Consider the following 144,179-nt stretch of genomic DNA (forward strand, 5'->3'; position numbering starts at 1 on the left):
AATCTGAAAAACGTCCTCTACAGATTATCAGGTGCCACATAAGAATCTTGTCTTCTAATTAATGGTAGAGGAGAGTCAATAAACTCTAATAGAAATTGTTCCATTTGTAATGGATCCCTAACAACATCTTGATTTGCTTACTGCCTTTATGTAGTGGTAGTATTAGTATCATCTACCACCCACTCCTATCTCGATTTCATTCTCCATTATGATATGAGGAAGCTTCAATTTCCCCAATAACTTTTCTGTTTTTCTCAAAAAGAATGTAAAGGCACATATTCCTACCTATATATTCATCATCATATATTTATTTTGGGTAAGATAACTCATCAAATATGCAAAAATAAATACAAAGTATAGAAAATACACAAGTAGAAATACAGTATTTGTTCTTCAACAATTTTGTATGCACAATCCCAAAATAAATTAAGGCCCAACGAATAAAACTAGGTTCTTACAAAACCAAGCTAGGGTAGATTAGAAATTTTAGATCTATCTCTAACCTCGTTAATGGATTCTAATTAGGGTACCAACTCATCTAGTCATCAAATACACAGCAAGTATGAAATGTTTTCAAATTGGCCACGTGGACGATGTTTTTCAAGCTCAAATCAAGATATAGCAGAATTCTGGATGTGCTTTGAGGTATTTAAAATGAAGATTACATAAACATTTGCTTTCAGTTTTTGCCAGGCAATCTAACGTTCAGCACCATAACAGCAACATTTAAACTTTAAGCATTATAGACTTTTAAAGCAGGAAAAACAGGATTAGAGAATGGGTGTTTGACAAAATCTAAAAAAAAACAATAGTAGCTCTATGTTGGAGAATCAATTGGATTGTAGGTAGGTCGCTCCCCCTGCCGCTGCAGCTCCTCCAGCTCCTCCAGGTTCCTGAGTTCCTGAGACCCACCTCACAGTAAGTACCTCCCACCTCCCAGCCCCTCGCCCTGCCCCGCGCTACTCACCTTCTCTCCTGCTCCTGCTTCTTTTCCTCCTCTCTGTCTCTTCCTCCTCGCTCCTCCTCTGCAATCTTCTTCTGCACTCTTCTTCTCCCCGTCTTCTCTCTTCTTCTGTGTGCTCCTCAGCCTCTCCTGTCGCCTCTCTTCTTCCTCATCTTGCTCTGTGGTCTTCTGCCTTCTGCTCTTCGTCTTCTGTATCTTCTTTGTTGATCTTCTGTTCGTCTGCTCTTCTGCTTCTTCGTCCCCTGCATCTTCCTCTGTGTTCTTCTGTTCTTCTGTGTTCTTCTGTTCTTCTGTGTTCTTCTCTTCTGTTCTTCTGTGTTCTTTGGTTCTTCTGTGTTCTTCCGATCCTCTGTGTTCTTCTCTTCTGTTCTTCTGTGTTCTTCCGGTCTTCTGTGTCCTTCTCTTCTGTTCTTCTGTGTTCTTCCGGTCTTCTGTGTTCTTCGCTTCCTCTGTTATTCGGTCCTCTCCGACTCCTGTCTCTTCCCGCCCCTGTCTCTGCCCTCCTGCTCCTGCCTCACCCCCCTCTATCTCTCTCTCCTATCTCTCACTATCACCCACATCTACCCTTTCGCTACCTGCCTCCCTCACTCCTCTACCTATCTCTCCACCTAACTCCCTCACTCACCCCCTCCTCCTATCTACCTATTTTTCTTTCTCTCCACCTATCTCTCCATCTATCTATTTCCCTATCTCTCCCCCCGTCCCGACACCCCCTCTGTTAACTATCTCCATATCCTCTCACTCTACCTCTCACCCTCACCCACCTCTACCACCCCCCCCCCTATCTTTTCAACCCTACTCCTATCTATCTCCCTATTCTCCTAAAACTCTAACACTCACCCCCCTCCACCCTTAAAACCCCTCCACCAGCTCTTCTCACTCTACCTGTCCCCCCTCTCCCTCGCGCTTTCCCGCCGCGACCTCCTGCACGCCCCCACCCCCCAGCTCCCATTCGCCCCAGCTGACCCCTCCCCCCCTCCCTCTTATGGCGGCCGCTGCGCGACAGTGGTAGCGACCCTTGACCCAAGGGTAGGTCGCTCCCCCTGCCGCTGCAGCTCCTCCAGCTCCTCCAGGTTCCTGTGTTCCTGAGACCCACCTCACAGTAAGTACCCCCACCTCCCAGCCCCTCGCCCTGCCCCGCGCTACTCACCCTCTCTCCTGCTCCTGCTTCTTTTCCTCCTCTCTGTCTCTTCCTCCTCGCTCCTCCTCTACAATCTTCTTCTGCACTCTTCTTCTCCCCGTCTTCTCTCTTCTTCTGTGTGCTCCTCAGCCTCTCCTGTGGCCTCTCTTCTTCCTCATCTTGCTCTGTGGTCTTCTGCCTTCTGCTCTTCGTCTTCTGTATCTTCTTTGTTGATCTTCTGTTTGTCTGCTCTTCTGCTTCTTCGTCGCCTGCATCTTCCTCTGTGTTCTTCTGTTCTTCTGTGTTCTTCTGTTTTTCTGTGTTCTTCTCTTCTGTTCTTCTGTGTTCTTCGGTTCTTCTGTGTTCTTCCGGTCCTCTGTGTTCTTCTCTTCTGTTCTTCTGTGTTCTTCCGGTCTTCTGTGTCCTTCTGTGTTCTTCCGGTCTTCTGTGTTCTTCGCTTCCTCTGTTCTTCGGTCCTCTCCGACTCCTGTCTCTTCCCGCCCCTGTCTCTGCCCTCCTGCTCCTGCCTCACCCCCCTCTATCTCTCCACCTATCTCTCACTATCACCCACATCTACCCTTTCGCTACCTGCCTCCCTCACTCCTCTACCTATCTCTCCACCTAACTCCCTCACTCCCCCCCTCCTCCTATCTACCTATTTTTCTATCTCTCCACCTATCTCTCCATCTATCTATTTCCCTATCTCTCCCCCCGTCCCGACACCCCCTCTGTTAACTATCTCCATATCCTCTCACTCTACCTCTCACCCTCACCCACCTCTACCACCCCCCCTCCCCTATCTTTTCAACCCTACTCCTATCTATCTCCCTATTCTCCTAAAACTCTAACACTCACCCCCCTTCACCCTTAAAACCCCTCCACCAGCTCTTCTCACTCTACCTGTCCCCCCTCTCCCTCGCGCTTTCCCGCCGCGACCTCCTGCACGCCCCCACCCCCCAGCTCCCATTCGCCCCAGCTGACCCCTCCCCCCCTCCCTCTTATGGCGGCCGCTGCGCGACAGTGGTAGCGACCCTTGACCCAAGGGTAGGTCGCTCCCCCTGCCGCTGCAGCTCCTCCAGCTCCTCCAGGTTCCTGAGTTCCTGAGACCCACCTCACAGTAAGTACCCCCACCTCCCAGCCCCTCGCCCTGCCCCGCGCTACTCACCCTCTCTCCTGCTCCTGCTTCTTTTCCTCCTCTCTGTCTCTTCCTCCTCGCTCCTCCTCTACAATCTTCTTCTGCACTCTTCTTCTCCCCGTCTTCTCTCTTCTTCTGTGTGCTCCTCAGCCTCTCCTGTGGCCTCTCTTCTTCCTCATCTTGCTCTGTGGTCTTCTGCCTTCTGCTCTTCGTCTTCTGTATCTTCTTTGTTGATCTTCTGTTTGTCTGCTCTTCTGCTTCTTCGTCGCCTGCATCTTCCTCTGTGTTCTTCTGTTCTTCTGTGTTCTTCTGTTTTTCTGTGTTCTTCTCTTCTGTTCTTCTGTGTTCTTCGGTTCTTCTGTGTTCTTCCGGTCCTCTGTGTTCTTCTCTTCTGTTCTTCTGTGTTCTTCCGGTCTTCTGTGTCCTTCTCTTCTGTTCTTCTGTGTTCTTCCGGTCTTCTGTGTTCTTCGCTTCCTCTGTTCTTCGGTCCTCTCCGACTCCTGTCTCTTCCCGCCCATGTCTCTGCCCTCCTGCTCCTGCCTCACCCCCCTCTATCTCTCCACCTATCTCTCACTATCACCCACATCTACCCTTTCGCTACCTGCCTCCCTCACTCCTCTACCTATCTCTCCACCTAACTCCCTCACTCACCCCCTCCTCCTATCTACCTATTTTTCTATCTCTCCACCTATCTGTCCATCTATCTATTTCCCTATCTCTCCCCCCGTCCCGACACCCCCTCTGTTACCTATCTCCCTATCCTCTCACTCTACCTCTCACCCTCACCCACCTCTACCACCCCCCCTCCCCTATCTTTTCAACCCTACTCCTATCTATCTCCCTATTCTCCTAAAACTCGAACACTCACCCCCCTCCACCCTTAAGCCCCCCTCCCCCAGTTCTTCTCACTCTACCTGTCCCCCCCTCCCTCGCGCTTTCCCGCCGCGACCTCCTGCACGCCCCCGCCCCCAGCTCCCATTCGCCCCCAGCTGACCCCTCCCCCCCTCCTCCCTCTTATGGCGCCCGCTGCACGACAGTGGTAGCGACCCTTGACCCAAGGGTAGGTCGCTCCCCCTGCCGCTGCAGCTCCTCCAGCTCCTCCAGGTTCCTGAGTTCCTGAGACCCACCTCACAGTAAGTACCCCCCACCTCCCAGCCCCTCGCCCTGCCCCGCGCTACTCACCCTCTCTCCTGCACTTGCTTCTTTTCCTCCTCTCTGTCTCTTCCTCCTCACTCGTCCTCTGCAATCTTCTTCTGCACTCTTCTTCTCCCCGTCTTCTCTCTTCTTCTGTGTGCTCCTCAGCCTCTCCTGTCGCCTCTCTTCTTCCTCATCTTGCTCTGTGGTCTTCTGCCTTCTGCTCTTCGTCTTCTGTATCTTCTTTGTTGATCTTCTGTTCGTCTGCTCTTCTGCTTCTTCGTCCCCTGCATCTTCCTCTGTGTTCTTCTGTGTTCTTCCGTTCTTCTGTGTTCTTCTCTTCTGTTCTTCTGTGTTCTTCGGTTCTTCTGTGTTCTTCCGGTCCTCTGTGTTCTTCTCTTCTGTTCTTCTGTGTTCTTCTGGTCTTCTGTGTCCTTCTCTTCTGTTCTTCTGTGTTCTTCCGGTCTTCTGTGTTCTTCGCTTCCTCTGTTCTTCGGTCCTCTCCGACTCCTGTCTCTTCCCGCCCCTGTCTCTGCCCTCCTGCTCCTGCCTCACCCCCTCTATCTCTCCACCTATCTCTCACTATCACCCACATCTACCCTTTCGCTACCTGCCTCCCTCACTCCTCTACCTATCTCTCCACCTAACTCCCTCACTCACCCCCTCCTCCTATCTACCTATTTTTCTATCTCTCCACCTATCTCTCCATCTATCTATTTCCCTATCTCTCCCCCGTCCCGACACCCCCTCTGTTACCTATCTCCCTATCCTCTCACTCTACCTCTCACCCACCTCTACCACCCCCCCTCCCCTATCTTTTCAACCCTACTCCTATCTATCTCCCTATTCTCCTAAAACTCTAACACTCACCCCCCTCCACCCTTAAACCCCCTCCCCCAGCTCTTCTTACTCTACCTGTCCCCCCTCCCTCGCGCTTTCCCGCCGCGACCTCCTGCACGCCCCCGCCCCCCAGCTCCCATTCACCCCCAGCTGACCCCTCCCCCCCCTCCTCCCTCTTATGGCGGCCGCTGCGCGACAGTGGTAGTGACCCTTGACCCAAGGGTAGGTCGCTCCCCCTGCCGCTGCAGCTCCTCCAGCTCCTCCAGGTCCCTGAGTTCCTGAGACCCACCTCACAGTAAGTACCCCCCCACCTCCCAGCCCCTCGCCCTGCCCGCGCTACTCACCTTCTCTCCTGCTTCTTTTCCTCCTCTCTGTCTCTTCCTCCTCGCTCCTCCTCTGCAATCTTCTTCTGCACTCTTCTTCTCCCCGTCTTCTCTCTTCTTCTGTGTGCTCCTCAGCCTCTCCTGTCGCCTCTCTTCTTGCTCATCTTGCTCTGTGGTCTTCTGCCTTCTGCTCTTCGTCTTCTGTATCTTCTTTGTTGATCTTCTGTTCGTCTGCTCTTCTGCTTCTTCGTCCCCTGCATCTTCCTCTGTGTTCTTCTGTTCTTCTGTGTTCTTCTCTTCTGTTCTTCTGTGTTCTTCGGTTCTTCTGTGTTCTTCCGGTCCTCTGTGTTCATCTCTTCTGTTCTTCTGTGTTCTTCCGGTCTTCTGTGTCCTTCTCTTCTGTTCTTCTGTGTTCTTCCGGTCTTCTGTGTTCTTCGCTTCCTCTGTTCTTCGGTCCTCTCCGACTCCTGTCTCTTCCCGCCCCTGTCTCTGCCCTCCTGCTCCTGCCTCACCCCCTCTATCTCTCCACCTATCTCTCACTATCACCCACATCTACCCTTTCGCTACCTGCCTCCCTCACTCCTCTACCTATCTCTCCACCTAACTCCCTCACTCACCCCCTCCTCCTATCTACCTATTTTTCTCTCTCTCCACCTATCTCTCCATCTATCTATTTCCCTATCTCTCCCCCCCTTTCCCGACACCCCCTCTGTTACCTATCTCCCTATCCTCTCACTCTACCTCTCACCCTCACCAACCTCTACCACCCCCCTCCCCTATCTTTTCAACCCTACTCCTATCTATCTCCCTATTCTCCTAAAACTCTAACACTCACCCCCCTCCACCCTTAAGCCCCCCTCCCCCAGCTCTTCTCACTCTACCTGTCCCCCCTCCCTCGCGCTTTCCCGCCGCGACCTCCTGCACGCCCCCGCCAGTCCGCGCCTGGCCCGCGCCCAGCGCCACAACCCATGGTCCCCAGCCCTCCCCTACCCCGCTGACCCGCTACGACCCCACCACCCTTCACGCCCTCAACCCCGGGCGCTCCAACACCTGCTTCCAAGCCCACCCCAAGCGCACCCATGGACCCTTCGCCTGTAACTCCTGCAAACGCATCTTCCACCACGCAACTACCACGTCCACCAGCCCACGCGCCATCAACCACCTCAAGTGCATCCTGGTCAACGCTCGCTCTGTCCACAAGCACGCCGTTGAACTCTGGGACCTCCTGGACTCCACAGCTCCGGACGTCGCCTTCATCACGGAAACCTGGATGAACGCCTCATCAGCTCCAGACATCGCCACTGCCATCCCCGAAGGCTACAAGATCTCCAGAAAAGACCGCACCAACCAAGTAGGAGGAGGCATCGCCATCGCCTTCAAAGACTCCATCAGCGTCATCACCTCCACCGAAGACACCCCTCTCGCCGCTGAACATCTGCATTTTCAAATTCGCACCAACCCCAGGACCACCCTCAGAGGATCCCTTGTCTACCGTCCCGCCGGACCGCGCGGCCCTTTCAGCGACGCCATCGCCGACTTCATCTCCCCGCACGCCCTCGCCTCGCCGGACTACATCCTCCTAGGCAACCTCAACTTCCATCTGGAACAGAACAACGACCCCAACACCACCGCCCTGCTCGACAACCTCGCCAACCTCGGCCTCAAGCAACTGGTGAACACCGCCACCCACATCGCCGGACACACGCTCGACCCTATCTTCTCCGCCAGCAAACACATCTTCTTCAGCCACACCTCCGCTCTACACTGGACCGACCACAGCTGTGTCCACTTCACATTCCGACGCGAGACCCACCACCTCCGCACTCAACCCATCCCTCGTCGACAGTGGAACAAGATCCCCGAAGAGCAACTCCTCTCCGCACTCGCCGCCAACCAACCCACCCTCACCAACGACCCCAACGACGCAGCCCTCAGCCTCACAAACTGGATCTCCAACTGCACAGACAACCTTGCTCCCCTCAAACGCACGCATCGACAGACCAACACCAAAAAACCTCTCTGGTTCTCTGACACCCTCAAAGAATCAAAGAAAACTTGTCGCACCCTCGAGAAGGCCTGGCGCAAGGACCACACCGCTGACAACATGACCGCCCTCAAGAACACTACCCGTGAACACCACCACCTGATCCACGCTGCCAAAAGGAACTTTATCAACGACAGACTGGACAAAAACAGCCACAACAGCAGAGAACTTTTCAGCATCGTCAAGGAGTTCTCTAACCCCAACGCCAACGCAAACGCCGTCACGCCCTCACAGGATTTGTGCGAATCCCTCGCCACCTTCTTCCACTGCAAGATCAGCGACCTCCACGACAGCTTCGGACATCAGACCCAACCTAACATCATCGAACCCGCACCCCCGGCCTTCACCCTCAACAACTGGACCCACATCAACACTGAAGAAACCAAATCCATCATGAACTCTATCCACTCCGGCGCCCCTTCGGACCCCTGCCCTCACTTCATCTTTAATAAAGCCGACGACATCATCGCCCCCCACCTCCAGGCCGTCATCAACTCTTCTTTTTCTTCTGCTACCTTCCCTGAATGCTGGAAACACGCCGAAGTCAACGCCCTCCTAAAGAAACCTACGGCTGACCCGAGCGACCTGAAAAACTTCCGCCCCGTCTCTCTCCTGCCTTTCCCAGCCAAGGTAATAGAGAAGACCGTCAACAAACAGCTGACCACCTTCCTGGAAAACAACAACCTGCTCGACCCTTCACAAACCGGATTCCGAACCAACCACAGCACGGAAACCGCCCTCATCTCAGTCACAGACGACATCAGAACCCTGATGGACAACGATGAAACAGTCGCCCTCATCCTCCTCGACCTCTCGGCGGCCTTCGACACCGTCTGTCACCGCACCCTAATCACCCGCCTCCGCTCCACCGGGATCCAAGGCCAGGCCCTGGACTGGATCGCCTCCTTCCTCTCAAACCGTTCCCAAAGAGTTTACCTCCCACCGTTTCGCTCAGACCCCACCGAGATCATCTGCGGCGTACCTCAAGGCTCATCGCTCAGCCCGACACTCTTCAATGTCTACATGAGCCCCCTCGACAACATCGTACGCAAGCACGACATCATCATCACCTCCTACGCCGACGACACCCAACTTATACTCTCCCTCACCAAGGACCCCGCCAGCGCCAAGACCAACCTACAAGAGGGTATGAAGGACGTCGCAGATTGGATGATGCTCAGCCGCCTAAAGCTGAACTCTGACAAAACGGAAGTCCTCATCCTCGGCAACACCCCGTCCGCCTGGGACGACTCCTGGTGGCCCACGGCCCTCGGCACCGCACCGACTCCCACAGACCACAGCCGCAACCTCGGCTTCATCTTGGACCCCCTTCTCACCATGACCAAGCAAGTCAACGCCGTGTCCTCCGCCTGCTTCCTCACTAGAAAAACCGTGACCCACGCCCTCGTCACGAGCCGCCTGGACTACGGCAACACCCTCTACGCTGGAACCACCACCAAACTCCAAAATCGCCTGCAACGCATTCAAAACACCTCGGCCCGCCTCATCCTCGACGTACCCCGCAACAGCCACATCTCCGCACACCTGAGACACCTGCATTGGCTCCCAGTCAGCAAAAGGATCACCTTTCGACTTCTCACCCACGCACACAAAGCCCTCCACAACAAGGGACCGGAATACCTCAACCGACGCCTCAGCTTCTACATCCCCACTGCCTCCTCCGTTCCTCTGGCCTCGCGCTCGCTGCCGTCCCTCGCATCCGCCGCTCCATGGCGGGTGGGAGGTCTTTCTCCTTCCTGGCAGCCAAGACCTGGAACTCCCTCCCCACCAGCCTCAGGACCACCCAGGACCACTCCGCATTCCGGAGACTCCTAAAAACCTGGCTTTTCGAGCAGCAGTAACCCCCCCTTTCCCCTAGCGCCTTGAGACCCGCACAGGTGAGTAGCGCGCTTTATAAATGTTAATGATTTGATTTGATTGTCATGATCTGAAAAGACCAAGATAAGGCTTTTGCGAGTCCAATGTTAAGATATTCAAAGTATTTACATGCTCAAGAGGGGTTTCTGCAATTTCAGTGAGTCCCAGAAGGATTTATTTGGATTAAACACCATATATTTTGTCTTGGTGATTAATTTTCTAGCCATTGTGTTTGCTAAAGGACAACAACTTATTAAGGTTTGCAACCCCATAGGTATTTTTGAGATCACCAGGGCATGGGTAACATCTGCAAATAACAGAGTAGAGATACAGAGTAGAGATCTTTTGTCCATCTAGCTTGGGGACTACCTCAAAACAATGAAGTAAATGATTGTTTACTTCATTGCTAAAAAGAGCAAACAAGATAAGATCTAAAACACACCCTTTGTAAACACCTCTGTCAATCTCAATTAGTTCAGTAGACTCTTTATTCACCCGAGTGAATTTGTGTATACTTCCCAGTTCTTATTATTAATACCAATAACTGAGCAGGGACCTCCTACTAAAAGTGCTTTCCAAAGCTTTTTTCTTCGGTCCAAGTCAAATGCTACCTTATATCAACAAATGCCACAGAGAGGTGTTCCCATATTATTATAATTGTTTTCTAAATAAGATATTTGAAGCAAAAGACCTGGTCAGTTGTGCTAACATTCATCCAATAGCTTACCTGTAGATGGGATAAACCTTTGGAATCTGTTCTTCATAGAACTAAGTTATCCAAAGCTGGATTACTGAAAATGTTTTGAAGATGTCAATCAGGATAATTGGTCACTTACTCCCAGGGAAATCTTTAGAGCATTTCTTATGAACTGGGATGATTTCCACCCCCACCCATGACGCAAAGGTTTTAGCACCAGCTGAAAAAGCATTAGATGAGATATCAAAAGATGGTCCCCATATAGATCGTTCAGACTGAAAAAGACCCTTTGGTATCTTGTCCAATCCAAGAGCCTTGACTGATTCCAGGTTATAAGTAGCTTTCAACCTACTCAGTAATGCGAATTCAATAGGGGAATTATACCCACGCCCAGAGACAGTTCCACCTCAAGGTTTAGTAGCTGGGATCAACTTGATCGAGCAAACGTTTGATAGAGATTTCTGAAGTATTGAAACTAAACTTGGAGTTGGATATGGGCTCCAGGCATATCAAATGCTCTCAGACAAGCACAGGGAATAATATACCAAAATGCCTTGCTGTCTTTTGTTCTGGCTGCCTCAAGTACATTATTTCAAAGTCCTTCACCCCACAATTGTTACTCGCAGCCTAAACAGTCTTAGCTTCTGTGATTGCTCCCTTTTTTGTTCCTTTGGACCACAAACAGGAGATTGGCTTTACCCAGCTTGGATGCCTCGTTAAACCAAAAAAGATTGTTTACTTCTATGGGACGTGGCTTAACTTTCTTGATAAAGAATTTTCTTAAAGACTCAAATAAGCAATTATGTAAGTCAGTAATTGGTTTATCCTGTTTCATAAAGATTCATACTGCTCCAGAGCTGCCAAAACAACTATGTCAATACCAGCACCTACATATATATTCCTTGGTTATGTATCCACATTCAGAATAATCATATGAATACACCAGTTTTATTTAAATAACTAAGACAGACATAGGGGGAAAGAAACAGAACACAGAAATACATCAGGAAATCAGCCCCATAAAAGACACACTACACAAATAAAACACACTAATTCTTCAGGCCTTATATAATTAAGGCAGATTGAATAATGAAAACTGTCTTGTGTTTTTTGTAAAGTAGTCAAGTAGGTATGAGAATCATGATGCAGATTAACGAAAGTTCTTGCTTTAGCAATTGTCTCAAACATATCAGTAATTGAAATATGTCATTTTTATGGACACTTGACATACATTATGTCTTTATTCATTTATTAATCTGGAAAATATGAATAGCATCTTTAAAACAATAAAAAAAACAAAAAAAACAAAGACGTCATCACAGTATTGTTTTACTTCTTCAACTACAGACAATGTGTACTACCAACTTTGCTTGCCCGACCTGAATTTCTTGAAGATATCAACAAGATATCACATGCTTCCAACTTGTAAAATACTGGGAAAAGTCCTAGTGCTTGTTTAATAACGAGGTTAAAATTAATATAATACAGAAATATTGCAGTAACAATAATATTGACTTTACATACTTACTAGGTAAAGTACAATAATATTGACAACAAGAGTATTGGGTTGATGATGAAGATCTAGGTATGTTGAGTGATGAGAATAATATGCGACTTAATGAGTATATTGAGCAGTCCAAGGTAGAACAGGCTTTTAAGTCTAGCAAGGCGGGTAAAGCTCCTGGCCCGGATGGTCTACCCTTTCCTTGGAGGTTTATAAGGCTCTGGGTGAGAGTAGAACACCAGTCATGACCACGCTTTTTGGAGAAATTTTGGAGTCAGGTGCCATGACACACCCGTCCTAGGATGAAGCTATTGTCAGGTTGATACTAAAGCCAGGGAAGTGTCCAAGGAACTGTGACTCCTACAGGTGAATATCACTCTTAAATGGTGATTATAAGATGTCTGTGAAAATATTGGCAAATAGATTGAGTGGGGTGATTGGTGGGCTTCGGAATGACGATCAAAAAGGATTTCTAGAGGGCAGGCACTTGCATGAGTTAACACGGGGTCTGATTGCTTCAATAGATTTAGCAAAGACTTGTGAGACTCCTTTGGCAATAGTTATGTTGGATGGCACTAAGGCATTTGACAGAGTAAACTGGATGTATTGAGAAACGTTGTGTTCGATCTTTAACTTTGGGGAGAGATTTTGTCGGGTATTTCAGAAGATTTATCAGAATTCCCAAGCAAGAGTATTAATGAATGGCTCCCTTATCCTCCCCTACAATATAGTGAGGGGAGCAAGACAAGTGTGTCCGCTGTCACAGCTGTTGTTTGACCAGTATATAGAGCCCTTTGCTTGTAAAATCAGGAAGAAGAGAGGTATAATGCCCTTTAGCTGTAATGAATGGCAAAGGAAGTTTGCTCTTTATGTTGATGATCTTATGGTATATACTTCTGACTTAGTAGGCACTTTGCTGGCTCTAGAGAAGTTAGCAGCAGAGTTAGGAAGGGAAGCAGGGTATCAGTTTAAAAGCAACAAGACAGAAGTCATGGTTAGGAATATGCAGAGGGAAGGTGCATTAATTAAAAGTGAAATTAGGTATTTGGTGATCAGCCAGGACATAAAAACGATGTCAGAAGTGCATTTTTCTAAAGTCATAAGGGACTCCTGCAAATTAGAAGAGCTGGGAACACTTACCGCTCACTATTATAGGGAGAGTCAATCTGGTTAAGATGTGTATTCTGCCTAAATTTATGTTTATTTTTTATGCAATCCCATTGATGTTCAGGAAATAATGGTTTGGCAAATTACAGGGCTGGATAAATAGGTTTATCTGGGCTTCAAAGGGGGCACATATTGCTTGCAAAAAGCTGAGGAGAAAAAAAGAGAAAGGGGGTTGGACCCTCCCTAATTTGTGGACATTTCTCCTGATAAACAGTAATTGCTTGTTAAAAAGCCCAAGAGAGTCGGGGGTAGGGATGATGTATGGAGCCATGGTGAACAATATTCAGGATGCAGGCTTTGGCTTCCTGTATAAACTTGGCTACCCAAAGTTTTTCAAAAAGCTGGAGTTTAACGTGCTACAAGATCTGGCAGGATTGCTCTATCAAGCAAGGAAGGTTACCAACTTCCCCTATTAAAGCAAGTATGTGCCTATATGGGGTTCCCTTGGCTCACCAGAACGGACTAAGAATAGTCTAGCAACCCCACTGAAGGAGGCGAGATTTTGGGAGTGCGGTCAACTTTGTCAAGGGTGGGATTTTTTGCCCTTGGAGGATTTTATTTTGGAGGTGGGTGTAAAGGCTTCTAAGTTCAAATATCTCCAAGTGCAAAGTTGGGTGCATAGACTTGATAATATGGTGGGGGTGTGAAACAAGTTGGAAGAGCTATTATATCAGAATGCTCCAATGAAGAAGGAAGTTACAAGATGGTGTTGGTTGATGGTGGACCTCTCAGACTGGGACTTCCTGCTACCAGAGTAGAAATGGGGAGAATGTTTGCTGGACATACAGATAAGAAACATATGCCAAGTATCTATGAACCTTCTGCACAGTGTAGTAAAACCTGGTATTTAAGGAGAAACCACCTTTTTTCCATCCAGAGGGCATTTTGGACCCCAGAAAGGCTATCTAAAATGAAGGCTGGCAACATGGTCAGGTGTAAGAAGAGTGGGCTTGAAGGTGCCAATGATTTACATATGATTCTGGAATGCCCCGTAATCAGCAAATTTTGTGCACTGTAGTAAGGAAGATCCTTTCTGTAACGCTTCAGGTAAGCACTGCTCTTGTTTTTTTGGGATTTTGTAAGATCAAGTTAGAGTGAGCAATGATAGCACCAAATTACTTTTTAATCTGATTCTATTAGCACTGGCTCAGCAACCTTTCGCAGCTGTGCTCAGATTGGAGGGGGTCGCTTGTTTATAATTTAAATCTTAATGTACAAAAATACAGGAAACAGAAGGCATGAGTTCTGGCAGTCACTAAGGGCATGGTAGGAATGAGTCTGACTTTGAAATTATGAAAGTGTGTCCGCAGTGGCCTCTGGTGAGGACAATACTCCTACTCGGCTCACACTGCCCTATGATTACACCGGAAAGTTGCCACTGTTGCTTTGACATTGGGCTGAAGGGCCAGGATGCATCAGAGAACTGAGCTATTTCAGGCAGGAGTTATTCCTTAATGTTTCTCCTGACTGAGACATGCAACAAGGGTGGTTTCTCAGACAAAAGGTTTCAAGGGGAACACCTGGAGGTGAATACAGACAACAGAAAAAAAAGAAAAAAGGATATTGTGGACAAAAATATTGATTATACATACAGAACATAGTTATGTACTGATGTTTAGAACTATTTAACATTAAAATGCATTTATAAAATAGTTAACTTTAAATTAAGTTCACATAATGCATATAAAATATGAAAACATTTGACAATTTAAATCAATGACATAAATCTATAAACATATAGCTATTAATATAGGCACAATTTAAACTAGAAAATGTAATTATCATAAAACTAAATAAAGAAATGCATCACTAACAGGAACATTTCTCAAAGAATAAAATGAAAATTATACAAGAAACATAAAATAAAATATAATATGAAATCAAATAGTAGTTTTAACAACTTGAAACAAAGATCAGATTACCTTTTTTAAATAGCGCTGGGATGCCTTAGGGTAGCTATGCGCTTTATAAATTCATAAAACTAAACTAAACTAAACTTTTTCCAGCCTGTCTGAGTAAGAGTAAAGACATGCAGGACTTTGGATGGCTCAGATTTACAATTCCCTTTCCAATGTAAGCAACAGCAATGAATGTTGGACTTTGAAGGTTTTACTATTCCCACTACAAACTGAGCAATGTTGGTGAAAAGCTGAACTTTAGAATTGTTCATTTTACTACTTTCACTCCCGCTTAAGCAAAAGTAGGGAACATATTGGACATTGGAGGTGTCAGATTTGTTTTTTTCTCAAAACAGAGCAACACTGGTTAAAATGTTGGACTTTGGGGTCAGATTGACTACTCCCACTCCAACCTAAGCAACAGGAAGGTAAGTGTTTCGCTTTGGAGGTGTCAGATTTTCTATTTCTGCTGTGTTAGACCTGGCATTCGTAGGGTTGCCTTAACCCAGCCTTTTTGCCTGTCACCTACTGTTTTTGCTGTATCTCTTTGTTGGCCTTAGGACTCTGAGCACTTTACCACTGCTGACCAGTGATAAAATGATTGTGCGTCTCTCCTAAACATGGTAACATTGGTGTATACAGAAATGGCATATTTAATTTATCAGTAAGTCCCTTGTGAAACGGTGTACCATATACCCAGGACTTGTAAATTAAATGCTACTAGTGGGCCTGCAGCACCGATTTGTCCACCCACTCAAGTAGCCCTGTAAACATGTCTCAGGCCTGCCATTGCAGACCCTGTGTGTGCAGTTTCACTGCACTTCGACTTGGTATTTAAAAGTAAAACTTCTTGTCAAGCCTTAAACTCCCCTTTTATTACATATAAGTCACCCCTAAGGTAGGCCATCGGTAACCCGGAGGGCAGGGTAATATGTAAGTAAAAAGCAGGACATGTACTTTTAAGTTTTACATGTCCTGGTAATGAAAAACTCCAAAATTCATTTTTCATTACTGTGAGGCCTACTCCTCTCATAGGTCAGCATTGCGAATTCCTTAATATACTTCTAAGCTGTAATTTCTGATCAGAAAGGAGTAGCTACATCATGTTTCAGATCATTGGAATGGTAATAATAAATCCTCTTTACTGGTGAAGTTGGATTTATTATTACTATTTTAGAAATGGCACTTTTAGAAAGTGTTTTTGAAGAAAGAAGGGGTTGGCCCCATATCGGTCAGCAAGGTTATGCCCTGAAAATTGTGTACAAGAAAAAGTGCCAATGTTGATAGTCATTTAACACTCACACAGTCTTTAAATTCCATGGGCGCACAAATCAATTAACACGGCCACCATTTACTTTTTTAATAAAAATAAAAAAATAGCAGGTCATTTATATACAGTACATAAAATCATACACAGTGGACAAGCACACATTAAAACAATCTGTCAATCTTTTAACAGGAACTTAAACCTACAAAACATTTCACAGTACATCACATACAACAAAATACAATTCTACTTTACCTATGTGTAAAATTACATCAATGTTTGTATCCTGCTTCTGAATTAATCTGTCAGAAAAGATCTGAACCAATTCCAACCATTTAATAACTCATGCCTGGAGGGCCTCTACCAGAAGCCGAAAAAACAAATTCCAATAGTTGCACATAACAGGGGTATTTTTTTTACTCAATTTTTATTATTTACCCTGTATGGGGTGTGCCCTTGTTGACACATTTCGGTCCCTGAGCCACTAAGGGGGTTACCCTCAGGACTCAGGACACATGGATACTCTTCAGCCAAAAAAGTGATTTTGAGTTTTTTGTTGGTCTTCCAATTTGTCTCAGGAAGAAAGGATCGCAAATCCTTCTAACTCCTATGGTAACCTGCCAAACTCTAATTGCTGCATGTCATCTCCTGAACTTTCTCGGATGTCATGAATTCTGCTAGAAGCCGAAGTGCTTTGCTTCAATTGCCACCCCTACTGACTTCTGGGTTAGGCCAGAAGTACCCAGAAGTCGGTTAGAGTGGCAGAAAGTTCTGGAATCTGCAGGGAGCCACCCGACATTACCCCATCTTTCCCCAGTGGGTGCAAAACAATTGTGCCTATTTTTTGGGGGGTTGGGTGCATTGTCATGCCCATTCTGGGCAGCCTCCATCCCTAGACTTTTCAAACAAAATCCATGGTGCCTACTGGGTTTTTTGCCCTCCCCCACTACCCGAGGGTAAGATCAGAGTTTATTGCCTCATCTGCCCCCTGGGGCGGCAGAAAGACTTTAGCCCCATTGGTTTTGGGTGGGGGCATGACCATGCCCATTGTAGGCAGCCCCCACAACTCTTTTATATAAATTAAAAAAAACAAATCCCTGGTGTCTAGTGGGATTTCTGCCCCACCCGGAGGGCAGACTGTTGTAATATCACCCATCTGCTCTCCAAGAGGGGTAGAAAGACTGTGGCCATTTATTATAAGGGGTGGGAGTGATTGTCATCCCATTTTGTGCAGCCTCAACCCCTAAAGAGTCTCATAAAATAGTCCCTGCTGCCTAGTGCGCTTTTTGCCCCCCGGGGGGGGGGGCGCAGATTGGGGACTTTAGCCCCCATCTGTTCCCCAGAGGGGCAGAAAGACTGAATATGCCTAAAACAATTAAGGGTGAAACAAAAGTCCTTGCCCAAGGCCCCCCCCCTCCTTGGTGTCTACTGGTGGATTCCTGCTTGGAGATTGCCCTCCTGTGGCAATCCCCAAGCAGGAATCCACAAGGGAGGTGTACCGTTGGAAACAGGAGATTCTTCCCTTTCCAACAATACCTCTCCCGTCTGGATTGGTGCTCAAGAGGGCTGAGATAGCCCCACGAGCACAGATGCAGATAAAGTTAAATGAGCTGATCGGCTCATTTCAATTTTAGTTTCAGTGAAATGACGTCAGAGCGCTGATCGGCATTTCACTGAAACAAAAGAAGCAGCCTCGGGAGATGGGGATGTTTTTCCCCATCTGCCGAGGCTGTTTCTTTGAGAGGGGAATATATCTGGTGCCCGCACCAGAGGGATTTCCAGTGCCATGTGCGTGGACGGCCAGGAGCATTCTGACGCACATGAGCAGTTCTGTGTCAGACGGATCCCGGCCGTCTGAAACACCAAAGTGGTTAAAAGTGACTGCATCAGTCCCTATGCCTGGGTTTAGGAGGCATAGAAATTCTGATGGATTGCAGGCTTTGCGAGACACATCTGACAAAAGCATAAAACAAGGAAAATATTGTAAATATCACTGCATCAGTTGTAAGTTACTTTTTCCAACAGAACGCCCACTCTGCATACATTAAAATCCACGTGAAACAGCTGAATCCCGCGCAGGTTCTTTTTGGACGCAGTCCCCGAAAAACAAAAGCATTTGGTCAAATGCATCACATTGTAAAAATGAAGCTAACAGAGCACCACCGCTGCGTCAAAAAAATAATGCAATGGTGTGTCAAGCTCCTTGTAAATATCCCCAACCCCCACCCCAATTTCTCACACATTCCAACATAAGCAACAGTACTTTGGGACTTTAGGGGGTCAGATTTTCTGTTCCCAGACCAAAGAGAGCAACAATATGGAAAGTGTTAACTTTGGAGGAGGCAGATGTAATATTCTCACTCAAAACTGAGCAACATCAGAAAAAGTGTGTAAGACTTTGGAGGGGACAGATTTAGTACTTCCACTCCAATATAAGCAACAATAGAGAAAGTGTTGCACTTTAGAGGGGTCAGAATTACTATTCCAACTCCAACCTAAAAAATAACAGTAAAAAGCTTTGGACTTTGAAGAGGTCAAACTTACTTTTCTCTGTACAACCTGAGAAAAGATGAAGACCACAAAAAAGTAAATTACACACACAGGCACACATAGATCCTTAAAAATTATTACCACTAAACATAACAAACAAAGTGCATTAAGAAATCAATGTAAATAAAAAGTAAAGTTTAAAATTGCAACATTATGAATTATTAATACAAAATGTTGATTATTAAAGGAAAACTTCTAAAAAAGTAGATACAACACGAAATTAACCATGATAATTATTAACGCACCCTTTTTAAAAATGAATGTACATACATGTATATTAAACATTTTCAAAACGTAGACAGCAATGTATAAAGTAAATGTAAATTATTTCAATGATTAATTAATGTTAATTAAACAATTGTACCAATAAATAAGTGATACATTAAGTTAAAATGAATAAGTATATATTTCAAAGCACTTCCAGCCAGATTCAAAACTTTATTTTGGCAAAGTTATAAACAGACATAAAAGTGTAAATAAAACACACAGCATAAAAACAATTAAAATACATGGATAAAACACATACTAAAATTAATATAAAAGTATACAATGCAGTCAGATATAACAACAGAGGTCATTCCATATAATCAATCTCTAGCACATAATACTTTTTCTTTGACCCACAGCCTTCAGTATGTAAGGAGCTATGTTATAACACACTCTGTAATCCCCAAGCTCATATAAAATTTCCAGTGCTGCATTATGCTCCTTGATATTGGAGAGAAAAATTAAGATATTAATAAAAAGTGGTTTCAAATAAAAACACCTGAGGTTCTTATAAAAATCACAAAAAAACAAAGTGCATTGCTTAGACAGCCTTTCACAGGGGCATGGCAACGTGTCAGGGGGGCAGCTCTTCATGTGTGGAAATGTAACCAAATGATGGACTGAGTCTAACATAAATCTCGACAACACATAACAATGCTGAATGTTGTTAACACAGGTTAAATAAAACAGCCCTCCATGGAATAGCGAGGCATATAATCAGACCTAAATTTGAGAAGTTTCTTTAACATAGCTCTTGTTCAAGGATATAACTTTGACTGGTTCCTGCCATGTGGACATATTAAAAATAGAACTAAAAGTTGTATTTATGTACATCAACCAAGGAATGGAAGAAACATAATCCAATGCTAAACAATTTAAAATAATCCTTTTGTAAAATGTGTCTCTTCTCTTAGCCATATTGAGTGCCAAAGAAGCAGAGGTTTTAAAAGCAGCAAATCCTCTAACGACTGCATACCAACCTCCTTATGAACTATCGTGGATAAAGCTGAGACAGGTAAACATAAAAGGCTCTTTAAAAAGTTGTTTTCCTCAACTTGAAGGGGGCTACAATAAGTGTATTCCCACAACCTAGCCCCAAATATAGTAGTAGACACTCCCTTGGCTTTATAAATCTTGACCATTTCCTTAAAAGGGCAAGCACCAAATGTATTACAAAACCTGAACACCTCATTACAACACCTACTCATCTTGAATTTAGCGTTTAACATCTGTTGTTCCCACATACCATTTCCAGTAGATAGAATTTCTGTTAAGAATGGGGGAATTGCCAATGTAAAATGATCTACATTTTTTGGGCTTAGCACCACAAATCATAGAAAAAGTTTTAGCTGTATTTATTTCCATCTTTTTGGTTGTCATTAACTGGGAGCATCGGCCGACATGGCCCGTAGAATATAATCCACGTCATTAATAAACAACAAAAACAAGAATGGAGCTAATACACAGCCCTGTCTGATACCTCTACCGACTCTAAAAAAAGGGGAACATTCACCTTGAGAGCCAAACATTCACCTTGAGAGCCAAAACATACACAGGAACATGGATTTTCATATAAGCGTGCCAAAAAACAAGATGACCTCCCTTGGCGAACCAAGGGAAAGGAATGATCTACCAGTTCAAATGCACTGCTGAAATATACTAAACAAATATATAAAAAGCCCTGCTTAGCCCGGGTATATTTCCCGAACACTAAGTCCAGATTAATACATTGTTCTACTGTTCTAGTATACCTAGGCCCTCTCTAAACCAAACAAAACACGTCCTTCCAATATCCTGCAAACTGCAAAAGAATCCACCAAACAACCAAAATGAAAAAATAATTACCAGAATGTATCAAACAGTAAAAAAATCAAAGTTAAATATAGCAAATAATACAAATATTAAACTACATATTTTAACAATTTTATGAAACAACCAAACACCCAAAAAATATTTGCAACATTATTTTAAATAATTTACATACCTGAACAAATTAGTGTATTAAAAATTAAGGGATTGATTTAGAAGAAAAGAAATGTACATATTCAAACTTCTTCCTACTCTACACTCTCACAAATTAAGTAGCCTGCCAAAACAATTCAAAATAATATTTAAAAAAAATATCTTATGTATGAAATATACAGAGAAATTACACTACAAGTATTATTACACTACAAATATTAAGTATAAAAAAGATTACATTTAATGCATTAAAATACTCAAAAATATAGATCTACATTTTTATTTATTTATTTAGTAAAAAATAATCTAACTAACAAACTACAATCTAATAAATAAAAAATGTATAACAAATAATGGAATAAATATTTAAAGACAGGTTCCATTTGATTCCTCTATAACTCCAGCAATAAATACAAAATATATTTTTAAATAAAATGCAATTCTGCAAATATATTACCAAACCCCAAAATAATCCTGACTATAAATAATTACAAATAAACAAAATTAAAATAATAACATAACACAAAAGGTAATAAAACATTACCAAAAAAATCTAGTATTATATACATTTTACATAAAATGATACAAAATACTTTGAGTCCGATTCACAAAGGTAAAATTACACTTTTGGTCTAGGTTTAGACCAAAAGTGTAAGCTTACGATTTTCAGGTATTCACAAAGGTAAGTTACGAGTAGTATCTTTATGTTTGCACTCGGGGGAAATCATCCGCACTCGGGGCGGATCGTCCACACTCTGGCCGGATGAGGCAAAAAATGCATACTGACACACCTGTGTGAGGGCCTACCACCACCCCCCACCCAGCTCCAGCTGAAACTCCTCAGCAGACATCCAATCCCAGCCTTGCTGCACACATAAAAGCAAAGCTGCCACAAACAAACCCTTTCAGTCCATTCAACATGTCACTGAATGTGTTTATTGGTATCCCCCTTGCTATGCGACAGGATGATTTGAGGAGAAGGAAGAGGAAGAGGAGGAGTAGAGAGGATCTTCAGACAAAGGATTAACCTTTTTGAGCTGTCCAGCCAAGGTATCATGGCCAGGTGCCGTTTTCTTCCGATACCATCTTGGAAATGGTTTGTGAGTGGGAGCAGGATCTTGACTCTGTGACCTGCCGCTCACACACCATCCCAGCCTATCTCAAGATCCTAGCAACTTTCTTTGCTAAGGGGTAATTCCTGAGGGTTTCTGGTGATCTTGTGTGCATCTCCCAGGCAAGCCAGTCCCCATGGCTGAATCAGGTACTGAGCTGCATCAATAGCAGAGCCCATCACCACATATGAATGCCCTATACACTGTCCAGAAGGCAAGGGTAGCTAGGGATTTCTACCTCGTTTCCCAATTCCCACACATGCTATGTGCAATTGATTGCACTCATGTATCTCTACTGCCACCTCGCCACAATGCACACATCTTCTGCAACAGACACTGCTGGTACTCCATCAACATGCATGGTGTCTGTGATGCCAGTGGTAGCTTCATTGGTGTGCATGCAGTGTTCACAGGCAGCACACATGACATCCATGTATTCCGTATGTCACCTAATGCCTGGTGGATGGAAGCAGGAGAATTTGCCAACATGTGGCTACTGGGTAAGTACCAAGCACCACACAAGTATATGTATAACTGTGTTTGTACATGTGTACAACCATTAGATAACACTAATCCTCATGCCACATTCATGACCCCAACAGACACAGTATGTACCATTTCATATAGCATGTACTGTACAGATGCATGAAGGACATTTACAAATATTACTCTATCTCCTTCCTCAGGTGATACTCCATATGCACTCTCACCTCATCTCCTCACACCATACAGACGTGCAACCACTGTACTTCAGTAGAGTTACAATAGGGCACACAGATGCACATGAGGCATCATTGAGCACAGTTTTAGGCTTCTGAGGTCACGATTCAGATGTCTTCACTGTAAAGGGTGGTGGTGCTGTACTCACCTCAGGTTGTGTGCAAGAACATAGTAGCCTACTGTGTTTTGCACAACATAGCATTAAATCATGGCTTACACATATCTCTGGACCCTCAGTGAGGCTGAAATCCAGGCAACAGGGCCATAGTACAAACCAAAGGGCAGGGTATGCAGGTGCATGACCAGCTGGTTGACACTTTTTTACTTGAGCAACATGTTGTGTTATGGCCTTCATGTGGTTTGCAGTCTGTTGTCAATGATGATTGGTGGACTTTTAACACTGTCCACATATGCCATCCTGAGACTACTTTGTAAAGTATACATAATGTCTATACAACAGACACTGACAAGAGTCAAAAGATTGGCCTTGCATTACGGAATGTGTACATGTCAGGGATCAGCCTGGAAAACACCTCTTAGGGCTTCATTGACTCAGGGGATCAAACGTCTGCATGTGTGAGTTCTCCCTCAGCAGTGTCACAAAAGGGGTCTGCTTCACAAAGGGCCTTGGCCGTTGGAGTGAAGGTGCCACATCAGAGGGTGAGTACCTGTTAACAAGGGGAAAGTCCTGCTATGAAATTTCACAGTGTAGTGATTCTGCCCCAAGTGCGGTGAATCACCTACAACTGTGTGGCCTCTGCCCTAGGGCAGAGGCCTCTTTTGAGCCAGGCCCCTTGTATGTATGTGTGTGGCAAATCATATGGCGCTGTGGCCATTTGTCTGACATAGGTACACCATGGAACAAGTGGACCAGTGTTGAGATATTGATAGTCAATGGTCATAGCTGACATGTTTGTCAGCTGCACATGGGATGTCCCACTACAGGCCGGTGGTGAATTATAGTAGAAGTTGCCCATTTAGTCCCTGTTTCTCCATGGAATGTCTGAGACTACAAGATCCTAAATACATTATGATCATCTGGCCCAGATCATCACATCAAGAATGGACCAGGTAAATTTTGCAGGGCTCCATGATCACAAACAGCGATCCTTATGAATGAGACTAACGCCTACTGGTCGCGTTCTAAATGTGTAGCCATTTTGTATTATGTGTAATTGAGAGTGCATCAGACATGCAGGTCTCATGTTACCCAATGATGACATGTCACTGTCTCCTGTCAAACCAACAGGCACCTCCTGAGACATATGACATGGAGTGGCTGACACTGTCTTTACAGATAATATTAGTCTTACACATATCCTGCCCCAAAGGTACATATTGGCTTATTGCAGGTAGGAAGACACACAGCCGGGCACCATGCTGTGAATAAACTCCTTTAGTTGTGTGCTAAAAAGTGCCCTAGGTATGCATTGTGAATGTGCACCCGCTCTGTGCACCCCCAAGGCATACCTGTAATGTAGAAATGCCAGCAGGTGCTTTTGCTGCCCATCCCGCAAAACAGATGGTGCTGGTGGAGATATGGTGCATGCACTAGCACCAGTGGATGTACATTCATTGATACAGGGTCATAACCCTATGCTAATGAGGGGAAAACGTTGCCACTGTAGCCAAGGCACAGATTAGATGTGGGCACAGAGACAAAGAAGCTGTTAGGAAGTGCTCTGACAGTGTGCCACATAATGGTGGGGCACTGTCAGTGCAGACCCTGATGGGAGCCCACTGCACCTGCCTGCAAGGGCATCTCCAATTCTCACTCAAATGTGCATGTGGGCTGACATCTGCACAGTGCTACATGGTGCGGCTGCTGTATAACAGCTCATTTGTCAACATGACTGGGATGCACCCAGGGCAGTGCGAGTGTGTGGCTGCCCTGGGGGCCCTGCATTCATTAAAATGGTGCTCACTTTCCCACACTGCACCTTTTTTGAGTTCTGTTGTGGTGCAGACAGAGAAAGTGGGTCCCATGTACAATCATACCCCAGTCATCAACGTGGACAGCTGCATGCATTTGTTTTCCTGGGTCCACATAATACTGAAACTACCTAGCAAACTCTCAGTGGGTATGTCCATATCAGTATCACTGAATTTGTGGGTGCCTCATTCACAGATCCTTCGACAATGTTGGGTGAGGTTGGTTCAAAAGTGCAGTAGGATGGCAGGGGATCCTGCTTGGAGGTGAGGCTGACCCTGAATTAGCATGAAATGGATGTTAGCCCCCCCATATCTTGAAGGGGATTTGGAGAGCTGTTCACTACTGATTGTGGATGAAATTCCAAAACATCTGCACATGGATGTCTCATTGTGGAAATTGTGCCCAAAGTGCAATGACTGAGGGGTCTCTGCACTAGTGTGTAGGACATGGGGATAGCCAGACTGGCCAGGGGGGTTATTGTGTGTTTGCCAGTGGGGCTGGAGGGGCGGGGCAGGTCTCATTACTGTGTTCCAGCTCAGAACTGGCACTGCAGTATGTGCCCCTAGTTACAAAGCAGCAATTCTGCATGATCCTCACACTTACGTTTACTGTCTCTGTGTTGTGGCTGGTATGACACACTTGCCAGTGCTGCTATGAGTTTCTAGTCTTGCTCAGTACCACTGGCCCTTGGTTTACTTGGCACTATGGGAGTCATTACAAAATTGGCGGTAAATGCCGCTTACCGCCGTGCAGAAGACCGCCAACACACCGCCGCGGAATTCCACCACAGCTATTATGACCCACAGCTCGGAATCCGCCAAAATTTAGACACCCACACAAGTCCGCTACACCAAAGGTCAGTGATAAACTGGCGATAACAAAACCGACACCGTCACGCCAACAGGAATACGCCCACACTATCACGACCCACGAATCCACCCAGCAGTCTTTCAACCGCGGTATTCCATTGGCGGTACACACCGCCACGCTCAAAATACACACACATTTACAAAACACTACCACATTGGACAATTCCAAATACACATACCTGATACACATACACACACCACTCCCACACATCCAATACAATATAAAACACACACCCACATCACCCACAAACCCTTACGACCACAATTGCGACTGAAGGCCAGAGAGAGACACCACCTTCTACAAACTAGCATCTACAGGCACTCAACACCATCACTCACACAACATCCACGCACAAAACACCACACACCCCTAAACATCACCCAACACATTACAACACACACCACCCCATGGCACCGCAAAGACACCCCAGGTTCTCTGAGGAGGAGCTCAGGGTCATGCTGGAGGAAATCATCTGAGTAGAGCCACAGCTATTCGGATCACAGGTGCAGTACACCACCATAGCTAGGAAGATGGAGCTATAGCGCAGAATCGTGGACAGGGTCAACGCAGTGGGACAGCACCCAAGAACACGGGATGACATCAGGAAGAGGTGGAACGACCTACGGGGGAAGGTACGTTCCGTGGTCTCAAGACACCACATCGCGGTTCAGAGGACTGGCGGCGGACCCCCACCTCCTCCCCCACAACTAACAACATGGGAGGAGCAGGTCTTGGCTATACTGCATCCTGAGGGCCTTGCAGGAGTAGCTGGAGGAATGGACTCTGGTAAGTCAAATCTTAACTATTACATCCCCCACCCTACCTGCATGCTATCAGATAGCCCCACCCTCACCCTCACCCCATCACTCCAACTCCTCACAGATGTCCCACTATCACAACCCACCCATCCCAAACCCAAGCCCTGCATGCAACACCAAAGCATGGAAACCCATCACCAATGCATGCCCACTGCACATACCCACACACACCCCTAACCAATTATCACACAAGGTCCCACACAAGAATGCAAGCACTGGGGTACAGGGTCACCCACCCATTGCACGCCATGGCACACACAGATGCAATAATCATGCCTTTACACCCCTGCAGGACCCCTACCCAACGTCACCGGACAGGAGGGTCCAGACATGTCCACTCCACCCACAGAAGAGGCTCACAGTGATGACAGCAGCTCTGTCCAACTGGACCTAGATGACCAGCCCGGCCCATCTGGGACCTCAGGACAGTCGGTTCCCCTCACACTGGCACAAGCCACAACAGAGCCTCCCCCCTCTGGAAACACCAGAACAGCACCCACCCAGCGGGCCCATACCTCTGTCCCCAGGACACGTCAAGCAGCAGTGTGTCCACCACTACAGGGAACCCAGGCTAACCCACCACCCCAACAACACCAGGGACCTGGGGGCAGTGGTAGTGGGCACACGGTTCAGCGGACAGAGGCCCAGGAACACAGGGGAACTGGGAGGGCTGCTGTGCGACAGGGGGAGGACAGGCCCAGGGAACCCACTCTCCACGAGGCCCTCTTCAACATCATGGGAGCCTACCACCATTCCCTGGAGACAATGGCAACAGTACTGACCAAGTTTCAGGAGACCCAGCGGCTGCAGGAGGAACAGTATTTGGGGTTCAGGGAGGAACTACAATCCATCAACACCACCTTGGGCACCATTGTAGGGGTGCTGAAGGAACTCGTCAACACCAGGAGGGACACTGTGGCACAACAAGGGGCCCCTGACACTAGCCTCGATGATGAACTGCCCACCACCTCCGCCGGCGCTAGTGGACAGGAGGCACCGCCACAGGACCACAACACCAGCACCCCACCCCCTGAAATGGAGAACCACCCCACAAGCTTTCCCTGAGATCCAGGACAAAGACAGAGAACAATGCCAAGACCCCCGCCAAGAAATGAGACCACCCTGATTGTCATACTTCTGTCCCACTTTGTCACCCTGTTCATCCATCAACTGCCCCAGCTCCACTTCCCATGCCCCTTTGGACAATGCACATGTGAGACTAATAGACTGGACTCTGCCATCGACATTCCTCCACCATCACCCCTGACCATTTTAAAACACCCTCCAATATTTAGCACTTAAATAAACACCCTTGAATCACAAAACAATCTGGAGTCAGTCTGTGCTTTCACAATTGTGTATTTGCAATAACTGGATAAAAATGCTATATCCATTGTAGTGTCAACATACCTATGTCACACAGCTCTAGTCCATGCGGAAACAAAACAGATGTCACACAGTGGGACCCACATCTGTGAAATTGAAAGGGAAAGTGACAACTCAGGGTCCATACACTGGGTGAAAGTGACAGGCAGATGAGAGGTAGAACAATTATATCAGATGTAGCAGGCAGTGATGTCTTCTTACCTGTGTCTCACTGGAAGTATTGTTAGATCACTGTGTTTCTGTTGTCGATGTCCTCTTCTTCTGCTTCCTCTTCTTCACTGTCCACAGGCTCCACAGCTGCCACAACACCTCCATCTGGACCATCCTCCTGCAGAAAAGGCGCCTGTCGTCGCAAAGCCAAGTTTGAAGCATACAGCAGGCCACGATGATCTGGCACACCTTCTTTGGTGAGTAGAATATGGAACCACCTGTCAGATGGAGGCACCTGAACCTGGCCTTCAGGAGGCCGAAGGTCCTCTCTATAACCCTCCTAGTTCACCCATGGGCCTCATTGTAGCGTTCCTCTGCCCTTGTCCTGGGATTCCTCTCTGGGGTCAGTAGCCATGACAGGTTGGGGTAGCCAGAGTCACCTGCAAATATCGAGGAAAATCTGTTAGACACACTAACTCTTAGGGACATCCCCAGACCCAGACACCTAGTCAACTGTATAGGGTCCATGTCCTCACCTAATAGCCACACACGTGCCTCTGGAGTTGCCCCATCACATAAGGGATGCTGCTATTCCTCAAAATGTAAGCGTCATGCACTTAGCCAGGAAACTTGGCATTCACATGGGAGATGTACTGGTCGGCCAAACACACCATCTGCACATTCATTGAATGGTAACTCTTCCGGTTTCTGTACACCTGTTCACTCCTGCGGGGGGGACCAAGGCCACATGTGTCCCATCAATGGCACCTATGATGTTGGGGATATGTCCCAGGGCATAGAAGTCACCTTTCACTGTTGGCAAATCCTCCACCTGAGGGAAAACGATGTAGCTGCGCATGTGTTTCAGCAGGGCAGACAACACTCTGGACAACACATTGGAGAACATAGGCTGGGACATCCCTGATGCTACGGCCACTGTCGTCTGAAAAGACCCACTTGCCAGGAAATGGAGTACTGACAGCACCTGCACGAGAGGGGGGGATACATGTGGGATGGCGGATAGCTGACATCAGGTCTGGCTCCAACTGGGCACACAGTTCCAGGATTATGGCACGATCAAGTCTGTAGGTGACAATTACATGTCGCTCCTCCATTGTCGACAGGTCCACCAACGGTCTGTACACCGGAGGATGCTGCCACCTCCTCATCTGCCCCAGCGGACGCACTCTATGGAGGAGAACAGCGAGCAGAGAGTCAACCAACACTGAGGTACGTTAACACAACTTTATTCCTCAATTTTTTAAAACCGATATCTATTGACCTCCTCAGGTCCCTCACTGTTGGGCAGTCTACCATTTTGAATGCCATCCAGGGTGTAGAGTTGCTCAATGCAGATGTACGATGCAAAAGCAAACTCACTAGTTGCAACCACAGGTCTGGGTGGTATTGAGACCCCCCTAAATTTCAGCTGCAGGACTGGGCTCCTTGAGCGTGTAGCAGAAGAACTGGTCAATGAACCAGCAGCTTAGGAAAGAAGTGACATCATGGGTGATGTTTTGCATGTTTTATATGTGAATACGTATACCTGACACACTCATTACTGATCTTGTTGGGTACATTTTATACACCAACTTCAGATGTAATGCTAAAATGGCAATATCTGCTCATCCCGTTCATGTGGATTTGGTTGTTGTTCATGAGTAGGGTATCAATAGAGTACAATATTGTATGGCACACTTACCTGATGGACGGATGGCAATGTGTTTGACTGCTGCAGCCAGGATGTCTCCTAAACCTCTGGATGGTGTCACCCATATCACTGAAGTAGTCCTGGTAGAATCTGTAATGGTACATACATATCCATTACTAAGTACAAAGGATGACGGTGATGATTCTACATGTAGATGTCAGAGGGATGGACCAGCTGTCTACAAGTTACAGGCTGCCCTCATATCAACCAGGTATCACACTTACAGGCAATCATGCATTTTGAGGTTACTGAGTGCTATAGGGCGGAAATAACTAGGGCATCCTGCACTGGCTACCTTTGGACACACCTACATTTTTCTTGGCATCATGCATCCTACGTATGATGTCATATCTGCTAATTTGTAAGGGAGTCTTCCAGAACATGTAGAGCTGGTTCATCTTTGCACATCAGATTTTGTCAGTAGATTGACGAGTACATGTTTGATATACACAATTATCAACCAAGGTATGGGCAACATTTATTCAACCTCCTCCCCAAACTGGCCTGTGTTTCCAATGTATGTGTACAACAACATGATCTATTTTACCTGACACTGGATATGGTTTTGTACAGCACACATCCTGTAGTCCTCTATCCAGTGGTTCACTCATTTGTGAGCATGGTGGCAAAGTGAAATGAACATTGCCGCAGGATCCCATCATATGTTCAGGTTGAAAAGCTGGGTTGATCCCCACCTTTACTGTGTCCACCTTGTGCAGTTCAACCACTAGATGTCTAGGTATCCCCTCCTCTACAGCCACCTTGCCTGCCACTACCACACTCCCAAAATGCAAGCCTGCTGGTATCAGCACACCCTTCACCCACATCATTACTTTTGTTGCTGTTTCCTGGCATTTTGTCAGCAAATATCCATGTCATGAACTTAGGCAAAGGTTGACTCCTCCTCTCTATGATGGACTTGGGGACAGATTTGTGAGCCCCTAAAGGCACTGGATAACCACTCTTTGTGCAAATCCAGCTGCACCACTTTGCATGGTTTGAAATGGCCTCCTGGAGTGTGTCAAGGCTGAACAAATCACTGTGTTACTTCACTCTGCACTTGAGTGACTTTCCATGAATATTGGGGACAAATGTGACACTCCCCCAGAGTGACCGGACCATGTACACTTGGGGAGGCACAAGCACCTTACCCTTCCTGAGGTCAGGCATAATGGCTTGTAACACACAGGCTTGCTGCACTGACCTGCACAAAATCCACCTACACGAGGGCCAATATGAACACTTAGGTAGGAACTGTACACATACATATTTGGTTGACCCATCATTAGCCAACTTGTCAGGCACCACACACTGGTCGGATGTTATAAGCCATATATGAGCATATGGGGATGAGTGACAACAGTGACTTTAGACACACACCACATACTGCTGACATTTACACCAAAGTTTAGGAGCATAGGCATTTAGTAAGGTAATGTTCATGTATCCTTACCAGTGTCCGATATCCGCCCAGTGTGTGGTGCCTGACCAGGTATCACACCCATACATGTTCCAGAGATCACTGCAGGCTGGGTCTTTCTGGACAACGTTACAGGGCCTACAATGATATGTGTGTGTTCAGTTAACATACAAGTTGACACGTGATACACAACATTACATAGTTAATTTCCCAGGTTTGGAACAGTTTATGAATTCCATGTGATATATCTATGAGTTTACTCATAAAAATGTAGGAGATAAAGCCCTCCCCTGGCCATAGTTACGTACCAGTCGGTGCTGATAGTATGGGTTATTGAGCTCTGTGACATTGCCTCCTTGATTGTTCAGAGACCTGTGCTCCAGTGTGTGACTGTTCTCCTGTTGTATGTGGCAACAAAAGTTAAAGCTAATCAAATATGATGAAGATATTTGATTATGTGCAACCTTTCACATAACTACATATTTGCATCTACATGCCATCAGAGGTGGTAAATGAATGAGGGACATCATCTATTGCCATCTATCAGTGTTAAATGGAAGAGGCAGCAGTGATGGGCCACTGTTTAGGATTGAGGGTTTATAATTTGCAATTGCCATCACAAAGGATTCTGGTGCATGTAGTGTAATGTAATAGCTGAGACACATGAGGGTCTGAGTCACCATGCATGTTGCACTTACTTGAGACAACATTCATGGTCATATTTTTTGAGTATCAAAAACATTACTTATTTGGTGTCATTGTTAGTATCATCACATCTTACCTGGCACCACATTGAGATCATCACTCACAGGCAGCCCATGGAGCAGGTGGGGGTCAGTGGTGGCGAGACATCCCTCTCAAGTGCGGTGAGTCGAAGGTGGGCTCATGTTTGTACACCTGGGAGAGCTTGGACCACCTCTATCCTGGTGTAATTCTCCCTCACCCTCCTTTTCTCATCCTGCCACTTCTTCTTGATGTAAAGCATGGTCCGTATGTCCTCCCCCAATGCAGTGACCACTGTGGCCAACTGCTGACATAGCACTGCCTTTTGTGAGGAACTGTTGCTGTATGGTGGGTGACCATGCAGTCTCTCGTAGTTCCTCACAATAAATGTCAGTATAATGGTGGTCTCAGCCTCTGTATAGTTTATTTTCCTCCTAGTGGGCATCATAGCATCAGGATTTGCAGAGCAGGAAGGCAGGCACATTGTGGTTGTTGAGAAACCAGACCCTTGCTTGTGCGCTGCTTGCATCTGTTTTTTGGAGCTGGGTTGCAGGTGGGAGTGATAATGTGCAGGTGTATGTAATTATACTGATTCCGGGCCAGGGTCAGATGATCCACCTCGAGTGTGGATGATCTGCCCCGAGTACAGATAATCCGCCTAAGTGCGAATGATCCGCCGTGAGTGCAGATGCTCCAGCCAGAGTGCGGATGATCAGCTCCAAGTGCAGGCGTAAAGAAACTACTTGTAAAAGTAAATAACATTATTTTGTTATTGGTGATGTGTCCCACAATAATATCGTCATTACAATATTTTTGGCAATATTAGTGTGCTGTAATGTTTGACAGCAATATTAAAATCAAACAATCAACAATGATAGCAGTCTTCAACAACATCTAGAAGATGCAGAAAGGGACCCTCGGGTAGCTAGCTATTTTAAGAGTGAGTTTCACATGAAGTAGTGGGCTCCGATTCAGAAAGGTATGATGCATTTTCAAGAATGCATTGATTGTGTGGACAGTTTTAGGCGATATGCCCTTGACTATCCATCCAAAGCTGAAAAAGTCACTACAATTGCCAATTTACAACTCATCACACGTCTATTACAGGGAACTGAGCGAAAAAGAGGAGTACAGTTTGTTTCACGTTAGTCAGTGCAGGGGGATACAAGGTGGTGCCCTAAGGCACTGCTATGGTTAAGGACGTATTGCTAAAACTTGCCTTTTGATAACTTCATATTTCCCATCACATTGTGGGCTCAAGGAAGCTTAGTGCTCCAATGTGGTGAAAAGACAATTAATGTTTTAATTTCTACATCTAGTTAGCGGTAATAAAAATTAAATCAGCCTCCATGTAAAATGTACTTCATTACTGCATTTTATTATTGCGACTGAGGTAGTGCAGACAAAAGAATCAATGTTTTGCATAATTAATGCAAGAAGAAAATAACACTGTAAATAGTTGTCATAAATAAATCATTGTGCTCTTGAAAACATATCTGACATAAAAGATAAGCACCTGATTCGGTGTCTCTGACTCTTACCAATGAGCCAGTTAATGAATCAATGTGGCTTTACATTTTTTGCATATAGTTACCCCCTCCATACTTTCCCAGCCATCCTGAATTGGGGTGCCGTGACAGTGAAACAGGAACCCTTGTGTTTTCATTCGCTGCATCTGCTGATTGGACGAACCGACACAGAGTAAGATCTTGTGAAACACATCAAAAAATAAGGACATCCGTAGACTCCGTTGGGACTCTTTTCAAACATAGGGGGTCATTCTGACCCCGGCCCCGCCGGTGCCCCGCAGGGCATTCTGACCGCGGCGGTTCGGCCGCGGTCAGATGCGGAAAACCGGCGGTCTCCCGCCGGTTTTCCGCTGCCCTTTAGAATCCTCCATGGCGGCGGAGCACGCTCCGCCGCCATGGGGATTCTGACACCCCCTACCGCCATCCTGTTCCTGGTGGGTCTTCCGCCAGGAACAGGATGGCGGTAGGGGGTGCCACGGGGCCCCCGTAAGAGGGCGCCACTTTGTATTTCAGTGTCTGCTATGCAGACACTGAAATACGCGACGGGTGCCACTGCACCCGTCGCACCTTCCCACTCCGCCGGCTCAATTCTGAGCCGGCGTCCTCGTGGGAAGGATGATTTGCCCTGGGCTGGCGGGCGGCCTTTTGGCGGTCGCCCGCCAGCCCAGGGCAAATCCCAAAATACCCTCAGCGGTCTTTCGACCGCGGAGCGGTATTTTGGTGGGGGAAGTCTGGCGGGCGGCCTCCGCCGCCCGCCAGACTCAGAATCACCCCCATAGTATTTTATAATGACCTCAAGTTTGTCCATAATCAAAAAGTGAGAGTATTATTTTTCTCTGGTTTCTTTACATCTAACGTTTGCATCAGATATACTGACAAAGACTAATCAGAAAGATGTCCATATGTCCTTTGGATTCTAGGTTAAAAGCTCTTTAACTGTTTTCCTTGCTTTCCTTACTGAATAGTTCACATTCTATCAACTTCAGAATGTTGACAGGCTGCGTGGGCTCACATTGTTTTGACCTTGTGATTGCAGGGTGCACGCAGATTTTAGCAGTCATGTGCGACCTAACTCCAAGCCCAAGATCCACATCTTCTTTCCCATGAATTTGATCACTGTTCATCTATGTGTGCTTTTGCTCCCCTTCGCTGGGAATCTAAGGCATTGCTTGGCCCTGATGACGCAGAAAAAGAAGGTCCGACATATATTCATGTATACTGTGTAATCAATACATATAATGAAGTGTGATTTTAATAAAGAAATAATGTACGAGGGAAATTGTGCCCTCGGGGTAGTTCGCCATCATTTGTAAACGAGTTTTATTAATCATGAAATATTGGAAATGTAGTAATCCGTCATAATCGCAAATGTATGCCATGATTTCTTGTTTGAAAACTGTTTTGCTTAGCTTAAATTTAGTACAGGCTTTGGCCTAGTTGCTTGGTTTCAAATTCTAACTGCGTGATTTTTTTTCCTTGAACTAATGAAACATATATTCTTGCTTGAAGTTGTATTTTTCCAGTAGAAAGTGGCTGGTACACTTATCTCCAAGGTTTCGTGCTAGGCCGGTTACATCCCCTTTGATACAAGGTCAGTCTCTGCAGGTGCGGACAATGAAGGTACAGATAGTAAAATAATTGGCAAACCATGATACAATTTGTGTTCCAAGGCTCCAAGGACAGTGTATGCATAAATGGGCGCTAGTAAAAGACAATTTTTGATTGGACAATTTGAAGCCAACCTATGAACCCTCCAATGGAAGACCCTGCAGAATTTGGAATGTTTCTTACTTAAACCCACCGGACAAAGAGAAGTCAGACATTTTTTTTCCCTCGATGCCAGTTTGAAGCCTGATGCCAGACTCCATTTTGGACGACACCCTGATGCCCTTTTCTCTATCTGAGAGAAAGAGACTTTAAGAATTTTCACCCTAGAGACTTTAACTTTGATTTGTCCCCGTCTTGCCCATGCAGTAACTTTGCCCTATTCTCCTTGCCGCTGCAAGGAAACTTGCCCTTAACTTTGCCCCTTTGAAACTTGCCCCATGCTGATCAACCGGTACCTGAAGGACGAAGACTTTTCTTGAATGCTGATTGTATTTGGTAAATATGAAAGGATAAATGTATTATGCATTGTGTTTTTCCTTTTAGGTACCAACTGCTATTTTGATTGGATCCTAGCTAGAAGTTTTCCAAATTTGTGTTGACTAAATTCGTTTTGCATGAAGTCCCACATGCCGATGCTAATTAGAGGTTAGTCGAGGTATTCATTCAATGTATCATGAAGAATTGAAATCTTGTTATGCTGACCGAATGTATGCAATTAGTCAAATACAGTTAGTCACATTGGTGATTTGCATTGCTATAACAGAGTGTATCATCATTCAGATTTTGCGTAGATTGCGTTTCTTTCGCCGTTATGGACAGCTAGTAATGTTCATATACATATATCAATTGGTTTTGAGACATATATATATCGTACTAGCTTTGTTAATATAGGTAAATAAATTCACTAACTTCTAATAAACTGGTGTGGTTATTCATGACTGAAAGGTCATGATGCGCCGAAATACCAACTGTTATTGATTTCTGATGTGCTATATTGGTCCATTAATTGAGTATTGATTACCGATTACAATAGTTATTGATTATTGATCTGAGTGACTCGACTATTGAGGATGAGGAGAGCCCGACTCGGTTAAAAGATTCACCGACCTCCTACGTGTCCAGGTACAGGTAATTTATAAGGGCTGGACGCGTTATCAGTAGATGGTAGCAGAGATTGATGGTTTAGCCCTTTGGGACCCCATCCGAACAATAGACAGAGTCAGGTTAGAATTTCCTTTGATAAAACAAGTTGGAGAGATGATGATGCCCTAAGTCCCCAATGACTTTCCCGGGATCTCGGAGCTTGCGAATGAGGAACATGGAGGTATGAGAATGGTCTCAGCATTTCTGGTGACGGTATGAGTGAAGTTAGGGTTTCACGCTTGCACAGCTTATCGCCGCAGATTAATTGAGAAGTTTGTGAGGATTTAAGGAGTTAAAAGATATTAGAGGAGTGTTCCTCCAAAGGTGTGAGAGTAGGGAAGTCGTCGAACTTCACGTGTGTGTAGCGCTTTGAGCAGAATTTTTTTTTCCACATGGTTGTTGATGTTGAGACGGGCCCTGCGAGGTCAAGAGACCCCGGAGTATGTTGAAAAGTGTATGTGACACTTGTTTGATGTTGTGATCTGGTCGGTTTAATAGGTTGATCGGGCGTGGTCAACGAGTCGGTATGAATGTTGCAGAGTGAAAGAAAACTTCGACTTTGAGATTTGACGAATTCTAAAGTGCACTAGAATAGTTCATTGATCAGTTGAGAGTAAAGTTTGTGGGTCAAATTTTGCTTGCGAAAGTGGGAAACCGAGAAAGATGGAATAACTGCCGAGGCTAGTGAAAAATCCCTAAGGTTTCTGAAGCGATTGTAGTACCTTTCCTGTAGTAGACCGACAGATCTGTTTTATTCTTTTGGTTAAGTGCTCGCGTTATATTGCAGAAATTAGGTTATGAGTGAAGCCGAATGAAAAGAGGACAAGCCGCGGGACTTTGTCAGCCGCAGTGTGTGAGTGTGACGTCACTAGGAGCCGCGCTGGGATAGGTCGGTTGGTGAGAAGGGTCGCGCACGGATTGGACGCCGTCCGTGAAGCGCAATTGGAAGGGGAAAGGCAAGCGAAGAGTATTCCGGGAATTAAAGTCACTTATTGATTACATATTTTAGAAAAACAAAAGACGGAAAGATGAAATTTTTCAAAGCATTTAAGAGTGCCATGAGGGGAGATGTTTATATTAAAGCAAATGTAGGAGAGGAAACACCGCCTGAGGGTACACCAGCTTACATCGTCATTGAAGAAAAGGGTGTAGCGCCGTGTCTTTGGCTAAAACAATGGTGCAAATTAACAGAAAAACATGGAAGTGTAGCGTTCCCTATCCATGGGTCGTTTAACCTAAGGGTTTTAGAAAATCTGAGATTTGCGCTATACGACATGAAAGTACCTCCAAGGCCAGCACAGTTCGAGGCATTAGCAATTTGGGAGCTAATAGCTAGAAACCAACAACAAAAGAAATTTGAGACAAGAATAAGAAAAGTAGAGAAGACACTAGCGGATGCTAGATGGGACAGTACACAAAAGGTTTGGAGATCGGACGTATTACAGGGAATTAAATAGTTTCCAGCGATTACTGATGAAGCGGAGACGGAAGGAAGGAAAGCCACCTGTAAGACAAACAGGAGTCAGTCCAGGGAGGGAGAGAGCAATAGAAACTCAAAAAGGGGAGACGAGTCAGATGATGAGGAGTTCATCATACAATTGCTGAATGATCGCCCACCACCATACGTGGAAAGCGAAAAAGGCTCAAACATTAGTAATGCCCCTCCAGAACCAATACAAGGTAATGTAACGCCAAATTTGAGAAGATCTCAGAGGCCGAGCAGCTCTGACATGCCTTTCTCACCACGAATACCACGGATTCAGAGAATGTACCCAGACGTGCCAACATTGAAACCTGCTGATAACTATCAGCCACAGGTTCAAAGGCACTGTTGCGATGAGCATAATGTGGGAATGACTTCCGATTCAATGGCGCAGGGAGGACAAAAATATCAGAGACCGACATTGATTCAAGCTGAATCAACACATTTCTCGATGCCCCAAAAGCAGACACAAGAAGTGCGAGTAGTAGAAAGCCAGTTAGGTATGCCAGCAATGATGAACCACAATGTGGGGATTAACATGCCACAGAATTCGGGGAACAGACAGAATCCAGATGCAATATCTCTACCTATCACTGTAGGTCCACCAGTACCACTGTACATACAGGCAAATTCAAGCACCAGCGACCAAGGGTTAATGATGCAGAATGGGACAGGGAGAAGATGCATAGAAACCACTCCAGAGACAACTCCGATAGCGGCACTGCCAAATGGATCTGGGTCCTTGTCGGAATTTAGTCCAATTCCAATTTGCGCTCCGTCAACCGTGGTAAGGTCACATCCACCACTATTAGTACCGCTAACCTCACAGACTGAAACATTACAGAAACCGTCAATGGCAGTTGATGTAACTGCTACATTGATGGGACTGAATGCGCAACAGTTAACACAATGGTTCAACAGCCTGAACTCCCCGCAGAGTACATCAAGCGGGAAGGGAGAAGAATACCTGAATAAAATAAGGTTGGGTATGGAGGCAGATGAACTGGTAGAGGGAACAATGGGTTTGAACAGATTAGAATCGTACACAGAGGAAGAACTAAGATACATGTGCCCTAGGATTACAAGAGAAGTGAGCAACATACATAAGAAGTTACAAGAAATTGCAGACAAAAACGAGATCGATATAGGTAAGACTAAACACCCGAGCAGAAGTTACAGGTTAGACTTTGAGAAAAAAGATTTCGAACACATGAGATCCGCAGGGATGAAAACACACCTTAAAGAGATATTGCAGAGTGCACAGGTTTGGAGATGTTTAGACAAGTGGGAAAGCAGGTGGGTTAAGAAAAAGGATAAAAAGAAGGAAAATACTTCAGAACGAAGTGAGAAAAAACAACAGAATGACGATCTGATAACCATGTTACCAATGAGAGAGACAGCAGGGGGAAAACTTGTGCATGTACCATGGCACAGGTGCGATATTCAATCCTTTACAGATGACTTTCCCAAGTTACGAGAGAAGCCGATTGAGTGGTATCAACAAACGGATAGATTTGTGAAACTCGCGAAGTGTCTCTGGGAAGACCTGAATACCTTATTTGAGATTGTGGTTCCGGCTGATTTGTGGGAAGATTGTAAAAGGGCTGTAGGTTGGCCGACGAGTGAACCAGAGAGAGATAGGGACACAGGTGCGCCATTACCTACGGTAATGAGTTTGTACCACAAGGTGATCGAGCACTTGAAAACCAAGGTTGCGTCGAAAAATGTGGATTGGCAAAGGATTGACAGGACCGCCCAAGAGGTTAAGGAATCTATACACGCGTATTATGAGAGGTTGTTGAAAGCGTTTAAAAATTACAGTGGCACGGAAACGATTGAGCCAAAGGACATGCTCCATTTTGTGTTCAGATTTGTGGAAGGGCTGAGACCCGAAATTAGCCAGATGATTAAATCGCATTTGATTTGTTGGCAATCAAAGTCGATCGATGAAGTGTTGAATTATGCGAAATACTGCAGTGATGAGATTGAGACAAAGCAGAAAAGATTGAAGGAAAAGGTGATGGTGATGCAGCTCAGAGCAGCTCAGACAGGTTTACAAGGTTTGCAAGGTTTTCAACAGCAGATGCCGCAGCAGCAGGGAAATGCTATGTTTCAGCCACAGATGAGAGGCAGAGGCCGAGGAGGTTTTGTGAATAATGGTCCTGATTTGAATACCGTTATGATTCCAAATGGTATACAGGCAATGAAGAAGGTGATGCCATGTCACACGTGCGGAATCGTCGGGCATTGGAAACGGGAGGGCCCAATGATGGTGCAGGAAGGTGTAGGTCAGCAAAACAATGATGTCAATGCATTTCAGACCATGAGAGTACCGAAACTGAGAGGTCCGAACCCAAATTTTCAAAACAATATAAACCAGATGCAGGGTCTACAACCCATGCAACCGCAACAGGTGCAAATGCCTCGTGTGCAAATGACACAATTGCAGCCAATGCAACAGCAGTTTCCTATGGTACCTAATCAGCAAATGCAAATACCCTTAGCACCAATGAATCAGCAGCAAGCAATGCTTCCTCAACAGGTCACGGGTCAGGGAATGAGTCAAAATGACACAGTACACCAATTCCCACTACACAGCGAGAATGGAATAAACGATGTATGGGAGAGTGGAAGTTCAGATGAGGAGGGAAATTGTGTGCTTGCAGCATCTTTGGAAGTTGATCAAAAGGGTCCGTATGTGGAGGGAAGAGTTATGGGTCATCGCGTTTCATTCTTGGTTGACACAGGAGCTACACGTTCAACTGTTAGGAGCATTGAAGTGCCAAATCTGCCACTTTCAGGGAGAACAGTTCAAGTAGTGGGAGTAGCAAACAGGTACCTGACGAACCCAATCACAGATCCAGTACAAGTCAGAATTGGTAACTATCAAGGGTCACATAATTTTGTGGTATGTGACTCAAGCCCGATATTACTGTTAGGGAGAGACCTATTGTGCAAATTGGGATGTTCGATTATGTGTTCGAACGATGGAATTAGAATTCAGACGAGCAGTGATGGGGAAGAAGAGGACAGTGTAGAAGGGGATGAGATGGAGACTGTCGATGAAGAGTATCCTCTGATTACCCTTTTTCCGATGATCACTGAAGCAGATATTCCAGCTGAGTTACAGGAAACAGTCGGAAAAGAAGTGTGGGATATGACAGGAAAAGAGGTGGGATTGGTGAAAGGAGTGGAACCAGTGAAAGTGACTGTTAAACCCAATGTAACCTTTCCCCAGACCCCACAGTACCATATGGCACAAGACACCCTCATGAAAGTCGCCCAACTCATTGATGAGTTTGTAAAGCAGGGAGTACTGAAAGAGGTGTTAAGCAGTCCATGTAATTCACCAATTATGGGACTAATAAAGCCAAGTGGAAAGGTCCGAATTGTGCAGGACTTGAGGAAAATAAATGACATAATAATTAAATGCTGCCCTGTAGTACCAAATCCAGCTGTGATAATGTTTCAAGTCCCTTGCGATGCCGAGTGGTTCTCAGTCATCGACTTGTCACAAGCATTCTTTTCAGTGCCTCTTCATGAGGACAGCCAATTTCTCTTTTGTTTCAAATTCTTAGACAGAGTTTACAGTTGGTGTCGAATTCCTCAAGGGTTTTCGGAGTCACCATCAATTTTCAATCAGATTCTAAAGAAAGACTTGGAAGCGTTAGAATTGCCATTCGAGTCAACCCTAGTACAGTACATTGATGACTTACTGATTGCATCCAAGACAGAAAGTGACTGCACAGCCGACACCATTGCCCTATTGAACCATTTGGGAAGGAATGGACACAAGGTGTCTCCTTCAAAATTACAGTTCTGTCAGAAGAAAGTGAAATATTTGGGTCACCAAATAGAGAAAGGGTCACGGAGAATAATGAAGGAAAGAATAACAAGTGTACTTCAAATGAGTCCCCCAAAGACGAGGAGGGAGGTGAGGAAGTTTTTGGGAATGGTAAGCTACTGTCGCCAATGGATTCCTAACTTCTCAACCCTAGCAAAACCTTTACTGAAACTCACCCAGAAGGATGCATTGGATGAAATTGAACTGAAAGGAGAGGAGATGGATGCTTTTATTGAATTGAAAGAATGCATGTGCAGGGCTCCAGCTTTAGGTATGCTTGACTACACAAAGCCTTTCACATTGTTTTGTCATGAACGTGATGCATGTTCCTTGTCTGTCTTGACCCAAGCCCATGGTGGCGTAAACAGACCAGTAGCATATTTTTCAGCTACTTTGGATCCGGTCGCAGCAGCACTGCCAGGGTGCTTGCGCGCCGTAGCCGCAGTTGGTATCAGCCTCACTCAGAGTGAAGGAATAGTGATGGGACACCCTTTAACAGTCATGGTCCCTCACTCAGTTGAGATACTTTTGACACGTTCCCGAACACAGCACATGACTGGTGCTAGACTCACAAGGTACGAAACAATAATTCTGGGATCACCTAATGTGCAGCTGAAAAGGTGCACTACGTTGAATCCAGCAACCTTGTTTCCCAGTGAAAATGCTGAAATTGAGAACGCCGAAGACATCGAGCACGACTGTCTTCAGGTGACTGAATTTTGCACCAAACCAAGACCTGATATCAAAGATACCCGATTGGAAGAAAATTATCAAATTATTTTTGTTGATGGTTCATGTTTAAGAGATGCACTGGGTGTATTGAAAGCAGGGTACGCTGTATGCACAGTAACAGGTGTTTTGGAAGCATCTTGGATTCAAGGTGTTTACTCTGCACAAGTAGCAGAATTGGTAGCCCTTACTAGAGCTTGCCAACTCTCTGCATTAATGAAGGTTACCATTTACACTGACAGCCAGTACGGGTTTGGAATAGTGCACGATTTTGGACAATTGTGTTCACAGAGAGGCTTCATGACCTCTTCAGGATCACCAGTGAAAAATAGTGAAAGAATAAGAGAATTGTTACATGCCATTCAATTACCAGGAGAAGTAGCAGTGGTAAAATGCAATGCACACTCGAAGGGACAAGATTATGTTTCTCTGGGAAATGGATATGCGGATCAAGTCGCAAGGTTTTGCGCATTGAACTGTATATTGCTTAGGGATGAATGGAATTTGATAAGTGAACCAGAACTCGAACCAAGCTAAATATTTGCTCTAAAGGTGATAGATACGATGGACGAATTGAAGTCCTTACAGAATGATGTCAGTGAGGATGAGAAACTCTCGTGGACCAAATCACAATGTGTAAAAAGACTAGATGAATTATGGGTTTCAAGTGAAGGGAAATTCGTTCTTCCAAACAGCCTTTTGACACAGATAGCCAGATTTTACCATGGACAAGCTCATCTTGGGAGGGATGCCATGATTAGGTTGTTTAAAACTGATTGGTTTATACTGATATGGACAGCTAGTAATGTTCATATACATATATCAATTGGTTTTGAGACATATATATATCGTACTAGCTTTGTTAATATAGGGAAATAAATTCACTAACTTCTAATAAACTGGTGTGGTTATTCATGACTGAAAGGTCATGGTGCGCCGAAATACCAACTGTTATTGATTTCTGATGTGCTATATTGATCTATTAATTGAGTATTGATTACCGATTACAATAGTTATTGATTATTGATCTGAGTGACTCGACTATTGAGGATGAGGAGAGCCCGACTTGGTTAAAAGATTCACCGACCTCCTACGTGTCCAGGTACAGGTAATTTATAAGGGCTGGACGCGTTATCAGCCCTCATGACCTTTATGAGGGATACACTACTCAGATAATGCACCCTTACAAAGACTTGGAATGGGAGCATGAGACACAGGAGATGGATTGGAATGATCTGATCTGTGAGGGATGTTTGGAAAATGTCCGTACATTACTTACCAGTGACCCTGGAGTACACAGAGATAGTGGGGAACGTATTGTGCCAAAGAACGCCTGCAATAAGCAAGAATAATTAAATATGTCAGGGCAACAAAAAATGGGTCTGGACAGATGTAAGGTAATTGGTACTGGAAGTTTTGGTGGTGACCAATGGTGGTCGTAAGCAGAGTTTGTAGAGTGAGAAAGGTTATGACGGAGCATGGCTGTAAGGAAGGCCTTGTCCGATATAAGAACCAACATAGCAGGCTCTGCTTCAATAAGGAAATCCTTGTTGAATGGTCTGCACACTTTCACTGTCTTCTTAGGGCAGGTGTTCAATCGCTGAATTTTTCTGCCTGATTCTGCTATGTGAGGTTTGAGGGTCCTAAGCCTGAAAATGTTTACAATAGTTCCTGTTAGATATAGGATTCCTGGGTTAGTAGGGTAGGCACCTCAGTCAGACAGGGTCCCCCACTCTAATCAGGGCAATGGAGCCACACACCCAAGATACCCCCTGCTCACCCCCTTTGGAAGCTTGGCACGAGCAGTCAGGGTTTTCCCAGAAGTTTTTGCACAGCACACACCATCCAGTGACCCCACAAAGAAAACTCCCAAACAAGTTATATAAAAATAAACTGTGTTGCATAAACATAAACTGTAGGCCAAAACGCATAAACCAAAACACTTTGCCAAATAAGCATCCGTCAGATCATCATTATAGTGCAACTAAAAGCAATATTCTCACATCACATAGCACGTCATTCCTGCACAAACGCACTGTGTCACAACATCATAGTGAATGCCAAAAGAGAAGGATTCCCATGTTGCATAGGTCATGTAAAGCATTATCCTCCTGTGTACCATAGGCAGATCTTGAACCATATTTGTAATCCCCAACAAGGTGACCAAGACATGTAAACAGACATCAGGTCCTAAAACACGAAGAAAGGGCACACAGTGGTAAACTGTAGATCATCCACCAACAACACCCTCTGTAGGAAGGCATTCGTGCATCTGCACTCCTTTTAGAAGATATACAGTAGAGGCAGATCTTCCCCGGTCAGTGTAGGAGGCCCTGGGCTCTTGTTATGGTAAAGATTGTGAGTTCTAATGCCTAGCAGGGGAACGGACCTCTAATGAGGTGTCTGTCCCGTCCCGCATATGGCTGGTGCTACAGAAACGCCTCCAGTGGTATGCTAGCCTCTGGGGTAATGGCCACCCCTACACTTCTCCAGTCTCTATGTGGGGGGAAACAGCAGACAGCTGCCCTCGTCCTTGCGGTGCAGCCGCCGACTTCTGAGCTGCTCAACGAGAGGGATTGTGTCCAGGGCCCACCTGGTTCCGGGGCCCCATCTTAGACCACGCCGGGGCCCTCTTTTAAAAATAAATGCTCCCACAGCAGCTGCCCGCGAGCACGAGGTTCAGCTATCTCTCTCACTGAAGTTACTTACCACAAAGTATCCGTGCAGTTCTTAGGGGCACTCTCTTTCTGGGTTGACGACTTCTTCCTCCACGCGGAGGGACTCCGTGGCAGAGCTGAGGACTCTGGGCAGCTTCACGGCTCTGCCGGTGAAAGTAGTCACAGGCGGAACAGCGGAGGGCAACAGTCTTAGCAGCTCCAGCTTCGGAAGTCAGTTCCTGCTTGTGCCCTGCGGGCACTGGGTAGAGCGTGCTTCATCAGCGCTCCCCCAAGCACACAGTCTTTTTCGCCCCAGGCTCTGCACAGAGGTGGAAAGAAATGAGGGGCACTTCCTTCGAGCTGGGCAGAGCACGATCCACGGACGTTCTCATGGGCAACAGCACTAACCACACGCTGGGAGTCCTGAAAGAGGAATCTGGAGCCCTCACTCAACACTGCTAAAGCCCTACACTCTGCATTAAAAAGAATGAAGCAGGGGGTAAGAGGGGCACGCCACCCAGCGACTGGAGATGACTGAGGAATGCAGGGCAGTGGGACAAGCAACAGGCCAGCACAGCAGGGTCCTTGCAGAGCAAGTGGCAGTCCTTCTTGTGGCTCAGCAGGCCACAGGTCAGCATAACACGTCAGTCCAATGGCAGTTCCTTATAGCATCTCAGTCCCCTCCAGCAGCTTCTGAATCCAGGTCCACATAGTGTCACAGTGTCTCTGTTCTTGTGTGTCTCTCATGGGGAATAACCCCTGTACTTATACTCAGTTTGCTCAGCTTCTGAAAGTGGGGAAAAGGTTCCAACCAGCTCTAACCAGTTCCAGGAATGCCCCCTCTCCTCCACACTGGCTTCAGACATCAGTAGTGGGTAAACACGCCTTTTGTGCCAGGGCAGGACACAGCCTATACAATTGTAAGTGCACCCTGCCTCTACCTCTCCCAGCCCAGGAAGGCCACTCAGTATCCAGATGCACTCATGTTACACCTCAACGCTCCCTGTGTGATGGCTGTCTGGAAAGTATGCACAAAGCTCAGCTGTCACTCTACCCCAGACATGGATTGGAGTCAATCAGCAAAAGCACTAGAGTTATAAGCACAGACAAATGCCCACTTTCTAAAAGTGGCATTTCAAGACTGGTAATAAAAAAGCCACCTAAACCAGTAGGCAGCATTCCTCACTACCTTTCCAACCATACCAAACATGCCTACGCCACCCCTCATAGATCAGGAAAAGCCACTTAGCCATATGAAAGGGCATTCCCAATGCACTCCTATGAGACAGACACCACTCACAGCAGAGAGAAACCAAATAGGCTGTTTGACACTACTCGGACAGGCCACACAACAGGACACATGTTCTATCTCTTTCACAGAAACAACCGCAATGCGCAGCTGGATGTACAGCGGGGTGTCATGATATGGCAGCTCACCAAGCACCGCATTTTTACTGAAAGAGGTGCTGCCATGTCAGTAGAAGCACTCTCAGTAAATATTTCCTGCTGTGGCAATGAGGAAACTTAGATATGACAGGGAACTACTCTCTAGGCAAACACAGAGAATCATCCAGCACCCCAGTGTCTTGGTGACCCACACCATGAGCTAAATAAGCCTTCATGTCCTTGCTGGATTTCTTCATGTAAGTCAGGAAGCATAACAATAAATATAATATCTTAATAAAGAATATCCCATATTTTATCATTGAAATATTCCTTGAGATTGTGTTGAAAGAAAGCATATTCCAATTTACTATTCTTAACTAGTTTGTTGTGCCATTGTCCAGAAGTGAATGAGACAAAGAACTTCCTAAGTTGTGCCCTTATCACCCACTCTACTCACTCCATGTGTGGCCAAACCTTTTCTTAAAAAATAGGAATAAAATGAAAAAATTCATCCTAGTGTGTAGGGTGTGTAACCCTGCCCGATATTAGAACACCGCCCCTCCATAGAGCAATTTGGGACTCCGATGCCACACCAATGCAAGGGGCCAAGCTCTTACCAGTGACAGATACATATTGATATAGTTCAGCCCGCAAAACAGATAAAAAACCTATGCAGGCAAAAGGTTGCAAGGCCGCGAGAACATGTTAAAACCAGAACATGTGGGAGAGTAAGTTAGTGCTTTTGCTGTTTGAAGGATGTTTTGCTGGTCTGCCCGACCATCAGTCTGCCATCCCTGGATCAAACAATGCTTCAGTGCAGCTTTAGAAAGTCTGCTTTGAGGATCAATAAATGTTTTAAGATAAAGAGTTAACACAGAATCCTCTTTTGTCTTTAACCTATTAATGTTCCATGAAGTGTTTACTGTTTAGAAACAGTAATTAAGAACTCAAGACATCAGATTCTGTGAAGCCATGTTGACTATTTAGAAATTTTAACTAGAAATTCAATATATCAGGCTCTGCTAGAACAAACATTAAACAATATATTTAAGCAAACTGAATTGTTATATTTCACTAAAACAAATATTTTAACAACATCGACAATTGTGCATTTGTGTTAAAAAACGTGCACTTTAATAAATGAACATGTAAAATGCAAAAAGAAAAATACATAACTGGAAAATATATCAATATTATATCAAAGGGAGCTCGATGGGCCCTTGAGATAGTTAATTCACTGGGAACACCAGGAATATCATACTTTTTAATGAGATTTGTGACAAAATGGCTCAACATTGCCCATTTTCTTTCCCTTTGGAACTCCAACTCTCTGGATGTTTGCTCTACCTAAGCGATTTTGAGGTCTTCTAGCTTTAATTTCAGACTAGATACCTCCTATGTAACGGGAGAAGTCTGGTTTTGTGAAAGAACATGAATAACTTCCATTTCAAAGAGCATTGACTCTAAGGTTTCAACACGCATGGAGAAGATTTCTATCTGACTGTTAATGGTATCAATCTTAGGTTGCATTCGTGAAACAGTTATGGCTTGAGATGTTTTATTCTCCTGGACGTCTTACAGCAGTTGAAATAGCAGTAGTAATACTAAAGTGTTAGTCACAATGTCAGCACGGTGGGGGGTGTCCAAGATGGCGACCGTAGCGGCAGCATAAACTACGGCTCCGCTCCCGGCCATCCGATTATCCTGCATTCAGGCTCCCCCCACCCTCCCAGCGGGTTGCCGCATGCCCTACCACTCTGACGGGCCCCCAGGGAGTGTTTGCTCGACTATTGGAGAAGAAGGAGCCACCTTGCACATGCAACACCTTCGCCGTGCAGAGGGAGCGTCCTGACCTGTGCAGCCCGGCTGAGGCCTTGCGCCCGCCCCGTGCGGGGGGTGTGGGCGATCCCAGACTCTAGATGCCCCCGCTTGTACTTCGGAGGCACGCCTGCAGAGACCCCCATGACCGGAAGATCCAGGGTCCGCCACTGGACTGGGCGGGGGAACGTGGTTGCCGCTGTGGTGGTGCCTCTGCGTGATTTGGCTGCTGGAGTGCACAGCCAGGGAGGCCCCTATGGTCCCTGCTTCTACCCACGCTGCCCAAATCGGTGAGTTGAGGACATTTCTTTCTTCGTCTAGCGGGGGCCCCGGGCTCAGAGCACTGCTGAGGGTGAGTGCGCTACCAGGTCCCAAGTGCCCCCCTCCTCCTTTACATACCGTGAGGCACATCTACCTCGACCCCCGCGACAGGGAACACCGGGACCGCTACATGAACTTGCGGATTGGTGATCAGGGAATATGTGTGGGTGAAGAGGTGATTCGCTGGCACTCCTAGAGCCACAGCTCGTCCTATATACATCCAGAGTGATACCTGCTGCCATCACGACCGCGCATGGGCTCCTGCCGGCGTGAATGCTGCTACCGCTCTTCTCTGCTGCTGCTCCAGCCCCTTGCGGTGTTAGCCAGGTATCGGGTCTATCGACCCCCGCTCTGAATCTTTTGCCCTGGGACCCCAACTTGCCAGACACACTGTGTTGCATTTCCCCTGGGCCATCCCTCCGATATCACTGGAGTCTGCTGGATCTGTGGTCTCCCCGGCCCTGCACCCCTCAGTTTGTGTGAAAACGCCATCCAGCCACTTGATCCATTCATATTAACACTTCCGTCAGTGGGTCACCCTTCCCTTCTAGTGCCGCCCTGCTTTGTCTCTACACTATACCGTGGTGGGCCTCACCCGCTCTTGGCTCAACCTTTTCTTTCACTACTCCGAGGCGTCATTATACCGTTCATACTGAGCCAGTATCCTTTTAACTACCTAGCAGAGCATCCACCGTCCCCCCTTAATTTTCTGGACACACCTCAGGGAAACAAACAGGGCGGTTGTGAACCTGGTTGAGTCCTCTCACCTGGAACTTGCCCGGAACCTGGACATCCGGATGGGTAAGCCACGACCTGCCAAGACACCTGCGATGACCGTGGAGATGGCGGGGATGCCATCTGGGGGACTGGATTCGACCTCCCAGGCGTTGCGCCAGATGGAGGCCACCTTGCAAGGCCACACCTCACAGTTCAAGAAGGTGTTACAGGCCATTTTGGACACCAAGACCACCCTTGAAATGAAGATTGATGCTGTTACTCTGGATGTCAATCTACTACGGACTGATCATCGGGCATTAGTGGAGAGAGTGGCGGAGATGGAAGGTGACATAGCACAGCTGTCCCCGGATGTAAAGGCCCTCCAGGAGAAGATGACCTACTTATCCACAGAGGCAGACAAACTTAGACGTAGAGCTGAAGATGCGGAGGGGAGATCGAGGTGCAATAATATACGCCTAGTGGGTTTCCCTGAGAGGGCCGAGGGCCCCAGCGCAGAATTATTCTTGGGGGGCTGGCTGACGGGCACCATCCTCCAGAACAACGTGCTGAAATTCTTCGCGATTAAACAGGCTCACAGAGTACCGGGCAGACCTCCACCACTGGGTGCTCATCCCCACCCATTGATTGCCCGTTTCCTTAACTACCGAGGCAGAGACTTAGGGCCAGATGTAGGAAGCACTTTGCGAGTCGCAAACGGCAAAATTTGCCGTTTGCGACTCACAAATGCGTGTTTCCTATGCAGAAATGCATTTTGCGAGTCGTTACCGACTCGCAAAATGCATTTCCGAATCGCAAATAGGAAGGGGTGTTCCCTTCCTATTTGCGATTCGCAATGGTATGCAATTCCATTTGGGACCGCTTATGCGGTCGCAAATGGAGTCGCAGTTACCATCCACTTGAAGTGGATGGTAACCCATTCGCAAACGGGAAGGGGTCCCCATGGGACCCCTTCCCCTTTGTGAATGGACCCCAAAATATTTTTTCAGGGCAGGGAGTGGTCCAAGGGACCACTCCCTGCCCTGAAAAAACCGAAACAAAAGGTTTCGGATTTTTTTAAATGCAGCTCGTTTTCCCTTAGGAAAAACGGGCTACATTAAAAAAAAAAAAAAAACTGCTTTATTGAAAAGCAGGTCGCTAACATGGAGGCCTGCTGACTACAGCAGGCCTCCATGTTAGCGAGTGCCTATACTCGCTATGGGGCCGCAATTTGCGACCCACCTCATGAATATTCATGAGGTGGGTCATTGCGACCCCATAGCGAGTTGCAGTCGGTGTCTGAGACACCATACTGCATAGCAATTTGCGAGTTGCAAATTGCGAGTCGGAAGGACTCGCAATTTGCAACTCGCAAATTGCTTCCTTCCTTCATCTGGCCCTTAGTGCTTCAACTGTTCCATAAGGAGGGCCCGCAAAAATTCGAGAATACATCAATATCTGCCTATCCGGATTTCACTGCTGAAGTCCAAAAGCGTCATAGCTCCTTCTACTCAGCGAAACAACGTCTCTATGAGCATTACATTAAATATGCCCTTCTCTTCCCTGCAAAACTACAGATACAGGATGGCTCCATGGTGCACATTTTTACCTCCTCGGAGGACGCCTGGACCTGGCTTCACTCTAAGGGGCTTGACCAACCTGGACAATAGAGGAACTCGGAGGATGCCTGGACACCCCCTAAAGGGAGATGCGGACGTCAGGCTCGCTCTGAGAACAAACCTACCAAGGCGCAGTCAGCGGAGGAACGCACCCGCCTACTGCGCGAAGCCACGCAATTTGTTTCTATTCCTTACTTGGCCTTGAATGCACTGACTGATGCCGAAGCCGAAACCAACCAGGCTGACTCCTCGGATACTGGGGACTCCCATCAGGGCCCGTTACTCACCCCACGATCGGCGGACGACATCTGACCTACAATGTCAGTGCTACCACTATCTCCACGGGGAAAAGCTCCAAGATACTCCTTCACCTCTTTGATCCTATCTATTCATTGTACGATATGCCGTGCCGGCGAGCTGATGATCGCGGTCCTGGGCCACGCAACTGGCACAACCAATATGGGATCTGAGTTGGTAGTGGCCTGTGCTACTGCTTGGGTGGCCGGGGGCAAGACTTCCGCAATCTGAACTCACATACTGCGCCCCGCTCCATATGGACCAGTTTTCTATTATGCCTGCTTGCAGGCCTAGTTCTATTTTTGCGTGCAGTTTTTATGTGTCATGTGTTGTTTCCACAACCATTCTGTTGGGGATTTTCTTTTTTGTGTTCCCATCGGTTTGTTCCATCAATGCCACAGCTGGTAGTCACAGGAGGGAAGCAAGGTTTTACTGGCGTTCTCGAACTGAAACTCTTGTCTGGGGGAATGGGCCTATTGTGATCCTACGAACAATGGGGAGTTGGTGCTGGGGAACTCCCCCGCTGTCACACATTATAGTTTAGCAATGGTTGTACAACCTCAGACACACATCCCTCGCTATAGCGTAGTCACATGGAACGTTCGGGGCATGTCCACTCCACGCAGGCAACAACGCATATACAGTTTCTTATTGCAATGCTGCAGGAAATGCACTTATCTTCAACCACGATAGAGAGGACCCGTGCTAGCTGGAGGGGACAATTAGTGGGCACTATCTTCTCATCCTTTGCTCGAGGCAATTTGGATTGTACAAGTGTACACGATTTCCCAAACACAATTGGATCCCGATGATCGTTATGTGCTGATAGAGGGTTGCCTGGATGGTGTGCTTTTGACCCTTGTGGCCCTCTACGCACCCAATACTTCCCAAAAGAGCTTTATGCATGCAATGTCCGCTGGCCTCCTCAGAGACCCTTCCGTGGGGAGTATTTTGGGTGGAGATTTCAATTGTGTTCTAGATATTCATCTTAATCACTCTTTACCCCCTGCCCTCTGCTCCGAGCAGGCAGATATCACATGAGTTTGGTGAGTGGAGCGTGAAAAATGGCCTGAATGATGTCTGGTGCCTGCGACACCCGACAGACCGTGAATACTCATTTTACTCCCCAGTGCACGACTTACATACAAGGATAGACCTGTTCCTTGTCCCTCCTTCAGTGGTACCCAAGGTTAACACTGCCACTTACCTGGCACGAACTGAGTCGGATCACTGCCCTTTACAGGTGGTCCTGGATTGGGGCCGTCCGAGGGCTCGGACACCCACATGGTGTTTGCAACCTGAAGCCCTGAAGGACCTTTCCTTTTGGGTGGAACTAGCTCAGTGCCTGGCCACTTATTTCTCACAAAATCATAACACAACCTTGCATAGGACAACGGAGTGGGACGCTCACAAAGTGGTGATACGAGGCCATTGCATGACAGCTTCCTTTGGTGTCCGTCGGGTCATGGTTGGGGAGTTGTCAGACCTGGAAACTAAGTTACGCACGGAAGAGGTTGTGTTGGCTAGAGGTGAGAGACCGGCAAGTACACTTATATCCTTACGCGCGGACCGCAGGGAAGCTGACGACAGCCTGTGCAAACACAATTACCGACATTACATTTCACGTCATTACGCGGAAGTTGACAGAACAGGACGATTGCTGGCTTGGCTGGCACAAGATAACCCCCAATCTTCGCCCATTGGAGCAATTCGATTGGATACTGGTGAAATAGTGAATACTCAAGGGGCGATCAATGAAGCTTTTTATACCTATTATCATGAATTATACGCGACTCCCCTTGCCCCTCCAAAGGAACGTGTAACTAGCTTCCTGAACTCCCTACAGTTTAACAGCCTGCTCCCGGAACATGCAGACACATTGAAAGGACCTATTGAGGTGGAAGAGATGCGGCTTGCGATATCCCAAATGTCCCGTGGCAGAGCTCCCTGCTCAGATGGTCTCCCAATTGAGTATTTCACATCTTTATCGCCCCACCTCTTGCAACCCCAGCTTCAGGTTTTCAATGAAGCACAGTCCCGCGGTCTGCTGCCTGCCTCAATGCGGGAGGTCCTCATAGCGGTACTCATGAAACCTGGCTGTGACCCCCTAGATGTTCGCTCGTATCGTCCTCTCTCATTGCTAAATACAGACTGCAAAATACTCGGGAAAATATTGGCCAATCGGCTTCGTCTATATATCCCTCATTTGATTCACGAGGATCAATCAGGTTTTATACCTGGCAGGAATACTTTCCTGAATATCAGGAGATTGATCCGTATACTACACCACACTGATTCTACTCCCACCTGCAATGAAGTTGCCGTGTCACTAGACATAGAAAAAGCGTTTGATACGCTGATTTGGGACTTTCTTTTTCAATCACTAGCTGCAATGGGGCTTGGCGCAGGATTCATAACATCGATCAAGATCCTTTACTCTAGTCCGTCGGCACGCGTCAAGGCGGGGCAAATTATTTCAGACCCATTCCCCATCTCCAGGGGCACCAGACAAGGATGCCCATTATCTCCTTTGTTGTTTGCCATAGCTATGGAGCCCTTAGCCGCACACCTTAGACAACAAGCACAATGTTCGGGTATCCCAGAGTTACACACATTGCACATAATCTCCTTGTATGCAGATGATGCTCTGATCTATCTGCTTAATCACACGACGTCCATGTGTCAGGTTCTGGAGACCTTGGACTCCTACGCGAACATTTCCAGCCTGCGAGTAAATAGGTCTAAATCCTGTATTTACCTCCTATCTCCAGTGCCCTGGAGTTCCAGTTGGCATTGCCAAATTATCATCTGCCATGGTGACATACTACCTTTGAACATTTTGGCATACAGATATACCATTCTCTTGAGGACCTCAGGGAGGGCAATCTGGGCAGAGCTCTTTGTTCCATTAGGGGCTCTCTGCCTTTCTGGGGAGCACTCCCCTTGTCCCCTATGGGCAGGGTTTCTATCACTAAGATGATCATCCTACCTCGTCTACTTTACTACTTTGCAGCACTCCCGATTGTTTTACCACGCACATTCTTTCAGACACTACAGGGCATGGTGACAGACTTCATATGGGGTAAAGACAGACGTCACGCTGCCTCGCCTATGATTCAGCACCCGCAGATTGGGGGTGGCCTGGGTGTCCCCATCATTGAAATGTATTATGCAGCAGCCCAGCTACAGTGGCCAGCAGATTGGCTGGGCGAACATTCCTCAGGTGAAAAATCGGTCCTACTCAGTGCATTGGCTCCAGCGCCATTGTTGACTTGGCTGTCAGACAAATCTCCCCCCTCTACGCAGCAATGTTGTATTAGCGACCGCAAGGGTGTGCTTGCTACGCTATGTCCATGGTGGGGGACCTCACACGCCATACTCCCCCCTATACCCTCTGACACTTCTACCTGAGGCACAGACCTTGCTGGCACATCACAATATGTTCCCGTGGAGGGCTGCAGGCCTTGTCATGGCTGGAGACTTTTACTCTGAGGATACGCTACTAACATTCAAAGAATTATCGACCCACACGAAGATACCGGGTGGTAACTTCTTAGCATACTGCACTATACAGCACCTCCTTTATATGTCATGGGGCATGGGGGATGTTGAACCTCTTACGTCGCAGATCCTCACTTTGCCCCTTTCAATGGGTGGAATCGGGAGAGCGGTGTCACGACTGTACTCCGTGTTGCTACTGGACGCACCCCAGGACCTAGATCATGCAAAGTCTTGCTGGGCCGAGGCGTTGCCCACCCCTCCTGTCCTCGGCGGCGTGGTCATCTGCGATATCCCCTGTTAAAACTGTTTCTCAAAATGCTAGACTCCGCTACACCCAATTTAACTACATACACTACTCCTATCTGTCCACTCTCCGTATAAAACGCATGTTCCCTGCATCAGATCCAGTCTGCCCCTGACAGATTTTTACCACATGGTGTGGAGTTGCCCCCTGCTGGCCATGGCTTGGCAGCGCGTCACTGCCGTGGTGTCCGACATCACTGCCCACGCTCTGCAGCTGACACCTGAATCTTGTCTACTGGGACTGAGGTGACGCTCCAGTAAGGATAAGCAATGACATAGGTTTATTGATTTGGCATACATTGTTTTCAAACAACAAATAGCCGTTAATTTGGAAGGCACCACATGCCCCTAATCAGGATGGGTGGTTACAGATACTGCTACAGCAGTCCCAAGCTGAGGCTCAGACACTGCACAGTTTACAGTATAGCGGACTAGTGCAGGGCGGCTCAGACATATGGGACACCTTTATTGTTAAGATGGTGGTCAGGAACGACACTCGCCCACCATAGATCTTCTACATACATTGAGGCAGGCTGATGACTTGCTCTCCCCTGGGTTCATTCTCACTCTGTGAGTGACTGTTGCAGATGTTGTTGCTCCCACGTGGGAGTGGGTGCTACCAATATGTCGGTGTGAAAGAAAACCTTGACACCCCTGTGACTCCATCTATCATATCATGGCTCACCCCACCTTTTAGTTTTGATTACTTATGCTCTACTCCATTGCACCAGCACACTAGCATAACATATTCCTATAATGTACCTGGACACCTTGTTCCCCCCTCTCTTGGATTCTATTGCATATGCCTCCCTAGTCTCACTGGCGAGGAGGTGGGTTAATTGTCATGTGGCATAGTTTATAGTTCAACGTTGAAGATGTATTTGTATCTTTCTTTTTATGATAAATGGTGTGTTTTCTTTTCCATGTATCTGAAGTGCTGATTTAGGAGTGCCCCACTATGTATGTCACTTTGAAATAAGAAAGAGATGCTACAAAAAAAAAACAATGTCAGCACGGTTTCCAGACTACCTCTGATTTGTCACTGATTTATTTTTGTAGTTACAGTTGCAGGATGACCCCCCTTAGATGTTCTAATTTTGTCCTCTGTGCATTATAATTGACATGTAAACTGTGTGGCATGATCTATAATAGGTATTTCTTGTGGGAGCTCATAAATAAGGCTTCCTCAACTGCTCCTTTCTGCAAAGTTGCGTGATGGCAAATTGGATAATGCTCCGATGTCTTTGCTGAACAGGCTGGATCAGAGTCAACCAAGCAATACTCAATCTTAGGTTGTAAAAAAGTTACTGTTCGAGATATTATAATCTCCTGGACTTCTTCTAGCAGCTGAAATAGCAGCAGAAATAGTTGAGCATTGTGAGCACTGCTTACAGACTACCTCTTATTTGTCATTGATTTATTTTCATGGTAAGAGTTGCAGAATGGTCCCTTTACAGTTTCTAATATTGTCGCCTGTGCATTATGATTGACAAGTGACTGTGTGGAGAGGACTATAATAGGTCTTTCTTGTGGGGGGTTAAAAATAAGGCTCCTTCGAATGCTCCTTTCTGCAAAACTGGTTGATTGAAAACTGGATAATGATCAGACGTCTTTGCTGAACAGGCTGGAGCAGATTCAATGGAGATATAGTCAGAGTCCAATAGCATTAGATGGCCATATTGCCATTGCTGCAATTGGCATGGGTCAAACTAGTCATTATTTTCCTTGCCCTGTGTATGTGGCATAATCTCAAAAGGATTTATTAAGGGCTCTTTGCATGGTGCATCTATAGAGTTCTGTGGTGGTTACTGCCATTTCTTCTAATGCCAAGGTATCTGACAAAGAGGAGTGACTTAAGGATAAGATTGATTTCATATCAATACAAGTCAGTTTTCCAAATAGCTCTAGCTATTTAATTACCAAAGTTGGGGCCTTGTGTAGCTAGGGCTAATGTATTGGCTTTAAGAGGTTGTGGCGACAATTTGTGGGAGCCTTTATTAGGCTGTGTTAAAACTTTGGATCATCAGAGTAAAGAGAATAGTGATTCTCCAAATGTTATGCCAAGAGAATTTTAATTTCATTAAAGACACGGAGCCTAACGCTATGCATTATTCCTTCAATGCCACTCCACGCAGCACTTGAAAGATCTTATATATTATAAAGTAAGCATTCTAGAACAGAGCTGTCATACCAATAAAAAGTCCCAGCACACAACAGTCTGCCTCTTTGAAATGAGCAACTCTCTCCCTTCTTCATGGATGAATGAAGATTCTGATTTCCTTGGAAACTGTGGTGAATCAATTTTAATTCCCCATTGGGCACAGGAGTCAGTTCAGCCATCAGCTTGCAGGCCAGTTGCCCGTTTTACCTGGTAACCTTTTTCCTATTTAGCATGCTCTTTTTTATACCATTTATTTCATTATTTTTTTTAGCACTTTGCAGTTGCCTACATTTTATAAGAAATATTTTGCTTTTGCTTATCAGTGCCATTCGGGGAATGTGTCAATTTTAATTATGTACGTAGTTTTTTGTCATCAAGTTCCTTTCTCACTTACGTTTGACAGGAACATAATGCGCACTTGTTAAAGATTGTTTATGCAATTGCTGACACAAGTCTGCCGCATTATCAGTTGTTTGGAAACGTATCTGTGTCAGGGATCCTACATGAACTGTATAAACACACTGTAAGGAAATGCCTCCTTGGCATGGTTGCCCCCCGACTTTTTGCCTTTGCTGATGCTATGTTTACAATTGAAAGTGTGCTGAGGCCTGCTAACCAGGCCCCAGCACCAGTGTTCTTTCCCTAACCTGTACTTTTGTATCCACAATTGGCAGACCCTGGCATCCAGATAAGTCCCTTGTAACTGGTACTTCTAGTACCAAGGGCCCTGATGCCAAGGAAGGTCTCTAAGGGCTGCAGCATGTCTTATGCCACCCTGGAGACCTCTCACTCAGCACAGACACACTGCTTGCCAGCTTGTGTGTGCTAGTGAGGACAAAACGAGTAAGTCGACATGGCACTCCCCTCAGGGTGCCATGCCAGCCTCTCACTGCCTATGCAGTATAGGTAAGACACCCCTCTAGCAGGCCTTACAGCCCTAAGGCAGGGTGCACTATACCATAGGTGAGGGTACCAGTGCATGAGCATGGTACCCCTACAGTGTCTAAACAAAACCTTAGACATTGTAAGTGCAGGGTAGCCATAAGAGTATATGGTCTGGGAGTTTGTCAAACACGAACTCCACAGCACCATAATGGCTACACTGAAAACTGGGAAGTTTGGTATCAAACTTCTCAGCACAATAAATGCACACTGATGCCAGTGTACATTTTATTGTAAAATACACCCCAGAGGGCACCTTAGAGGTGCCCCCTGAAACTTAACCGACTATCTGTGTAGACTGACTAGTTTTAGCAGCCTGCCACAAACCGAGACATGTTGCTGGCCCCATGGGGAGAGTGCCTTTGTCACTCTGAGGCCAGTAACAAAGCCTGCACTGGGTGGAGATGCTAACACCTCCCCCAGGCAGGAATTGTCACACCTGGCGGTGAGCCTCAAAGGCTCACCTCCTTTGTGCCAACCCAGCAGGACACTCCAGCTAGTGGAGTTGCCCGCCCCCTCCGGCCAGGCCCCACTTTTGGCGGCAAGGCCGGAGAAAATAATGAGAAAAACAAGGAGGAGTCACTGGCCAGTCAGGACAGCCCCTAAGGTGTCCTGAGCTGAGGTGACTCTAACTTTTAGAAATCCTCCATCTTGCAGATGGAGGATTCCCCCAATAGGGTTAGGATTGTGTCCCCCTCCCCTTGGGAGGAGGCACAAAGAGGGTGTACCCACCCTCAGGGCTAGTAGCCATTGGCTACTAACCCCCCAGACCTAAACACGCCCTTAAATTTAGTATTTAAGGGCTACCCTGAACCCTAGAAAATCAGATTCCTGCAACTACAAGAAGAAGGACTGCCTAGCTGAAAACCCCTGCAGAGGAAGACCAGAAGACGACAACTGCCTTGGCTCCAGAAACTCACCGGCCTGTCTCCTGCCTTCCAAAGATCCTGCTCCAGCGACGCCTTCCAAAGGGACCAGCGACCTCGACATCCTCTGAGGACTGCCCCTGCTTCGAAAAGACAAGAAACTCCCGAGGACAGCGGACCTGCTCCAAGAAAAGCTGCAACTTTGTTTCCAGCAGCTTTAAAGAACCCTGCAAGCTCCCCGCAAGAAGCGTGAGACTTGCAACACTGCACCCGGCGACCCCGACTCGGCTGGTGGCGATCCAACACCTCAGGAGGGACCCCAGGACTACTCTGATACTGTGAGTACCAAAACCTGTCCCCCCTGAGCCCCCACAGCGCCGCCTGCAGAGGGAATCCCGAGGCTTCCCCTGACCGCGACTCTTGGAACCTAAAGTCCCGACGCCTGGGAGAGACCCTGCACCCGCAGCCCCCAGGACCTGAAGGACCGGACTTTCACTGGAGAAGTGACCCCCAGGAGTCCCTCTCCCTTGCCCAAGTGGAGGTTTCCCCGAGGAATCCCCCCCTTGCCCGCCTGCAGCGCTGAAGAGATCCCGAGATCTCTCATAGACTAACATTGCAAACCCGACGCTTGTTCCTACACTGCACCCGGCCGCCCCCGCGCTGCTGAGGGTGAAATTTCTGTGTGGACTTGTGTCCCCCCCGGTGCCCTACAAAACCCCCCTGGTCTGCCCTCCGAAGACGCGGGTACTTACCTGCAAGCAGACCGGAACCGGGGCACCCCCTTCTCCCCATTCTAGCCTATGTGTTTTGGGCACCACTTTGAACTCTGCACCTGACCGGCCCTGAGCTGCTGGTGTGGTGACTTTGGGGTTGCTCTGAACCCCCAACGGTGGGCTACCTTGGACCAAGAACTAAGCCCTGTAAGTGTCTTACTTACCTGGTTAACCTAACAAATACTTACCTCCCCTAGGAACTGTGAAAATTGCACTAAGTGTCCACTTTCAAAACAGCCATTTGTCAATAACTTGAAAAGTATACATGCAATTTTGATGATTTGAAGTTCCTAAAGTACTTACCTGCAATACCTTTCGAATGAGATATTACATGTAGAATTTGAACCTGTGGTTCTTAAAATAAACTAAGAAAATATATTTTTCTATATAAAAACCTATTGGCTGGATTTGTCTCTGAGTGTGTGTACCTCATTTATTGTCTATGTGTATGTACAACAAATGCTTAACACTACTCCTTGGATAAGCCTACTGCTCGACCACACTACCACAAAATAGAGCATTAGTATTATCTATTTTTACCACTATTTTACCTCTAAGGGGAACCCTTGGACTCTGTGCATGCTATTCCTTACTTTGAAATAGCACATACAGAGCCAACTTCCTACATTGGTGGATCAGCGGTGGGGTACAAGACTTTGCATTTGCTGGACTACTCAGCCAATACCTGATCACACGACAAATTCCAAAATTGTCATTAGAAATTGATTTTTGCAATTTGAAAAGTTTTCTAAATTCTTAAAAGACCTGCTAGGGCCTTGTGTTAGATCCTGTTTAGCATTTCTTTTAGAGTTTAAAAGTTTGTAAAAGTTTGAATTAGATTCTAGAACCAGTTGTAGATTCTTAAAAAGTATTCCAACTTTTAGAAGCAAAATGTCTAGCACAGATGTGACTGTGGTGGAACTCGACACCACACCTTACCTCCATCTTAAGATGAGGGAGCTAAGGTCACTCTGTAAAATAAAGAAAATAACAATGGGCCCCAAACCTACCAAAATACAGCTCCAGGAGCTTTTGGCAGAGTTTGAAAAGGCCAACCCCTCTGAGGGTGGCAACTCAGAGGAAGAGGATAGTGACTTGGAGGAAAATTCCCCCCTACCAGTCCTATCTAGGGAGAACAGGGTCCCTCAAACCCTGACTCCTAAAATAATAGTCAGAGATGCTGGTTCCCTCACAGGAGAGACCAACACCTCTGAAATCACTGAGGATAGCCCCAGTGAAGAGGACATCCAGTTAGCCAGGATGGCCAAAAGATTGGCTTTGGAAAGACAGATCCTAGCCATAGAGAGGGAAAGACAAGAGATGGGCCTAGGACCCATCAATGGTGGCAGCAACATAAATAGGGTCAGAGATTCTCCTGACATGTTGAAAATCCCCAAAGGGATTGTAACTAAATATGAAGATGGTGATGACATCACCAAATGGTTCACAGCTTTTGAGAGGGCTTGTGTAACCAGAAAAGTGAACAGATCTCACTGGGGTGCTCTCCTTTGGGAAATGTTCACAGGAAAGTGTAGGGATAGACTCCTCACACTCTCTGGACAAGATGCAGAATCTTATGACCTCATGAAGGGTACCCTGATTGAGGGCTTTGGATTCTCCACTGAGGAGTATAGGATTAGATTCAGGGGGGCTCAAAAATCCTCGAGCCAGACCTGGGTTGACTTTGTAGACTACTCAGTGAAAACACTAGATGGTTGGATTCAAGGCAGTGGTGTAAATAATTATGATGGGCTGTACAATTTATTTGTGAAAGAACACCTGTTAAGTAATTGTTTCAATGATAAACTGCATCAGCATCTGGTAGACCTAGGACCAATTTCTCCCCAAGAATTGGGAAAGAAGGCGGACCATTGGGTCAAGACAAGGGTGTCCAAGACTTCAACAGGGGGTGACCAAAAGAAAGGGGTCACAAAGACTCCCCAGGGGAAGGGTGATGAGACAACCAAAACTAAAAATAGTAAAGAGTCTTCTACAGGCCCCCAAAAACCTGCACAGGAGGGTGGGCCCAGAGCCTCTTCACAAAACAATGGGTACAAGGGTAAAAACTTTGATCCCAAAAAGGCCTGGTGTCATAGCTGTAAACAGCATGGACACCAAACTGGAGACAAGGCCTGTCCCAAGAAAGGTTCCACTCCAAACTCCCATCCAGGTAACACTGGTATGGCTAGTCTCCAAGTGGGATCAACAGTGTGCCCAGAGCAAATCAGGGTCCACACTGAAGCTACTCTAGTTTCTGAGGGTGGGGTGGATTTAGCCACACTAGCTGTCTGCCCGCCTAACATGCAAAAATACAGACAGCAACTCTTAATTAATGGGACTAGAATAGAGGGCCTGAGGGATACAGGTGCCAGTGTCACCATGGTGACAGAGAAACTGGTTTCCCCTGGCCAATACCTGACTGGAAAAACTTACACAGTCACCAACGCTGACAATCAGAGAAAAGTACATCCCATGGCAATGGTTACTTTAGAATGGGGAGGGGTCAATGGCCTGAAACAGGTGGTGGTCTCCTCAAATATCCCAGTGGACTGTCTGCTTGGAAATGACCTGGAGTCCTCAGCATGGGCTGAGGTAGAGCTAAAAACCCATGCAGCAATGCTGGGTATCCCTGAACTGGTGTGTGTGAAAACCAGAGCACAATGCAAGGCACAGGGTGAACAAGTAGAGCTGGAGTCTGGAAGAATGGCCCAGCCTACCAAGAGGAAAGGAAAGTCAGTTGGGAAACCAACTGCAACACAGCAAAAGAAAGGGAACCTCTCTTCTCAGGAAGAAGTTCTGCCCTCTGAGGGAACTGAGCCTTTGGAGCTTGAACCTTATCAGGTTGAGCTCTTAGGCCCAGGGGGACCCTCAAGGGAGGAGCTGTGTAAGGGACAAGAAACCTGTCCCTCTCTTGAAGGCCTTAGGCAGCAAGCTGCTGAAGAGTCCAAAGGCAAGAAAAATGGAACGCATAGGGTCTATTGGGAAGATGGACTCCTGTACACTGAGGCCAGAGACCCCAAACCTGGTGCCACTAGGAGAGTGGTAGTGCCTCAGCTGTTCAGAGAGTTCATCCTAACATTGGCCCATGACATTCCCCTTGCTGGACATTTGGGACAAACCAAGACGTGGGAGAGGTTAGTCAACCACTTCTACTGGCCCAATATGTCCAACATGGTTAAGGAGTTTTGCCTCTCCTGCCCCACCTGTCAAGCCAGTGGTAAGACAGGTGGGCACCCAAAGGCCCCCCTCATTCCACTTCCAGTGGTGGGGGTTCCCTTTGAAAGAGTGGGTGTGGACATAGTTGGTCCACTAGAACCTCCCACAGCCTCAGGAAATATGTATATCCTGGTAGTAGTGGATCATGCTACCAGGTATCCTGAAGCTATTCCCCTTAGGTCGACTACTGCCCCTGCAGTAGCCAAGGCCCTCATTGGTATCTTTACCAGAGTGGGTTTCCCTAAGGAGGTGGTGTCTGACAGAGGTACCAACTTCATGTCAGCATACCTAAAGCACATGTGGAATGAGTGTGGAGTGACTTATAAATTCACTACACCATACCATCCACAAACTAATGGCTTGGTTGAGCGATTCAACAAGACATTAAAAGGCATGATCATGGGGCTCCCAGAAAAACTCAAAAGGAGATGGGATGTCCTCTTGCCATGTCTGCTTTTCGCTTACAGAGAGGTGCCACAGAAGGGAGTAGGATTCTCACCCTTTGAACTTCTGTTTGGTCATCCTGTAAGGGGACCACTTGCCCTTGTTAAAGAAGGCTGGGAGAGACCTCTCCATGAGCCTAAACAGGACATAGTGGACTATGTACTTGGCCTTCGCTCTAGAATGGCAGAGTACATGGAAAAGGCAACCAAAAACCTTGAGGCCAGCCAACAGCTCCAGAAGTTTTGGTATGACCAAAAGGCTGCACTGGTTGAGTTCCAACCAGGGCAGAAAGTCTGGGTTCTGGAGCCTGTGGCTCCCAGGGCACTCCAGGACAAATGGAGTGGCCCTTACCCAGTACTAGAAAGGAAGAGTCAGGTCACCTACCTGGTGGACCTGGGCACAAGCAGGAGCCCCAAGAGGGTGATCCATGTGAACCGCCTTAAGCTCTTCCATGACAGGGCTGATGTGAATCTGTTAATGGTAACAGATGAGGATCAGGAGGCAGAGAGTGAACCTCTCCCTGATCTTCTGTCATCAGACCCAAAAGATGGCACAGTAGATGGAGTGATCTACTCAGACACCCTCTCTGGCCAACAGCAAGCTGATTGTAGGAGAGTCCTACAACAGTTTCCTGAACTCTTCTCCTTGACCCCTGGTCAGACACACCTGTGTACCCATGATGTGGACACAGGAGACAGCATGCCTGTCAAGAACAAAATCTTTAGACAATCTGACCATGTCAAAGAAAGCATCAAGGTGGAAGTCCACAAGATGCTGGAATTGGGAGTAATTGAGCGCTCTGACAGCCCCTGGGCTAGCCCAGTGGTCTTAGTCCCCAAACCTCACACCAAAGATGGAAAGAAAGAGATGAGGTTTTGTGTGGACTACAGAGGGCTCAATTCTGTCACCAAGACAGATGCTCATCCAATTCCAAGAGCTGATGAGCTCATAGACAAATTAGGTGCTGCCAAATTCTTAAGTACCTTTGACTTGACAGCAGGGTACTGGCAAATAAAAATGGCACCTGGAGCAAAAGAGAAAACAGCATTCTCCACACCTGATGGGCATTATCAGTTTACTGTTATGCCCTTTGGTTTAAAGAATGCCCCTGCCACCTTCCAAAGGTTGGTGAATCAAGTCCTTGCTGGCTTGGAGTCCTTTAGCACAGCTTATCTTGATGATATTGCTGTCTTTAGCTCCACCTGGCAGGATCACCTGGTCCACCTGAAGAAGGTTTTGAAGGCTCTGCAATCTGCAGGCCTCTCTATCAAGGCATCCAAATGCCAGATAGGGCAGGGAACTGTGGTTTACTTGGGACACCTTGTAGGTGGAGGCCAAGTTCAGCCACTCCAACCCAAGATCCAGACTATTCTGGACTGGGTAGCTCCAAAAACCCAGACTCAAGTCAGGGCATTCCTTGGCTTGACTGGGTATTACAGGAGGTTTGTGAAGGGATATGGATCCATTGTGACAGCCCTCACTGAACTCACCTCCAAGAAAATGCCCAAGAAAGTGAACTGGACTGTGGAATGCCAACAGGCCTTTGACACCCTGAAACAAGCAATGTGCTCAGCACCAGTTCTAAAAGCTCCAGATTATTCTAAGCAGTTCATTGTGCAGACTGATGCCTCTGAACATGGGATAGGGGCAGTTTTGTCCCAAACAAATGATGATGGCCTTGACCAGCCTGTTGCTTTCATTAGCAGGAGGTTACTCCCCAGGGAGCAGCGTTGGAGTGCCATTGAGAGGGAGGCCTTTGCTGTGGTTTGGTCCCTGAAGAAGCTGAGACCATACCTCTTTGGGACTCACTTCCTAGTTCAAACTGACCACAGACCTCTCAAATGGCTGATGCAAATGAAAGGTGAAAATCCTAAACTGTTGAGGTGGTCCATCTCCCTACAGGGAATGGACTTTCTAGTGGAACACAGACCTGGGACTGCCCATGCCAATGCAGATGGCCTTTCCAGGTTCTTCCACTTAGAAAATGAAGACTCTCTTGGGAAAGGTTAGTCTCATCCTCTTTCGTTTGGGGGGGGGTTGTGTAAGGAAATGCCTCCTTGGCATGGTTGCCCCCCGACTTTTTGCCTTTGCTGATGCTATGTTTACAATTGAAAGTGTGCTGAGGCCTGCTAACCAGGCCCCAGCACCAGTGTTCTTTCCCTAACCTGTACTTTTGTATCCACAATTGGCAGACCCTGGCATCCAGATAAGTCCCTTGTAACTGGTACTTCTAGTACCAAGGGCCCTGATGCCAAGGAAGGTCTCTAAGGGCTGCAGCATGTCTTATGCCACCCTGGAGACCTCTCACTCAGCACAGACACACTGCTTGCCAGCTTGTGTGTGCTAGTGAGGACAAAACGAGTAAGTCGACATGGCACTCCCCTCAGGGTGCCATGCCAGCCTCTCACTGCCTATGCAGTATAGGTAAGACACCCCTCTAGCAGGCCTTACAGCCCTAAGGCAGGGTGCACTATACCATAGGTGAGGGTACCAGTGCATGAGCATGGTACCCCTACAGTGTCTAAACAAAACCTTAGACATTGTAAGTGCAGGGTAGCCATAAGAGTATATGGTCTGGGAGTTTGTCAAACACGAACTCCACAGCACCATAATGGCTACACTGAAAACTGGGAAGTTTGGTATCAAACTTCTCAGCACAATAAATGCACACTGATGCCAGTGTACATTTTATTGTAAAATACACCCCAGAGGGCACCTTAGAGGTGCCCCCTGAAACTTAACCGACTATCTGTGTAGACTGACTAGTTTTAGCAGCCTGCCACAAACCGAGACATGTTGCTGGCCCCATGGGGAGAGTGCCTTTGTCACTCTGAGGCCAGTAACAAAGCCTGCACTGGGTGGAGATGCTAACACCTCCCCCAGGCAGGAATTGTCACACCTGGCGGTGAGCCTCAAAGGCTCACCTCCTTTGTGCCAACCCAGCAGGACACTCCAGCTAGTGGAGTTGCCCGCCCCCTCCGGCCAGGCCCCACTTTTGGCGGCAAGGCCGGAGAAAATAATGAGAAAAACAAGGAGGAGTCACTGGCCAGTCAGGACAGCCCCTAAGGTGTCCTGAGCTGAGGTGACTCTAACTTTTAGAAATCCTCCATCTTGCAGATGGAGGATTCCCCCAATAGGGTTAGGATTGTGTCCCCCTCCCCTTGGGAGGAGGCACAAAGAGGGTGTACCCACCCTCAGGGCTAGTAGCCATTGGCTACTAACCCCCCAGACCTAAACACGCCCTTAAATTTAGTATTTAAGGGCTACCCTGAACCCTAGAAAATCAGATTCCTGCAACTACAAGAAGAAGGACTGCCTAGCTGAAAACCCCTGCAGAGGAAGACCAGAAGACGACAACTGCCTTGGCTCCAGAAACTCACCGGCCTGTCTCCTGCCTTCCAAAGATCCTGCTCCAGCGACGCCTTCCAAAGGGACCAGCGACCTCGACATCCTCTGAGGACTGCCCCTGCTTCGAAAAGACAAGAAACTCCCGAGGACAGCGGACCTGCTCCAAGAAAAGCTGCAACTTTGTTTCCAGCAGCTTTAAAGAACCCTGCAAGCTCCCCGCAAGAAGCGTGAGACTTGCAACACTGCACCCGGCGACCCCGACTCGGCTGGTGGCGATCCAACACCTCAGGAGGGACCCCAGGACTACTCTGATACTGTGAGTACCAAAACCTGTCCCCCCTGAGCCCCCACAGCGCCGCCTGCAGAGGGAATCCCGAGGCTTCCCCTGACCGCGACTCTTGGAACCTAAAGTCCCGACGCCTGGGAGAGACCCTGCACCCGCAGCCCCCAGGACCTGAAGGACCGGACTTTCACTGGAGAAGTGACCCCCAGGAGTCCCTCTCCCTTGCCCAAGTGGAGGTTTCCCCGAGGAATCCCCCCCTTGCCCGCCTGCAGCGCTGAAGAGATCCCGAGATCTCTCATAGACTAACATTGCAAACCCGACGCTTGTTCCTACACTGCACCCGGCCGCCCCCGCGCTGCTGAGGGTGAAATTTCTGTGTGGACTTGTGTCCCCCCCGGTGCCCTACAAAACCCCCCTGGTCTGCCCTCCGAAGACGCGGGTACTTACCTGCAAGCAGACCGGAACCGGGGCACCCCCTTCTCCCCATTCTAGCCTATGTGTTTTGGGCACCACTTTGAACTCTGCACCTGACCGGCCCTGAGCTGCTGGTGTGGTGACTTTGGGGTTGCTCTGAACCCCCAACGGTGGGCTACCTTGGACCAAGAACTAAGCCCTGTAAGTGTCTTACTTACCTGGTTAACCTAACAAATACTTACCTCCCCTAGGAACTGTGAAAATTGCACTAAGTGTCCACTTTCAAAACAGCCATTTGTCAATAACTTGAAAAGTATACATGCAATTTTGATGATTTGAAGTTCCTAAAGTACTTACCTGCAATACCTTTCGAATGAGATATTACATGTAGAATTTGAACCTGTGGTTCTTAAAATAAACTAAGAAAAGATATTTTTCTATATAAAAACCTATTGGCTGGATTTGTCTCTGAGTGTGTGTACCTCATTTATTGTCTATGTGTATGTACAACAAATGCTTAACACTACTCCTTGGATAAGCCTACTGCTCGACCACACTACCACAAAATAGAGCATTAGTATTATCTATTTTTACCACTATTTTACCTCTAAGGGGAACCCTTGGACTCTGTGCATGCTATTCCTTACTTTGAAATAGCACATACAGAGCCAACTTCCTACACACACCTCACATGAACAAGGTCATTAGAGGGGTTCCTTCCAGATGTCATACAAACTGCACATCACCTTGCTGCAGAACTCAGCCTTTGTGTATTCACTGAGTCTGATCTAGAGACCATATGCCAAGGTAACATGGAATGGCGGGTACTTCTCATGGACATGGTACTGGCACATTAGAGTTTATCACACCTAGCTCTCACTAGGGAAGAGATTAGGGTCTCTTTGCTAGGAATTGCATATCTTATGTTTATGCAATATGGTGGGTGTTTTCATATTCACAACTCTCGCCTTCATGATTTTGCTTTCATCATTGCACATTATCCTAACCATTGCAATTCATGCATTTTACTGTAGATTGCACTCTTTTAAATAAATATATTGAAAACTTTCCTATATCTCCTTTATTTCCTACCTGTGTATGAGACGTATTGCTAATGAGAGAAAAGGGTAACTTTCGTTCCACCACGACTTCCCTGAGAGGTCTCATCTAGAGTCCATGCGTAAGGCTGCCCAAAATCATCTTTACTGTCAATGGGCCAGATGTAGGTAGCCTTTTGCGCCTCGCAAATGGCGAAAAACGCAGTTTGTGAGGCGCAAAAGGCCTCACGCGATGCAGAAACACATTTTGCGAGTCGGTACCGACTCGCAAAATGTGTTCCCGACTCACAAATAGGAAGGGGTGTTCCCTTCCTATTTGCGACCGCATCGCGATGTAGAGTTGATTTGTGACTGCGAAAGCGGTCGCAAATCAACTCGCAGTTACCATCCACTTGAAGTGGATGGTAACTCATTCGCAAACGGGAAGGGGTCCCCATGGGACCCCTTCCCATTTGTGAATGCTCACAAAAATATTTTTTCAGAGCAGGGAGTGGTCCTATGGACCACTGCCTACTCTGAAAAAAACCGAAACAAAAAGGTTTCGGTATTTTTTTCTATTTGCAGCTTGTTTTCCTTTGAGGAAAACGGGCTGCAAAGAGAAAAAAAAAACTGCTTTATTTAAAAGCAGTCACGGACATGGTGGTCTGCTGTCTCCGGCAGGCCACCATCCCCGTGAGTGCCTAGACTCGCTATGGGGTCGCAAACTGCGACCCACCTCATAAACATTTATGAGGTGGGTCTTTGCGACCCATTAGCGAGTCGCAGAAGGTGTCTGAGACACCTTTCTGCATACCAGTTTGCGAGTTGCGAGTTGCAAATTGCGAGTCGGAAGGACTCACAATTTGCAAGTCGCAAATTGGTTTGTACCTACATCTGGCCCTAAGTGTGGTGATGTACTGCTTGTAAGCTGGAAGGGTTTGGCCAATAGTTGTGACGTGTTGTAGGAGTAACTCCAGCAGTAAACCAGCAGTTCCGCTAAGGCGAGAGGCCTACCACAACATGGCACCACCAATGATTATGTTTAGGCAATAATTTATGGATATCCTGAGTATCTCTTTCTTACACACAGCAGGTACCTTAAGTACCATTATACAGAGACGCCTGTGGTTTTAGGGGTAATCATCCTCAGCTAATTTAGGTAGCATCTATATGGGCTGTAGGTGGTTCAAGCTTGAACTTTAAAAAGTATATTACCCATCTGGTGTTCCTTCTCTGTAGCCATTATTCAACATTTCAGAAAATGTCAGACTTGCATTAACACAACATCTAGAAGCTATAGGTTTAACAGATAAGGGCGGGTTAGTCACGTTTGTCGTGGAAGCTCATGCAGCTTACCAAACAGAAACTTTTATTTCTGGGTCACCTTTCCTGTAGAAGACACTAAAACATATACAATTCACACATATCAAATTGTGAATGTACCGCAGTGGAACCAGTAGTGCTGGTATCTAGAGATACTACTTTCTTATAAAGTACATTAAAACTGGTTCAGTGGTGCTCTACCACATGTGATACTACCCTTGAGATTAGGTCCCTTAAGTAAAGACAAACCAACATGGCCGATGTTTGTCACGTAAACACCACATCCTGCCGTACAGGCAATGCAAATAGCTGATGTACGCACACTTTATAATAAGCTAGTAGCACTTTACAGAGACTGGTATAATTCGCAAAGCGGTCCTTGAATACCGCCCAAGTATGGGCTTCTTCAGCTGGACACCAATTGGCCATTACTGGGGTTAACCCTCAAACAGTACATTCTATCAAGGGAAAGGCACCCTCAGAATGTGAGAAAATCCCGTTCTGGATAGCACAAAAAAACGAATCTGCTGGAAGCAGTGGTTCCGTTCACAGGACCCCAAGATAAACATAAAATTCTCACAATGTGCTTGCAATTGGAATGGTTCCCTCAGTGGACGACTGCACCAAAGGGATATAGGGCCTGATTCAGACCTTGGCGGGCGGCCGAGGCCGCCCGCCAAGGTCCCGCCGACAAATGACCGCACCGCGGTCAAAAGACCGCGGCGGCCATTCATACATTTCCGCTGGGCCGGCGGGCGCTCTCCAAAAGAGCGCCCGCCGGCCCAGCGGAAATGCCCCTGCAACGAGGATGCCGGCTCCGAATGGAGCCGGCGGAGTTGCAGGGGTGCGACGGGTGCAGTGGCACCTGTCGCGTATTTCAGTGTCTGCATAGCAGACACTGAAATACTTTGTGGGGCCCTCTTACGGGGGCCCCTGCAGTGCCCATGCCATTGGCATGGGCACTGCAGGGGCCCCCAGGGGCCCGCGGCACCCCCTACCGCCATCCTGTTGGCGGTAGGGGGTGTCAGAATCCCCATGGCGGCGGAGCGCGCTCCGCCGCCATGGAGGATTCTGCAGGGCAGCGGGAAACCGGCGGGAGACCGCCGGTTTCCCGCATCTGACCGCGGCCGAACCGCCGCGGTCAGAATGCCCTGCGGGGCACCGCCGGTCTGTCGGCGGTGCTCCCGCCGACCCTGGCCCCGGCGGTCAGAGACCGCCGGGGTCAGAATGACCCCCATAGTCTTCACTGCAATTTACACTACCACGCATAGTACCATAACACTTGCCAATGTAACGGAAGTGTTAAAACAAATTCAAAATTACCATAGGGCTGCTCCACCCCTGGATTTGGGGATGAAACTGATGGGCAACTTCGATACAGTCTCCTCAATAATACTCAGTAACATTAAAGGGGAAGCGGTAGCATTGGCTATATGCCAGTGGCTCCAGGAGATTCCACAGGTGGAGCAAAAGTGTCAACTACCGAAAATTATTTCCAAAACCTATACTAGAATAGGAAGGGATAGTTTGGAGTTAAGCTGTAAGAAACTTAAAATTCAGAGTACCACCCCTGAGGACGGTACTAAACAAGAACAAGAGGGTTCTGAAAAACGCTGGAATAAACAAAAACAAAATAAAGACAGAAGTCAGAGAGCAGATTCTCTGCATCCTGAGAGCTCTGAAAGGATATATAAACTCAGAAATAGAGAAACTTTAAAGATTCCTGACAGATCTACTGATACAGGTCCCTCTCATTCTTTTCAGTACACACAAGATAAACGGAGGGAGAGAGCGGGTTGGTCAGACCAACACACTGACTAAGTGAAGCAGAAAAAAGGCTCACAGTGATCCTCAGACAAGAAAGAGGATAAATCCCCACAACAAAATCCCAGTTTAAAAAGAAAAAGGTGGCTGCAAAAACAGTTAAACATGCCAGCAACATTGAGGACATTGTTGAGGAAGAAGACATGGGCAGAGACTCTGCTGGACAGTGCAGCAGAGGTCACGTTTTGTCACCAGTGTCTGAAATATCATCTGGATATGACATCAACTAACGACTTTCTTGTAGTCGTGACTGCGGACAGGCGCATCTTCCCCCCCAACAGAGTTTATGATTTAAATATCCAAATTAAGGGAGGAATGGAGCGCAATTTTAGTGTCATTTTTGGGGAAGAATTTAATTGTGATATCCTATTGGCAGAAAAAGACTAGCCACTGAGTACGTCTGCAAGCTCCCACGTGGGAAAGCTGTCATTTTTCCTTCTGTCAAATCTTGTTCCTGATGCTGTAAAGGAAGTGTATGCTGTTGACTAGGCTTTCGCGCAGGCACCCGTGCTTAACGCAACCAAATAGGGTTGGATAAGGATTCCCCCTACTATGTAATACCTATAAGGGCTACACCCCAGACTCAACCTCAATATCCAGTCAAACATGAGGCTAAAGCTCCAGTGAGGGAGATCCTCACTTATCCCAAGTACCAGGGAGTATTAGAGCCCTGTGCCTCTGCAATGAAAAACCTGTTATTCCTTGTTGCAAAACCAGACCATTCATATAGAATAGTCTTAGATTATAGGCCCTTGATCAACTACACGTGCACATGTGCAATACCAAATGAACACAGCACTGCACAAATTAACAACATAGTGCGCAAGAAATACAAAACAACCTTGGATATTTCCATATTTTTTCTGCAAAAACCTAGCGCATGAAAGTCAGGACCTGAATGCATTCTCATTTGGCTCACAAAAATGCTTTTGTCGTTTGTCCCAGAGCTCTAAGAACAGCCCAGGGTTGTTTTCTACCTGTGTAACATCCATATTCCATGATATTGATCCTGAGGCGTTGACCTATTTGGATGATATCTATCTCACAGATGACGACCTCAACATTCATCTTTCCAGGGGCGATCAGATCATCTTAGGATTCGCCACAAATTCAGTTTTAAGAACACTAAAATAGCCTTTCTCAGTGTATTGTGCCTGGGAAATTAGCTATCAGATGAGGGCAAGAGCCTGGCCACGCACTTTTTAGAAAAATGTGCTCAGTTTCAACCCCCTAATACCATTAAGAAACTGCAGTCATTACTTGGTTTCTTTAACTCCGGCAGACCTAACATTTCAGATTGTCCACAGTGCATAAAACCACTCTATGATTTAATTTGCCCAGATTTCTCAAGCAAATACTGTACAGTTGAACACATGCACATCTTTAGAGGGTTGCAGCAAGACATGCTAGAAGCAAAGCACTTACACACATGTGACAACTAAACAAATATGGTAATCAGAATAATTGCTAGTGCCATCGGGTTTACCTGTCACCTTTAATAAGGATGACATGGTGCCGATTGCATACAATTCACATTTGTACTCATACACAGAATGTTTTGCACCCACAGAAAAGATTCTGACTGTCGTACAGATGGCTGTCATAAAGGAGAAGCCACTTGCCCAAGGGAAATGCATTATTGTTGTTACCTCAGTGCTGACCTTATAGGCTGTCACCAAGCAAGCATTCCTAACTCTCAAGCATTACACCCAGGTTGGATTCAATGGGAATCCTCCCTGACTGCCACTGATGTTGACCCAAAACTTCAAACACAAGAATTTCTCCAGCACGAACAGGAGTACCCTGCACCTTGTAATATCTTTCCACTTGAAAGATATCAAACTGTCATTTACACTGATGATTCAGTACAACCGTCTGTAGGTACAAAACATCAATAAGGAGCTGCTTGTGCAGCTGTGAGTGGAGTGTTGAAGGATGATGTATTCCACCCTCAACATACCTACACTCAGACACTAGGGCAGGGTTCTGCGAAATTGGTCCTGGAGAGCCGGGTCCATGCCAGGTTTCTAGTATATCAACATTTAGAAAAAAGCTGTTTCAGAAATCTACATTTTTCTAAATGTGGATATGCTAAAAATCTGGCATGGACCCGGCTCTCCAGGACCGACTTTGCAGAACCCTGCCCTAGGGGACTTCACCACTCAATTGGCTGAGCTTAAAGCTCTTATCTTGGCACTGGAACATATGGATCCAGAACAGCTCACAATGATTGTGTGTGATTCTTACTACTGTGTCCAGTCCTACAATGATTATCTTAATCATTGGCGGTTGAACGCGTTAAGAGACTTAAAGGAGAACACCATTAAACACGGAACTCTGTGAGGGAAGGTGGCTGATCTAAAGGATAAGCTACCAGATGGTCATGTAGTACATACACTGGACCATCAATGTGTAGAAGTAAACATTGTAGGAAACACTCTGGCAGACGAAGCTGCCAAATCTGCAGTAGCTACTCCTTCTGTTGCTACAGTGACTCATTCTCACACAAGATTGGATAGTGAGATTCAGGCTGCCATGCTTTGGCTGAGGTCAAGCCTCTTCCAAAAGCATACCCTGCAAATTATTCCTATCATATCAAGGCACATAATGTTGTCTTTGCAACAATTCCTGTGGTGGGAGATTGAGTGATCCGCAACCAAGACCAGAGATTAGATCTCATCAAAGCAGTGCATGAGGGTGTCACATTGGCTCATGCTGATGTGGGGGCCACAATATCACTTTTACAGAAACTCTTCTGGTGGCCAGTTCTATACAAAGAGACCAAGCAATATGTACTTTGCTGTGACATTTGCCAACAAATAAAGGGCTCCAATTTTAAATGCCCACCCCAGACATCCCTCTTAGTGTCCAACAGGCCACAGCAATGAGTGTACTTTGACCATTGTGGTCCCTTACAACTTGATGATACATAAAAATGCATCTTAGTCACTGTTAATTCTTGTCCTCGATTTCCTGTGGGTATGGCCACAGTAGTCGGCTGATGCTCAAACTGTTATAAAATAGTTGCTGGTCTTTTTCGGTACATATGTGGTTGCAGCATTCCACATGGGCCAATGCCCTGCCTTTGCCTGTAGGCACCAGGAACACCATGAGGACGATGGGTGTTGAATTCCATTACTCTCCCCTATATAATCCTGAGGATAACAGTGTTGTGGAGAGGAGGAATCGTGACCTAAAGCAGTCCTTAACAGCAAGAGTATTAGGTTCAGGCTGCAGTTGGCTTCATCACCTATATGGGGTCCAGAGAGCACTGAATAATCTGCCAAGACTGTCTTTGGGGTGGGGAGGGGAGGCACACTCTTTGCAAGGTCCTCTTTGGGATACCTATGTATGTCCCAGATCTAGATGGCCCTGGTATGGAGGTGCCAGACACACCATTTGGCATAAATGAATGTCTTGCTGTCTTACAGGAGCTTCAACAATCTTGTGATGACAATTCATCCACCAGAGCAGCCACTTTAGGAATAAGGGATTATCAACAATATCTACAGGCTGGATTCCTAAAGTTGGGGATCTAGTTCATGAGAAGATTGCTGTGAAGAAGAAATTCGGCCCATCTTACAGAGCAGTGGTTCCGATCCTGTGAATTCAAGGCTCCAGAACTGTCATTCTACCATCACTGTCAGGTTTCAAAGGGAACAGTTTTGTCTCTATTGACGACATCCAATTGCACCATGTGGTCGATCCTGCACAGTAGACCCCAAGGTCCCTTGAGTCGTTCCCGGTCCCCTCTCACTACCCAACAGGATTTACCTCTTCAAAGAATAAACAATGCTTCTGAATATACCAGCATGTACAAATGCCTCCTCAAGCACAGAGAGGGTAGAAAATTAGCTTCTGCTAATTCCTGTTAACACTTCACCTACAAGAACTGTCCAAGATGTAGCTGTTTATTACTCCAATGCAACACAAACTGATGACATTGTCTACTATGAACCTCCATGTGAAGTTGATCGATCCATCAGCAATGCACCGGCTCCTGTGTTTTCACTGGCTGCTTCTGGTTACTTCATTGACCAAGATTACTTTTCTTCAACTTCATCTACATATGCAACTGAAACTCTTTCAAAGACACATAAATTGTACATATGGCTTAAAAATAACTATTGGGTTTATCCATGGTATTATCTGTGGATACTCCTGACATTGTTTGCCTTTCTGTTATGGATTGTTTTTGTAACTGTTTTCTCTCTCCTCATAAATGGTCATTATCTTCCTGAACACTCTTCTGTTGTGCCAGTGGATGACGTTTTGACACCATAGCTCTCCTCACATAAGGTCCGAAGAGACTTGCCCATTGTAAACATGTCAGCAGTACCAATTCCTGATGGGATTGTTTGGGATAAAGTACCATTTTATATATATATAAGAGCCAACTGAGGTCATCCAAATTCCTTATGCATTTAACATTTCAGTGACTGACGCAATTACACCTGGTGTTGTTTCTGATGGCTAGGATGTTAAAACTGTTAATTCTATGCTGTCTGAACTGCAGTATTACATTGTATTTGAAAGTTAAGATGTGTATTTGAACACAGAAAATTATGGGTAAATGTTCTATTTTCATCACTGGGGACATTACTTCTGCACCGAGCAACTAGACATGGAGCAGTATTTAATTACACACAATGGGAACACTGTACCCAGCTCTACCTATGGGGAGCCCCAAAACATATGCAGATACATTTCCATATTTATCTGGGCATGACACTACACATGATAAGTCATGTCATTTTAAATTACCTCCTTCTAAAATGCAGAACGTTTTGCTAACTGACACCAAATTAATCTATTGTTTCCCGGCTTGATATTGAATGTTAGCAATACTGGAAGAACACTATTGATGAGAAAAGTGTATGGGGAACACGAAACTGGCAAATTCAGGGTAGGGCAGCTTTGTTTAGAGCATGCCTCATTCCTGTTCAAATGATATTTTTAAATGATAAAGTTCAACAAACATCATGCTTAGCAAAAATAAAAGAAATTAATGCGCCCAGTATCCCCACACCAGACAAATTCACCAATTGGCAAAAATTCCTGAATGTCGCAGAAGAAGAACTGACTGCTTGGGTCCAGATGGTACCTATAATTCCACGCTTTCACGTCCCAGAGGGTGGTTATTGCAGCCTGTGGACACAAATGGGTGTCAAGCACATTTTGTTAATTCATCAGGGTGTTTCAAGATGATCAGGACAGACTCTTGCCATGTCTCAGATCAACACTCTGGCATAGTTACTACATAGGGTATGGGAACACCTTAGCAACAGTTAAAGTACATTGTAGTCTCCTATCAGAGGAAGTAAGATTGCAGGATTTCTTGCCAGGTCCAAGAGAACCCCATTCTAAATGAATCCTGTAAGCCACATACAATGAGATCTGGAACCTTTCTCAAATGAAAGCAGCTGCAAGTTTAAGGAAGATAGATAAAGAAAATATGGAAAAGGCTTTAGCTGTTGTCGATAATGGCAAGAACACTCTGTCCAACAGAATATATACACTTAATAACATTGTGTCATCTGCGATTGGCATCATTCAGAATGGCATGTCCCTTTTACAACATGGGCAAAGTCAGCTGTGTTCCATTATGCAGTTGGGTTGGATATTGAAGATTCGAAAAAATGGCTGCGTCCCTTGGAAATACATCAACAGATAATGGCTAAAAAGGAAGCATGTTACACCTTGTTTAACAATGAATGTTAGAAAAGCTGCCTTTTCCTGTAGCAGAGACACCATAAACCAAATGACTAGGAAATGGGGTTATAAATCTGCCAATTCCCACCTTTCATTTCACAAAATGTTTGAAACATTTTACTGTGGGCAGATGCAAGTTGCCTTTGGAGTTCAAATGTATGAACAGCGAAACAGAGGTCTTTCTGAGCGGAAGCAAATGTGAGATTACTGTTAGTCATTCAATGATTTGCAAGGAGGTGTCCCTTCACAGCTTCTGCAATGCAGAGGTCGTGAACTTGGCATGCTTTCTGAAGGGTACTCTCGTCCTTTTGATTCATCCAGCATTTCATACACTTTCAAATAGAAGTTATCTGGTTCTCTAAATGATCAAAGTTGCTGCGGAATGAGGCCGGGAATTGCCTACGCAATTTCAGTTACTCAAATTGTAACTTGTTGGGCCATGTTTTATTCCCCCCCACATTGCTACTGCTAATGAAATTTTGACAAGCTGAGCAGACTAAAGGTGCTGTTGTTTCAAAAACAAGTGGCGTTAACATCGGTCAAGGAGACGTACAATCTCTAGATAGCGAGATCATTAGCTAAGATACAATCCTTCCTAAATACCACCTTCCCCAGGCACTTTGAAGAACTGGTTTGCAGGATTTGCAATGCCTCAAGCACTGCAGATACTGTACACTTTTTGAAGGCTGTCGGTTCTGGATTTGTTTCCACATTCCAGACACCTTCAGTCATTCCTTCAGTTATCCATTCACTCTTTTTGAGTGTGTTTGGCTGATTTCGTATTACTTTGGCACTGATTGGCAGAATACTGCTACTGCTATTCCTGATACGCAGTGGTTGTGCTTTCTTTGCTACGGGGAGTGATGGAGCTACCACCAGCCCAGCTGTGTCATGACCGCATGATGCAGTACTTTGGCGCTCCGTTGCTGGGAGCACTGGAGCATGATTGGTCAATGTAATTTTGGACAGTACTATTGGGCGTGCAACCTGTCTTTCGTTGCACCATGTGCCTCTTTAAATGCACACAATAGTGTAGTGTACAGTCAGTGCCTCCTGTGGACAAGGAACTGTTAATGTTCCTGATCAGGGTTCATTCACAGTTGTGCCCCATGAGACTGAGGTTGATTCGCAAGGCCACTTATGAGCCACTGCTTGTCAACTACTTGGCTCCTTTGACGTATGGCACAATAGATGGTGCCACCTATGCAGGTGATCCTACGTCTGAGGCTTCTGCGCAATTCTGATCTGTGGATCCTTCTGCCAATCCGGTGAGCAATTTTGACATCTTTCATCTGCCAATGTGAAGTCCTTCCTGGACGCATCCTTGTTTGATGATTATGGAGACTTTCTACGTGACCACACATATTGTTAAATGTAACCTTTTTCAAGATATAAAAAATAAAATAGAAATTATGTTTCTTTTGTATGCTTTTCACTTAGCTTTTAACTAGATTTTAGGCCTTTAGTTCAGAGCATTTTTAGAGTTGGACTTATGCACCCTGGCTAATGAGTTAGCATTCTTGTTCCGGCATTCGCAAGGGTGTGGTGAATCCATTTTAGGTCCCCACCGGGACAGGAGTCAGCTTAGCAATCAGATGCAGGCCTGTTACCCTTTTTATCTAGCAACCTTTTACCTACTTACCATGCTCTGTTTTATTCCATTTATTTCACTATTTCTTTTAGCACTTCGCAACTGCCTACATTTCATAAGGAACGTATTGGTTTTGCTTGTCAGTGCCATTCTGAGACGGCGTCATTATCAGTGTTGTACAAAGGTATCGTCATCATGTCCCTTTCTCACTTACATTTGACAGGAATATGATGCAAACTTGTTAGGGATTGTTTATGTAACTGCCGGCATAAGTCTGCCACATTTTCTATTGTTTAGGAACATACTTGCCTCAGGGATCCTACATGAGCCATATAAATACACCTTACATGGACAAGATCATAAGAGGGGTTCCTTCCAGATGCCCACCACCCTGCACGTCACCTTGCTGCAGAACTCAGCCTCTGTGTCTTCACGGAGTCTGATCAAGAGACTTAATTCCAAGGTAACAAGGGACGGGGGTGTGCTTCTCATAGCCAGGGTACTGGTAGAATAGGGTTTATCACACCTAGCTCTCACCTTACCTCTAGCTAGGGTAAAGATTAGGATCTCTTTTCTAGGAATTGTATATCTTATGTTTATTGCAATATGGAGGGGATTTTCATATTCATAATTCTTGTCTTCACGGTTTTGCTTTTATCATTATTCATTACCCTAATCATTGCAATTCATACATTTTACCATAGATTGCAGTATTTTCAATAAATTTAAAACTTTCCTGCATCTCCTTTATTGGCTATGTGTGTATGAGACTTATTGCTAATGAGAGAAAAGGGTAACTTCTGTTCCACCACTGCTTCTCTGAGAGGTCTCATCCAGAGTCCATGCGTAAGGCTGCCAAAACGGGCAGATGTACGAAGCTGTTTGCATGGTGCAAACTGCAAAAATCGCAGTTTGCACCATGCTAACAGCCTTCTGCGATGCACATTCATAATTTGCGAGTCGGTACCGACTCGCAAATTGTGAATGCGACTCGCAAATAGGAAGGGGTGTTCCCTTCCTATTTGCGACTCGCATCGCAATGCAGAATTGCTTTGTGACCGCGAATGCGGTCGCAAAGCAATTCGCAGTTACCACCAGTAACCAGACCACTGGACCACTGCCTACACTGAAAAAATTAAACCAAATGGTTTTGGTATTTTTTTTATTTTGCAACTCGTTTTCCTTTAAGGAAAACGGTCTGCAAAATAAAAATAAAAAACTGCTTTATTGAAAAAGCAGTCACAGACATGGAGGTCTGCTGACTTCAGCTGGCCACCATCCCTGTGAGTGCAGGGACTCGCTATGGGGTCGCAAAATGCGACCCACCTCAATAATATTAATGAGGTGGGTCTTTGCGACCCCATAGCGAGTCGCAGACGGTGTCTGAGACACCGTTCTGCATCTGAATTTGCGATTCGGAAATTGCGAGTCGCACCGACTCGCAATTTCCGAATCGCAAATTCGGACCTTGCTACATCTGGCCCTAAGTGCGATGATGTACTGCTTATGAGCCAGGAGGGTTGGGCCAACAGTTGCGACTTGTTGTAGGAGTGACTTAATCACCTACAAACAGGAGCCTGGCTTAGGTACAGTGGGGCAGGCTTTAAATTTACATCTTATTCTTAGCAAATATGTCACTAGCAAGAAAGGATCTATCCACTTAGCTTTTATTGATTTATCTAGTGCGTTTGACTTGGTGAATAGAGAGAAGTTGTGGCAACTTATGGATATAATGGGGGTTGACCAGGATGCACTTGAGTTAATTAAACGTTTATATACGATTTCAGTCCAAGATGGACAGCATGGTGAGAGGTCTCTTCCCTTTCCATCCTTACAAGGAGTTAGGCAGGGCTGTATCTTAGCACAGTTTTTATTTTTATTATATATTAATGGCCTTTATAGTTTTTTAGTAAAAAATGGTAAGGGCTTCCCTAGGATGGGATCTAGACAACTCTCGGTCTTACTGTATGCTGACGATGCTGTTTTAATTGCCCGCACAGCAAATGGCCTTCAGAATTTATTGGATCTCTTTTTTACCTTTATGAAGGATCTTGACTTGAAAGTCAATTTTGCAAAGTCACACATTATGACACGTGGCCCCCGAAACACACGCACTAAATGTTTTACTATGGATGGGAATATTTTAACTAAAGTGAAGTTATTTAGGACTATATTGAAGCTCTTCACTGTCATGGAATCCTGATCTCAATTTTAAGACCCAACAAATGGAGAGAAATATAGAGGCGATTTTTTGCTTCTCCTGTAAACTGGGCCATAGGCCAGTTCACCAGATTATTACGCACTATAAATTTAAATGTATTACTGCAGCTATCCATGGGGCGGGTCTCTGGGGTTACATCAAACTAGCCCGTTTACAACGCACTGAGAATACATTTTTGCATAGTCTGCTCTTGGTTCCTAACAATGTAGCAAATATTATTTGCTATGAAGAGTTGGGAGCACAGTACATTGTTGATTTGGTCGGTATTGCCCCACTCCTGTTATGGCTAAAAGTTTGGTTAAATCCTGCGGCTAGCTTAGTACAAGACTGTATAACAGACTGTATTCAATCAGCTAACCATAATAAAATTTTGTGGCTTACTTATGTCCGAAATTCTTTTCGGAACCTAGGGTTCGAGAACATGTTTAATAACCCAGGGTCTCTACCTATCAATGCTAAGTAACTGCTTAAAACACAATATATAGAGTATGCTGCGAACCTCAGATACAATTGAAAACATTTTAATCTTATGTTCAGATTTCTACCTCTACAGTGTTAGAACCATATTTAACTAGGTTTTTGAGTTCTTCATCATATTCTTTCCTTGTTTTATTTAGATTAAATTTGATACATTTTAGAATGGCTTTTCCGAAGATATGTACGTGCATAAAATGCTCCCGAATTGTACCCGTGATAACTCTTCCAAGCAAAGCACGTGTCACTTTTTCCTATTCTGTTCGCTTTATTCTGCTCCTAGACAAACCTTTATATTGCCAATTTTGCATAAATTGCAAACTACTTCCCATAAGGAAGCATTGATTAACATCCAAAGACTCTCCTCAATACAATTGTGTCATTCTGTTTTAAGCTTTATTAAATCAGCCATGGCCATTAGAAAGCAATATGAACTGATTGAAGCAATTACACACTATTATAAACTTGCAATATATGATTTTATCTTGATGTTGGGTTTTCTTACTTCTGTACTGCATATGATTACATTTTATATGGGTCGTCGGACGGACTGATAAAGGCAATGTATATAATTTTGTAATATTTCTGATTGAAGATGCTTTGTCATCATTGTTTTCTTTTAATCTATTTGTACTGTATTTTAATTATTTAAACTTTTTAGCTTAAAATATATTGTGCTTTTATGGCATATTGCCAAATAAAGATTCTTTGACTGACCTAGCAGTAAAAAATGGACAATAAGATATTTGACTAAAAATTTAACATTTACTTCATTCTTTATTTGCACTTCTTTCTTTGCCTCCGTGTCTTTAATGAAATTCAGATTCTCTTGGCATAACATTTGGAGAACCACTATTTAATTACAAGACCGGAAGCTACCATTATGCATGTTGGTGGCTCTGCAGATCTACGTTAGACACGTTAGATTGGTTTACAGTAATGATTTGCAAAGGTAGACCAGTCAGCGGTTCTCAAGATATCTTCCAATTTGCTACCTTTCCAAAAGCACTGACTAGGCATAGCTTCCCTCATAGACTGAACTTGAAAACCCACCTTGCAATAGTTGCAGAGGAAGCCGCTTTAAAGAGTTTCACAAATTAAATCGGGTCAGTGCCATCAGGACGGAACTCACTCACTCTGGAATCATATTCTTTCATGCAACTTACAACACACAGTTTTTTTCAAGAATCAAACCTTGGCTAAATATGGTGTCAGACATTGTCTTTGTTCTAATGATCTCAAAAGTTACCCCAAAAGCATGATATACTCTGGTGCTTACCTCCAAAGCTTTGACATCCGAGACTCGACTACAAGATATTAAACAAAGCAAGGTGGCTAATTTCATCAAAAGCCTTTTCAGGTCTAGGTATCTATTTCTAGGCCAAGAAGAAAACATACTGAGAACTAATTTCACATCCCATAGGGTTTTACATGTAGGTCTAGGTGGTCTCCTAAGTCTGATACTCTTAAGTACTCTACAAACCATAACATTCTTCCCTATGTTCCTGCCGTTGACTAGATTGTGTCATGCAGAAATTGCAAACCTAAAGCAATTAATCATTCTATGCCTAAGGCCTCTATCAAACTGTTCTAGTAGAAAATTGACCACTTCGACTATAAGAGCCTCCATGGGATCCAAGTCTCTTTCCAAGCACCAATGTACCCACATTCTCCATATCCCTGTAACAAGTTCCTTGATCTCAGGACTCCTCAAGCAGTTCTTCCCAAAAGGCCTGACATTTCTCTAGATCTTCTGATATTCTCCAAGCAAGAAAGCTGAAAGACCTTGTCGGAACCAGAGGATGTTCCTCTTCATCTGCATATTTCAACAGGCTTTCCACGGCGGGAAGAAAAAAAGGAACATTGTAGGCTAACTCTAAGGTCATTGGGGACCATGCCTGAGATGCCCAAAAGGGAATTGTTAGGACAAGTGAGCATCTCTCCCGCTTTACCTCCTAAAGAACTCTCAGAATCATCACAAAAGGCGGGAATGCATAGGTCCCTTTCCACATCTGCAGGAATGCGTTCACTGCTAGAGCTCTTGGGTCCGGCATCCAATGGAAGTACTTCTTCAGTTGAGATGTCAACCTGCTCACAAAGAGGTCTAAATCTAAAGGCCCCCCCAAATCTGATTCAGCTTCTTGAAATTGGATTTGTTGATTTTCCAGTCGCTGAAATTCCTCATGAATCTTGAATTCCAGTTTGCAGAAACATTTGCCTTTCCAGACAGACATTCTGCTTTCAAACTGAACTTGTTTTCCTAGCAGAACATCCAAAACATCTTGGTTAAGTTTGATAGGCCTGAGGATCTCGTTCCTCCTAAGTGATTTATATAAGATACTGCAATAACATTGTTCATCTTTAGCTAAACCGATCTGCCTTGCAAGCAATCTTTGAAACTCTTAATGGCATATAGACCCGCAGTCAACTCCAAATAATTTATGTGATGTAACTTCTCTGCATATGACCACATCCCTCCAATATCCAGTGCACCTAGACATGCACCCCAACAGTCTAGACTTCCATCCAACTCCAGAATGTATTCTGAGATGCATCCAAAGATTGCTGTGCCATTCCAGGCATCCAAATTCATCAATCACCAATTCAGTTCCCGATCTAGAGAAACCCTGTCTCCATACCACAAAACCTTCCTGAAGTGGTTTTGCTTTTACTCTCCGCAAAGCACAATAGTGCAGGGGGCCTAGAAAAATTGCTTGGAAAGAAGAAGAAAGAAGACCTAAAAGTCTGGCTAATTATCTCAGAGTTAAAGTTTGTTGTTTCAAAGCAAATCTTAACTCTTTCTGAATTTTTGTACTCTTTTTTATAGGCAAGATCAGAACTGTGTTCATTGTATCCACTGTAAAACCTAAAACATGAGGGAATAAGAATAGATTTTTCCTTTTTTGTTATGAATCTCAAACTTTCCAGGGGGCACATACCTGTATGTAAATCCTTCAGCAGCTGTGTCTGGCATCGGGACATAATTAGGATATTGTCCAAGTAGACAACCATATGCAAACCTCGCTCTCTGAGGTAGGAAACCACGGCTCTCAACACCCTGGCAAAGCACCATGGTGCCAATGAGAGTCCAAAAGGTAGTGTGCGGAATTGGTAAAGGCGCCTGTTAGAAATGGGGTCTCTGGTTGGCAGTCAGTATGCACTCTGTCCAAGCAGGGAAACTCACTCTAGTCAGGGTGATGGAGATACACACTTAAGATAACCCCTGCTCACGCCCTTGGGACCTTGACACAAGCAGTCAGGCTTCTCTCAAAGGCAATCTGTAAAGTATTTGTACCAAAACACACATTAATACAGTGAAAGCACTACAAAATGGACACCACACCAGTTAAGAAAAATGGGCAATATTTACCTAAATCACACCAGACCAAAACTACAAAAATCCAACATACGCAAGTCAAGATATGAATTTTCAAAAGAATAAGAGTCTTACTCCATAGAAAAGAATGGAAACATTGTTGTTACACAAAGTACCTGGTTTGCGTAAAAAATAAAGCTGCATGGGTGAGCACACGTCAAAAAAGTCAGCAATGAGTCGATTCCTTACTCCCAAGTGAGGCCGTGCATTGTTTCTTCTTCGGTCGAGTAGGCAATGTATCATTTTTCTCTCCCGCAAGAGAGCGATGTGTTGATTTCTGGACAAGGCACCTCAGATCCACGCAAGCCTGTGTTGATTTTTGATGTCTAGCGAAGATGCGTGAGAAATCTGGTCACATAGTGTTGGAAAACTGCGCTGCGTGGGGTTTGCGTCCTTATCAGCAACTGCAAGCGGGTGTTGCATCGTTTCTCCAGCCGCGATGTATCGATCTCTCAGCCGCAATGCAGATGGAGCATTGATTTTTGTTACGAAGCGGGTGGCGCGTTGTTTTTCAGCCGTGCTGCAGGTGGTGCGTCTAAATTTTCCCTGCATGGTGTTCTGTGCGTGAATTTCAGTCCTTGTCCTGACAACTTCACCTCTCAAGGGCCCAGGGACTGGATGGGACACCCCTTGGAAGGGCAGGATTCTCAACAGAGAGTCCTGTGGTGTGTAGAGGAAGTCTTTGATGGCCCTGAGGCTTCAAAACAGGAGGCAAGCTCAGCCCAAGCCCTGGACGATTCTTCACAAGCAGGAATATACCACAAAGTTCAGTCTTTGTCCTCTATCAGACAGAAGCAGCAACTGCAGGCCAACCCAGCAATGTAGGCAAACTTCAAAGGAAAGTCTCTGTTGTTCACAAGATCCTGCCTTGCCCAGGCCTGGCCTCAGACACACATCAGGGGGTTGGGGACTGCTCTGTGTGAGGGCAGGCACAGCCCATTCAGGTGTAAGTGACCACTCCTCCCTCCACACTAGCTCAGATGGCTCATCAGGATATTCAGGCTACACCCCAGCTCCCTTTGAATCACAAACAGCCCAACTGTCAGTCTGACCCAGACAGGAAATACACAAGCAGGCAGAGTCACAGAATGGCTTAAGCATGAAAATACCCTTTTCTAAAAGTGGCATTTTCAAACTAACATTTAAAAAACAACTTTACCAAAAGAAGTGTTTTTAAATTGTGAGTTCAGAGACACCAAACTACACATTTCGATCTGTTCCCAAAGGGAAACTGCACTTAAGAGATATTTAAAGGCAGGCCCCATGTTAACCCGTGAGAGAAATAGGCCTTGCAACAGTGAAAACCGAATTTGGCAGTATTTCACTGTTATGATATGCAAAACACTTTGGTACATGTCTCACCTTTCACGTACACTGCACCCTGCCTCTTGGGCTACCTAGGACCTACCTTAGGGGTGCCTTACATATATAAAACTGGCAGTTTCTAACTGCACACACAGACACAGCAGTCTGAGCCATGTTTCCAGGGCTACTCATGTGGGTGGCACAACCAGTGCTGCAGGCCCACTAGTGGCATTTGATTTACAGGCCCTGTGCACCTCTAGTACACCTAACTAGGGACTTACTAGTAACTCAAATGTGCCAATCATGGAAAAGCCAATTACACATACATCTCACACAGGGAGCACTTGCACTTTAGCACTGGTCAGCAGTGGTAAGGTCCCCAGAGCACCAAAAACAGAAAAAACAGAGTCCAGCACACAGTCAAAACATGGGAAGCAGAGACAAAAACAAAGACAGGAGAGACCACACCAAGGATGTTAGGTCTAGCAAAGACCCTCCTAAGTGAATTGAAGATAGCGCTGACACTCCCTGGCCATTGGAGGTCCAGTTTTACCAACCAATCCTTCTCTAGTAACATATCCCTCAGAAGATGGATTCTTTCCATCTTGAAATGTCTGCAACAAAGGAACCTGCTCAAATCTCGTAGGTTTATCACATATCTCCACCCTTTGTCTTTCTTTTCCAATAGCAAAAGTGTACTTACAAAACCCTTTTGGACTAAGGCAACTTCTATAATGGCTCCCTTTTGCAACACCCCTTGTACTTCTTCAACCACTTCTTGCTGAACTGTGGTCAAATTTAGTTCTCTTAGAGAAACCTCTTGGAAGGGTTTATTCAGGAAGTTTATCTTGAAACACTTGACAGTCTCTAGCACCCAAGGATCCTGAGTAATTGTTTCCCAGGCCTGGAGAAAGAACCTAAGGCGACCTCCTACTCTTACCCGGAAAGAAGAACTTGCAGTTGCTATTGTACTCACCCTGGTGACCGGTTAAGCTTTGTCCACAAGACCTGCTCCCCCTTGTACGATTGGAATGTCCTCTTTGAGGGTAGAAGGTTGCAGTTCAGACTTGTCCTCTGCCAAAACCTCTGTTTCAGAAATGGGACCCCTGGAAACCTCGGCCAGCGGAAAGTCCCCTTCTGCCGACCCATCCAAAAACTCTGCACTGTCAACTCTGCACATGTTGGATTGCACCTTATCAAGGCAACTAATCATTGCTGTGTACTTGCCTAAGGTCTTAATTATGTCCTCACCTAATAGGAGACCTTTGGGGTTCTCAGATAGTTCTTTCACTGCAAGATCCCCAAGTTTAGGGTTAATCTTCAAAATAACTACTCTATGCCTCTCTGCATTGAGTCTGGCATGCACGTTTCCCAGAAGAACCAATGCCCTTTGGCACCAACCCCTGAGGAGATTTATACCCAGAGGGAGCTCACTGACATGTGCTTCCTCAACCATATCAATAATTCTTACCAGGGGCCCCCTCTATGTCAAACAGATGATCCTGGCAAACCTTAAGGGATCTCTCCAGTCCTTTCCTAGGATCCCTACCAAGTTTAAACAAGAAGATAATGAGCTCCAGGTCTAGGTTTGGGATAAGGCAGACCTTCTCATGTATCACAGGCCTTGATCATTCAGGCCCATATATAAAACAAATTAAGGCATAACTGCACTAGCGTAGTTGTGCCTTATTTTTCTTCACGTGAGCTAACGCCATTCCCTAACACCATCTGTGCGCCATATTTAAGAAATGATGCATGATGGTGCTAAAGAATGGCTAGCATCTCAAAAAAAGAAGCTAGCTGGTGATGGATGGCATTAGGGAAAATGGCGCTAGTGGGTCAAAAACAATGGTAGGCTGATTAGCGGCAAAATATCTGCTGCTAATCAGCCTAGTGTCATTTTTTGATGCTCAAGAAGCTAAAAAATGACTCCTGTCTAAGTATAGACAGGAGTCATTACCACTACCACAGTACCTACCACAGGGGACCAGTGTCCACAGGGCAACCCAGTGCCAGGCAGGGGGCCCCATGTAAGGAGCCCCCAGTGGCACACCACACACATACATTTACACTTACCTGTGATGGACTCCCCCCTCTAGTAGTGTTCCTGTGGTGTGGGTGGTGGTGATGCTGAGGGTTGGGGTGGACATCAATATGCCCATTCCAGTGTTTCCCCATGGAAATGGGCTACCCATTAGGTCCGCCTCCTATTTGCGTGTCATTTCAGTGTTGGGAGTTAAATATGGAGCTAGGGGGCTATCGCTGTTTTTAGGAAGGGAACGCCTACCTTGCATCTCATTGACACAAGGTAAGTTGGCGCTTCCTAAAAATGGCGCTAACTCCAATATTTTGACGCTAGACAGGTCTAGCGTCAAAATATAAATATGGAGTTAAGCTAGTGTTGCTTTAGCATCAAAATAAATAACGCTAAGGAGACGCTAACTTTCCTTATATCTGGGCCTGAGTTCTTAAGATATTCCTTGCTTCTTTTTCAAGTGGATTTCTGATCCACATTTCAATAAATTTGCCTACATGGTCTAGTGGCAACCACTCGGCACTCCTTGGGTGCCTAATGTTATGTGGGGAAAACATTTCTTCTCCCAGTGGGTCTCTAATAATTCGTTTGGAGGTAGAAGAACTTTGAGCCTCTGCAAAGAGGTCATACATATCATAATCCCCTTTATCAAGATCTTGCTTATATTCATCAAAGGGTTCCTGACCCTCATGTTCCTGCTCTCTTATATCATTGTCCTGAATATCATCGGGTAGAAGAATCAGTTGTGCCGCAGTGGACACCTTTCAGTTTTGTGTGGCAAAGGACACCTGTCTCCTTCAAAGTGATTTGACCTCCAATTCCTTTCAAGGTGCTTTGACCTCCCATTTTTTCAAGGGGTACAGGCCTTGCCTTGATATATTTTAGTTTTCTCTTTCTCTTACCACCTTTACTCATAAAATGCAACTTTCCATCTGATAGATCAAGAGTTTTGCGTACCCAAGTACGCATCTCCTGTTGGATCAATCTCTTAATCGTTTCCTCATTAATTGTACTCATAGGAATTTCAGGGGTCTCTGAATCATGCTGAGAATCCCGCCCCGACATCTTGGAGATACATTACTAGAGGAAATCCCAATAAAATATAAACATGGGAGGAATGCTATGAAATATATATATGAAACATGGGGAGTAATGCTTGTGGGTCTGTTAAATCGCTACAGCTAATCAAAGACACTGCAACTGTCAATGGTGATTGATGTTATGGTGTCTGTTAACAGCTGCCAAGTCGTGATTGGGCAAAAAGATGAGGCCCTACTTTACACGGAGGGCGCAGCCTATGCTATTCTTCTAATAGTATAGCTGGCGCGCCTTTCCTGAGAGACACATCGGAAAGTAATGAAAACATCCTCGACGAGTCAAGTGCAGGCCCGGGAGCAGCATCTCTACGCTCCACGGCACCGAATAGGAGTAAACAAATGCAGGCTCGGCACCAACTCATAGGGGAACTGGAGGCTCTCAAAAGCTGTCCGTTGCCCCATGGCCACGCGCGTTGTGGATGTCGAATCAGCCACATGCTTCACTCTGCATCAGATGGCAATAAAGAGAGTTCCACATCGGCTGCAATTTAAAATGAAAGGTAGTCAGTTAAGTGGCGCAGCTGCAAAATTTTATTTCAGGAATTTAAAGTAAATTTAGGTTAATCAACAAGAAAATAACATTTGCATAAATTGGAAACCACAGAAATACCTAGAAATATATATAACAGCAACATCAGGACATTTGGTAAACAAACAACATCAGTATAGCTGTTGCACAGCAAAAGGAAGATACTTATCTGTGAGGAGCAGCATTTAAAAGAGGCAATTGTGTGCTGGGACTTATTACTGGTTATGACTGTTCTGGAATGTCTGCTTTATGATGTATAAGATCTTTAAAGTGCTGCGTGGAGTGGCATTAAAGGAATAATGCACAATGGTAGCCTCTGGTCCTGTAATGGATCTTAATCATGTCTTCACTGCTTTGAACAAAGCCGTTTGGGAGCATGGTAACCCCTTTAAATTATCATGTTTCTCAAAGCTTTAAAGTCATTAACTTCATGAATAGTGCTATTGCGCCACATAATCCTAGCTATTATCAATACTGAATAGTGGATTCAGTGCCAGAGGACGATGGATCGAAGCGACATAGGTTTGAGGGGATGTCACCAATGGGAGGTGTGAGGCTATCAATAACAACAACAATCAATATTATAAAGTTTCAGTCAGTAACTACACCAGTTTATTATTTGAAAGTCATGGATTTAATTCCCTATATTCACAACGCTAGTGTCACGAAAATAACTCTTAACACAAATGATAAGCATATAAGATCAGTAGCGGCTGGTTACAACGACGTATATATCTCAATTTAATTAATACACTTAAACAAATGATCTCCAAAAGAATCACACTTATCAATAATACAAAAACTGGTAATAATGGCAAAGTATACATTAGTTCAGCATCAAATTATCTCAGGACCAATCATGAGCATTTAAAGATTAATTCTCTAACTAACAACAAATTAGCATTACATGTTGGGCTTCATGTGAAAAGATTAATTTGAAAAACTCTTAACTTGATTAGGATATATTAAAAAACTAATAATGTGCAGCAATTAAATCATTAGTTTGCAGCTGGTACCCAGAAAGGAAGAGAGACACAATTCACATTTGTTAACATACATTACCCCAATTGTAGTAACAGCAAACAATCAGCTTCAGCTTGAGGACACTATCAGCTATCTCACCACAAGATGTGGGCCTAATGACAGCTAGTCTTGAACTTCGTCTGCTCTAGAAGAATAGCATTGGATGACGAATGACAAACCACCGTCTAATCATTCTACACAGGTTGTTATACTAAAATCTAATCAACTCCTGATTGGTCAGTCTATGGGGTGGTTTCATTTCAGCCAATCGACAACTAAATTGATGACCTAAACTTAACAAATCTACGCTAACTATAACATTTTCTTTCGATGTCTCTTTACTTCTTACGTCTGTAACTCCATTGTCTCATCGCCTCTCGAATATCTTGTTCTCAGGAAGAAACTTTTACTGTATCCTTCTACTTCCATCCTTGAGGAAAGACCAGATATTAGTAACATATCCAAACAATAGGATATTTCAACTTATGCAATGCTCTGTTAATACACTTACCTTCTAAGACATAACACTGCAACCCACAAGGGGTAGCTGTGGGTACGTCTACACAAGCTTTAAAAACACTTATTATGAAAGCTTTGAATCATGGAAAATAATTACAGCATTTGAATATAATTTTGCTTAGCCAAGAATAGTAAAACAAGCATTTCAGAAGTTTCTCATTTTACACGTTAGTTCATTACACATTTTAATATGAAAATCATTAATAAACATATTAGAAAATTCACACTCTCACAATCCCTCCTCTGATGACTATTCATGTCATCACATTACTCTTTAAGAACTGTATTTATTATCATCAAATTCAAAACTTTGTCTCATTTATTTCTAAATCATTTCTTTTTCTCTTTTTATTTTCTTTGTAATATTTATTCATTTCTATTTCAAAATTTAGTTTATTCCTTTCTTATTTTCTGTTTTTAACACATTTTATCAGTTTATAGGTTCCCCAAATTCCAATTAAACAAAACACAGTTATTGACACCCATTTTGCTATTGTCAGAATAACATTTCTTCCCACATTGCTAAACCGATTTCCCACAGCTTCAATTCCTTTTCTAGCCTATTTCCCAAATTGTAGTTTATGTTAATTCTTTCAAATCTTTACTATTAGTGTTAGTCACATTAGTGATTCATTCTTTAACCTTCCCCGAATTATCAGGGATAAAAAAACAACAATGATTAGAACCAATTAACTTACAAACTCGCCCTCTTTCGCCAAAAGATTCTAAAGTGCCATAGCTCTTGTAGCAGCCAACTCTGTATCCAGAAGAATAATAGCTCTGGAATATCTTGTCAACATGTTATCCACTATTGTGGACAACTTCTGAATCTTAATCGAATTCAAGATACTCCCAATGAAGGAATTATAGCCCCAAATATGTTTCCCACAATGCTAGAAGTTGATTCTCACTTGTGTCTTGTTTGAAATTTCATTGAATCTGGAATCTTACTCAGGTCATCCAACTGATAGATTTTTGGAAAGACTATTCCCAGATAACATGTCCCGTACCACCCTCTAGGAAGACGGTAATATGCATTTCTTCCACAATATAGTAAATCCCAGGTATCGGAGGATCCTATCCATTCATTATAAAATTCCACTTATTCCTAAACATAAAAACATGCCTACATTCATTCTTTCCAACAAACTCTCTATCATTCTTACTCCAAGGCCTTTGTACGCAAAGTTTCCATACATGCTCAGCATCTATTGGTAGTTTACCCTGATTAGTGATATCAGTATAAGCATAATCTATTCCAGGCTTTCTACTTATAATTCCCCTTTCCATTTTTGCCTTTATCTCTCTTCTTTTATCTTCTGTATTATCTAAAAATGTCTTCTCTACTGGTGTTAGTAAAGAAGTCAAATCGTTACGATGAGCAAAGGCAGTTACAAAAGTTAAAGTAGGCTCAAAGGAATTTCTCATAATTACTGTTATTTTCTTTGGCTATTTTATTAAAATATCCTATGACAGGTACAAAAGAAAATACCATATCACAGTTTGAATAAAAATATTGAATACATTCTTGATTATAGAAACATGTTAGCAAAAGACTGCAGATTATAGCATAAGTCACAGTTAGGCTATGATATGTAGTTCCTCCTTCAACTGAAGTTGGGATCTGTGTACATACATAACAATCAGTCGCATCCATCACTTCAACATACCCATGCAATAAGCGATAGAAACCATTAGCAGAAAGCTCTTTTTCCTCATGTAAGCATTTTAAGTCCATCCTAAATTTATCATTGGTTAGTTATTTATCAGTCAAGTCTATAGAACTCATTTTCACAGTCTGATTTGCTCCACCGCTCGACCAATACTAAGCACTTTCCAACAACTAATTCTACAGTTTTGGTTATGGAATCACTCATTTTCTCTGTTAGGAAAAAAAAAAAAAAAAAAAAAATCCAATTTCCAAAAATTTCAAAATTTCAGAAAAACTTCAAAAATCCCTCCTAATTGTTTTTATTTTTTTAATAATGAATTCATTCACTCTTGGACAGTTCCTTTGTTAAGTTCGATATAGCAGCTCATCTAAGTTCAGTTGTTTATTTGTCTTCTCTAGTAATTTTCAATTTCTGTCTTTGCAGCATAAATTTTAATACTGAATTTTCGTTCTCTTTAACCCAATGTCTCTTTCGTGCGAATGTTCACGTTCCCAAATCAACATTTTCTAAGTCTCTGTCAAAACAATAACTCAAAAATTCTTCGCGCCAGTCACTTGTATTTAAATATGCCCATTCAGGTCCAGCATATCTTCTGCTTGCAACTCTTTTCCGTTTTGTCCGCCTTCCACTTTCATAATCTTCTCCACTAGTGTGTTCTTCTCCAGGCAACTCTGTCTCCTCTGGTATTGATGGTATCACATCAACCTTTTCTTTTTCTGCAGTTTTTTCAGCCAATTGCCTCCTTTCAATGTTTCTTTTGTCAATAGTCTTCTCAGTATTTAGTCTTCACTTGTCTTTGGACCTTTCCCTTCAGACGTTCCCACAATTAGTTCTGGAAGATTATAATCCACTGGGGCAGGACTATTCTCAATACCTTTCCCAATGGGGTCTTTCTCATCTTTGGTTTGCTTTGTCAAACCACCTGCTACTTAGGTCACCCTCCTTTGAGCAGATCTTTCTTCTGCTGTCCCCTGTTTTTCGTTCTCGTTCGAGGACACCCTCCTCGGATAAAAATCAGTCTCACTTCTTTATTCTTGAACTGATTCTTCTACTCCTGCTACAGGTTGCTCAACCTCTTCTCTGTTTTGTTCTCTTTCACCTGTTATAGAAGTAGGTACATCTCTGTCATTCTCGATATTTTGCTCACTCTCTTTTCCTCGGTTTCCAGTATTCTGAACTGTTGGTAATCTCAACAGTTCCTCTTCTCTTTCTGTTCGATAATGCACTTTCCACGTATGGCTTGCATGCACCCAATTCAGCAAACCAGCACACTTCACAGCAGTTGTTGTAGTGAGCACAATTTGATATGGTTCCTTCCAATGTGGTTCAAGGCAAGACTTTCACACGTGCTTCTGTATAAGCACCCAGACTCCTGCTCTCAGACTATGGTGGTCATTACAACCCTGGCGGACGGTGTTAAAGCTGCGGTAATACCGCAAACAGGCCGGCGGACAAAAAAATGAAATTACGACCCTGGCGGAAACCGCCAACAAAGGCAGCCACTTTAACACATCGCCCGCCATGGCAGTACAGACAAACAGCGCGGCGGTCACCGCCAACAGACAGGCGGAAGACAATGTACCGCCCACACTATCACAACACACCAATCCACCACCTTTTCTGGGGCGGTTTCACTGTGGATAAAAACACGGGGGAAACAGCTTTTGCTATGGGAAAACGCTCACCTCAACACATCCCACGAGGAACGAGGACTCCATGGACCCAGAACTACAAATCTTACCTGCCCTTGCATTCCTGCTCATCTACGACCAACAGCGACGTAGGCGCAGAACATACCGGTGAGTACTGCACCTACGACACGGGGGAGGGGGGAGGCAAAAGTTACGGGGGCACCCACCAAACACCCCCACCCTCGCATATTACAACATACACACCAATGCAGTCACAAGAATCACAGTAACAACCCACAATCCCCCCGGAAGAATGCAAAGACAAAGCGAATAGCGGTCAAACTTTGTATTGTGCCAATATACTATTCATTAAAATATATACGTATATATATATCACGAATTCTGTCAAAAATAAATGTACAATACAAGAAGTAGTGCAGATATGTACACAACAATGTCCGTGCACCAACAGTCCAAAAATACATGGGCGAGGCCCACAATAGATACCTGACCAAAATCCGAGAGAACACTGCCGGGGCATCAGATAGAAACAATACAGGCACCTCAGGGGGAAGGGAAAGGGTGGGCACCTCAACCACATGAATGCGAAGCCAGATCCACGACGGGGCTCCATGCCCATTGATGTATCCTGGGGAGTGCAAAGCCACAGTCTCTCAAGTCACTACAGTGGGTGGGTTGCCCACTGTGCCATCCTGGAGAGTGCAAAGCCACAGTCTCTCAAGTCTCACAAGTGGGTGGCTTGCCCACTGTTACATCCTGGGGAGTGCAAAGCCACAGTCTCTCAAGTCTTTACAGTGGGTGGCTTGCCCACTGTTACATCCTGGGGAGTGCAAAGCCACAGTCTCTCAAGTCTTTACAGTGGCTGGGTTGCCCACTGTTACATCCTGGGGAGTGCAAAGCCACAGTCTCTCAAGTCTCTACAGTGGGTGGCTTGCCCACTGTTACATCCTGGGGAGTGCAAAGCCACAGTCTCTCAAGTCTCTACAGTGGGTGGCTTGCCCACTGTGCCATCCTGGGGAGTGCAAAGACACATCTTCGTAAGTAGATGCAGTTCTCTACTGGTACTGGGTGGGACTGTTGCCCACACTGGATGAGTCTCCCCGTGAAAGTACATGTCCTGTCACAGTCCCAGCTGCACATGGGAGAACGATGCCTGATGTGCCGGACTATTCTTACCCACACGGTCTTTGCCCTGTTCAGCGGTCTTCACCATGGCGGTCTTTGACTTGTTCAGCGGTCTTCACCATGGCGGTCTTTGACTTTTTCAGCGGTCTTCACCATGGCAGTCTTGGCCTTGTTCAGCGGTCTTCACCATGGCAGTCTTGGCCTTGTTCAGCGGTCTTCACCATAGCGGTCTTTGCCCTGTTCAGCGGTCTTCACCATGGCAGTCTTTGCCCTGTTCAGCGGTCTTCACCATGGCAGTCTTGGCCTTGTTCAGCGGTCTTCACCATGGCAGTCTTGGCCTTGTTCAGCGGTCTTCACCATGGCAGTCTTGGCCTTGTTCAGCGGTCTTCACCATGGCGGTCTTTGCCCTGTTCAGCGGTCTTCATCATGGCGGTCTTTGCCCTGTTCAGCGGTCTTCACCATGGCAGTCTTGGCCTTGTTCAGCGGTCTTCACCATGGCAGTCTTGGCCTTGTTCAGCGGTCTTCACCATGGCGGTCTTTGCCCTGTTCAGCGGTCTTCACCATGGCGGTCTTTGCCCTGTTCAGCGGTCTTCACCATGGCAGTCTTGGCCTTGTTCAGCGGTCTTCACCATGGCGGTCTTTGCCCTGTTCAGCGGTCTTCACCATGGCAGTCTTGGCCTTGTTCAGCGGTCTTCACCATGGCGGTCTTTGCCCTGTTTAGCGATCTTCACCATGGCAGTCTTTGCCCTGTTCAGCGGTGCTTTGCCATGGCGGTTCTGGTACGGATATTGGTGTGTGGCATTACGATCTCCACAATGGACATTGGTGTGTGGCATTACGATCTCCACAATGGACATTGGTGTGTGGCATGACGATCTCCACACTGGACATTGGTGTGTGGCATGACGAACTCCACACTGGACGTTGGTGTGTGGCATGACGATCTCCACACTGGATGTTGGTGTGTGGCATGACGTTCCATCATTGCCCAGCGGGGCTGTGGGATTCTGGACCCTCCTGGGCTGTGACTCCGGCGGTGGCGGGGGTCTCTGGACCAGTGACTATACTTGAGCCCTCCTGGGTTGTGACTCTGGCAGGGGTCTCCTGACCAGTGACTATACTTGAGCCCTCCTGGGCTGGGACTCCGGCGGTGGTCTCCTGACCAGTGACTATACTTGAGCCCTCCTGGGCTGTGACTCCGGCGGTGGTCTCCTGACCAGTGACTATACTTGAGCCCTCCTGGGCTGTGACTCTGGCGGTGGCCTCTGGACCAGTAACGATACTTGAGCCCCCCTGGGCTGTGACTCTGGCTGTGGTCTCCTGACCAGTGACTATACTTGAGCCCTCCTGGGCTGTGACTCCGGCGGTGGTCTCCTGACCAGTGACTATACTTGAGCCCTCCTGGGCTATGACTCCGGCGGTGGCAGTGGTCTCCTGACCAGTAACGATACTTGGGCCCTCCTGGGCTATGACTCTGGCGGTGGTCTCTGGACCAGTGACTATACTTGAGCCCTCCTGGGCTGTGACTCTGGCGGTGGTCTCTGGACCAGTGACTATACTTGAGCCCTCCTGGGCTATGACTCTGGCGGTGGTCTCTGGACCAGTGACTATACTTGAGCCCTCCTGGGCTGTGACTCTGGCGGTGGTCTCTGGACCAGTGACGATACTTGAGCCCTCCTGGGCTGTGACTCTGGCAGTGGTCTCTGGACCAGTAACGATACTTGGGCCCTCCTGGGCTATGACTCTGGCGGTGGTCTCCTGACCAGTGACGACGGTGCTGGTGGTTGTGTCTGGACCGCCGGAAATGATGGCGCACTTCTCCGCCGTGACACTCACAACAGGTTTGGGAGACTTCCTCGGGACCTTCCCCACCTTCATTTGAGTTACAGATGACTCACCAATCGCCTTGGATCCCATTTCACTGTTTGTCCCACCAGGAGTCTTGACACGGTCCCTTCGTCCACTCTCCAATTTCGGAGCCTTTACAGGGGGTGGGCTGACAGTGCCTTCGCTCCGGGTCCTACTGCCTGCCCTGGTGGATGGGGCACTCCAATAACCTGGTACACGCACCACTGATACTGGAGGCTTTTTGACTGAGGCGCTACGACGGGACTGATGAATTGGAGGGGGGGTTGGGGGCAAAAAGGTCAATTTGACATAGGGACAGTTTTTGACGTACACTGGGATGGGTAGCTGGAGGGGGTCTGGGAGTGGAGGAAGAGGAGGTGGTTGTAGGAGGTGTCACTTTATCTGTTTTGGGTGCAGGTGCAGGTACTGGAGGCTATCGTGAGGTGGATGGATGTTGGGTGAGTGATTGCCGGCGTTTGTGTACTTTGGGAGGGGACGTCACAGACACACTGGGAGAGGACACAGGGGACGTGTAAATGGCAGTGGAGGTGGTGAGTGCAGGTGAGCGGCTTGTGGTGCTGGGTGTCCTGGTGCGAGTCCTAGTGCCTGTAGATGTGGTGCATGCAGGTGTGTGTGTAGACGACACTGGGAGGGAGGAGGGAGAAAAGGAGTAGGGGGACACAGTGGAGACAGTGGATGTTGCTGTGTCTGTATGGGTCTGATGCTTGTGTGAGCGCCTGTGGTGTGTGTGGTGCCTATGTTTGCTTGAGCTACTTGTGTGTGTTGACTTGTATGCATGCTGGTCTGTAGGCGTGCTTGGGATGGGCTGGGGTACAGGGGATTGGGTCTGGGTGGAGGAAGTTGGAGGGGGGAGGCTGGACACAGGGACAATGGCTGCCATCAGTGCTGAGGCCAGAGATTGCAGGGTTCGCTGAAGGACAGCCTGACCAGAATGAATACCCTCCAGGAATGCATTACCATGTTTCAACTCTCGTTCTACACCCTGGATGGCATTCACAATGATAGACTGCCCAACAGTGAGTGACCTGAGGAGGTCAATGGCCTCCTCACTGAGGGCAGCAGGGGTGACAGGGGCAGGGCCTGAGGTGCCTGGGGCAAAGGTGATGCCCACCCTCCTGGGTGAGCGGGCACGGGGCGAACGCTGAGGGGCTGCTTGGAGGGCGGTGCTGGTAGGGGAGGTGGCGGCTGTACCTGTAGAAGTGGGGTGCACAGATGGTGCCGCCACCACAGAGGAGCTCACATCGGCGGACGAGTCCGTGTCGCTGTTTGGTGATCCTGTGGCTGACATGAAGCTCCCCTCGCCCTCCGTCCCACTGGTGAATTCAGATTCTGTGGTGTGGCCCTCCATGGCCATGTGGGATGCAGATCCCTTGTGCTCCGGTGCCACTGTACCTCCGCCTGTTGATGCTGATGTACAGAAGGACAGGGAGAGCAGAAAAAGGGTGGAGACAGAAGAAAGAGAGTTTTAGTGCATAGCATACCGCTACCGGTGGCGGACAAGACAAATGCAGCAGCCCCCTGCATTACGCTGTGCTCCTGCCCTCTGCACATGCAATTTCTGGGATATGGCCTACATGGCAATGGTAGAAATCTGCCCACATGGATGGCAAAGGGGCAACTATTTATTTATTAATTTGCCTTTTTTTTTAGCTGGGGTAGAGTGCCACATGGCCTACATAACGGAGGGGCCTTGCCTACATAACTCGCCCTGGCTTAGGGACCCCCACAGCCCACCACCCCCACCCAGACAGCTCCACTGCACGCAAAGTCCATAGGATGAGGTTGTACTCACCCCCTTGTGTCTGCTGTGATGTCCTTAAGCGCCCATCCAACTCCGGGTAGGCCACCGCCAGGATCCGGAACATCAGGGGGGTCATGGTGCGACGGGCACCCCTCCCACGTTGGGAGGCCATCCCCAGCTGAGCCTCCGCCGTCTTCTTGCTGCAGCGGCGAATGTCCTCCCATCTCTTACGGTAGTGGGTGCCCGTCTCTGGTGGGCCCCCAGGGTCCGGACTTCCTTGGCGATGGCACGCCAAATGTCCCTCTTCTGATGGGCGCTGACCTACATGACATGCACAAGGAAAGAGGAACAGTCATTACCTACAGCCCCGTCGTTGTAATTGGCCCCCTCCCAACTCTATCCCTGTGGCCCATTCATCCCCATGCATGACTTTTCTATGTACTCTGCCCCCTTCCCTCATCCACCCAGACCTCTCCACCCAGCCCTAGTCCATACAACGTGCTCCCTGTGTACTAACCTGTTGGTCTGGAGGACCGTAGAGTAGCGTATACTGGGGGAGGACCCCATCCACAAGTTTCTCCAACTCCTGTGCAGTGAAGGCAGGGGCCCTTTCCCCAGACGCAGCAGCCATCGTCGCTTCCAGACCGAGGTCACAGCAGCACTAGCAGTGTAGGTCCTCTCCTGTCGAAGGTCAGGTATCTAGTGATTGAAAAGATAGAAAATGGTGGTGACGTCCGCGGCGGTGACGTCCGCGGCGGTGCGCATCATCACCGCCAGCGCACCTGTTCATTGGCTCCTGGGACCCATAGGGTCCAATGTTAACCAATGCAGCATTGCGCCGCGCTCTACGACCGCCTACCGCGACGGTGTCCAACGCCAGCGCAGTTACCCCACAATTCCATTGTCCCAGTTTAGAGGTCAGGCAGCCGCCATTTCAGGGGCCCACATGGCTTCAATTACTACTGTGTCACACATACCGAGGCCTACACTCAAAACCTTTCCCGGATGGGTTAATTGTCTGGTGTAGTCTTGTGTGTGACTGTGGGTACATACCTGGAGGAATGCTGACACTTTCTTCGCTGTTGTCCTTCTTAGGCACCGTCAGTTGGGACATATTGGAAGAAGGTGGAATCCGCCGGTGTACCAACCGCTGGTAGACCTGTTGACAATGGAAGAGCGACATGTCATTGTGACCTACCGGTTTGACCGTGTCACAATCCAGGAACTATGTACCCAGTTGGAGCCAGACCTGATGTCACCAATCCGCCATCTGACTGGAATCCCCCCTGACGTGCAGGTGCTGTCAGTGCTCCATTTCCTTGCAAGGGGGTCTTTTCAGACAACAGTGGCCATGGCATCAGGGATGTCCCAGCCTATGTTTTCCAACGTGTTGTCCAGAGTGTTGTCTGCCCTGCTGAAACACGTAAGGAGATACATCATTTTCCCTGAGGTGGCGGATTTGCCTACAGTGAAAGGTGACTTCTATGCCCTTGGACATATCCCCAACGTCATAGGTGCCATTGATGGGACCCATGTAGCTCTGGTCACCCCCGCAGGAATGAACAGGTGTACAGGAACAGAAACAGTTATCATTCGATGAATGTACAGATGGTCTGTTTGGCAGGCCAGTACATCTCGCAGGTAAATGCAATGTTCCCTGGCTCAGTGCATGACGCCTACATCCTGCGGAATAGCAGCATCCCTGATATGATGGGTGAACTCCAGAGGCACCGTGTATGGCTATTGGGGGACTCTGGTTACCCCAACCTGTCCTGGCTACTGACCCCAGTGAGGAATCCCAGGGCAGAGGAACAGTACAATGAGGCCCATGGGCGGACTAGGAGGGTGATCGAGCGGACCTTAGGCCTCCTGAAGGCCAGGTTCAGGTGCCTCCATATGACAGGTGGGTCCCTATTCTACTCACCGAAGAAGGTGTGCAACATCATCATCGCCTGCTCCATGCTCCATAACTTGGCATTGCGACGACAGGTGCCTTTTCTGCAGGAGGATGATCCAGATGACGGTGTTGTTGCAGCGGTTGAGCCTGTGGAGCCTGTGGACAGTGATGAGGATGAAGCTGATGAAGATGAAAACGACAACAGGGAGTCAGTCATACAGCAATATTTCCAATGAGACACAGGTGAGTACAATTTCATTTTTCACATTATATTTTATTTCACACGTCTACCTCTATCCTGTACCTACATTTCACTCCCTATTTGTTAACTGAGTTGTCCCCTTCCATTTCAGTTTCAGTAATGTGGTAACCTACGTGTCAACAGCTTGCACCCTTGAAAGGCTTGTGATGTGTGACATTGGAATGTTGACCTTCCAATGGGTAACCTTTTTTAACACTGTAATTGACAATACAAAGTTCACAATCATTGACTGACTCCACTATCATTGAGGTTTCAAGGGTGTTTATTGAAGTGCATAGAAATGTAGGGGGGTTGTGAAATGGGGAGAGGTCATGGTGGAGGAATGTCCATGGCAGAGTCCAGTCTATTAGTCTCACAGGTACATTGCACATCTGGCCATTGGAAGTGGAGCTGGGGCAGTTCCAATCTGGACAGGGTAACAAAGTGGGACAGTGGGGGGACAATCAGGGTGGTCTTATTTCCTGGCGGGGGTCTTGCCATCTTGCTCTGTCCTGTTCCTGGATCTCAGGGCCCACTTTCGTGGTGGTTGTCCGTCTGCAGGGGGTGGGGTGGTGGTGTGGTGGTCCTGTGGCGGGGCGTCCTGTCCACTAGTGCCGGCGGAGGTGGTGGGCATTTCATCGTCCTGGCTAGTGTCAGGGGCCCCTTGGAGTGCCACGGTGTCCCTCAAGGTCTTTTGAATGTCCGTCAGCACCCCTACGATGGTGCCCAGGGCGGAGGCGATGGTCCTGAGCTCCTCCCTGAAACCCAAATACTGCTCCTCCTGCAGACGCAGGGTCTCCTGCAACTTGTCCAGGACCGTTGCCATCGTCTCCTGGGAATGGTGGTCTGCTCCCATGATGGAGGAGAGGGCCTCGTTGAGAGTTGGTTCCCTTGGCCTGTCCTCCCTCTGTCGCACAGCAGCCCTTCCAGTTCCCCGGTGTTCCTGTGCCTCCGTCCCCTGGACCATGTGCCCACTACCACTGCCCCCAGGTCCCTGTTGTTGTTGGGGTGGTGGGTTAGCCTGGGTGCCCTGTAGTGGTGGACACACCGCTGATTGACCTGTCCTGGGTAGGGAGGTATGGGCCCACTGGGTGGGTGCTGTGCTGGTGTTACCAGAGGGTGTAAACTCGGTGTTGGGCTGTGGCTGTGCAAGGGGTACCGACTGTCCTGAGGCCCACGATGGTCCGGGCTGGTCATCAAGATCCAGTAGGGCAGAGCTGCTGTTGTCACTGTGGGCCTCTTCTGGGGGTGGAGTGGTGTTGTCTGGACCCTCTGGTGTGGTGACGTTCCTTCAGGTTCCTGCGGGGGTATGAGTACATGATTATTGCATGTGTGTGTTTCATGGTGTGCAATGGTTGGGTGTGCGTGAACCCCAGTGCAGGCATTCCTGTGTGGGGGCTTGTGTGGTGATGGTTGGGGGGTGTTGTGGGTCTGTGCAGTGGGCATGCTTTAGTGATGGATGTCCATGCTTAGTTGTGTCATGCAGGTCTTGGGGTTGGGATGGGTGGTTGGTGTTATGGATAGATTAGTGAGGAGTTAGGGTGATAGGGGAGGGTGTGAGGGTGGGGGTGTGTGATAGCATGCAGGTAGGGTGGGGGATATGATAGTGAAGATTTGACTTACCAGTGTCTGTTCCTCCACCGACTCCTGCGAGGCCCTCACGATGCAAGATGGACAAGACTTGCTCCTCCCATGTTGTTAGTTGTGGGGGAGGAGGTGGGGGTCCGCCGACAGTCCGCTGTACCGCGATGTGGTGCCTGGATACCGTGGAACGCACCTTCCCTGTAGGTCGTTCCACCTCTTCCTGATGTCCTCCCTATTTCTTGGGTGCTGTCCCACAGCGTTGACCCTGTCCACTATTCTTTGCCGTAGCTCCATCTTCCTGGCTATGGATGTGTACTGTACCTGTGAGCCAAATAGCTGTGGCTCTACCCTGATGATTTCCTCGACCATGACCCTGAGCTCCTCCTCGGAGAAGCGGGGGTGTCTTTGGCGTGACATGGGGTGGTGTGTGTGATGTGAAGGTTGGTGTATGTGTTGATGATTGTGGTGAGTGTAGTGGTATGTGGTGTTTTGTGCATGGATGTTGTGTGGGTGATGGTGTAGTGTGCCTCTGTGTGATGGTGTTATCTATTCTGTGCTGTCTCTCTCTGGCCTTCGTCTCTAATTTGTGGTCATAGGGGTTTGTGGGTGATGTGGGTGTGTGTTTTATATTGTGTTGGGTGTGTGGGAGTGGTGTGTGTATGTGTATCAGGTGTGTGTAGTTGGAATTGTCCAATGTGGCGGTGTTTTGGAGCTGTGTGTGTATTTTGAGCGCGGCGGTGTGTACCACCAATGTAATACCGCGGTTGAAAGACCGCTGCGTGGATTCGTGGGTCGTAATAGCATGGACGTGTTTCTGTTGGCGTGGAGGTGGAGGATTTGTTTCTGCATATTTATCGCTGACCTTTGGTGTGGCGGACTTGTGTGGGTGTCTGAATTTCGGCGGATTCCGTGATGTGTGTCATAATAGCTGTGGCGGTCTCCCGCCGCCGCCGCGGTGTATTGGCGGTCTTCTGCACGGCGGTAAGCGGCTTTTACCGCCAATGTTGTAATGACCCCCTATGTCTTTGACCTTGTGTTTGTTGGGCTATTTCAACTTCCATCTGATGAGAAAAAGACCGAACCACATCAGCCAGGCTTTCGCAGTAATCTAGCACCATGTCATCTGTAATATTCACAAGTGTGTTTGCAGGTACTGCTGGTAATCTCATTGCTCTCCACATTAATATCTCATGTGGAGATAACCCAGTCATTTTGTCAGGTGTACTTCTCATTGACAACATTAGTACTAGAGGTAGAGCATCTGGCCATTTCAAATTTGTTGATGCACACACTTTTGCCAACCGTGATTTCAGTGTTTCATTCATTTGTTCTACTAGACCTGAGCTTCTGGGCGATAACTGCAATACACTCTTTGCTGAATGTTTAATGCTGAAAAAAGCAATTTGATCACCTCATTATTGAAATGTGTACCCATATCTGATTCAATTACGACCTGAAAACCAAAACGCTGAATTAGTTCTTGCAAAAACAATTTAGCTACAGTTAAACTCTTATTTCTCCTTGTCGGGTGAGCCTCAATGCAATGATTGAAAATGCACACAATCTCCAACACATATTTCAAACTGGCACATGCAGGCATATCAGTGAAATCCATTTGCATTCTACTGAATGGACCAGCTGTCATACCTATGTGACCCATGTTGACAATTTTTCCTTTGCCGACATTCATCTGCTGGCATATTATAAACCTATAGCAGACCAGCTCTGCCACTTGCCTGAATTTTGGATTGTACCAGTATTGTTTAAAACTCCTGATCATTGCATCACTTCCAATGTATGTTTGTCCATGGTAGTACCTTGCCATCTGCATCAGTAGACTGTTTGACAGGACTACCTTTCCTTCTATTGTCAACCAAATCTCATCCTTCCTTTGGATGCATCGATGTTTAATCCAATCTCTCATTTCCTCTCCTGGCACATTGTTCTGTATTGCTTCCAATTCATATAGTGTCTCCACTATATGTACAGTGAAACTGGCATTAATCTCCTCATTTAAAGACATCAATTCCCAATTTCCCTTGAATGAAATCCCATTTAGAGCACAACATTTTGCAACTTGGTCTGCATAAGCATTTCCCAAAGTTACATAATCGTGCCCTCTTTGGTGGGCACAGCAATTTTCTCAGGTTTCTGCACTGCTTTTGGCAAACCATGTATCCTTTCCCCATTTCTTACAGGTGATCTTGAAGAAGTTAGGAACCCTCTCTGTGACCAAATTTGCCGAAAATCATGCACAATTTTAAATCAATACTGATTATCAGTATAAATTGTGACCTTCATTTGATCTGACAATTGGCATGCTCTAGTAAGAGCTACCAGCTCCGAAACTTGTGCAGATATCACTCCTTTCAGCCATGAAGCTTCTAGTATGCCTGTGACTTTACACACTGCATACCCCGCTCTCAATGCACCCCTGTTGTCTCGTATGCAGGCACCATCAACAAAAAGAATTTGATCATTGTCTTTTAAACACGTATCTTTAATTTCTTTTCTTGGTTTGGTACAAAGTTCTGTCGCCTCCAAACAATCATGTTCAACATCATCTATGTTGGACAGATCTTCCCCCTCATTTGGTAGTAATGTTGCTGGTTTAAGCACTGTGCACCTTTTTACTGTCACATATGGTGCCCCTAGAAAAACTTTTTCATAACTAGTCAATCTTGCATTTGTCAAATATTGTGTCTCTAACCTTGTCAACAGAATTTCAATTGAATGAGGTACCATCGCTGTCAGAGGATAACCCTTCACAATATTTTCACTTTGAGTTATACTCTTTTAAACAGCTGTGATAGCTCGCAGGTATCCGGGTAGGGCTGCTGCAACACTATCAGAATAGCTGAAAAATATACTACTGGGCGATTGACACCACCATGTTTTTGTGCTAAGACAGACAAAGAGCATCCATCTCTCTCATGACAAAACAATAGGAAAGGTTTTGTGTAGTCAGGCATACCTATAGCTGGTGCTTGACACAAACTCTCTCTCAGCTCAGTGAAAGCTCTCACACACTCTTCATCCATCATTATAGGATCTGAAACATCCTTATGTGTCAATCTTTGCAATAGCTTTGAAACCTGTGAAAAATTTGGGATCCACTATCGACAATAAACCACCATTCCCAAAACATTCTCAACTCCTTTTGGGAACTCAGCATTTTCATTTTCATTATTGCCGCAACTCCCTCTCTGGAAATTCTCCTCAACTCTTTCTCAATCAGATGTCCCAGATACTTCACCTCTTGCTGACAGTATTGCAATTTTGCTGGAGAAACTTTATGACCATTGTCTCCCAGGAAATTCAACAATGCAATTGTATCCTCCCTACAGCCTTCCTTTGTTTTCGATGCAATTAGTAAGTCATCAATGTACTACACTAAGGTCGACTTATAGGGCATCACCAACGACTCCAAGTTCTTTTTCAAAATCTGATTGAAAATTGATGGTGATTTTGAGAACCCTTGAGGAATCCTGCAACAACAATAGACTGTAGTCAGGAATTTGGAACAAAAGAGATATCTGTTGTCCCCATGAAGAGGTACTGAGAAAAATGCTTTGCACAAATCAATGACAGTAAACCATTCTGCATCACATGGAATTTGAAATATTATTACTGCTGGATTGGGTACCACTGGACAACACTTCACTACAATGTCATTTCTTTTCCTTAAATCCTGAACCAAGCGTATTTTCCCATTCGGCTTCTTCAAACCCATGATTGGTGAATTACAAGGACTGCTCATCACTTCTTTCAAAACTCCTTGTTACAAAAACTGTTCTATCAGTAGTCTTATTCCTTCTATGATTTAATTTGTCATTGGGAATTGAGCTGGTTGTGGGAACACGACATTCTCTTTCACTGCCACCTTGACTCCCTCAACTCCTTTAATTAAACCAATGTCTTTTCCTGAAAGATCCCAAACCTTTGGTTTAACCCTTTCCTGCAGATCGCTCCAAATCTTTCTTTTCAAACACTGGAAAGAAATTCATTAAGTCCTCCAAATTGTGTTCTTCGTGTGTCTCATCCTCATTGACTACCTGGTCCTCCTCCACATTCAACAAAGCTAGCTCACAACCTCTCATCCTTTTCCCTTCCTCTGCTGTCAAATCTTCCTCATCAACACTAATGGTCTCCATTGTAATTTCCTTTCTGGAACACATAATTGAACAATTTATCTTGCACAGCAAATTTCTTTCCAACAATGATACTGGACTGGAGTCACAAACAACAAAACTATGATAGTCTCTGAAATTTCAAATTTTCACAAGAACTGGTTCTGTAAGAGCATTAACCAACTGTTCATTTCCAACGCCCACTATCTGCACTGTCCTCTCAGAAACATGTATGTCTGGTACTTCCACTGTCCTTATCGTTGAGCGCTTTGCTCCTCTGTCAACCAAAAAATGTAACTCATGGCCATGTACTTCACCTTGCACATAAGGACCTCTCTGATCGACAACTAATGATGCACCCATCATGAACTCCTCTGCATCTGAACTACTCAACGGCCATTCAGCGTTTATTTCACTTTCACTTTGTAAGGGAAATTGCTCAACTGTGTTTACACATTTGTTTTTATTCTGATTCGTGACCACCTGCAAAAGCATAACCTGTTGCTGTTCCATTGGGCTCTGTGTTAAGTGAACCTGTCTCGGTATTTGCATTTGCTGTACATGCACCATCTGCACCTGTGGCTGCATTTGTTTCATTTGTGGCATTTTATCTTGTTGTACCTGGGGTTGCACATTCTGCATTTGTTGCACAGGCTGTAAGGGTTGAAAACCTTGCATGTTATTCACATTATTCTGAAAATTTCGATTTTGACCTCCCATTCTAGGTCCTCTCATGCCTTGAAATGAATTGACACCATTTGTTTGCTGAACCATTCCTCCTACCTGATTCAACATCGGACACTGTCTTTTCCAATGTCCCAGTAATCTGCAAATGTGCCAAGGTAATACTTTTCCCACTGCTGCTCAACGTGCATTACCACTGAATTCAAGTCCACATTTCTATTTACTACTGGAATCATCATTCCTCGTCCTCTACCACGACCTTGATTTGGAAACAAACCATTTCCCTGTGGCAACTGTTGTAAATTTCCCTGCATCCCTGTCTGTGCTGCCTTAATCTGCATCACCATCGCCTTTTCATTCAGCTTCTTTTGTTTCAACTCAATTTCATCACTACAATATTTAGCATACTGCAGAACCTCATCAATCATCTTTGCCTGCCAACATATCAAATGATTCTTAATCATTTGACTCACTTCTGGTTTTAACCCATCGCCAAATCTGAACACCAAATGATTCATGTTTTCCTTTTCAATAGTTTCTGTACCACTAAATTGTTTGAATGCCTTCGACAGTCTCCCATAATACGCATGAACTGACTCCTTCCCTTCTTGTGTTGTTCTATCAATGCACTGCCTAATCAACGCTTTTCGGCGAAACTCTAGTTTTCAGAAATTCAATGACTTTCTAGTAATATTTCATTACTTCAGGAGATGGCGCACCTGTTTTCAAATCTCTTTGCGGTTCTCTCATTGGCCAATCAACACTCCTTTTACATTCAAGCCAAAAAATCGGCTGGTACCACAATGTCAAAAAGTGTATTCAAATCTTCCCAAAGACACTTTGAAAGCTTCACAAACCTATCTGTCTGTTGATACCTCCACTGGCTTCTCTCTCAGTCTCGGATAATCATTTGTAAAACTTATGATGTCACCTCTATTCCAAGGTACATGAATAAAATTTCCTCCTGGTGTTTCCCTCATTGGTAATATTTTTACTGCATCTCCTGCCTTTATCCCATCATCTTTCTTAGGTCTCTCTCTTTTCCTGTCCCATTTATCCAATACCCTATAAACCTGCACTTTCTCAAGTAACTCTTTGAGATGCGTTCTCATCCCTGCATCTCATGTGAACAAAGTCTTCTTCCTCCAAACCCAGCCTATAACTCCTTCTCAATGTTTTCATCTTTGTCAAGTCAATGTCATAATCATCTGCTACATCTTGTAACTGTTGATAAACTCTGTTTGCTCCTTTTGTAATGACTTTACATGGGTATCTCAATTGCCCTTTGGTATACAAGTCAAGTCTGTTTACTCCCATTGTTCCCTATAAAAGCTCACTCCCTTCCATGTTTAATCTTACCCTGTTTATCATTTCTTCCTCTTTTTCCTTTCTCTCCTGTTGTTTTGAATTATTTAAGTCCTCCAACCATTCTGTTATTTATTGTGAAGACAAGCCTTTCAGTGATACACCACTAGCTTGTGTACCTGCTCCGGGCCCTTGCCCTGAACTCGTACTCGGTTGTTGAGCCATTGTTCCTGATGTCTCGACAGGTGACAAATCTATTAGAGAATTTGTCTCATTTAAACTTGGTCCCTGTCTATTCTGCACATTTAGCAATTAATTTTCTCTACTATTATCTACTCGAACATATAATGGAGTCACTGGACCCATCGTAATAGGTACAGTAATTGCATCTGGTTTCATCAGTGTCCCAGCTCCCAGTGTTTGCCCTGCTCGCATTTGTGGAATCTGTATATGTACAGGTTCTCTTATCTTTGTCCCTTGATGACCCTGTGACAGTATTATGTTTGCCGGTGTTCTCACTGTCTGGATCTCTGGCTGTACCTCAGGAATGTTCATTTCAAACTGTTGTCTATTGCTCAACGAGTCATTAAAACTACTCTGCATCTGAACTCTCTCATGATTCAGTTCACCACTCGCTGACTCTGAAGTAAATGGTGCAGTAGGAATTATATTGCTCATTCCATCTCCCATTTAATCCATTTATATTCTGTTGTCTCACATCTGGTGGAAGATATGTTTCTACAACATGGTTGACCACTTCGTCTTCTTCTGTGTCATCATCGTTAAACATGACCCTTTTCAGCTCTTTTGTATTCTGTTCTAATGAGCTCTTTTTTTTTTTTCTTTCCATATTTTGTCTTAACCTCGTCTTCATTTGTTCTTGCTGGAAATAACCTAACCCCGTGTAACGTATCTTCGCTCCACTTTTTCTGTTCCTCATCCCACATCGTTTCAGACAGTGTTTTCTCTACCGTTCTCATTTTCTTTTCATATTTAAAGCCTGCTGTTCCTTCACTATCAGCTCCCATACAGCTAATTCCTCATACTGCGCTGCCCTCGGCGAACGTTTAAGACTGCACATCTTCGTCCTCAGGTTATCCAGAACTCTCAAATTGAACATACCATGTTCTGGAAAAGCTAAACAACCATCTTTCTTTGTGATTTTGACCCAAAGACAAAGACCAACCAAAGACATGCCACTGTATATGCTGGAGTATTTTCGGGCAGATAAATCTCTCCTTCCAATGCTGGAATGTATTCATCACCTGTCAACTCACATTTCAAAGCTTTGAAAAACTTCATTTTGACTCAATTTATTCAAACTCGGTATCCACAAAAAAATTAATTTTCAAAGTCAACTTGAACAAAAAACAACTCAACAAGCAGTAAACAAAGTTAAAGAAAGAATAACCAATCATGAAAAGTGACTGCTATCCCACAATTCTTTTCGACCCCCGCCTTACTTCCAATCGCGTTACTCTATTATTGGACTGATTGACGAATCCGTGCGCGACTCCTTTCTGTCGATAAACCAATCCCAACGCCGCACTACTACGTCGCACTCAACACATTCACTCCCCTCAGCGCCTTCACTGAGACGCTGACAAAGTCTATCGTACTAACCTTTCACAACTCATACACAGAACAACGCAATATTAATTTGCGAGCTATCTTAACAATAAGAAAACACATTTGCTCATTCACTACAGGTAAGGTAACAAAAATGCTTTAGAACCTTCCAAAGAAACCTTAAGCTTTCGCCTACTCCTTTTTCACAGTTCCCACAATCGTGAGTAAACTTCGACCAACGAACATTACTACTGCACTGTTCCTTGGACTATTGTCTAGTGCACTTAGTACTCTCCAAGTCTTCAGTATATTTTCATTCACACCAATTTCTTACAAACTCGATTCACCTATCTCGACAGATCGGTCTACTAAATGAACGAATTACAACATATACCAAGTGTCTCTCTACACTTGTCTTTATACTCCGGAGTCCCAGACCTTTCTCTCACTAGGTCTGTCATCAACAACCACGTGGATCATTTTCCTGCATCAATTGCCACACTAAAATGAAGAACGCTGCTTCTCTACACTCATACCTATAGGAGTCTGCCCACTTCATCTAATCATTCATTTGTGTATCTCTATTCATCTAAACTCATATTCAACACAGTCATCAGCAAAGTAGCTAAAGCTGTGCAAGTGCAAACACTTTATTCTCCTCATTCAAATACAATCAAACAGTGCCAAGAACATACCCAGCAACCTAGGGGGTCTCCAAGAACCGGGAAAAGATCGAAGCGACATAGGTTTGATGGGATGTCACCAATGGAAGGTGTGAGTACTATCAATAACAACAACAATCAATATTATAAAGTTTCAGTTAGTAACTACACCAGTTTAGTAATTAAAAGTCATGGATTAATTTCCCTATATTAACAACCTAGTGTCACGAAAATAACTCTACTCTTAAACACAAATGATAAGCATGTAAGATCAATAGTGGCTGGTTAAAACAACATATATATCTCAATTTAATTAATACAATTAAACTAATTATCTCCAAAAGAATCACACTTATTAATAATACAAAAACTGGTAATAATGGCAAAGTATACATTAGTTCAGCATCAAATGATCTTAGGACAAGTCATGAGCATATCAAGATTAATTTGCTAACTAACCACAAATTAGCATTACATGTTGGGCTTCATGTGAAAAGAATTTAGTAACATTAATATAGAAATCTCTTAACTTGATTATGATATATAAAAAAAAACTATTAATTTGCAGCAATTAAATCATTAGTTGCAGCTGGTACCCAGAAGGCAAGAGAGCCACAATTCACATTTATTAACATACATTACTACAATAGTAGTAACAGCAAATGATCAGCTTCAGCTTGAGGACACCATCAACTATCTCATCAGAAGATTTGGGCCTAACAACAGCTAGTCTGGAACCTCATCTGCTATAGAAGAATAGCATTGGATGACGAATGACGAACCACCCTCTAATTATTCTACACAGGTTGTTATACTAAAATCTAATCAACTCCTGATTGGTCAGTCTATGGGGTGGTTTCATTTCAGCCAAAGCAACAACTAAATTGATGACCTAAACGTAACAAATCTACGCTAACTATAAGATTTTCTTTCAATGTATCTTTACTTCTTCCATCTTGTCTGTAACTCCATTGTCTCATTGCCTCTCGGATATCTTGTTCTCAGAAAGAAACTTTTACTGTATCCATCTACTTCCATCCTCAAGGAAATACCAGATATTAGTAACACATCCAAACAATAGGACATTTCAACTTGTACAATGCTCAGTTAATACACAACCTTGTAAGACATAACACTGCAACCCACTAGGGGTAGCTGTGGATACGTCTACACAAGCTTTAAAAACACTTATTATGAAAGCTTTGAATCATGGAAAATAACCACAGCGTTTGAATATAATTTTGCTAAGCCAAGAAGAGAAAAACAAACATTTCAGACGTTTCTCGTTTTACACGTTAGTTCATTACACATTTTAATATAAAAATCATTCAGAAACATATGAGAAAATTCACACTCTCACAATAGCAATGTATGCAGCAGCAAGGGATGCCACTGTCACTTGGCAGCACCTCCAACCTCCGCCTACCACTTCCTGCTGCCAACCTCCAATCATATGTGATCCTCTCTTCCCTGAGCCTCCCTAACCTCACATCATAGTTGTTAAGAGAGAGTGTGATTTAACAAAGAAAATCAACTGGTTCAGATCGGGAACGTGTAGGCAATTAACATGTTCATAGTGTTCCCACACACAAGGAAAAAAACTACCAAGGAGGCACACACATACCCCCAGTACACCCCCTAGCAGTATCCTTTTCTGTTAATGCAGGCACTAACAACGTTACTCTTAGACCACTGAGATCACAATACAATGTAGTCTTGTGAACATAAAATAATGAATCAGCACAGGTTTCTCAAAGCAGACCTTATTAGCAAAGGCACTGAAAAAACACTTGCAGTCTGGAGCAAACAGTGCGGAGCAAGGCACCAGAAAATGGCTCAGTGTGAGTTGATAGAAGGAGTCTCTCTAAGAGAGCCAGCTAGTGCTGATCAGAAATTTGCATTCAGCCAGGTTATTTATGAAGTTCCCATATGCAGGGAAAAGCCTCCAGGACACAGGGCCCCCTGCTGATACAACCCGATAACCTGAGAGCTGACAGCCGAGAAGCAGGGAGTTTTGAAATATTAAATTGGTTGATGGGTTTGTAGACCTCATCACTATTATAGAGCAATCAGAAGCAGGCCAATCAGCAGGGACATTTTATAGAAATCAAGGAAATATATACACAATCTTTAAATAGAATGGCCTTTTAACTAATTCCTGATGAGCATTCAACCCTCCAGCTACAGCCACCTACAGTTGCCTGGAAGTTGGCGACTTCGGTATTCCTAGGAACTGGGCACCCGCATCCACCTCCAACTTGAAACTTCATTCCGCATGTGTGAAGTTTGCAACTGTGCCATGTATACCTCAGAAATGTGAGGGGTAATCTATTTCAAACACGTCAATGAATCAAAAACAAATTACTGCTTTGTGATTTGGTGTGGACATTTGCATGCTATCATCAAGGGAGAAGAATACCTAATGGTATGTAGATCAGGTAGGGCCTAGAAGAGAGATGGACGCCAGGCAAGCCGTAGCCTGGATGTTGCTTAATCACTGTGCACCAGCCAGGGTTGTGGCTTTGCCCAGGATGGACCATGGTTTACAAAACACTTTTGATTTTGGGTCTGTTACAGGACAGTGGAGCCCCCTTTAATAGTTACGACAAGGCAAGGTGGACTTCAGTCCCCTTTCCTTCCTTGAATTTATTTTCTCTCTACCACAGATGAAAGCAGCCCTCTGAAATTAACAACCCACCTGCCTTATACTTCGTAGTTGCTTTTAACACCAACAGGTTTTTTAAAAAATATTTGTAACATTGATTTTTTTCTCTTCTTCCCAGTGGAAGCTGTTTATGTTTCTGTTAAGCAAATATGTGTTTCTGAAACCACGGACCCAATCATATAGTCTATCTTATTTAGGTGAATGTCATTTAAATATATTTTTTTTAATTCTTAATTTGAAAAATACTCATTATATCCTTTAGTCTAACTCTGAAGTTTACCAATAGAAACTTTGCTTTAAAGTTAGCGTTGGCTATTATCACATGAAAGTGCTGCGACTCCCTTTGGGGAAGGGCAAAACATTTTAATAGCAAAACACATTTTAAAAAATATGTTGGTTAGGATTATCATTTCTTACACATCATCCAGGCCTAGAGCCTTCAAGCCCGATCCGTTGCAAAATAGGGAGATTTATGGAAAGGATTATATTAAAGCCTAGAACATTTCATTTGTGAATGGAAAAAATATTTAAACGTATTGTAATATTAGAATGATCATTTTTCCTTGTGCGAAACCTACACTGAATCATGGAATTAAAATGTTCAGGTTCCTCCACCAAACTTAAATAGAATATTAAAATAAACAACTCAAAAGGCCTTTAGTATGCCCTGAATCAACTTCTTCTACTGGGAATTTGCTTGATAAGGAAAATATGTAGTGTTTGAAGCTATATTCCTGATGTATAAGACACAATGTAATCACGGGACAGAGGTATACATTTTGGTTGTAATTGGTCAGAAAGAAAAGATGTAGTTTACTAAAAAAAAGTCGAGTTGAAGGAGAGGTTAACTGATGCAAAACTGTAATTGCAGCTAGTTGAATACTTGGGACTGAATCACAAAGGAATTTATACTTTTAAGTAAGCTTAGGGAGAAATCCACACATATAAGTGGTGGGAGTGCGGTTCTGTAAAACTCCACACATAGTTTGTGAATTGCAATTTGTAGTACTACAAAGTGCAGTCTCAGAATAGGCCTTTAGGGTTTAACTAAAGAATTTGCTTAAACTTTGTAACACAGGCACAACTATAACAGCCTGATATCATTAGCACAAATCCCAAATGTGTACGTGCCCTAACAGCTTATTTTAAAAGAGTTATCCAGTGTATAATGTCGCACAAGGTTTTACAGCCCAACCAGACATCATCAAATAAAGATACATTTGAGAACCCTTACTATTGGTGTTTGTTCTTTATGTAAGATCGGGTAAGAGACTTATGATCTCATTAAAGTGGCATTGTACATTGCGTGATATTTTTTGCACCAGATTAAATACGACTCTGTTGAGTTGAAGTTTCTTGGGTGTGAAAAATACCACCTTAAACATTTTGGGGAATAACATTCTGATTGTGGTGATTATGGCACCATAAATTACATTTCCCAGTAAATACCTGGCATTTTTCCACAACAATTGTCGGTAGGTTTGACCCTATAAATATTGGCAGGTTTGACTTGCCGATATTTATCACAAACCCTATAATTGCGTTGAGTGCAGTAAGACCAGTTACAGTACCGAGCACAACTTACCGAATAGTTTGTAACGAGGGCCTGGAATTTCTTCTTTTAACTTTAAGGGCCCTATAAAGATCACCCGCTGAGCATTTACACATGCTATTTTACTTGCAAATGGGAAAGCCTTTGCATTTGCTTTAAAGCTTTTCATAATCTAGGACCAGCATTTACTGAACAAATGTTCACCTGTTACTCCCCTTGGGGAACCCTAGGTTCATTCACTACCCACATTCTCAAGATTCCTAGGGCCGTATTTATACTCTGGTTGCGCCGAATTTGCATCGTTTTTTTCTACGCAAATTCGACGCTAAACTAACGCAAACTAACGCCATATTTATACTATGGCGTTAGACGCTTCGGGCGCCAAAGTGCCCGGAGTGTGCGTCATTTTTTAGCGTGAACCCCTTCCTTGCGTTAATGATATGCAAGGGAGGCGTTCCCGTCTTAAAAAATGACTCCCAGGCCTTTACGTGGTATTTATACTCCCGGGCAAAAATGACGCCCGGGAGTGGGCGTGGCCAAAAACGGCGCATTTGCGCCGCTTTTTAACGCCTGGGTCAGGCATGGCGTTAAGGGACAAGTGGGCTCAAAATGAGCCCAGAGTGCCCTCCCCTGCCCCCAGGGACCCCCCCTGCCACCCTTGCCCACCCCAGGAGGACACCCAAGGACGGAGGGACCCATCCCATGGACATTAAGGTAAGTTCAGGTAAGTATTTTTTTTTTTTTTTGGTGGCATAGGGGGGCCTGATTTGTGCCCCCCTACATGCCACTATGCCCAATGACCATGCCCAGGGGACAGAAGTCCCCTGGGCATGGCCATTGGGCAAGGGGGCATGACTCCTATCTTTACAATGATAGGAGTCATGTTGATGGGGGATGGGCGTCGTTAAAAAATGGCGCAAGTCGGGTTAAGACGATTTTTTTGCCTCAACCTGACTTGCCCCATTTTAAGACGCCCATACGCCATTTTCCCCCTACGCCGGCGCTGTCTGGTGTACGTGTTTTTTTTCCACGCACACCAGGCAGCGCCGGTCTGGTAGCGCCGGCTAACGCCATTCAATAAATACGGCGCCCGCATGGCGCTTCAGAATGGCGTTAGACGGCGCTAAATTTTTTGACGCTAAACTGCGTTAGCGCAGTTTTGCGTCAAAAAGTATAAATATGGCCCCTAATATCTAGGAAACATGTAAAAGAGGAAGGTAATTTGCCCCACAGATTGCCACAAAGTTGAACTCACCCCCTGCCATCTACGGAGCCAGACCAAGATGATAGAGTTCAGGAAAGAGTTTAAAACCTGGCTATCTACTCAGTGGCTTTTGTCTCACATTTGTATCCAATTCTGCTACCGCCAATGAACCCTCTGATAATTGGGTGCTTCATAAAAACACATAAATAGATTTCAATACTTTGGTTAGCTATGTAGTCATGGAACAATCATTTTTGGGAACTTCATATGCGTGCACTGATATTGCAGGGAATAGATTTACACTACCCAAAGGATTGTGGTGAGGAATATTGAAATCAGAATATCAGTTACTGTATTGAGACTAGAATCTCGAGGGAAAGACGAGGCCTGTCATACCCTGCTTCCTCAGACACAAGCAGGCCCATCAAGTGTTGGGGGCAGCTCGCAAACATGGACTGTACACCATAGAGGGTCATAAGATACAGATCACAGCAGACTTCTCACAAGAAAAAATGGAAATGGGCATCAATTATGTCTTGTGGTGACAGCAATAATGTGTGTGATGATGGATTGCAAGTCTTGAGACTTTACAGAGATATATGAGCTAACACAATTCCTCAATGCTCTTGATTAACATCGAATGGACCTCACTCCACCAGCACCAATGAAAGATTACAGTCCTACGAACCATTACCCTCCACACACTTATTTTTACTTCTCCTTGATATAGATTTTCCCATAGAGGCCACTCCTACTTAAAATATGAGGCATCTGATGAACTCTTTATAGATAGACAGGCTCTTCTCCTACGTAGCCTGGCAAAGATGCTAGAGGTAACGACCTGCCGGAAAAAGGGAAGAAGTGTCTGATTCTCCATCGTATTACTTCATGGTGAGAAGGAGACATAAAGACCTTATCACCCTCTCACCACACACCATCCCAGTTCTCTTACACTTCCCTGTCAGCCATCCAAATCCAGAACAGGAAAATATCACCCTTTACCCCATCACTCCTTTGCCCTTCTTTCTTCCCTTCTAACGGACCTAAGAATCTGGGCCCCAGACATAACGGCAAGCATCCAGCTCATACTATCTTTACGCTCTGTTTTGCTACAAACTTGCAGCACCCATGGCCCCCTGACCATTGTAGATTATTTACCTTAATGTAAATATACTGACTTATTATATAAAGCAGAAAAATAAGCAGGCCTCTAACAAGGGAGATATAGGCCTCCTTCTGGAGACACACTTATCTCAACTTGAAGCTGCAAAACTTAAGCGTAATTGGGTGTGGTAGGTACTCTATGGTTGCAAGACCCCACAACAAGATCTAGAAAATGAGATACCGCAAGAGGGTCAATTAAAATGCATCATAGCCATGTTGGTGAAACAATCTATTTCATGCAGAGTATTACAATCATGGGCAGATACCGAGGGCAGTTATATCATGGTGAAACTGAGGATATGTAACAAAGTACTCCGTGCAGGCTCCATACATGCACCGGCAGGGAGCATGGAGATGTTCCTCATCTGTATCATCAAAATCATAACCAAACTAGAAATCACATCAATAATACTCGGCCGGGACTGGAACCTCACATCCGATGCAGCGCAGGATAGGACAGGGCTCATCGATGTGATCCATAACAGGGCAATACTAAAAGGCATGAGGGATGACCATGGCCTCACTGACATATGGTGACTCTTATCCCCATGAATTAAAGAATGCACAGATCATTGAAATGTGCACATCATACAGTGTAGGATTTACTACTCCTTTACATCTGAAACCTTCGTGCCATTGGCACTAGACAGTGAGGTCTTCGAAAGTTTACTCTCCGACCATGCATTTATTAGCATTCACATTGTCTGGAACTTGCAGAAAAACTTGGCCCATCAATATTACTCACTATAAAATGCCCCCAGAAAAAGCCCTAAGAAAATCTCAAATTGCCACATACTTGAAAGAAAATAACGGATCAGTGAAATCAGCACATACCTTATGGGCAGTGGCAATAGCCACTGTAGGAGGGCATGTGATGAGAGAGTCCACATTGGCTAACAGAGAAAGGTCCAGAAGGCAGGCATCCTTGAAACATGCTGTTAAGATCATGACAATGGCATATCTCTCCAACCTGACAGAGACCTCCTGAAGATGCTTTGAAAAGGTAAAAATAGAATTAAACAGCCTATTCACCCCTAAATCAGAATACATGTTTTAGAAACTTAAGGCCCACCACTATGAAAAAAAGAAAAAAAGCAGGCCTGTTGTTAGCTGCTGTTAGGTGCCCAAATGAGACAAAGAGAAGAATTTACCACTATCCGAGCTGTATGTGATCATAGTGACCAACTCCAGGGCCCCAAGAGTATAGCTGCAACTTTTAAAGACTATTACAAAGAACTTTATAGCCCAGAGATAGGATATGATTTGCTATGTATCTATACCTTTTTTGAAGGCTTAACACTACCATGCCTTAATGGCGAAGGCAGGGTGCTCCTAGAGGGAGAAATGCCAAAGAAAAAAGTACCAGGTAATCACCAACCTTCCGTACAACCAAGACCAGGAAAATACGGCTTTCTGGGTGAATTTCACAGATGAGTCAAACACGAAGCAGTGGTCTCCCTCTATGAGGCCCATAATGGGGAAGAGGAGTCAGGACACTTTTATCTCTCTCAATTATGGCATTAATAACTGGAAAAGATCCTTTGTTATGCAGCATTTACTGTCCAATGTACTTGCTCAACACAGATGTCAAGATTCTGGCAGGGATACTGTCCACCTTGAAAAGGTGACTCCCACCCACGTCCATGGCTCTCAGGTGGTGTTCTTACCATGCAGAACCTCCTGTAACTATTTGAGTACTCTATACTACATATTTTAGTTATCTAAAGATGGCCAGAAAGATAGCCTAGCATTATCTGTTGATGCTGAGAAGGTGTTCAACAGAATTGAGTAGGACTACAAGTTCCTCACCCTCCACAGACTCAGACTGGGTGAAGACTTCATTGCCAAGGTCTGATGGTTATACAGCACTCTCACAGTGCAGGTTATTAGCAGAGGGATCCAGGGGGGAGTAATTTCTGGTACCAAGGGGAACCCGCCAGGGATATCCCTTACCACCCTTCCTATTCCCATTGGCCCCTACCATTTCTCCCAAATGAATCCTACTTTATAAGATAACTGATCTCCCAATACAAACCTGCCACATGAGACGCATTCTGACCACTGCTTTTAACAGTTGTGTAGATTTGCATACTGAGCTAATAACTCTTTGCAACCAACATAGAAATTCCAAACCCAGTGCTGAATCCATTAGAGAAAACGTAAGGTAATCTCCTTAATATTGAAATCTATTTATAAAGTTAGTGTGGTGAGTGACTGAAGCGAGACTCACAACATAGAACAAAAAAGTCAGTTCTCGACTCACGAGATTGTTGTCTAAATTGTATTAATTCAACATTAAGATGAAACATGTAGCTGGTGGGAAAAATTGCAGAGCGGATTTTCCCCACCCCAGAAACTTACCCATGATGATTACCTGGCAGAGATGTATAAAACTGCCTTCTTTGAAGGACTTATTTATAAATGGCATGATAACACAGAAACCTTTATGAATATCTGTCACCTTTCATCAACATCCCAGCACCAACCACATAGGTTATTAAAAATCAAAATCTCTACATTTGTATATGACTAGGGCTTCATAGACCTGCTTGGATCATAACTCTCAGTGAATGCTTTCTGCCAGCAGTTCTTGAGACGTATAACAACCTCCATATATCTACTGTCCAGATGTTCCTCTAATATCCGTAAACAGCTCAGATGGCAGCACCACTACTGCAGTCACAGTTAGGATTCATCTCACTATCAAAATCAGTTGATTTTTTTATGTGCCCTACTCACACACGTGAGACCCAACCAGCCAGCAATAGCCCCCAACAACTCCCAGTCACAAATCCTCGTCTCCCATAGATCGCAACCTCCTAGACTACCTTTTTTCATACTCCCTCTTTTCTTCAGACACACCGATCCTCCTCTGTCTTCGGCTACATGATCGCACCTATGACACTCTTGATGAAGATATGCTGATTGTCCCATAACCTGTCTGTTGTTTAGATGGGCTCCCTAACGAGGATCAGAACGAGAAGGGAGATTGCCAGCATTGTTTTAATGTTATTCTTACAATTGGTTTGACCAAAGACCTGGCAATAGTATGTTTGTTTTACTGCCATAAGAGAACCCCTCTGAAAAGAACTAGTAATCTTTCATAGTCTTCCACCCATCTCCATTCAGAACAGAAGTGTATGATGGTGGTGTAAATAAAGATGCTTATGTGGACTCAGCTCCCCTTTGGAAACGTTTCCCAAGACATGTGTATCTTTATCTGCCAATCTCTTTCTGCATTATTGCATTAACACATACTGTTGAGAAATGGAACTGTTATATTAAACCATTGTAAATGCATTATGTTTCTGCACTCGTATGTCAATAGAAAAATGAAACAAAATAATTAAAAGCCTGAATAAATATAATTTAACGTTAAACAAATCTAAACATAAAAACATATTTATTATTTAATTATAACATATTTTACCAAACTTTTTCAAATGTATAAATTAATGTAACATTATTAACTTTTACTTTATGTGGAAGTTTATTTTAAAATTAAAAAAATATTTTTTATTTCATTTAATATATTAAAATAGCATTTTAATATTTAGTTTGTTCTGCATTTAAAATAAATATATAAAGCTACTTTACATGAATATTTAACAGAAAGATAAATGTACTAATGCATTATAGCCTTAGAACTCACCGTAGCGGGCTCTACTGGCCATTAAAGTCCCGCTCCTGTGTTAAAGGCCCGAGTCGAAGGCGAGGGCCTTTAACACGGGGAGGGCCTTTAATTGCTGGTAGAGCCCGCTATGGTGGATTCTAAGGCTATTAGAACATTCTGCCACTAGAGGGCAGAATGTTCTATCAAATAAATCAACTTCCTCATGTAGCCCGAGGGGATTAAAATCCCCTCAGGCCCCGTGAGGCTTTGTTCACAGCTGGTGCTGTGAACAAATAACATTGGAATGTTGAAGCTCTGGGCTTTTACCAGCGAGTAAAAGCCTGGAGCACTCCATTGTTTGCAATGCAGCTCCCAACATTCCAATGTTCTAATACAAAGTTAAAAAAAATATTTTTATGATGAACATTAATGTAACGTAATGTTATGTATATATATTTTAGATGTATAACAAAATAAAGAACATGCAGCAGCACTATTAACTTCATTGTGAATTAAATCTTTAAATAATGTAAATATATTGTATTCAATAAAAAATATTTTTATGAAGTTTAAATTAAAAAACAAATTCCTGCATAACATAAAAACATGTATATTTTATTGTACAGTAATAATTACTAAACGAGAAATATAGGCTTAATTTAAAGTACTGTCATTATAGTTTAATAAATGTTACAATAATTTATACATTTAAAAAATATTGTTACACTGTTTTATAACTAATTTTAAAATGTTTTATTTTTAGATATTTTTACCATTAAATTATATTTATATACATTTTATAACTATTTTAAATGATGTAATTTAAAGTAATGTTATTGCCTGTGGATTTCATTTTAAGTCCCCACCACCATTATGTTCTATACGACCATGTTACAGTACCATTGGCTGGCCAAGCACGATGTTGGATTTACTCCAGCTCTGAGCTGGATAAATTTACAATTGTTTTGTGTCCCTTTTTGGCTGTAGTAACTTTAGAAGTGCAGTCTGAAAATAGCAATCGACTTACTCTTTGTGGGTAGATGTATGTCCCTCACTAAAGCCTTCCCTAACTTTCCCAAAACCCCACCTCCCTAAAATTCTCCCATTTAGCAGTAAGTATGCCACTTTTTTCCAGCCACATCCTCCTGGTTCCTTCCACATTTGCTACTATAGCCTTAGAACCCGCCGTATCGGGCTCTACTGGCCATTAAAGGCCTGCTCCCGCGTTTTAACAAGGGAGAGGGCCTTTAATGGCCAGAACAGCCCGCTAAGGCGCTATTAGACCATTCTGCCACTAGAGGGCAGAATGTTCTATCAAATAAAACTAATTCCTCACGATGCCCGAGGGGATTAAAATCCGCTCAGACTACGTGAGTCTTTGTTCACAGCTATTGCTGTGAACAAAGAGAACATTGGAATGTTGACGTTCTGGGCTTTTACCAGCTAGTAAAAGCCCAGAGCACTCCATTTCTGCAATGGAGCCCCCAACATTCCAATGTTCTAATAAGTAGTAAACTTACATGTGTGAGTATCTCCCCACAGAAAAGATAGGAGAGGTGAATGTGGAGATTTGCACTCTTAGGTTTGTGAACAGCATTGTGTAGAACTTTCATGGCAGTATTGTAGTACTACGAAACATACTACGAAATGCAGTTTATGAATAGGCCCCAGGGACCTTTTCCAGCATAAATGTCCAACAGTGAAACATAGGATGGCCCCAATTATTAATGCAATAAAAAACAGCATTTTATAAACAATAAATGGAATAGTAATTACTTTTCTTGGTCATGAAAAATCATTCTCTCAACTTCACTCAGATAAAATTAGTGATTGGACAGTAGCAGTACAGAAGCTCATGGCAACCAGAGAACGCCTTGTCAAAGTCAATATTGGCTACAGAGCTACCATTGCCAGCATCCTCATTTTACAGTCACTTGCATTCCTTCTACTTTAATTGTTGTCCACGGGGTCAGTTTCTACAGGAGGCAAAACTTGCCGCCAGGATGGCAGTTTTCGATTAATGCTGACTCCCTCATTTGGATTTTGGCAGGTGGCATGCCTTCTACCGGGGGTGGAGAAAATAACCTGGTGGACTACCACCCACCATATTTAGAGATCTCTGCCTGTCTGGTATAGACTTCTGTGCTGTCATAGAACTCACAGCAATGGCAGCTGAAGACGTGGTAAGCTTACTTAGTAGCTGCCATGTTTCATGGGGCAGATCAGCAAATCTTTTTGTTTTTCAGAAACAAAAACTACTGAAAAACACTCAGAGCAGGAGTTTGTTAGGATGTGGGGTCCATTCCATTTTTTTTATATTTGAAACCGCCACGCTTTTCCAATGGTTCAGAACAGGAAAAAAGTATGTCATACCATCTGCTGCAAATTGGACAGTTTGATGTACTTAGACTGATAGCCCAAGCTCAGTTGGGCTGTCAGTCCAAGGTTTCTGCTGGCAGGGAAAGCAGGGGCTCCACCGGTGGAAACATGATGGTCTGTCCACCTTTAAATAGAAAAATGTTGTCACTGATATTTATATCCCCTGTGAGTCGGGCTAACACCTCGCAATTGGGGTTCTGAAAAGTTTCAACAGTAATGGGGATGCCGTAATTGAGTCTCTCACATAGTCTCAGGTAATAGTGAAGGCTGAGGTGGGTGGACAATGCATTTGGATTGTGGGTCCAAAAGCAGTTGGTTGTATCCAGAATTGAGGTCTACTTTGGAAAAACAGCATGGTCTATTCTTCTCTGCTACCTGGTCATCTACCGTTGGAGGGAGGTTTTCATTTGTTTGCAACATTCAGGAAAATGCATTTCTACACAATGAGCACTTCTTCGATTTGTCTTGGTTAATTGGCAACAGTGATGGACAAGATACATGGTATGGGGCATTTCCCTTGTTCAAATTAATTGGAGTTTTCTTGTTTAAGCATTTCAGCTTCTACTGTAGGTCTCAAATTAAAAACTTCTTACTGACAGTGCAGTGCAAACAGTTGGACTGCTTTTTAAGCATCTTTTATCTTTGAGAAGTGTTGCAGTTGGCTTTCACCCATTCAGTGCTCCCAGATTTTGTTTGTTTTTTGATCACCCAGTTTTGGACTTTTTACTGTAAATGAGTCTTACTTCATGTGTCTCATTCAAGGTAATCATAAGGCAAATGGACTTTGAGAGTTTACCGTCAGTGTTTGCCTGGAAGTGCGACATCCATGGACAACGGAAGGAGACACCCTCTGATTCCCAAAAATTACTAAGGACTCAGCTCCACTTGACTCCATGACCAGTGCATCTCCCTAAGGGCCAGTGAGGCTGGCCCCCTTACATTACTTGAGAAGCAGTTGAGGGGGAAGCCCTGGACTTCCGCACCCAGAGATAAAGACCAGGAGGAAAGATGGTGCAGGGAGCCAGTAGAATCACCTCCCTGTAGATTACATATGTTTGGAGGTGAATAGGTCTGCTACAACTGCTCCTGGTGGCTAGAGCTTGCCACCCATCAGAGGTATAATGAGTTCAAGATCACCTGAATCCTTCCAACATGGCCCAGTTATGTGGGTTTTAAGATCTGTAACCTCTGACCTTTTCCAAGCAATGGAGTACAAGAGGCTTCACCACCGGCTGAGATTCCACTTCCAGGATGGTCCAGGGCCCAGCTGTTGGCACAAAGATTATTTCTTTATTTTTACCCTTGGAGGGGGAAAGTGGGTGGCCCCCTCCCCAGGCTCATTCCTTCCCCTGGGGGCCCCCATCGCTACAGGGGCTGACACATGCAGGGGGCACAGGATCCCAACTCCAGGCCCTAGCAGAGCAAAAGACAAGGGGGATGCCCCGTTGTGTCCCAAACCCCCCAATGGCGGTGGCCTCATCCCATTCCCCGTACCCGTAACAGGGGGGAGTTGGTGACCAACGGAGACAAAAAAAAACTCCCTGCCCACATGGAGCAAGCAGTGGAAAACACAGCTGCTGGCAGGGGCAGCCAGGGGTGGGCTCCCTGAGCTGCCCCTATCAAGTGGAGGCTTGTGGGGTGCCCAGGTGTGACCGGGCACCCCCAAAAATACAGCTAAAACAAAGGAAAGGGCTTAGCAGCTCTCCCCGGCACAGCAGGAGAGCCCCTCAAAAAGTATTCTCTGATCCAGACTGGAGTGCCCAACAATGCCCTGCGGGCTGCATCGTTGGCATATATTTTCTCCTTGTGGTGGCCACAGGAGGAAAGTGGCACCACCAACAGATATGAAAAGTGTTGTGGGGGGGCTGTAGGAGTTACAGTAGCCCCCCTCCGAAGTGATGTTTGCAGGGTCAATAAATCCTTGACCCTCTGGGATTTTTACATAATTTTTCAAAGCACTTCCAAAGTTGTTGATTTTGCTTTTGTTTTCTTGGGGCTTATGGTATGGTTGCATTTAAAGGGACTTGAAGGTGTTTAAGGAAAATACATGTAATGGAGTGCTCTTTGTAGGCTGAATCTATGGACTCATTTTCAGTAAGCAAAAAGGGATGCTCAAGTGTTGTCTTAATATGTACTTCCCTGTTGATGCTGTTGAACTACGTTCTGCTATCTGAAGTGCCTTGGTCTCCCATTTTGTTTATAGTTATGTTTTGGAATACTGCATAAGAAACAATTGTTTTGCCTCTAAAAACCCAATAAAACATTTTTTTTTAAAGTGATGCTCTCAACTGAATTTTTATGGCTTGAAAGTATATAAAAACACACCACAAATGATATATTCATTTGAAAATGCTTTATTGATATTATAATGTTGACAGTGATTACTGATGAAGGTGAATATTCTTTATTAACATTAATAAGTGCATTTTCACATAGTTAATATTGATTATTACATTTACTTCCAAAATTATGGTGTTTTTTGACATGTGGTTTGTTGATCTCGAACCTCTGACCAAGCCAAAAGACCTACCTTATTTGTTTGTATGACTGTTTAGGGGGTTAAATGTTATTACGTAATGTAATCTGTGGTATTTTCCATCTGCCTCATTTATATATTTGTGGATGATTAATGCACAGTATTTATTAGTATGTGTGTAACAAATGTACTTATCATTTTTCTAAAGAAAAAATACTAACTGGACAATCATTTATTCAATGTTATTACTGAGTGCCAGTGAATGGTGATTACTAGCCCACACCACCTACACTAAGTAGGCCTTGGGCTGCTTTGTTTCGCAACCCTGAGACTCAAGCACTACAGTGGGGTGCTTGGTTCCCACTAAGGGGAAATTAGGAACCTATTACTTGTCAGGGTCCCACATCCTGCCCAACTAATAACCTGATTTCCTACAAGTAGGTTTTCAAACTCCCTTATCAAAGTTTCTAAGTCATTCTTGGGAATGTTGTATGCTAACTGTATTAGGTTCAATTATTCAACAGTCTGGCAGCTTTACAGGGTTCCTGAACAGTTTTTGTGTAATGTACATTGTTGATCACTAGGCTGCAAAAAGTGTGTTGGAGTGGGAATGCCCCTTGCATGGTGTACGGATGTGTACCCTGACCCAGATTGACCAAACTGCAACTGAAACTGGTATCCTGAATTTTTATTGGTCCTGCAAACACACTATTGTAGCATCTGTGCTGTTGCTTGACCTGTCTATTAGAACGGCTAGGCCCACAACCTTTTCTGGGGCCAGGATTAAGTGCTGCAATCAGGCCCCCATGACCAACTTGGGACTACTGTACAGCATGACAGGTTTTTGAATGAGCCCTGACCAGACCTTTTTCCAGTGTCAGAGAGAAGTGTGGTCTACTTTCCCCAATGTATATTTCCGCTTTAGTGCAACCTCTCAAGGTCCTTGCATTGACATCCCACGTGCATGCTGAGTGTGTTTTTGCAGGGTGAAAGTGTAGCACATGCATGATAACTAGTTTTAGAGTATGTAAATAGTCTGAGTGCTGAGACCAGTTGTATCCATTTTGGATGACCATTGGTTTAGCATGACAGAAGACAGAAGTTGGATACAGCTTCCCCAGACAAGGGACGTGTTTTGACTTAATTCCTGTGGCTGGAGGGTGGAAGGGCTAGCTTCAGAAATGTAATGAGATCCTTTTATGATGGGGCTGCTGATGGGTTCTTCATGAGCACTGCCCTTTGGTGGATGGTGGAAGTGAGGGGCAGTAGTTTTCTAATATTAAAGTTTGAGAAGTTTGTAGACAGAGCCTGTCCTTTCCTCTTTCCATGACCACTGCTTCATGAAGGCTGATAACAGCCAGATGCAGAGCACACTTCATTGTGCCATTATTTTCCATACCCCTGCTTAGAGTCATACTCGTCACTATCTCTGTGAGATTCGTCACTTTGCTCAATGCCTTGGCCTGCACTACAGCATGAAAATTACATTTGAACGTGTACCACCCCCAATCCAATTCCAGGACCTTAGACAGTAAGGGGCTTATTTACAAGCCCCATGTGCTGATGTGCTTTTGTATGAGCCACCATAGATATTGCAAGAGCTTCTTAGAAAAGGGAGGGAGTACCTTAATGCCTGTCACACTTAACAAAGAACTTTAGGTAAGATCACAGTCCTGTATCTGAGTCCCTATTAAACTGGGTAGTAGTTCATTTTGCTGTGGTATTAAAGTGGTATCTTTTTGCTTAGATAACCACTAGGCTGGGCACTATGATATTGTGTCTGTTGTGTAAGTGTTGCGATCTGAGCTCTTGCACCCTCACGCTACCTCCATGTGAAGCCTTTGACTGTTCGCCATTGCTACCCTAAAAGTCAAGTGCGGAGATGGTTACGCTTGGCCCAGCTTGCAGAGCCATAGTAGAACGGAACCTGGAACTCCAGTGTCAAACAAGCTGAAGCCCCATGGTTATTTCCCAATAGGCGTTGTCTGCTCAGTGGCCCATGAGGTCTGACAAAGAGATGGCGAGACATGTATGACACATTCTAAATCACTACTATGCCTCTTGGTGCCTTCCTTACCATGATTATTTGGATTGTCCATGGCACTACAGGCAAGGACCACCCATATGCAAATAAACAGCAACCTCACTCCAGAAAGAAAAGTACTAATTCAACGGATAATCCATATCAAAAGGGAAAGGCAGTACCTGTGCAAACGTCTTTATTATTGGGACATGTTTACTAGTTGCAGCTTGAATCTCCATGAAATAGGGGTGGGAGCACATTGACTCACATCCCAACACTTAATTTGCCCCAATGCATCATGGTAAATGCTGTGCATGATAACACTTACTTCAGTAGTAGTCCTTAATTTTTCACCCTTGTTGGTGCAGCCTCTGCTGGGTGACTCTAGACATGTGTTAGAAGTCATTTTAGGGGTACTGAAAATACTGCCCAAAGTCTTCTTGGGTCTCTGTTCCACTCACTGGGAGCAGGTGTTCTGACTTCTTGCTCTCTACTGCACTGCATTTACAATGATGCATTGGGGCAAATTGAGTGCTCCGGCGTGAGGCAGTGTGCTCCCACTCTCCTTCTATTTGAATCTCTATGGTACAGCGAGCTTTGGACCCTTCTCTGGCTGTGTGCAGTGGGACTTGGGGTTACTCATGCAGAAAGTGAAATGTGATCCATAGATAATTCCTCCTGTTTTCTTTTTACCTGCCGTCTCATTAAGACCATGTCCCTCAGTTCCTCTCCGTTGCTCTCAATTAGTGAAATCACACTGAAGAGCACAAAATAGGCGGAAAACACCTATCATTTTAAGAGAAATCTCCCCTGACCTGGCAACAATAACTTTTTAAGTGACACTAATTAAAGATTGTGACATTATTAGATGCATTTTTGTAATCTCTGAAAAAATGGGTTTCCCTGTGATAAACTGAAAACGCATTTCTAGTTGTTTATACTTTCAATGGGACACTACTTGATGTGGGGCACCAGGGAGGCTGTGTGGGGGAAAGCATATATTTTTAAAAGCACTACAAATGTTTACAATATATATATTGGCCCATATTTATACTTTTTTGCGCTGCGCTTGCATCATTTATTGACGCAAAAGCGGAGCAAACTTACAAAATACAATTATATTGAGTAGGTTTGAACTGCTTTTGCGTCAAAAAATGGCGCAAATTCGGCCCAAAAAAAGTATAAATATGGGCCATAGTGTTTTATTTCCAGTTGTTGTTTCCAAAAACAAAACCATCACTAGCATCGCAGTCTCTGGATTGCTCCCTAAAATGGAAGACAAATGTTTTGTGGCTTTGACTCGGTTAGGTCTGGTGTATATGATGAAAATTGATGTTTGTTTCTTCTGCTGATTGGATATCATTGGTAATTACACCAATGCAATTTTATAGGTAATGCAAGTTTACTGGAAAGCAGCAATGCCAAGGGGCACGCCTAGACTCTTGGCTACCTGCAGGATCCCTAATGCACTTTACAAGAACAGCACCTTTTGGCAGGATCCTTGGATCTATATATCTAGTACATCAAGGATCTCATACTCCCTGTGTGGCGCGGAATTAGGAGATATTGACTTTTCTATTGCATTCTCCTCTCTCCTTTCAAATGAACGCCAAATGCTTTTCAAGTAAACAAAATTTCTTCAGAAGGAGGATATTTTACCAAAGAAAAAATCGAATCCTGCACGCTATGAATAATGACAAAACAGCGGAAAAATATTGAATGGACTGGTGTGCCAATGGCGTGCTAATGTCACAAGTTTATTGTCAAGAACACTCAAGGCCACAGCTATTGATAGTGCCGCTTGAACAAAGACAACGGCGACTCACTGGCTCAATTATGGCTGTTTTTTTACAGATCCATGTGACCCGATACACTGCAAAAACAACTTTCGCAAATACATGGTTGCCAGTTTCCAAAAGCATTTATGAGTACGAGAAGTAGCACTACAGCAGTGATCTTCTACATACTCGTATATGCCTGAACCGACCTTGCAATGCTCCACTCACTAATTCAGTGGTTCCCAACCTTTTGACTTCTGTGGACCCCCATTTTATCAATACTGGAGCCCGGGGACCCCCACTGAGTCATTACTGATAGCTGGGACCTAATATTATTAAATTTTTTAAGCAGTCGCGGACCCCCTGAGGAGGCTTCGCAGACTAGTTAAAGTGCAAAGATGACACTGCCCCAATTGTCCTCATTGTGTATCAGTATTCCCTTAATAGGTCCATTTTATTTTTATATTAGATGATTTTTGAGGGCTGCGTGCTTCAAAATGCCTTTGCGAATAAACCAGATGGACTTTAAAATATAGACTGCCAGAATCTTATTCTTATATAAATAACTCACTATAAAAATTCAGAGCTGTATTTAATATAACATTTATCATTCTAATTCCAGTCTAAACCTATTTGAGAGAAGTGCTTGGTAGAATGTTTAGGCACAGGCTGACATTTCTATAGGGATATATTTATGTAAATTTTAGATTTTGGTAGTCTATACTTTGGAGCATATGGGGATCAGAATTCATCAGTTCTCCATCGCTGTCAAACTCACTGCTTCCCCATCTTCTTCAGAGGTGGGGGCCGCACCAAGGGCCAGATTTATGAAAATTTTTGCAGTGTCGCAGTGCAAGTCACTTTGCTGCGATGCACTGCGTCACTTGGAAACGTCAGGAATTTTCCGTATTTAAGGAATATGGCACATTCCTGTTCTTTTCTCCTGTGCTGGCACACAGTGGGCAGCCTAGCGCCAAGGCAGACACACTTGCACCATGGCGCTAGGGTGCCTGCTTTGCATGCAGGTTTGTGTTTGTGCAGGAAGAGTCACCTTCCTGCACCTAAACAAACCTGCAATACTTTTTCCTTTTCCTCTTTCAATGTGTGCTGCTTCGCTGGGGAGGCTTAAGGTTTTAGTATATCCTCAGGTTCACTAGGGTTGGTAAATCTGGGGATGCATCAAGATCCATTGGTGTTGCACGGGAACACCCACTGCAATGCCCAATGAAGGCCTCTCTTTGCAGAGTAAGGCAACACAGCAATTTGCACTACTTTGCCTTACTCCATATCTACGGGGGCCGTTCTAAGCCATTTAAAGTGGCTTTGCGTGGACTCATAGATATGGTTGCAAGGAATGCGTAGCCATTGCATCACAAAACGTGACACAAACACAGCACAAGGGAGTCATACATATGCCCCCAAGTTTTGCACCAGCAAAACCTCAGCTGCTGCACTGGTGCAAACCCTGACCAGGAGGGCCATTTGCCATTGGACCGGAAAGTCATAGAGAAGGTCTACCTCCCCTGTTGAGGGCTAGGAAAACAATTAATGACACTAACCTGCAGTAAAAAAAAATCCCTGGATTTCAGGGTTACTAGATTTTAGTCTTTCAGCATCAAACTGCCTTTCAAGGATTTGTTTGTGGAAGACGAATACTTTGCCAAGTGGATTCAACAAACATGGTGCCGCTTGGAAAAGGTCAGAGTGTTCCTTGCATCTGCTGCACCAGAAGTTGAAATAAAGGCTCTAGAGAACCCAAACCAGCAGGAGGGAGGATCTCAGCCAGAGTAGATGGAGCCATTGCCTAGGATGACCCAAAGGGCTGGTGGGCCAGCAGGTCACTGGCTAGGGTCTATATTACCCTCCGTGTTGTTACAAAACATGTTTTTGAAAACTGTAGGGTGTATTACAAGCACCTAGCACCACCAGAGCATCACGTTTTTTGATGCTCCATTGCAGCAGTGTGCTGGCCAATATTTACAAGGCCAGACAAAGTTACTTTACATGGCTTTTCATGTCTTGTATATATGGCCCCCTCTCATGCATTACTCTGCGTGAAAGGGTTGTTCCATGGGGATTGCTGTTGGTGTTCCAATGCAACACCCATGGAATCTGATGCATTCCCAAAGTTACAAGGCTGAGAATGCGTCAGATTCCTACACCACCTCAGGGATGACGCAAAAATGTCGCAACAAGCAAAAATATCTTTAGTTCTTTCTATTTGTGCTGCAATTTGCAGTACCCATTTAAGGAGGAAAACACCATTAATGATTGTTTATGTGCAGCAAGATGTCCCGTCCTGCACCTAAACAATCATTCCTGCAATGCAGGCACCCATGCACCATGGTATAATGGTATCTGCGTTGGTGCTAGGCTGCCAATTGTGCGCCAGCGCTGCGGAGAGTACATGGATGAGTCATATTGCTGTAAATACGACACATCCCTGCACTTTCCAAATGGCGCATGTCAGCACTGCAGTATGGCTTGCGGCGCTGGGCTGTGTCATTATTTTGTAAATATGTCCCTGTGTTTTTACATGTTACCATATTTCAATACCCAAGCAGCTACTAACAGTACTTGTAAGTATAGCAATGTTTTTCTCATAGCTGCAGTCTTCAGCATATCAGGAGGTATGTCAGATGCTGGTGTGGTCCCAGAACAGGAGTCTATGCCAGCTAGAATCACGTAGAGGTTGTACGAATTTTAAAGTCAGAAGCATTCAACTTTGTTTCTAGGGCCCCCTATACCTTTATGAGTTGCATCTACAGAATGAAAGTTCCAAAAAGAGTCACCCCTGTTGCTAGGTCCATTATAGATTACTTTGAATGAGGACCACAGTGTTTGAGAAAAAGCAGCACCAGATGGTAAATTCCCCACACCACACACCTCCCAAGCACACAACCAGCACAACACTGGGAAACTTCTTGTCTAAATCCCTGTATGGTTAGAAATTAAAATCCGCTTGCAGAAAGGCACATGTAATAATGCAAACCACTTTAGCAACACAGGGCCAGACCTCTCATTTATCAAGAATGATCCAGGACTAAAACTGATGTTAAGTTCCTCAAGTCTTAACAATCAATTTGCTACACTGCTAAATCTCCCACAATGGAAGCATAGTTATCTCTTCTTTCATCATGGGCATCCATCTCGAAAACTCCTGCACAGCAAGTTATGATATAATCTATGTTGGAATCAACGTATTTGGAAAATTGAACACACCAACGTGCTCTCGAGAAATTTTAATCTCAGACGTTTATGAGAATATGTCAATAAACCTCAACCTCCTTTGACATGCATTTGACATCCTTCAACTATCTTTCTGTTTAGCATACCCTATTTCTCCCCAGGGTTCTCTAACAGCACTAAAAAATGCCACTTCATTAAGTGCACTTCACACTTTCTTGACGTTATTTACAATAATGGCAATAGCATGATACAAGCAAGTATAAACACACACCAACCTTTGTCCCAAAGGCACAGCACTAAAAATCACCATCTAAAAACAACCAGAAATAAGGACTGCTTTAGCACACTTTAGAACCCTTGTACCTTCTCAGTCCAAAATCTTATACAAACCTAGACCTGCACTCTGCACACTCCAGCACCCAACTTGAACTGACAAGCCTCTCAATGCATGCTAGAGAGAGACCACCTTGATTGTCCTTTAGGATCCTTATCCCTAGGAAGCACTATCTAGGAGACTGCATGGTGGAAAGGCTCTGAAGCAAACATATAACACTTCCCGAAGGCACTGATGGTTGACTATCTCACCGCAGTCACTTAGAAATTTCACTTAGAAATTTCAAAAGCTATTGTTGTTCTAATCTAAAGCTTTGTTTGATTCAGTGACGATCATAGGCACCTAGCTAATGCTCATTGCACTAATAAATGTGTGAAATACACAATACTAAGATGGAATGAGCTAAACCAACTTCATGGATCTCATAGAGACAAGGTTAATGATAGCTCTTTACAAATTATCATGAATCTCTTGCCAGCTAACAATAACTTCTTGAGCAGGAGTCAGGGTCTCAGCAGTGCTGGTGAATTGGCCCTCCTTTTTTGGTGATCTTTATTGCCTAAGGGTCCTTGTTATGATTTTAAAAACACCACACATAATAAGCATCACTACATAAAGCACATGTCTTTTATGTTTACTCATCTGTCAACTTCACAAATCCCCAAAGTACATTCAGCACAGACATAATATCTTGTAACTATATCCAAATCAAGGTGTCTTCTTGGAGATAAGAACATCCGAATGAATGAGCTGACCAACCTTTAAACACAAACAATTACAGAGTGCATTGGCAATGCATGAAGAGCCCTATACATAATAAAAGCTAGAATCTTTACTTGATACTGTCCCTAATCCTGAATTTATCCATTATTGACTACCACTCTCTCTCGTGGATGCACTGCAACCTCATCAACTTAGATATGACTGATAAATGAGGAAACAACCCCTACTCACAGGAGCATGATCTTCACTTTTGGTCAGAAACCTGCTCATCATAACACCCAGAATGTCTTTTGTGTACTCACAACCAGGTGAAATCCAAGTAATCATTTCAAAGGCTGGCACTGGCCCTCTGAGATGAGCCTGGAAGCTCTTTTCAAACGCAATGTAAAAAAACTCCTCTTTTTGCATGACCACCCTCAAATTGTTGGACTGATGCTGGTGGTTTTTCAACTCTGAAAGCGCACTGAGTAGTGCCAAAGAGAACTCAGTGCTAGTGCTCTGACCTTTAAAAAGTTATATGTATAATTGGTTTACCCACAATTGGCATAGATTAACTTACTTATAAGTGCCTAGTATATGGTACCAAGGGGTGCTACCCCAAACAATGGCAAAGCCCAGACTTTCCTCTTAATACTCATAAATCACCCCTAAGGCAGAGCCACAAAGCCCTAAAGGCAGGGTGCTTTATATTAAAAAGATAGACATGTGTTTCAATAACTTTACATGCCCTGACAGAACTCTCTACACCCTCCCTATTTGTTGTTTTTACTGTGGAAAGACTAGTAGCCCCGTTGGCGAGTGTGGAGTAGCACACTGACAAATCAACAGATCTAACTTCCAAATCGGACTACTAAACATGGTATTTCAAGGTGTCAAATGAATCGTTATATTAAACCCAGCTTGTTGCTCAAGTCAAATTTAATGTACCTTTTGTACAAATGGCAACATTACAAAGTTGCCACTTTGTTGCCCAAAGTTTCCAGTAGTCGTTTATAGTTGCACACAAGCTGCTGTCCTCGAGACAGACTTCCGCCCTTCTGGGGAGAAGTGAAAAACACTCTCAGGAAGAGGAACAAAGGACCAGCTGAGGGATGATGTGTGGCTTCCTTCCGGGCAGTTTGGGCAGAATGGGCAGAATGGATGTGAGCCCAAAAGGTGAGCCTTATAGGGTAAGCCACCTTTGAAGGGCAAATGTTACTCACATATGAAAGGGGGAGTTCTTTTGTTTTAGCAGACACGCTGGGCTCTTGGAAAGAGAGAAAGAAGTCATAGTCAAATTGTTTTTTTTTTAAAAGGGAAATGTGGCCTCCAGGCAGCCTCACCATTGGTTTGAGCTAGTGCGCTCCACACACTGAGAGAAGGGTTCTGCAATGTAAGGAGTGGGGAGGACAGTGCATTCTGGGCTAGATGCCACACTTAACAGAAAGTCATCATCAGGAGGGAGGGGATATGGTAGCCCATTGGCTTGTTAGTCGCCAAATTCCCCTAGACTTGTAATGGGAACAAAAGTGGCACGCTTGGTACCCAGACCTCAGATTACACCTGTACGTGAGAGAGGACCAAAGAAGGGTGTCCTTCTGTTCCCTGGACCCAGCAAAGAGAGGCTGCACAAAAGATGGGACTGCACCTCCTGCACGTTGGACTAGTAAAGAAAGGATTATACTTGCATAGCCTCGTCTGCTGAAAAGTTGCCCAAGACAGTTGGTTTACTCCCTGTTACAGCCGCAGGGCCATAAAAGCTGAGAAGCCTGTAAACTTGAAAGCCACATGCCAATGAGCCTGATTGCTGCTGGACACCAAGGTGAAGCCTTGGAGGCAAAGCTCTGGCCCTCAAAAGTTGCACCCAAATCTGCTCAACCTGAGCAAGTCGTCAGAGTGCGATTCGCTCACCAAGCACAAAAGTTACTGCAAGTTAAAGGGAGCTGCTAGTTTTGCTGTAACCAGAGACCAGTAGACCAGTGGCAACTGATCTTATGCTGGACATCACCTAGACTTTGTATTGCATCGTACCCCAAAGCCAAAGTCGCCCCACCCCAAAGTTCAGGGTTCAAGGAGTTGCCACAGGAAGACCTTACATCAGCTCAGCATCCTCAGCTTCCTTGAGCATTTCAAGCATCCTGAATTCCTTACTCCAGAACCACTCCATTAACTTCTATGATGGCTCACCCATAAGACCTGGAACTGTGCTGGGGGCACACTTAAGATGACAGGTGACTATGCAATTGGAGCTAATTGGTCTCTGTTACTGGCTCCCTATCGGAGTTGGCACCACCAAGAATGCCCATATAGCTGGTTCCAAATTGCTTGTTGTGGCTAACCCTGAACCATGAGTTGTGGTAGATTACAAAAATGTATTGCATGAATGAAACACAGTGATTTATTATTTATTTGAAAATTCAGCTATCTGGGACCCTCCCATGCATTTTTGTTGTTGAGATGTCTATTTAAAGATAAAAATATAACATAGGGGGTCATTATGACCCTGGCGGCCGGCGGTATGTTGGCGGTAACACCGCCAACAGGCTGGCGGTGTTCCGCCAGCAATTATGACCGTGGCGGAATTGCCACGGCCATACCGCCGGCCCCTCCATTTTCCCGCCAGGATTCCGCCTGGCGGTCATAATCCCCAGGGCAGCGGTGCAAGCACCGCTGCCCTGGGGATTATGAGTCCCCGACCGCCGGCCTGTCCATGGCGGTACACACCATGGGGACTTGGGGTGCCCCTGGGGGCCCCTGCACTGCCCATGCACTTGGCATGGGCAGTGCAGGGGCCCCCAGGCATAGCCCCGTCACGCATTTCACTGCCTGAATTTCGGGCAGTGAAATGCGCGACGGGTGCTACTGCACCCGCTGCACACCAGCATTGCCGCCGGCTCTATTACGAGCCGGCTGCAATGTTGATGTGACATTTCCGCTGGCCCAGCGGATGGTAACACTGTTACCGTCCGCTGGCCCAGCGGAAATGTCATAATAGGGAGACAGAAATACCGCCGGCAATGGCGGTATTCTGTCTCCCGCGGCCTCGGCGGTCTTTTGAAAAGACCCCCCATAGTTTTATAAATTGGTGTCAAATTTTTATGGTGTTCCGTTTTCCTCTCATTCAACTGTTTTGGTATATCTTAATGCTTTACACTTGAAACTTTGATGAAGCCTGGCTGCTTTGAGCTACAGGCACCCAGGACTGGCTAAGGTTTTACAAATGAACCTGACTGAACCTGATATTGAATTGTGTCTTTATTACACAGTGAGGTCACACAAACCTAGCATTAAATAAACCACTTTTCTCACAACCTAGAAATTCAAATCGACCATGGTAATAGGCAAACAATAGAGGAGACAGTGGGGGACAATTTCAGAAAGATTCTCCAAAAAACCCAACAACAAAATCTCATGCTGCTTTCACTAGTGGAGCTCCAAACTTTCAATCCATGGACCAAGTAGTCCTTCTCTCAGTCACACCTGAATAAAACTAAAACAGTCTTGTAAGAACCAATCAGAATGTACAAGGGATGGGCCATTTCGCTCTCTCAACAGTCCTCTCATCCCTTTCACGTTCTTTCTTTGGTGGTCTAAACTAAATCCTTAACAATTAACCTCATCCTCAATGATTTCCAATCTAACTTCTTGCCTCTCTCAAGAACAGAAAATACCATTCTAAGCCATATAAGGCATTATTGATTATCAGGGATGAAAAAAACATTTTCTTTTGGCACTACTTTCTTCTAGATAAATGAATAATGCCCAGAAGGGAGTAGCTTAAGAGGTGTCACCGTGGCATGGATAACTTCACTTCTAGATATATGGACCAACCAGGTAAGGGTTTTCTTTTTCCTCTCCAAGATCCTTAAATTACAACTGGAATGTGTGAAGGATCACTTTTCTCTCACTGGTTGTAAGCACCCACATGTCAAGGACGCATTTTAAAATCCATGAAAAACAGTTTAAAGGTGAAATATGTAATAATCAAATCACTGCTCAGTTTTCCTGTTTCCCACACACAGTTAGGGGCATATTTATGAAAAATAACGCACAACTGCACTAGCGCAGTTTTGCATCAATTTTTTCAATGCCGCATATCAACTGTACTGAGCGCCATGCATGTGCCATATTTATGAAATGGCGCACAATGGCGTAAAGAAAAGGCTAACGTAAAAAAAAATGCTGCTTTGCAACAAGTTGTAAACAAAAATGATGCTATTGCTGCAAATGTGGCGCTAGCATGACTTGCAGCACGATTTTTTACGCTAATCGTGTTAGCGCCATTTTTGTACCAAAAGCATTCAAAAAGCCATCTTAAACACCAAACACAGACCACAAGGACCCAAGATGGAGAATTCAGGAGAGGAGAGACCCGAGAGAAAACCCAGTCAGCTCGGTAGAAGTCTGGATGGAGAAAAAAACTCACAGGAAAAGGGAAAAGGAAGAGGAAGTTTCACTTCAGTCCATAAGAGAATAACATCTTAGTCAGAGAGGTGACAGAGCACCAACACTAGCTCTTTCTCACCTCTAAATTGCCAATAGGTAAGAAGGAGGCCATATGGCAGTCAATAGTTGATAAAGTCAACAGTGTGGCAGAGGTGAAGAGGACTGTGACCGATTATAAGAAGTGCAGGCATGACTGCAAGCCCAGAACCAAGGAGAAACTGGTCAGCAACTGAAAGACAGCACTGCAGACCGCAGGTGGAAGTCCAGCACCCTGGAGCAGCTGGATGAGCTGGAAGAGATGGTGGCAGAGGTCATCCCAGAGGAGTTGGTCATTGGAGTCCCAGGACAGTGCAGTGTTTCAAGAACTACCACAAATGCAGGGTAAGTTGCAGTGGGGGGCAATCTGGTGACTAACAATTGGTAGGGGTGGCACAAAGGACCCACTGTATGCATGCAAAAGGGTTACATGGGGGCACATTAATGGCTAAACACTTGTAATGGGCACATACCTCCCACCCATATGCACAGACCATTTCTCAAACCCTCACATCACTCATCTCACTGTGGCAACTGTACCATCTGCCCATGTGTTATTCTCATGAGCCAATATGTACAATGCCTGTAGAGCTGGGTGAGCCAGCAAGAACTGGCATATACCTCCCAGCACAATTGGGAATGGCCACAAATGTGAGAATGCACCACATATGGGGCATGCCTGTGATAATCATCTCCACAGCTGTACAAGTAGCTGCCATGTCACCATGCTGCAAGGGTGCCTGTGTAATAGAGATGGTTGGTGTTCTGCACTAAGGGACACCTTCCTGCATAATATCAGCTACAAGTGGTCTTACCACTTCACTAGGGGCCATATTTACAAGGCCTCAGAGCAACACTATCATCAGTGTGAATGATGTTAATAGGCCTGAAGGTGCCTTTTCCCCTTTTGCCATATGAACAAAGTTGCACCATGCATATATACCTTCAATTTGTAAATTCTTGACCCACAGTATGCCTGTGCCGCATATGATGTATGCAAGGGGGAAGTACCTATGCAGGAAGTGCAGAAAAATGTTGCAGTTCGATCAGAAATATTTCACTGTGCGATCTTCTAAAGTCATATGTAAGGCCCGCCAAAGGCAGACGCTCAAGTGAAGCACCCATTGTAATCAATGGTTCACCCTGTGCTTTGTTGCACTAGTGCCATAATTTATGGTGCTAACGCAGTAAAGCACCCCAATTGTGCCATAACACATGAGACTACTATGGAATTGTGTGCCATGGTGCACTGTATTGGAAATATGGTGCTACCATGATGTCATTAGTTGGAACAAGGGGGGTGCAAAAGAAATGTGGCATCGGGAGCAATCCATCACTGTTGTGTAAATTCTACCATATTCCTGATGCACGATGCAACACACATTGAACAACAAAATTCACAGGACACACAAAAATCTCAGACACCCCACTGACACTCCTACACCACCCTTGAGTCTTTGGACAAAACTGAAGCAAACACAGATGTAACAAGTCTGGAAGCCTCCAGAAGCTGGGTGGGTAACACATGTGTTGCATGGGACTACCCCCAGCAATACACATGTAATGCTTACTACATGCAGTGTCAAGTGTAAGAGGGGCACAACATTAGCAGGCCATGATAACAACAAGCCCTGAAATGCAGGCATCCTTGCACCTATGCTGCAAGGAGACATGCATTTCAAGGATGAGTGTTGGTACCTTCCTGTTTGAACACATACACAAGAGGAGGTTGATCCTTGCAGTGGGTGGTGCAGGTTGCACAACACGACTCAAGTTAAGAATGTTGATGCATGTGGAAAGCTCACCCCTCACATCACTCTTACAATACACATGAGCTTGCAGAGGAATGAGATACTTACTCGAGATTCATGACTTGCCAATGCAACTGTTTATGTATGTCTCCATTGGTGTTGCATTTAAAAATCCAAAACAATGCCTGTGGCATGCAGATGTCACACAGTCAACTTAATGAAAGAGGTAGATATGCAGAAGCCCATGATAATTTATGCAAGGTGGGTGTAACAGACTGGGAAATGGGGATTGGCAGATTGTGCCAAAGGAGCTCAACTAAACATTAGACTGAGGTGGTACAGATTGCCACTAGGGGCACATAAATGTGGGCTTTAATGTGTGGCTATGCACCATGTCACTAAGGTACGAGGATCTAGAAACTCATGACTTATGTCAACAGATACTACAGTCCAAGTTTCACATTGCACTATCCCTACTATCCCATTGCAGATGATGATTGCTTTCCTCCTGCCAAGCTGCCTGTCCTCGAATTCTCTGATGATGTGGATGACTAGCTGCCGACCATCAATGAGGACACTCTCCAGGATGTCCTGGGTGCCATCTGAACCCCATCTCCAGTCTCAGGGAGGTGACACAGCATTGCGGGGTCTCCACACAACCCACCCAACACAAAACACCGGCCACCTCACCGACAGCCCTGGACTCTCAGGACTCAGATATAATCTTCAAAAAAACAGCAGTAGGAGTCCTGCGGGAGCTGGCACAGCTGGTGCGGGTGGGTATGGAGACCGGGGTGGGCAGCCTAGAGGGAGTCCAAAAGTGCCTCAGTCCCAATCAGGACAACTCCGCTGAAATCAGAGGCACACACTCTCTGCTACATGGACCCCAGCAGTTCCTGACTGACATAGCTGGTGTCCTCAGGCAGAGAGTTGAACAAATCCCCTCCCAAAGTGGCACCATCATGATTGACAACAGGCTGGCGGCTTTCCAAACTGTTCTGGAGTCCATGCAGTGGATTCTGGGCAGCCTCACTAACAACCTGGCTGCTGACCACCATGATGTGGCTGCTGTGTTGCAAAACCAGAAGTTACTCCTTGCTGTATTGATGCCGTACATATTTCCACAGATGACAGCTGCAGGGACCTTAAAAACAACATCTCTATCCCCTGATGTGTGTGTGTACCTCCTCAACTTCAACACCACCACAACCCAGGGCACAGGAGGCACCGCACACATCACAGGATGAAGATGTGGAAGGAACATCATTCACCTGAAAAAACACCCGGTTGCTACATTCTGTGGCACATGGACAGTATCTCCTTAGTTCTGTGCTTAAGATCATGCCAGTGTTGTAACAACTAGCAACGTCCCCTCTTCACTCTCCCACTGTTGACATCACACAAGGACTGTCATTGTGGTCAATCCAACCTTTTGCCAATTTGAACACCTCCTCACTGATGCAATCCTCTCCCACACGTCTCATGACATGCCCCCCCCCCTTGGACTCTGACTTGACATCCAATGGTTTGCGATCTATCATGGGTTCAATCTCCTGTACAATGTACATCATCAGAAAAAAAAACTTGCACATGTAAATAAATGTACTAAAGTTACATTTGTGTTGATATTGTGTCTGATGCAGTAACTGTTTGACCTGTGAAGCCAATACACTGAGGCCCATATTTATACTTTTTTAGCGCTGCATTTGCGTAATTTTCTGACACAAAAGTGGTGCCAACTTACAAAATACAACTGTATTTTGTAAGTTTGCACAGATTTTGCGTCAAAAAGCGGCGCAAATGCAGCGCTAAAAAGTATAAATATGGGCCTGAGTACTTAACAAAAGGAAATGGCTGGCTTTGTGTCACACACCAAGCCACACACAATGACTGAAACATGATCAAGCTGACTGATAGTAATGTGGACTGGCAAGTAAATTCTGAGTCTACCAAGCATGTCATGCAACAGGTGGCATACCCGTTTTGCAATAGATTGCATGATATACTACATAAGCATCTGGGAAAAGTTAGGATGGTAGCACCAGTAGAAAACTAATGCGAAAATCAAATTAGACATATATAGAACTGTGAAGAGCAGCCATGTATGTCCTAGTAAAAATTTCCCAATTTAGGGGGAGCGCAATGACAACAACATCTAAACAATGAAAGTCTCAATGCTTAATAAAACACAAAGGAATGGTGTAAGAGAACCTGTTTTTGGATGTGTATCCTTGCACAACCAGAGTGCCATGTACAGTGCTGAAAATGTCTTTAGTAGCTGGTATCGTACCATAGCCAACTTGACAGGTACTTGGACATAGGGGATACACATAGGGGGTCATTCTGACCTCGGCGGTAAAAGGCGCTTACCGCCGGTCAGAAGGCCGCCACAACACCGCCGCGGTTGCGGTAAACCGCCACGGTCATTCTAACCCTGAAGAGGCAAACCGCCAAAAACCCGACATCCACAAAAGTCCGCCACACCAACGGCCAGCGTTAAACTGGCGAAGACCAAACCTCCACCGTCACGCCAACAGAAATGCGCCCATGCCATTACCACCCACGAATCCACGTGGCGGTCTTTCAACCGCGGTATTCCATTGGCGGTACACACCGCCGCGCTCAAAATACACATACAGCTCCAAAACACAGCCACATTGGACAATTTGAAATACACACACCTGAGACACATACACACAACACTCCCACACACCCAATTAACTATAAAACACACACCCACATCACCCACAAACCCCTACGACCACAAATCAGAGACGAAGCCCAGAGAGAGACAGCACAGAATAGAGAACACCATCTCACAGAGGCACACTACACCATCACCCACACAACAACCACGCACAAAACACCACACACCACTACACTCACCACACTCATCACCGCAAACACCACCCCACACCTCATCCACACCACCCCATGGCACCCCAAAGACACCCCAGGTTCTCAGACGCAGAACTCAGGGTCATGGTGGAGGAAATAGTTCGGGTAGAGCCCCAGCTCTTCAGAGCTCAGGTGCAGCACACCACCATTGTCAGGAAGATGGAGCTATGGCAAAGAATAGTGGACAGGGTCAACGCTGTGGGACAGCATCCACGAAATCGGGACGACATCAGGAAGCGGTGGAACGACCTACGGGGGAAGGTGCGTTCCATGGTATCCAGGCACAACATCGCGGTGCAGCGGACTGGCGGCGGACCCCCACCTCAACCCCCAGAATTTACAACATGGGAGGAACAGGTCTTGAACATTCTGCATCCTGAGGGCCTCGCAGGAGTAGGCGGAGGAATGGACTCTGGTAAGTCTCATCTTCACTACTTCATCCCCCCCACCCCACCAGCATGCCAACTCATACCCCACCCTCCCCCCCACCACCATCACACATCCTCATTGCTAATGTCTCACCATCACAACCCACCCATCCCAACACCAAACCCTGCATGCCACCACAAACCATCGACAGCCATCACCTAAGCATGCCCATTGCACATACACATCTCCCCCACAAACCGCTGTCACAACAGCCCCCACAAAGGAATGCCAGCACTGGGGTACACGGGCACCCACCCATTGCACGCTATGGCACACACAGAAGCAATAATCATACTCTTATACCCCTGCAGGACCCGAACGCCACCACACCGCCCAGGAGGGTCCAGAAA

The sequence above is a fragment of the Pleurodeles waltl genome, chromosome 1_1 (assembly GCF_031143425.1).
Source record: "Pleurodeles waltl isolate 20211129_DDA chromosome 1_1, aPleWal1.hap1.20221129, whole genome shotgun sequence".
NCBI lineage: Eukaryota > Metazoa > Chordata > Amphibia > Caudata > Salamandridae > Pleurodeles > Pleurodeles waltl.